At 64.2% G+C, this 131,334-nt stretch overlaps 10 protein-coding genes across 18 annotated transcripts in view; 7 read left to right on the top strand and 3 right to left on the bottom strand.

The window, feature by feature from the left end:
* Positions 1-5,283, bottom strand: part of RBM10 (RNA binding motif protein 10) — an 18,873-nt gene extending 13,590 nt beyond the window's left edge. The window contains exons 1-3 of the mRNA XM_054014829.1: positions 5,147-5,283; positions 325-432; positions 1-123 (exon numbers count right to left, since the gene is read on the bottom strand). The exon at positions 1-123 is cut by the window's left edge and continues 61 nt beyond it. Of these exons, the coding sequence (XP_053870804.1) occupies positions 1-123; positions 325-341 (140 nt within the window). The 5' untranslated portion in view covers positions 342-432; positions 5,147-5,283. The remainder of the gene's footprint in view (positions 124-324; positions 433-5,146) is intronic.
* A 1,116-nt stretch (positions 5,284-6,399) lies between these two features.
* On the top strand, positions 6,400-17,501 carry NDUFB11 (NADH:ubiquinone oxidoreductase subunit B11). Its single transcript, XM_054014950.1, has 3 exons — positions 6,400-6,612; positions 14,515-14,645; positions 17,314-17,501. The coding sequence occupies exons 1-3, from the start codon at positions 6,415-6,417 to the stop codon at positions 17,435-17,437; spliced, it is 453 nt and encodes a 150-aa protein (XP_053870925.1). The 5' UTR covers positions 6,400-6,414; the 3' UTR covers positions 17,438-17,501.
* A 4,230-nt stretch (positions 17,502-21,731) lies between these two features.
* On the top strand, positions 21,732-31,809 carry LOC128829451 (caM kinase-like vesicle-associated protein). 3 transcript variants are annotated; one of them, XM_054014886.1, is made up of 11 exons: positions 21,732-21,840; positions 25,553-25,648; positions 26,254-26,385; positions 26,978-27,052; positions 27,343-27,481; positions 28,006-28,126; positions 29,267-29,342; positions 29,486-29,622; positions 30,360-30,438; positions 30,821-30,908; positions 31,344-31,809. In XM_054014886.1, exons 2-11 carry the CDS (start codon positions 25,554-25,556, stop codon positions 31,512-31,514), a joined length of 1,113 nt encoding a protein of 370 aa, XP_053870861.1. In that variant the 5' UTR covers positions 21,732-21,840; position 25,553; the 3' UTR covers positions 31,515-31,809. The 3 variants fall into 3 exon arrangements, with proteins under 3 accessions (XP_053870861.1, XP_053870860.1, XP_053870859.1); XM_054014885.1 differs by having other exon boundaries at positions 21,756-21,840; positions 28,033-28,126; XM_054014884.1 differs by lacking the exon at positions 21,732-21,840 and adding an exon at positions 25,307-25,330.
* A 1,236-nt stretch (positions 31,810-33,045) lies between these two features.
* On the top strand, positions 33,046-53,402 carry UBA1 (ubiquitin like modifier activating enzyme 1). Of its 2 annotated transcripts, none has more exons than XM_054014902.1 (26): positions 33,046-33,116; positions 41,980-42,096; positions 42,504-42,562; positions 42,776-42,944; positions 43,089-43,223; positions 44,465-44,571; positions 44,818-44,908; positions 45,151-45,283; positions 45,454-45,551; positions 46,076-46,222; positions 46,531-46,707; positions 47,088-47,195; positions 47,998-48,078; positions 48,437-48,592; positions 48,709-48,874; positions 49,089-49,285; positions 49,665-49,729; positions 49,817-50,012; positions 50,103-50,177; positions 50,564-50,753; positions 50,911-50,999; positions 51,244-51,336; positions 51,435-51,626; positions 51,872-51,973; positions 52,384-52,484; positions 52,783-53,402. In XM_054014902.1, exons 2-26 carry the CDS (start codon positions 41,980-41,982, stop codon positions 52,916-52,918), a joined length of 3,180 nt encoding a protein of 1,059 aa, XP_053870877.1. In that variant the 5' UTR covers positions 33,046-33,116; the 3' UTR covers positions 52,919-53,402. The 2 variants fall into 2 exon arrangements, with proteins under 2 accessions (XP_053870877.1, XP_053870876.1); XM_054014901.1 differs by lacking the exon at positions 33,046-33,116 and adding an exon at positions 37,750-37,835.
* Positions 53,403-55,094: 1,692 nt separating this feature from the next.
* On the top strand, positions 55,095-62,860 carry LOC128829462 (transforming protein RhoA-like). Of its 4 annotated transcripts, none has more exons than XM_054014906.1 (5): positions 55,095-55,202; positions 58,846-59,003; positions 60,268-60,388; positions 60,794-60,924; positions 61,970-62,860. In XM_054014906.1, the coding sequence occupies exons 2-5, from the start codon at positions 58,848-58,850 to the stop codon at positions 62,141-62,143; spliced, it is 582 nt and encodes a 193-aa protein (XP_053870881.1). In that variant the 5' UTR covers positions 55,095-55,202; positions 58,846-58,847; the 3' UTR covers positions 62,144-62,860. The 4 variants fall into 4 exon arrangements, with proteins under 4 accessions (XP_053870881.1, XP_053870882.1, XP_053870883.1 ...); XM_054014907.1 differs by lacking the exon at positions 55,095-55,202 and adding an exon at positions 55,567-55,624; XM_054014908.1 differs by lacking the exon at positions 55,095-55,202 and adding an exon at positions 56,126-56,295.
* Positions 62,861-64,765: 1,905 nt separating this feature from the next.
* Positions 64,766-70,569, bottom strand: CCDC115 (coiled-coil domain containing 115). 2 transcript variants are annotated; one of them, XM_054014904.1, is made up of 6 exons: positions 70,520-70,569; positions 69,543-69,657; positions 68,975-69,078; positions 67,191-67,303; positions 65,603-65,770; positions 64,766-64,973 (listed from the first exon to the last, which is right to left on the bottom strand). In XM_054014904.1, exons 2-6 carry the CDS (start codon positions 69,651-69,653, stop codon positions 64,861-64,863), a joined length of 609 nt encoding a protein of 202 aa, XP_053870879.1. In that variant the 5' UTR covers positions 69,654-69,657; positions 70,520-70,569; the 3' UTR covers positions 64,766-64,860. The 2 variants fall into 2 exon arrangements, with proteins under 2 accessions (XP_053870879.1, XP_053870878.1); XM_054014903.1 differs by having other exon boundaries at positions 70,500-70,525.
* Positions 70,570-71,015: 446 nt separating this feature from the next.
* IMP4 (IMP U3 small nucleolar ribonucleoprotein 4) lies at positions 71,016-79,162 on the top strand. 2 transcript variants are annotated; one of them, XM_054014849.1, is made up of 9 exons: positions 71,016-71,118; positions 71,551-71,659; positions 72,304-72,387; positions 74,005-74,114; positions 74,425-74,557; positions 74,824-74,978; positions 75,256-75,350; positions 75,554-75,627; positions 78,732-79,162. In XM_054014849.1, the coding sequence occupies exons 1-9, from the start codon at positions 71,116-71,118 to the stop codon at positions 78,842-78,844; spliced, it is 876 nt and encodes a 291-aa protein (XP_053870824.1). In that variant the 5' UTR covers positions 71,016-71,115; the 3' UTR covers positions 78,845-79,162. The 2 variants fall into 2 exon arrangements, with proteins under 2 accessions (XP_053870824.1, XP_053870825.1); XM_054014850.1 differs by lacking the exon at positions 71,551-71,659 and having other exon boundaries at positions 71,022-71,118.
* PTPN18 (protein tyrosine phosphatase non-receptor type 18) lies at positions 79,103-104,151 on the bottom strand. Its single transcript, XM_054014759.1, has 18 exons — positions 104,128-104,151; positions 101,010-101,228; positions 95,560-95,668; positions 94,712-94,788; positions 93,499-93,594; positions 87,210-87,248; positions 87,037-87,105; positions 86,700-86,762; positions 85,958-86,100; positions 84,683-84,749; positions 84,520-84,597; positions 84,314-84,397; positions 81,735-81,811; positions 81,048-81,313; positions 80,709-80,785; positions 80,313-80,340; positions 79,775-79,876; positions 79,103-79,531 (listed from the first exon to the last, which is right to left on the bottom strand). The coding sequence occupies exons 1-18, from the start codon at positions 104,149-104,151 to the stop codon at positions 79,464-79,466; spliced, it is 1,686 nt and encodes a 561-aa protein (XP_053870734.1). The 3' UTR covers positions 79,103-79,463.
* A 386-nt stretch (positions 104,152-104,537) lies between these two features.
* LOC128829466 (vacuolar fusion protein MON1 homolog B-like) lies at positions 104,538-113,335 on the top strand. Its single transcript, XM_054014913.1, has 6 exons — positions 104,538-104,647; positions 106,041-106,145; positions 106,597-107,019; positions 108,140-108,938; positions 110,673-110,820; positions 111,799-113,335. The coding sequence occupies exons 2-6, from the start codon at positions 106,061-106,063 to the stop codon at positions 112,015-112,017; spliced, it is 1,674 nt and encodes a 557-aa protein (XP_053870888.1). The 5' UTR covers positions 104,538-104,647; positions 106,041-106,060; the 3' UTR covers positions 112,018-113,335.
* A 3,591-nt stretch (positions 113,336-116,926) lies between these two features.
* LOC128829404 (synaptonemal complex central element protein 1-like) lies at positions 116,927-128,182 on the top strand. The gene is made up of 12 exons (XM_054014808.1): positions 116,927-117,251; positions 117,710-117,769; positions 118,769-118,843; positions 119,137-119,184; positions 119,934-119,988; positions 120,362-120,451; positions 122,069-122,132; positions 122,590-122,656; positions 124,266-124,386; positions 124,782-124,871; positions 125,819-125,846; positions 128,023-128,182. Exons 1-12 carry the CDS (start codon positions 116,927-116,929, stop codon positions 128,062-128,064), a joined length of 1,065 nt encoding a protein of 354 aa, XP_053870783.1. The 3' UTR covers positions 128,065-128,182.
* Positions 128,183-131,334: the final 3,152 nt, after the last annotated feature.

Below are 131,334 nucleotides of genomic sequence, written 5' to 3'. Positions count from 1 at the left end.
CGGGGGTACGAGCGGTAATCCATGTCCCGGTAGTCGTGGTCTCGCTGGGTCCGCCCGTCCACGCCGTCGTCCTGGGACCGGTCAGCAGCACCATATCGGCCCGTCCGGTCCCCGCGGCCACCTCTGGGGGGAACAAGGGGTGTAGGTTCAGCACCATGGGCTACCAGGGCAGAGCACCGCCTGCTGAGCCCCCACCCTTCCCCGTGCCCTCTAGCACCCAGCCCTGCCTGCTAGGGGAGAGCGCCCCCTGCCCCGCAGCATAGCACCCGCCCCAGCCCTCCCGGTAGAGGGGCGCATGGGCCCATTGGCGTGGGGAGATGGTACCTCCGTTCATACTCCATTTCCTCCTGCAGCAGGTCAGTGCTTCGGAACAGGCCGGGCTCTTCGGTGGGCACTCACCACACGGCACTGCCACCGGCTGTGTCCACGACCCTGAGGGCAGAGAGAGCAGAGCGGGCGTCAGCATGGCCGTCCACGGAGCAGGGGGAAGGAGACCCATGAAATCAACCGAGTAGTGCCAGACAGATACATCAGGGGCTAAGCGAGGATCCTCACACACCCCTGCTAGCCCAGGCCTGGGGTCCCCCCCAGCCCTGCCGGTGCCCCTGACTCCCAAGCTGCAGCCCCATCCTAGCCCAGCCCTGGGCTTCCCCAAGCTCCGCCGGTGCCCCTCACTCCCAACTCGCAGCCCCGGACTCCCCCCACCCCTGCCAGTGCCCCTCAATCCAAACCACAGCCATGTCAATCCTGGTCTACCTTATACACATCATGGGAAGGAAGAGAGCCTAGGAGGTTTTTTGGTTGTTGTTGTTTTTTTTTTTTTTGGGGGGGGGGGGGGGGGCACTGGGAGCCCAGAGTCCTGGGTTTTCTCCGCAGCTCTGGGAGGGGAGCGGGATCTAGTGGGTCAGAGATGGGGGGAGTGGGGATTGGGAGTCAGGAATTAAGGCTCCAGTCCCAGCTCTGACACCCACTTTCCCTTTGGTCCCTTCCCCTCCCCGGCCTCCTCTACCGGCGGCAGGAGCTCTAGGTTTCCATGCGCTAGTGACTCCCCCAGAGCCGGCCTCGCTGCAGCGAGAGCACCCCAACCGCCGCTGGCTCGGTGCATACTGCACTGACTCCCGAGGGGCTACGGCGTGTGGGGCACCCGCCCGGTTCTCCGCGCTGGGCCTGTGGGAGAACCTGTCTGGCCACACTGGGGGAACCGCGGGACGGTGCTGAAGGCCCAGCAGTCCTGCCCGGGGAGAGAAGTTTGGGGCCGTGGTACCATTTTACCCCAGTTACAGATAGTTTGGTGCTCGGGGCCCCAGCCCAACTGTCCCCCCTTTCTCCCAGTCTCATCAGCCCTGCTAGCGGTGTCGACCTGCGTCCACTACTGCACAGCGGCCGGGTTAGCAGCTGGCGAGAGGCGCTCGAGTTTTAGTCCAGACCCCCTCGGGGACCCGCCAGCCCCAGTTCAAAGCCCCAGCGCACCGGAGCGAAGGGACGGGACTGGAATTCGCAGCCTCTGCCTGGCGGAGACCACGGAGGGACCCTGTGAGCTGTCCTCTCCGAAGCACCGTGACCCTCTACCCGAACCACGTCTCTCACAGAGCTCGCCGGGAAGGGAGTGAAGGGCTGCCCCAAACCTCTCCTCCCCATGTGCTTCTCTGACGGGCCTTCTCCAACCCAACACCCTGCAGCGTTGATCCCTCCAGGTTCCCTGCCCAGGAATGTCGCCCAGCCACAGCAAACCGCTCCCCCAGAGGAGAGAGAGAACAACTCTCACAGCACAGACGTTCACCCCAGTGCTGACAAATCGGGGACCTCATCGGATTTGTCTGGGGGAACTTCCTGGTCTGCCTTTCTCCGCTGTATCACAGCCCTTGGGAACCAGGGTTTCCTTAGACCCCTCTCGATCTTTCTGAGACGCTAACGATCCCATTTGCGCTTTTGGCCACAGCATTGGTGTGGGAGCTTCGGCTCAGCTGCCTGTCCACTCCGAGGCCCAGATCCTTCAGGGATCCATTCCACGGCCCCTAGAAGTATTCCTAGAGGCCTCTGGCTGGATTAATGCAGGAACGGTCCCTGACCACCAGACTTAGCAGATCAGAATTCATCCCTCAGTCTGGCTCCATCCAGGGGACTGGTCCAATTGAGCAGTCACATCCCTGGCAAATATTTCAAAGCACTAATTTCTCACAGCAGCAGCAGCAAGAAGAGAACAGGACAAGACTCTGGTTTCTGCGAGGCTTCACCTTACAGAGTTCCCGGAGTTATTTTAAATTTAAACAACGCGACACACCAAAATTAAGTTCTAAACCAAAAAACCCCAAAAGGCTACCACGATGCAATCAAAGAGGTAGGACACCAGTTACAGCCCCGATTTCTCGCTGGACTATCGCACCAGATTAGCTCGTGTTCCAACAGGTGGTCAACTGACCGACTTCCCAAACCTGCCGAGAACACGATGCATGCAATCCCCAGAGTAACACACCCAATTCTCCCCTTAACAGCAGGTAACATAAGGGTAGCAGCCAGCCAGTCCCACTGCCCTGGGGCTGGATCGGAGCTGGTGCCCCCTAGAGGGGAAAGGCCCCAGGTCCCATTTCCCCCCCACCCCACCCCGAGCCAGCCAGCTTTGCAAGCATGCTGCCCCACACAACATAGGCTGTGATTGATTTATTTCATCCCAGCAAGTAGCAGTAGTGATCTCTGACCTGCAGAGAGAGCCCCTCAGGCTACAGCTCCTGCCTTCACTGCGAAGGGGGTGGGGGGTGCTACCCAAGCTCTACCATAACCCCAGAACATCCCCCCACGCAGATTGATTCCTCCAGCCCCTTGGGCTGCTTTGCCCTGAGCTCCCGCAACGCATGCAGGGGCTGGTCTCTCCATGTGCTAATCATCGTTATTATTTCTATTGCAGGAGCCCTGAGACGATGCCCATGCCCCTCTGCAACTAGTCAGAAGGCCAGGCATCATTGCCACGCCATGGCCAGTGTGCATACACACAGCCCCTCTGCTCAGCACGCACCACCACCCTCCCCGGGGTACCCGGCTCTCTGCACCCTACTAGCCAATACCACAGCGCAGCTGGAAGTCTCTGTCGCAAGACACAAAGTCCGCCTGTCTAGCCAAGATCAACTCTCTTCCGCCGACGCCGTGAAGCGGTCACAACCGATACCGAGAGGGCGGGAGCCTACAGAACTGGCTCAGAACCCTGCCAAGCACTCTGCAGTTCGATTCCCCACCCGGATTTCTGCAGGCTCGCTGCACCTCCTACCAAATGAGCCGTGCTTTCCGGGGCTGAGCGCAGGCTGCCAGGGACGAAGCCGGATGGAAACAAGGAGTCTCTCTCCCGCTCGGCTCCAAGCCTGCAACACCGACCCGCTTTGCCGCCGAGATCACGCTGACAGGGGACGCCCGCAAAGGTGGGTCCCAGCTGTGCTCTGGGTGAGGCTGCCTGTGAGCACCTCTGAACTCCAGGGTCAGCTGGGACTCAGCTCTGCCTTTGCCAAACAAGCTGTTGAACCACGCAACAGCCAGGAGAGGATAAAGCTGCCGGCACTTCCCAGGTTTGAGCCAGCATGGGGCAGAGGACAAGGGAAACTCCACCAAACCAGGTGTTACAAAGCAGGAATTTTCTGTAATAGTTTCCTGATGCCTATGCATGCCTCAGTTTCTCTCCGTACTTTGCACTGCTACCCAGTGGGGGTGGAAGGGTTAACAGGTTGCTCTTGGATCAAAGCTAGAGACGTGTGTCATGTAAGAGCCTGGGGTGGAATGAAGGGGTCTAGACTGGCTGAAACGGACCCCTGGGAGCGCCAGCCCACTGTCTAAAAGCTGGGGCGTAGCACCCATCCTGGGGCTCCATGACACCAGGCCCTTCTGTTGATGGATGAATCCCAGGTAGATGAAGCAAACAGCCTGGGGTCACGCAGAGAAACAAACGCTGAGCCTGTGAAACTCACTGCCACAAGGTGACACTGAGGCAGGGTTAAAATCAAGGGTGGGGTAATTCTAACAACAAGGCTTCAAAACCACAAAGCAAGCCCCCTGCACAAGCTTGCAAACGGGGGCTCGGAGGAGACGGGTCATCCGGTCACAATTCCTTGCCCCTTTCCTCGGCAGTATCTGGTACTGGCCCCTGGCCGAGACAGGATATGGGGGAGCCGGAGGGGAGGGAACAGGGTGTGGGGAGCGTCCTCTCCTAGGCACCTGTCTCTGCTCCCCCTCCAGCCCTGGCTGTGACCTGCCACATAACCTCAACCGAGCCAACTTCCCCTCTCGGTGCCTCCACAACCCAGCATGGCAGGGGACCCCCCGATCCCGGCACGATTGCCCCCAACCCCAGTCTAGCCTCCAGCCGCTGCTGGCCCTTTGGTGACCAGACCGGGGTATTTTTATCCAGAGTCCAGGTGCCCACCTAGCCGGCCACCCCAGGGTGCTCCCGCGCCCCCGCCTCTCACCGGCCTCACCCACCAGCCGCCTTCCCCCCACACCCCTCACTCCTGCCCCCAACCTCCAGCCCAGGGCCCCTCCCCATTCCCAGACTCTGCCCCCCAACTCAGGCCCAACCCTCACTCCAGACTCTCCCCCCTCACAGCCCCTTCCCCCTTTCCTCCCTTCCCCCCGGCTCCTCCCTTAGACCACCCCCACCAACAGGCTCCTCCCCCTCCCCACCGGCTCCCCAGCCCTCCTCCCCCTCTCTGCCAGCTCCCCAGGCAACGCCCCCACCCCACAGGCTCCTCCCCCCTCCCCAGGCCCCCAGACCCCGCGCCCCTCCCCCCACAGGCTCCCCAGGCCATGCCCCCACCCCACAGGCTCCTCCCCCCTCCCCGGGCCCCCAGACCCCGCGCCCCTCCCCCCACAGGCTCCCCAGGCCACGCCCCGACCCCACAGGCTCCTCCCCCCTCCCCGGGCCCCCAGACCCCGCGCCCCTCCCCCCACAGGCTCCCCAGGCCACTCCCCCACCCCACAGGCTCCTCCCCCCTCCCCGGGCCCCCAGACCCCGCGCCCCTCCCCCCACAGGCTCCCCAGGCCACTCCCCCACCCCACAGGCTCCTCCCCCCTCCCCGGGCCCCCAGACCCCGCGCCCCTCCCCCCACAGGCTCCCCAGGCCACGCCCCTCCCGCAGCGCCCCCCCCGGCCCCCCCGAGGCGGCGCTGACCTGGGCCGCGGGAGGCCGCTGGCCGGGCCGGGCCGGACACCCCGCTCGCTCCTCCTCGCGCGCGCGCACCCGCCGCCCGCCCGACACGCAAGATGGCGGCGGCGCCAGCGGCCGAGTCCTGGCGACTCCCGGCGGCGGAGAACGTGGCCACGCCCCCCGCGCGCCGGCTCCCCCCCTCCCCACACACACGCCGCGCACCCATTGGCCGGGAACCCGGCCGTTCCGCGCAAGCGCGCGCCGGAGGGGGTGGGGCCGCGTCACGCGCTCTCGGCCCCGCCCGGAGCCTCTTGAGGACTCGCCTCCCCTGGCAGGGGATTGGTTGGACTGGGAGCCGGCCCGCCTCTGCTGGCAGATGAATGGTGGAGCGTGCACGAGGCCTGGCTGCTGATCATTGATGATTGGTGGAAGGGTCACAGGGCCCGCCTCTGCTCGCAAGGGATTGGTGGAACGGGCAGAGAGTCCGTTTCTCCTCTCAAGGGATTGGTGCAGCCTCCCACGGGTCCCGCCTCCCAATGGATCACTGACCGGCCAGGTCATGACCCAAGCGTGACCTCACGGATCACTGCCATGATGTCATAGAACGTCCCGACGTGGCGAATATGTTTGTGTCACCCGTGTGCGTTGGGCAGTGACGTCAACGCCCAGCGAGCAGTCAATGCGTGCAGCAATAGAACCGGATGACGTCACTGGATCTCGTTGTGATGTCATCGCGGGGGGGGGGAGCTCCAGGATACGCCAGTGCCTAGGTGACGTCATCCACCCGCGACAGGCACCGCGCTGCGCCCACGCGTGGGGCCGGCCGCTGCGCAGGGGCCCGGGGGAAACATGGAGGGGAAGGCCGAGTATTGCCCAGGGGAAATGTGGTAGCGCCGAGGGAGCTCTGTCTAGGGGATTCCTATGGTACAGTCCAGAGGTGCTGAGGCGGTGCCCTGGGGGGAATATATGGATCAGTCCAGAAGTGGGGCAACATGGTACAGTCCAGGGGGCCGGTACGGACATGGTACCGTCCGGGAAGGGCGGGGGGGGGTGCTATGGTACAGTCCGGGGGGCGGGGCAGGAGGGCTATGGTACAGTCCGCGAAGACCGGTATTTAACCCCGCGCGCGGCCCGCCCCCTCCAGCCCGGGTCCCTTTGTGGCGCGCTGCGGCGGCGCGAGATCCCTCCTTGGGCGCCCGCTTCCTCCCTGCCTCCCTCCCAGCGGCCGCGCAGGGCGGGGTTTCCGTTTCCGCGCGCCGCTGCTGTCCTAGTCCCGCCCCCGCTGGGGTACGATGGCGGCGCTGGGGCGGTGCGCGCGACGCCTGCTGCTGCTGCGGGGCTTCCCGGCGCGCGGGGCTCGCGCGGGCTCCGGCCCGGGGGGCGAGGCCGCGGCTGTCGCTGTGACCCCGCCCCGCGCCGCGCGGGCCCCGCGCCAGCAGCAGCACGAGGAGGAGGAGGAGGAGGGGAGCATGGTGGCGGCGCTGCGCAAGGTCAGGGGGCGGGGCTAGCTCGGGGAGGGGGCGCAGGGCAATGCATGGGGAGGTGGGGGCGGGGGGGAGCAGAGCGTGGGGGGAGCTGAGGGGCACGGAGGGGGAGGGGGGCAGGGTTGTGGGATTGGGGAGCGGGGGGTGCAGAGGGGCCTGGGGGTCAGGTACAGGGGGAACTGAGGGGGCAGAGTGCATGGGGCGGGACTGGATTCGCTGGGGGCCAGGCAGGTGGGATGCCGGGGGGGGGGTCGGGGGGCAGGTGGGGAGAGCATTGGAGTGGGTGGGGGGGCGTGGGGCAGGTGGGGAGAGCATTGGAGTGGTTGGGGGGGCGGCGTGGGGCAGGTGGGGAGAGCATTGGAGTGGGTGGGGGCGGCGTGGGGCAGGTGGGGAGCGCATTGGAGTGGGGGGGGGCGGCGTGGGGCAGGTGGGGAGAGCATTGGAGTGGTTGGGGGGTGGGGCGTGGGGCAGGTGGGGAGAGCATTGGAGTGGGTGGGGGGGCGGCCTGGGGCAGGTGGGGAGAGCATTGGAGTGGGTGGGGGGGGCGGCGTGGGGCAGGTGGGGAGAGCATTGGAGTGGTTGGGGGGTGGGGCGTGGGGCAGGTGGGGAGAGCATTGGAGTGGGGGGGGGGCGGCGTGGGGCAGGTGGGGAGAGCATTGGAGTGGGGGGGGGCGGCGTGGGGCAGGTGGGGAGAGCATTGGAGTGGGTGGGGGGGGCGTGGGGCAGGTGGGGAGAGCATTGGAGTGGGTGGGGGGGGCGTGGGGCAGGTGGGGAGAGCATTGGAGTGGGTGGGGGGGCGGCGTGGGGCAGGTGGGGAGAGCATTGGAGTGGGTGGGGGGGCGGCGTGGGGCAGGTGGGGAGAGCATTGGAGTGGGTGGGGGGGCGTGGGGCAGGTGGGGAGAGCATTGGAGTGGGTGGGGGGGCGTGGGGCAGGTGGGGAGAGCATTGGAGTGGGTGGGGGGGGCGGCGTGGGGCAGGTGGGGAGAGCATTGGAGTGGGTGGGGGGGGCGGCGTGGGGCAGGTGGGGAGAGCATTGGAGTGGGTGGGGGGGCGGCCTGGGGCAGGTGGGGAGAGCATTGGAGTGGTGGGGGGAGCGTGGGGCAGGTGGGGAGAGCATTGGAGTGGTTGGGGGGGAGCGTGGGGCAGGTGGGGAGAGCATTGGAGTGGTTGGGGGGGAGCGTGGGGCAGGTGGGGAGAGCATTGGAGTGGTTGGGGGGGCGGCGTGGGGCAGGTGGGGAGAGCATTGGAGTGGGTGGGGGGGCGGCCTGGGGCAGGTGGGGAGAGCATTGGAGTGGGTGGGGGGGCGGCCTGGGGCAGGTGGGGAGAGCATTGGAGTGGGTGGGGGGGCGGCCTGGGGCAGGTGGGGAGAGCATTGGAGTGGGTGGGGGCGGCGTGGGGCAGGTGGGGAGAGCATTGGAGTGGGTGGGGGGGGCGTGGGGCAGGTGGGGAGAGCATTGGAGTGGGTGGGGGGGGCGTGGGGCAGGTGGGGAGAGCATTGGAGTGGGTGGGGGGGCGGCGTGGGGCAGGTGGGGAGAGCATTGGAGTGGGTGGGGGGGCGTGGGGCAGGTGGGGAGAGCATTGGAGTGGGTGGGGGGGCGTGGGGCAGGTGGGGAGAGCATTGGAGTGGGTGGGGGGGGCGGCGTGGGGCAGGTGGGGAGAGCATTGGAGTGGGTGGGGGGGGCGGCGTGGGGCAGGTGGGGAGAGCATTGGAGTGGGTGGGGGGGCGGCCTGGGGCAGGTGGGGAGAGCATTGGAGTGGTGGGGGGAGCGTGGGGCAGGTGGGGAGAGCATTGGAGTGGTTGGGGGGGAGCGTGGGGCAGGTGGGGAGAGCATTGGAGTGGTTGGGGGGGCGGCGTGGGGCAGGTGGGGAGAGCATTGGAGTGGGTGGGGGGGAGCGTGGGGCAGGTGGGGAGAGCATTGGAGTGGGTGGGGGGGCGGCCTGGGGCAGGTGGGGAGAGCATTGGAGTGGGTGGGGGGGCGGCCTGGGGCAGGTGGGGAGAGCATTGGAGTGGGTGGGGGGGCGGCCTGGGGCAGGTGGGGAGAGCATTGGAGTGGGTGGGGGGGGCGGCGTGGGGCAGGTGGGGAGAGCATTGGAGTGGGTGGGGGGGGCGGCGTGGGGCAGGTGGGGAGAGCATTGGAGTGGGTGGGGGGGGCGGCGTGGGGCAGGTGGGGAGAGCATTGGAGTGGGTGGGGGGGGCGGCGTGGGGCAGGTGGGGAGAGCATTGGAGTGGGTGGGGGGGGCGGCGTGGGGCAGGTGGGGAGAGCATTGGAGTGGGTGGGGGGGGCGGCGTGGGGCAGGTGGGGAGAGCATTGGAGTGGGTGGGGGGGCGGCCTGGGGCAGGTGGGGAGCGCATTGGAGTGGGTGGGGGGGGCGGCGTGGGGCAGGTGGGGAGAGCATTGGAGTGGGTGGGGGGGGCGGCGTGGGGCAGGTGGGGAGAGCATTGGAGTGGGTGGGGGGGGCGGCGTGGGGCAGGTGGGGAGAGCATTGGAGTGGGTGGGGGGGGCGGCGTGGGGCAGGTGGGGAGAGCATTGGAGTGGGTGGGGGGGCGGCCTGGGGCAGGTGGGGAGCGCATTGGAGTGGGTGGGGGGGCGGCGTGGGGCAGGTGGGGAGCGCATTGGAGTGGGTGGGGGGGCGGCGTGGGGCAGGTGGGGAGCGCATTGGAGTGGGTGGGGGGGCGGCGTGGGGCAGGTGGGGAGCGCATTGGAGTGGGTGGGGGGGCGGCCTGGGGCAGGTGGGGAGCGCATTGGAGTGGGTGGGGGGGCGGCGTGGGGCAGGTGGGGAGCGCATTGGAGTGGGTGGGGGGGCGGCGTGGGGCAGGTGGGGAGCGCATTGGAGTGGGTGGGGGGGCGGCGTGGGGCAGGTGGGGAGCGCATTGGAGTGGGTGGGGGGGGCGGCGTGGGGCAGGTGGGGAGAGCATTGGAGTGGGGGGGGGCGGCGTGGGGCAGGTGGGGAGAGCATTGGAGTGGGGGGGGGCGGCGTGGGGCAGGTGGGGAGAGCATTGGAGTGGGGGGGGGGCGGCGTGGGGCAGGTGGGGAGAGCATTGGAGTGGGGGGGGGGAGCGTGGGGCAGGTGGGGAGAGCATTGGAGTGGGTGGGGGGGAGCGTGGGGCAGGTGGGGAGAGCATTGGAGTGGGTGGGGGGGAGCGTGGGGCAGGTGGGGAGAGCATTGGAGTGGGTGGGGGGTGGGGCATGGGGCAGGTGGGGAGAGCATTGGAGTGGGTGGGGGGTGGGGCGTGGGGCAGGTGGGGAGAGCATTGGAGTGGTTGGGGGGGCGGCGTGGGGCAGGTGGGGAGAGCATTGGAGTGGGTGGGGGGGCGGCGTGGGGCAGGTGGGGAGAGCATTGGAGTGGTTGGGGGGTGGGGCGTGGGGCAGGTGGGATTTTGGGGTGGGGGGGCATAGTTTGGGTTCTAGCCTGGGAGACCCCCAGGATTCAATTCCTGGCTTGCAACAGCCTCCTAGCGCAACTTTGGGCCTGTCCCTTGGCCTGTCTGTGCCTCAGTTTCCCATCCGTACAGTTGGGGGGGGTGAGAATTTTGAGGTGTGAGGATACTATGCGGGGACGCTGAGGGAGGGCTGTGGGGGCAGGCAGGGAGGAGGAGGACTGGCTGGGTTGGGGGGCAGTAGGGATCACCTGGGGGTGCCATAGGGCTAATGGTGGGGGATTTGATATTGGGGTTAGGGGGTGAGATCAGGATGTCCAGGGGGCGCAAAGGGTGCATCCTTCCCTTAGCTCCCTGAGCATCAGCCGGGCTGAGGCCCCACGCACTCGGCACATCAGACCCAAGGCAATAGGTGCCCCTGCTGCTGCCTCGGGTACGAGGCCTCGAGCGGGGGAGGCTGGGATCCAGGACTCCTGGGTTCTCTTCCCAGCTCTGACAAGGTCACATGTGCGTGGATCTGCCTGGCACCTGCCCCCCAGTGCCCAGCCCTGACTGCCAGGGGAGAGCGGCCCCTGCCCAGCCCCCTGCAGCACGGTGCCCCCCAGTACCCACCCCTGACTGCCAGGGGAGAGCACCCCCTGCCCCGCAGCACAGCGCCCCCCAGTGCCCAGCCCTGACTGCCAGGGGAGCGCACCCCCGGCCCCTGCAGCACGGTGCCCCCCAGTGCCCAGCCCTGACTGCCAGGGGAGCGCACCCCCTGCCCCGCAGCACAGCGCCCCCCCATCCCACACTGGTGCCGGCACTCAGTCATAGCCTCGTGAGAGTCCCCAGGAGCTTGGCCTGTGTGAGCAGCCCCTGGCTCCCAGCCACGCCTGGCTCAGACAGCTGTGCCCGCTGCCAGGACCCCCGGGCCTGGCACCGCATCCTCCCTACCAGCCCCTATCCCCGCCCAGGAGGGCGGTGGGAGTTCAGTGTCTCTGCGCCTGCCCCTGGGGCTGCTGTTCCTAGCCTGGCCGCAGGGGGAGGTCGGTGCCTGGCCTTCGATTCCGGGGGAGGGGGAGTGGGGGCTGGTGGTTAGAGCAGTGGGGGCTGGGAGCTAGGACGCCTGGGTTCTCTCCCCGGCTCTCGGGAACAAAGAGGTTCTGAGTCCTCGTTCCCTCCTTTGGCCGCTAGCCCCTTTGACCCTTGCCCATGGACAGGCTGGGGTCAGCCCCCGCACAGCAGCTGCAGCCCCCTCCCCCCGACCCAGTTTCCCTGTTTAGATTCCCACCCCCAACCCGTAATCCCGGTATGCCTGGCACTATGTGGGTCACAGGCAGTGCCTGGCGGGGGTGCCAGCTACCAGCCAGCCCTGGCCGGGGGAGCTGCACCCAAGGACCTTCGTCTGCTGGGATCGGGGTGGGGGCAATCTCCCCCTTTTCCTTGCCATTCACCTGGGATCTGCTGGGCCATCTCTGCCTGGGAGCCAGGACTCCTGGGTTCTCTCCCCAGCTCTGGAAGGGGAGGGGGTGTAGCGAGCTGGAGCGGGGGCTGAGAGCCAGGACTCCTGGGTTCTCTCCCCCACTCTGGGAGGCAAGAGGGGTTTAGTGGGTTGGAGCAGGAGGGTGGGGAGCCGCCGAGGACTGTGCATCTCCCCTTGTTGGAGCAGGCTTTGGCAGGCTGGTGCATGGGCAGGGGCCGATCCTCGGCTCCCACAGGGTTTGGGGGGGCTTCAGCTCCACAGGTCCTGCCCCCCCTTCCCTCCAATAGCAGGTCCATGCCCTCTGCTGCCCTGGACCTTGGGGGAGTGTCAAACTCCAGGCAGAGAGCTTGCCTGCCTCTGCAGACCGCCTCCCCAGCAGGGGGTGCTGGGTGGGCCATCCCCTGTGTGGTGTTCTGTGCGGCTGTTCACCAGCTGCCCCACCCCAGAGGTGGCTGCCTCCCAGCACGAGCGAGTGCACTGGAGGACAGAGGAAGGCAGCCCTGGTGACTCACGTGCTCGGCGGCTGCTGCAGCTGTGAATCAGGCTGTCCTGATGCGCTAATGGGCCTCCCGCCGAGCTGGGAACCAAGCTGCCTTTGCACCTCCAAGCTCCCACTCCTGGTGGGGGGGCGGCGGGCTCCCCCCACGCTGGCTGGGTTATTTTATCTCTGCCGGGCCCCTCCCAGTCCAACTGGCACCTTCCAAGCCTTACCATTGCCTCAGGGGTCTGATCACCCAGTATGGACCTTATGGCTTCCCTGGGCTGGGGGAGAACCCAGGAGTCCTGGCCCCCCAGCTCTAACCACTAGCCCCCCCTCCCATGGCCCTGTCCTACTGGAGCGGTGGGTTTGCGCCCCCGCTCCCTTTCCCCGGCTTGGGTGTTAATCCGCTTGTGAGTGTCTTGGGGGAATCCAGCTGCTGCCTGCAGAGAGGGGGGAAGGGATGGTGGGGAAGGCTGGCAGGAGCAGTGCGGGGGCCTGGGGGTGACTCCACTGGTTCAGCACTGGGCTGGCCACCTAGCAGGGACAACATGGCTGTGCCAGCATGGGGGGGGTTCAAGCAAGGCGGGGGGGACTGGTAGCTAGGCGCTGAGCGCTGGGACAGAGGGACTGGCTGGATTAGTTCCTGCCCAGCGCTGACATGCAGCCACCTCTGGGGCAAGTCAGCTGGGAAACAGCCACACATAACAGCCCAGGGAGAGAGGAAATGCAGCCACCTCTGGGGCGGGGCGGCCAATGCACAAGGGTGGCTTGATCTCCCACCCTGCAGTGTGGCTGGGATCTCGGTGACAGCCCTGGGGGTGCAGCCCCCCTGCTTCCTTCCTGTGGAGCCGAGAGGGATGGGGGGGGGGGGCTGGTAGGCCGCCCCCTCCCCAGCAAGGGGTGGGGCGGTGTCATGGGGGATGGCTGACAACAATGAGGATAATTAGCTCCTGCTCCCAGTATGTCAGGAATGCCTCCCCCGCGCGCCCAGTGCTGCCTGCCTCCCTCCACCCCACCCCCCACCAGCTTTAGGGAGGGCCCAGCTCTCTGCAGAGGTAGAGCTGGTCTGTGGTGAGGGGCTCGCTGGGGGGGGTGCTCTCCCTGGCACTCACAGCTGGGCACTGGGGGGGCGCCGTGAGACAGGGGGTGCTCTCCCCTGGTGGCCGGGTGCTGGGGGGCTGCGGTGAGGCAGGGGGCACTCTCCCCTGGCAGTTGGGGCCGGGCAGCACCGTGCTGTGGGGAGCAGAGTTCCCCTGCAGTCGTAGCCGGCTGCGCCACTTCCGATCTTCAATGATTATGCAGTGTTATGTGCGGCTGTTCCCCAGCTGCCCTGCCCCAGAGGTGGCTGCATCTCCGTGCTGGGCGAGCCATCCCCGTGCGGCTGTTCCCCAGGTGCCCCCCCAGCCCAGCATTCCCTCCCCCCTGTTTTTCTGCACCCTGCTCTTCCCTGGAGCTCTCTGGGCTCATCACTGTCTCTGCTCGGCAGCTGGCGGGGGGGGGGGGGTTGTGGCAGCTGGCGGGGTGTGAACGGGGAGGGGGCGCGGCGACCCGCTTCCCGCCTGACTCATTCCAGCTAGAGAGTGGGCGAGGGACACGAGGCAAAGCCAGGCATCCCGGAGCACTGCTCCTGTCCCGGGGCTGGGGAGAGAACCCAAGAGTCCTGGCTCCCAGCCCCCCCACCCATTAGACCCCACTCCCCTTTCAGGGCCGGGGAGAGAACCCAGGAGTCCTGGCTCCCTACTCTTCCCCCCCCCCCCCCCCCAGCCCTGCTAATGGTTCCAGGGAGGGCTGCCCGGGGCAGGAGGGGGCTGGTGGCTAACGGGGTGGGGGCAGATGCAGGCGGGTACCAGATCATGGGAATTGCCAGTGAGGACAGATTGGGGGGGGGGGGGGGGGGGCTGTGGTCACAGACAGTGGCAGCTGAGTGACAGATCGGGGGTCTGGGGGTGTCTCTGCTCCTATGGGAGTGTCGCAGGCAGAGAGTCGAGCACGAGATTGGAAGGCGGCTGGGGGGGTCGCAGGGGGAGGCTAGATTGGGGGGAATCGGTGGGGTGGGGGGTGTCAGCCAGAGCCGGCTTTAGGAAGTGCGGGGCCCGATTCGAACAGTTTTGACGGGGCCCCGGCAGGGATGACTGAAAGAAAAAAAAAAAAAACACGTAAAAAAACATGTGGGGCTTGTACTCACCGGGCGGCACTCGTAGTCTTCGGCGGTTTGTCCTTCACTCGCTTCGGGTCTTTGGTGGCACTGAAGGACCTGCTGCCGAAGGGCTGCCGAAGTCCCAGAGCGAGTGAAGGACCCACCGCTGAAGTGCCGCCGAAGACCCGGAGCGCTGCTGGGTGAGTAAAAATTAAAAAGGAGCCTCTAGCCAGGGAAGGGATTCTCGGCCACTTGCCCCCACCCTGGCGGCCCTGCCACTGGGCGCGGGGCCCGATTCGGGGGAATTGGAGGAATTGGCCTAAAGCCGGCCCTGGTGTCAGCTCAGGGGGCAGTTGGGGGAGGGCAGGCCGATTCCCCTTGGAAGTTTCGAGCGCCCTGTGTGCTGTGGGAGGGCGGTGTGGGCAAGCTGACCCCTCTCTGCCCCCCAGAACCCTGACTACCATGGCTTCGACTCAGACCCGGTGATTGACTTGTGGAACATGCGTCTGGCCTTCTTCTTCGGAGTCTCCCTCTGCATCGTGGTGGGGGCCACCTTCCTGCACTACCTGCCGGACCATGGGTGAGTGGGGGGCGCGGGGCAGGACCCCGAGAGCTGGGGGGCATCAGACCCAGGCAGCCCGTGGGGAAGAGCAGCAGGAGAGAAGTCTAGTGGGTCAGAGCAGGGGGCTGGGAGCCAGGACTCCTGGGTTCTCTCCCTGGCTCTAGGAGGGGAGAGGGGTCTGGTAGGTTAGAGCGGAGGGGGCTGGGAGCCAGGACTCCTGGGTTCTCTCCCCGGCTCAGGGAGGGGAGTGGGGTCTAGCGGTTAGAGCAGGGGGCTGAGAGCCAGGACTCCTGGGTTCTCTCCCCGGCTCAGGGAGGGGAGTGGGGTCTAGCGGTTAGAGCAGGGGGGCTGGGAGCCAGGACTCCTGGGTTATCTCCCTGGCTCAGGGGGGGGAGTGGGGTCTAGCGGTTAGAGCAGAGGGGGCTGGGAGCCAGGACTCCTGGGTTCTCTCCCCGGCTCAGGGAGGGGAGTGGGGTCTAGTGGTTAGAGCGGAGGGGGCTGGGAGCCAGGACTCCTGGGTTCTCTGGGGGACAGGGCTCATTACACGGCTGGGGGCAGGAACTCAGCTTTCCGAGCAGACAGGAGCAGCAGCAGCGTAAGTTGCTTTTCTTCTGCCGGCTCCATGTGCGTCAGCAGCCCCCCCTTCCCCCCACACATCAGAGCGTCTGGCCCCCCCGCCTGCCAGCTCCGACGCGGGGCTATCTATATCGCAGGGCTAAATATACTGCCTTGGCTGGCAGGAGCCGCCCGGCTCCCCTCTGCCCCCGCACATGGGGCTTGCCCCAGTACCCCACTGTGGCACCAAGGGGCACTGTGCTGTGGGGCAAGGGGTGCTCTCCCCTGGCAGTCAGGGCCAGCACTAGGGTGCAGGGAGCTCGCCAGGGGCTGTTGGCCACAATGCAAGGGTTCCTGGCTGCATCCCAAGGGGTCTAGTGGTTAGAGCTGGGGGGGGGCAGGGAGCCAGGACTCCTGGGTTCTCTCCCTGGCTCTGGGAGGGGAGTGGGGGCTGGTGGTTAGAGCAGGGGGCGCTGGGAGCCAGGACTCCTGGGTCCTCTCCCCAGCTCTGGGAGGGGAGTGGGGGCTGGTGGTTAGAGCAGGGGGCGCTGGGAGCCAGGACTCCTGGGTCCTCTCCCCGGCTCTGGGAGGGGAGTGGGGGCTGGTGGTTAGAGCAGGGGGGGCTGGGAGCCAGGACTCCTGGGTTCTCTCCCTGGCTCTGGGAGGGGAGTGGGGGCTGGTGGTTAGAGCTGGGGGGGGGCAGGGAGCCAGGACTCGTGGGTCCTCTCCCCGGCTCTGGGAGGGGAGTGGGGTCTAGTGGTTAGAGCTGGGGGGGGGCAGGGAGCCAGGACTCCTGGGTTCTCTCCCTGGCTCTGGGAGGGGAGTGGGGGCTGGTGGTTAGAGCTGGGGGGGGGCAGGGAGCCAGGACTCCTGCGTCCTCTCCCCGGCTCTGGGAGGGGAGTGGGGTCTAGTGGTTAGAGCTGGGGGGGGGGGCAGGGAGCCAGGACTCCTGGGTTCTCTCCCTGGCTCTGGGAGGGGAGTGGGGGCTGGTGGTTAGAGCTGGGGGGGGCAGGGAGCCAGGACTCCTGGGTCCTCTCCCCGGCTCTGGGAGGGGAGTGGGGGCTGGTGGTTAGAGCAGGGGGGTCTGGGAGCCAGGACTCCTGGGTTCTCTCCCTGGCTCTGGGAGGGGAGTGGGGGCTGGTGGTTAGAGCTGGGGGGGGGGCAGGGAGCCAGGACTCGTGGGTCCTCTCCCCGGCTCTGGGAGGGGAGTGGGGTCTAGTGGTTAGAGCTGGGGGGGGGCAGGGAGCCAGGACTCCTGGGTTCTCTCCCTGGCTCTGGGAGGGGAGTGGGGGCTGGTGGTTAGAGCTGGGGGGGGGCAGGGAGCCAGGACTCCTGGGTTCTCTCCCTGGCTCTGGGAGGGGAGTGGGGTCTAGTGGTTAGAGCAGGGGGGCTGGGAGCCAGGACTCCTGGGTTCTCTCCCCGGCTCTGGGAGGGGAGTGGGGGCTGGTGGTTAGAGCGGGGGGGCTGGGAGCCAGGACTAACTCCTGCCATCTCCCAGCTGTGCTGACGGGGTGGGGTCTCCTGTTTCTGGAGGGTGGGGGCCAGGAAATCAGCGCCACAAATGTCCAGTACCCTGCAGCCCCCCCCAGCTGGGCTGTGCCACGCCTGGGACCCACCGCCCGTGGGCTGAGCGAGCGGCTGGCGCTGGCTGTGCTAGCAGCTGCCCGGGCTGGGAACCGTGTGTCTCACGTCTGCTGATTCCTCACGGGTGAGTTCTCACCCGCTCCCAGCTCCGTGCAGCTCCCGGCGCGGAGAGCAACCAGCTGTGCGGGGGGCGGGGGCAGCTCTGCCAGGGCCCGAAGTGCCAACCCTCAGCCCCTGCTAGACCAGCCCTGCCGGTGCCCCTCACTCCTGCCCCACAGCTCCCCCCCCCTTAGTGTCTGAATCTCTGTTCTCGGTGCTGGAGCTGACTTGGCGGGTCTCCCCCCAGCCCTGCTGGGTGCGTGCTCCTGCCCCCGTGGGTGGGGGGACGTGCCTGTCCCACCTTGGTTGGGGGGCTGCCAGATGGCTCTGTGCGGGGGCCGCTCCGTGCCTTGGCCTTGTCCTCACCTCTGCCCACCGCCAGCCGGGCTCGGGGCCTGTCCCCTCCAAGGGACGCCAGCCCCCCAGTTCTCACCCCCTCTCTCCCCAGCATGCGGAAGTGGGCGCGCCGGGAGGCCGAGCAGAAGGTGAAGGAGCGGGAGCTGTTGGGGCTGCCCCTCCTGGACTCCAACTACTTCGACCCCAGCAAGCTGGTGCTGCCGGACGAGGAGTGAGGGGGGCTGAGCCGGCGCCCTCTGGCCCCCCAGGGCGGTGTGAATAAACCTGCTGAGCCACCTAGCTCGGTCTCCGTCTGTCTGTCTGTCTGTGGGGCAGGGGAGCCAGGACTCCTGGGTTCCATCCCCAGCCTGGCGGCTGCAGGAGGCTCTGACCTGCATGGGCTCAGGTGTGGCCCAAGTTCCCTGTTCCCTCTGCCTTGGGCGCAGCTGTGCGGCTGTTCCCCAGCCGCCCTGCCCCAGAGGTGGCTGCATCTTGGCGCTGGGTGAGCCAGTCCCGGGAGCACCCTACGGGGGGAGGCAGGAGATGGCCATGGCTGGGGTGAATGGCGCTTTGGAACCGGGCGTGAGGCCAAGGTAGGACCTACAGGAACCACCCAGCTGCCAGTCTGTGCCCCCATAGCCAGCCATGCACCTCTCCCCCACCATCCCCTCTCTCTGCCCCCCACATCCCTGCCCCACAGCTACCTGTCTCTATGCCCCCAACCCGGTCTCTGTGACTCCTCCCCCTGAGTTGGCCAGTGAACATCACTCTCCCAATTTGGGAAACTGAGTCATGAAGAGAAGGTGAGTCAACTACACGAGCCACTAGACCCCACTCCCCTCCCAGAACTGTGGAGAGAACCCAGGAGTCCTGGCTTCTCTGCTTGGCCTCTCAGGAGAGGTTCTGCCGTTTCTCTGAGATGCGGCTTCATGCGTCACCGCTGGCTCTGCCCTCGTTCAGTGCCGGCTGCCGCTGCCTGTTCACTGCGCCAGAAATAGCATCTCAGCCCTGGGGCGAGCTGTCCTCCAGCGGAGTTAGAGGGGCTGTTCCCCCCTTGCCCTGCCCCACCGGTGGCTGCATGGCGGGGGCGGGCGCACCACTCCTGTGCAGCGTGGGGTGGCTGTTCCCAGCTGCTCCGCCCCAGAGGTGGCTGCATGGCGGGGGCGGGCGCACCACTCCTGTGCAGCGTGGGGTGGCTGTTCCCAGCTGCTCCGCCCCAGAGGTGGCTGCATGTTGGGGCCGGGCGCACCACTCCTGTGCAGCGTGGGGTGGCTGTTCCCAGCTGCTCCGCCCCAGAGGTGGCTGCATGTTGGGGCCGGGCGCACCACTCCTGTGCAGTGTGGGGTGGCTGTTCCCAGCTGCTCCGCCCCAGAGGTGGCTGCATGGCGGGGGCGGGCGCACCACTCCTGTGCAGCGTGGGGTGGCTGTTCCCAGCTGCTCCGCCCCAGAGGTGGCTGCATGTTGGGACCGGGCGCACCACTCCTGTGCAGTGTGGGGTGGCTGTTCCCAGCTGCTCCGCCCCAGAGGTGGCTGCATGGCGGGGGCGGGCGCACCACTCCTGTGCAGCGTGGGGTGGCTGTTCCCAGCTGCTCCGCCCCAGAGGTGGCTGCATGTTGGGGCCGGGCGCACCACTCCTGTGCAGCGTGGGGTGGCTGTTCCCAGCTGCTCCGCCCCAGAGGTGGCTGCATGTTGGGGCCGGGCGCACCACTCCTGTGCAGCGTGGGGTGGCTGTTCCCAGCTGCTCCGCCCCAGAGGTGGCTGCATGTTGGGGCCGGGCGCACCACTCCTGTGCAGCGTGGGGTGGCTGTTCCCCCCTTGCCCTGCCCCACCGGTGGCTGCATGGCGGGGGCGGGCGCACCACTCGTGTGCAGCAGTGGGTGGCTGTTCCCAGCTGCTCCGCCCCAGAGGTGGCTGCATGGCGGGGGCGGGCGCACCACTCCTGTGCAGCGTGGGGTGGCTGTTCCCCCCTTGCCCTGCCCCACCGGTGGCTGCATGGCGGGGCCGGGCGCACCACTCCTGTGCAGCGTGGGGTGGCTGTTCCCAGCTGCTCCGCCCCAGAGGTGGCTGCATGTTGGGGCCGGGCGCACCACTCCTGTGCAGCAGTGGGTGGCTGTTCCCAGCTGCTCCGCCCCAGAGGTGGCTGCATGTTGGGGCCGGGCGCACCACTCCTGTGCAGCAGTGGGTGGCTGTTCCCAGCTGCTCCGCCCCAGAGGTGGCTGCATGGCGGGGGCGGGCGCACCACTCCTGTGCAGCGTGGGGTGGCTGTTCCCAGCTGCTCCGCCCCAGAGGTGGCTGCATGGCGGGGCCGGGCGCACCACTCCTGTGCAGCGTGGGGTGGCTGTTCCCCCCTTGCCCTGCCCCACCGGTGGCTGCATGGCGGGGGCGGGCGCACCACTCCTGTGCAGCGTGGGGTGGCTGTTCCCAGCTGCTCCGCCCCAGAGGTGGCTGCATGGCGGGGGCGGGCGCACCACTCCTGTGCAGCGTGGGGTGGCTGTTCCCAGCTGCTCTGCCCCAGAGGTGGCTGCATGGCGGGGGCGGGCGCACCACTCCTGTGCAGCGTGGGGTGGCTGTTCCCAGCTGCTCCGCCCCAGAGGTGGCTGCATGGCGGGGGCGGGCGCACCACTCCTGTGCAGCAGTGGGTGGCTGTTCCCAGCTGCTCCGCCCCAGAGGTGGCTGCATGTTGGGGCCGGGCGCACCACTCCTGTGCAGCAGTGGGTGGCTGTTCCCAGCTGCTCCGCCCCAGAGGTGGCTGCATGTTGGGGCCGGGCGCACCACTCCTGTGCAGCGTGGGGTGGCTGTTCCCAGCTGCTCCGCCCCAGAGGTGGCTGCATGTTGGGGCCGGGCGCACCACTCCTGTGCAGCAGTGGGTGGCTGTTCCCAGCTGCTCCGCCCCAGAGGTGGCTGCATGTCGGGGCTGGGCGCACTACCCCTGTGCAGCGGTGGGTGACTGCTCCCCCCCAGAGCTGGCTGGGGCCCAGAACCACCTCCCGCCTGGCCAGTCGGGGTGGCTGCGGGGTTGGGGGGTGAGGTCTAAGCTGTGGCCAGGGCCGGGCCATAGGGGAATTGGTGCCGGGAGGGAGGTGTCTGTTAATCCCATGGGGGCTGGGGGACAGGCCCCCCATGGGGAATTCCAGGTGCCCTGCACCAGGCACAGTGGAGTCACCTGGGACCTGATCCAGGAAAGCACAGCGGTGGGGGTGGGGGGAGCCCGGGGCTGGGGGTTGCGGCTGAGGGGCACCGGCCGAGCTGGGGGCCGCGAGTGAGGGGCACCGGCAGAGCTGGGGGGGCTGTGGGTCGGCAGTGACGGGGGGGGGGGTCCGTGACAGACTCTCCAGTCCGCAGCGAGACGTTTCCTTCTCCTGGCGTCTGCGGCAGATGCTGAAATATTCATGGGGAACCGAACCCCCTGGGGGGCGACTGGGCCTCATCATGGCAGCCCTCCCACACCCTCCCCCCCACTCCTGACCCACAGCCCCCCATAGCCCCACCCGGGGCTCCCCAGCCCTGCCAGTGCCCCCCACTCCAGCCCCCCATAGCCCCGCCCTGGTGTCCCAGAGCTCTGACAGTTCCCCCCACTTCCAACCACAGCCCCCCATAACCCAGCTGTGGGCTCCCTGCAGCTCTGCCAGTCCCCCCCCATCCCAACTGCAACCCCCCCATAACCCAGCCCTGGTGTCCCCCCATTCCCAACCCACAGACCCCCATAGCCCAGCCCTGTGTCCCCCCCATTCCCAACCCACAGACCCCCATAGCCCAGCCCTGTGTCCCCCCATCCCAACTGCAACCCCCCATAACCCAGCCCTGTGTCCCCCCATTCTCAACCCACAGACCCCCATAGCCCAGCCCTGTGTCCCCCTCATTCCCAACCCACAGACCCCCATAGCCCAGCCCTGTGTCCCCCCATTCTCAACCCACAGACCCCCATAGCCCAGCCCTGTGTCCCCCCCATTCCCAACCCACAGACCCCCATAGCCCAGCCCTGTGTCCCCCCATTCTCAACCCACAGACCCCCATAGCCCAGCCCTGTGTCCCCCCACCCCAACTGCAACCCCCCATAACCCAGCCCTGTGTCCCCCCATTCTCAACCCACAGACCCCCATAGCCCAGCCCTGTGTCCCCCCATTCCCAACCCACAGACCCCCATAGCCCAGCCCTGTGTCCCCCCATCCCAACTGCAACCCCCCATAACCCAGCCCTGTGTCCCCCTCATTCCCAACCCACAGACCCCCATAGCCCAGCCCTGTGTCCCCCAGCTCTGTCAGTGCCCCCCCTCCCGACCGCAGCCCCCCATAGCCCCACCCTGGGCTCCCCAGCTCTGCCGGTGCCCCCCCTCCCGCCCCACAGCCCCGATCACCCAGCCGTGGGCTCCCAGCCCCCCCCCCCCCCCCCGCCGCGCTGTAACCACGAGAGCCCCCTCCCCTCCCATATCAGGGGAGCGAACCCCGGCGTCCTAGCTCCCCCCCGCCCTCCTGTTGCCGACCTATTTCTCTCGCTCTCCCGTGCGCTCTGCTCCGCCCCGCGCGGCTGCGGTGCGCTCAGAGTCCCCGGCGGCTCCGGGCAGGCAGGAGACGGAGCCGGGCTCCGGACATGGCCCCCAGCGCCCGCGGGCGGCGGTGACTGGACCCGGACCCAGCCCCAGGTAAGCCGGGGAGCCAGGACTCCTGGGTTCTCTCCCCGACTCTGGGAGGGGAGCGGGGGCTGGTGGGTTAGAGCAGGGGGGGCTGGGAGCCAGGACTCCTGGGTTGTCTCCCCGGCTCTGCGAGGGGAGTGGGGGCTAGTGCTGAGAGCGGGCAGGGGGGCTGGGAGCCAGGACTCCTGGGTTCTCTCCCCGGCTCTGGGAGGGGAGTGGGGGTCTAGTGGTTAGAGCGGGGGGGGCTGGGAGCCAGGACTCCTGGGTTCTTTTCCTGGCAGGGAGGGGAGTGGGGTCTGGTGGTTAGAGCGGGGGTGGGGGGGGGGGCTGGGAGCCAGGACTCCTGGGCTCTCTCCCCGGCTCTGGGACAGGAGCAGGGTCTCGTGGTTACTGGGGGGGCAGGTTGCAGTTGTCTCTGGGGGGTGGCAGCTCTAGGCACATTTTGCTTGTAAGGGAACCAGCGGGTGAAGTTTGGCAAAGTTAGAAGGAGCTGAAGCTTGGCCCCCTGCGAAGGGGGTCTGGGCTGATGGGAGCAGGGTAGGGGGCTCCCTCTCTCCCCCAGCACTCAGGACCGGGCACTGGGGGGGCACCGGGCTGAGGGGAGCAGGGTAGGGGGCTCCCGCTCTCCCCCGGCACTCAGGACCGGGTACTGGGGGGCACCAGGCTGAGGGGAGCGGGGTGAGGGCTGGGCAGAAGCCAGGCGCTGGGGAGCTCCATACTGTGGGGAGCAGGATGAGGGGCTGGGCAGGGGCGCGTTCGGGACCAGGCGCTGTGCTGTGTGGAGCAGGGCAGGGAGCAGGGTTGGGGGTTGGGCAGGGGGCGCTCTCCCCTGGCCGGTCAGGACCAGGTGCTGTGGGGGCACCGTGGGGCAGGGAGCAGGGTGAGGGGCTGGGCAGGGGGTGCTCTCTCCTGGCAGTCAGGGCTGGGCTTTGGGGGGTGCTGTGCTGCGGGGGTCTGGGTGGGGGGCTGGGCAGGGGGTGCTCTCCCTTGGCCAGTCAGGGCCGGGTGGTGCTGGTGGGGGGGTCCCTGATTTACTCACTGACCCAAGCGGCTCTCACTTGCCAACCGCTGCTCTGAGCATTTTCAGTTCTTAGCCTCTCCCCCGACCCCTTTGCCCTGCTCTGTGTGTGTGTGTGTGTGTGTGTTTTTTTTTGCCTGAGTGTGTAGGTGCCCTCAGCGGCCAGGCCCTGCTCTGTGTTGGGGTGCGCAGCTGTAGTGTGGTGTTTGTGTTTGCGATGATGTGTTGTGTGTGGCTTTGCGCCTGTGCACTTGCACTATGTGGCCCAGCTGCGTTGTGTGTCTGTTCCGTGTGTATGGTTGCAGTGTTGTGTCTGAGCATTGGGTGCAGTTGTGGTGTTTGTGTGATTACAGTGTGGGGCATGTTCTGTGTTTCACAGGTAGTGTTGGGTGGTGTGGGATTTTTTCACGTTGGCTGTATGTCTGTGCATGGATGGGTTCTGTTGTGTGTATTGCAGTGTGTGTGCACGGCTGTGTTGCGTGTGTCACAGTGTGTGTCGCAGCATGTGTGTGTGGTTGTAATGTGTGTGTCACAGTATGTGGACATGGTTGTCTTCGCATGGTGCATATCTCGCAGCGTGTGTGTGCAGTTGTCTTGTGTGCATTGACGTGTGTGTGCAGTTGTGGTGCATGTATGCGGTTATGGTGTGTATGTGTGAGGTTGTGGGGTGTGTGTCAGTGGGTGTGCATGGCTGTATGGTGTGCATGTGTGTGTGCGCAGTTGTGTGGTGTGCATGGGAGTGTGAATAGTTGGGTCCATGTGTGCGGTTGTGCTGTGTGTGTCAGTGTGTGCACGTGGGTGTGTGGTGTGCATGGGATGTGTGCACAGTTGTGTGGTGTGCATGGTGCATGTGTGCAATTGTGGTGTATGTGTGTGGTTATGGTGCATGTGCCGTAGTATGTGTGTGCAATTCTGATGTATGGTTGTGGTGTGTGTGGTTGTGTGTGCGGTTGTGGGGTGTATGTGGCATATGTGTGTGGCCGTGGGGTGGGCGTGCTGCATATCTGCTGTTGTGTGGTGTGTGTCAGTATGTGTGCAATTGTGGGGTGTGTGCAGTTGTGGATGTGTGTGGGGTCTGTGTTGCAGTGCGTGTGTATGTGGGGGGTGTCACAGTGTGTGCGGTTGTGGGGGGGGTGTGCAGTTGTAGGATTTGTGAGGGGTTGTGCGGTGCGTGTGTTGCAATGTGTGTATGGTTGTGGGGTGTGGGGTGTACGTGTGTCACAGTGTGTATGCGGTTGTGCGGTGCGTGTGTCGCAGTGTGTGCACGGTTGTGTGGTGTGTGTATCGCCGTGTGTGTTTAGTTGTGTTGTGTGTGTGTCGCAGTGTGTGTGCTTGTGTGGTGTGTGTGTGTGTCGCAGTGTGGGCGTGGTTGTGGGACATGTGTCACAATGTGTGTGCAGTTGTGTGGTGTGTGTGTTGCAATATGTGTGCGGTTGTGCGGTGTGCGTGTCACAGGGTGTGTGCGGTTGTGTGGTGCGTGTGCGCAGTTGTGTGGTGTGTGTGTGTGCAGTTGTGGGGTATATGTGTTAGTGTGTGTGCGGCTGTGTGGTGCGTGTGTCGCAGTGTGCGCATGGTTGTGTGGTGCGTGTGCCTGCGGCTGTGCGGTGTGTGTCGCAGTCTGTGTGTCGATGTGTGGTGTGTATGTCGGTACCTGTCTGGGTTGCGGTTGTTGGTGCCCCTCCCCCTGCCAGGTTACACCAGGTTCCCGCTCCTGTTGCCTTCAAGCTGCTGTAGCTGGGTTGCCATGGCAACAGCGGGGGTTCTCGGGGTTACCATGGCGATAGGAGGGTTCTGGGACCATCTGGCCGGTTGTCACCACTCAGCACCCGGGGCGGGGCGGGTCCCTGCTCCCCCCCCCCAGCCCTGCCGGTGCCCCTCACTCCTGACCCGCAGCCCCCCCCCAGCCCAGCCCTGCCCCCCCCAGCTCTGCTGGTGCCCCTCACTCCCGACCTGCAGCCCCCCCCCAGCCCTGCCGGTGCCCCTCACTCCCGACCCGCAGCCCCCCCCAGCCCAGCCCCACCCCAAGCCCTGCCGGTGCCCCTCACTCCCGACCCGCAGCCCCCCCCAGCCCAGCCCTGGATCCCACCCTTTGGGTCACTGGCTCTGCCAGCCGGGCCGAGCTTTGCTGGTGTCAGAACCCAGGAGGCAGCTGTTGCCCTGGTCTGGGAACTGGCTCTGGGAGGGGAGTGGGGTCTGGTGGTGAGAGCTGGGTGGGGGGCTGGGAACCAGGACTCATGGGTTCTCTCCACAGCTCTGGGAGGGGAGTGGGGTCTGGTGGTGAGAGCTGGGTGGGGGGCTGGGAACCAGGACTCCTGGGTTCTCTCCCCAGCTCTGGGAGGGGGGCTCCCAAGTCTCTGCCGGGAGGTGATGGCAGCCCAGTTCTAACCGGGCATGAGGGGAAATTCCAGGGGAGCCGAGGTCCCGAATCCCACGGCCCCGTTCCTGACCCCACCAAGGCCCATAAGGAGCCTTCTCTGTCAGGTGACTTCCAGCCCCAGGATGGAGGATCTGTCTGGCTCAGTGGGGGGCACCAGGCTGTAGGGGGTCATTGGGGTGTGCCAGGCTGCAGGGGTAGGTGGGGGGCTCTGTGGGGGGTGCCGGGCTGCAGGGGGCAGGGAAGGGGGCACCGGGCTGCAGGGGCAGGTGGGGGGCACCATGGGGGATGCTGGCTCTGTCTCACTCCCCCGACCCCCGCCCCCCCAGGATGCCGTGGGGGTGTCTCCGGCTGCGGGAGGAGAAGAACTACAACTCCGTGGGCGACATCACGGACAAGTACGAGATCGGGGAGCTGCTGAGTGCGTGAGTATCTGGGGGAGGCCCTGCTCTCCACAGCCCGGCCCACAAAGACCCCCCCTCCCACAGCGACCCGCTCCCCAGTTTGATCACGTGCCTCAGTTTCCCTGAGGTGGGTGGAGGAGGGAGGGGGATCATTGTACCAGACTCCAGGGGAGCCCCTCCGAGGACATCTGGCACTGGGACGGGATGAACAGGGTAGGGGGTGGGGCAAAAGGGGCGGGACGGGGCCCCTCAGTTCTCCCAGGGGGACGGGGCAGGAAACCCTTGGCTGGGGACAGGGACGGGCATGAGGACGGAGGTAGGCCCTGGCGTTGCCCATCGGGGGGGGGTGCGTGTGGTTGCCCCAGCCCCCCCCCCCCCAGCCGTCCCCCCCAGCCCCTCCATTGGTGGCTTGATCCGGTTCTGTCCCGGGGCGCGGCAGAGTCCGACTCGGCCGGGCCGTGCTGTGCAGAACGCTGGCCAGCGGGGGGGAAACTGAGGCACACACTGTGCTGGGAAGGGTAGTCCCAGTAATTCGCAGGCTGTTGGGGGGTTACAGAGGGGGTGGGATGCGGGGTAGCTGGGGGGGGGGCGAGTCACGGGGGCTGTGTGACGTCTCCCCCCGACAGGAAGGAGTTCTGTGAGCTGTGCCTGGCCCGCGAGCGCCGGACCGACCGGCTTGTCGTCTGCAAGCGGTTCCGGAAGAAGGACGGCAGGAAGGTTCGACAGGCGGCCCGGAACGAGATCCTCATCCTGAAGATGTAGGTACCGGAGCAGCCCCCCCCCCGCAGCCGGGCCGGGAGTACTGGCAAAGGGGGGTCCCTGAGAGCCTTCGGCACCTGGCTCCCTTCCTCCAGTCACCCTCCCCTCCTGCAAGGGGAAACTGAGGCAGGCCCAGCCTTCAGAAAATCCCCACACACTTGCACATTTCTGGCCTTGCTGCATCTGTCGCCCCTCCCTCCCCCCCGGCATTGTTCCCCTTTGCTCGGCAGCTCGGGGGGGCCCTCGCCCTGCCGCCCTGCCCAGGGGTGAGGAGGTGGGGGTGTCCTGGCCTCTAGGGTTCCCGTTGCGAATGACTCTGGCCTCTGGCCAGTCCCTCCCCTTTGCGCTCAGTGCATGGCAGAGGGAAACTGAGGCAGACCTGGGCATCCTGGCACTTGCCAGAATTGCCACGTAGGAGTCAGGACGTCTCTTTCGGCAACAGCCGGCGTGGATCTGCTGTGCTGGGGGGGGGGGTATCTGCAGCAGGGGAGGGCAGGTGGGGGGGTATCGCTCTGGAGCGGGGGAGGGCAGGCCGGGGGCAGGAAGGAAACTGTGCCAATTGCTTGCCCCCCAATTCCTTCCCCCCCCCAGGGTGAGTCACCCCAACATCCTTCAGCTGATTGACACCTTTGAGACACGCAGGGAATTTTACATCATCCAGGAGCTGTGAGTGCTGGGGCCTGGGGGGGGGCAACCTCGGGGCGGGGAACGGGGGGGTCCCATGGTTGGGGGGGATGCCAGGGTTTGGGGGGTATTGGCTGGGGGCTGATCCCATCCTGGGAGGAGAGGGGAGTGGGGGGAGTGAGGGGATATGGGTTGGGGGACCCCCGGGGCTGGGAGCAGGGGGGAGGGGAGGGGACCCCGGGGCAGGTAGGAAGTAGGGGGGAGGGCGCTCCAGGCTCAGGAGGGGCTCGGGGGGGCCCCAGGGCTGAGCCCGCCGGTGCCGCCCCCTGCAGGGCGACGGGCGGGGACGTGTTCGACTGGATTCTGGACCTGGGCTGCTACACGGAGCGAGACGCCAGCAGCCTGATCCGGCAGGTGCTCGAGGCCCTGGCCTATCTGCACAGCCTGCACATCGTGCACCGCAACCTCAAGGTCAGGGACCCAGGCGTCCGGGTTGCCCCCACCCCCGCTCTACCCACCAGGCCCCACTCCCCTCCCAGAGCCGGGGAGAGAACCCAGGAGTCCTGGCTCCCAGCCCCCAGGTTTCACGGGCAATGAGACTCGCTGTCTGGTTTCTTTAGCTCACATCCCCACACAGTGGCCACGCCTGTGCCGTGTGGGTGGGGTGGTGGTCTTAGGGGTGGGGGCAGGCTGGGAGGGGGGAAAGGGGTGGAGTGGTGTGGGGCAGGCTGGTGGGAAGGGAGGGGGAGTGTGGGGCCGGAGGGGAGGGAGCAGGGTGGGGCCAGCACGGGGGCACTGTGCGGCAGGGGGCGCTGTGGGGCTGGCCCTGGAGGGCCAGCGGGGGGGCACGCTGTGGGGCTGGCGGGGGAGGGGGCGCTGTGGGGCTGGCGGGGGAGGGCCAGCGGGGGGGCACGCTGTGGGGCTGGCGGGGGAGGGGGCGCTGTGGGGCTGCACTGAGGGGCCGGCGGGGGGGTCTGACGCCCGGCGCCCCCCAGCTGGAGAACCTGGTCTATCACACCCAGCAAAGCCGCGCCAAAGTCGTGCTCCGGGATTTCTACCTGTCGCGCTTCGAGAACGGAGCCATCACTGAGCCCTGCGGGACGCCCGAGTACCTGGGTACGTCCCCCCTGAGTACCTGGGTACGTCCCCCCTGAGTACCTGGGTACGGCCCCCCATCCCCCCAAGTTCCTGAGTACGCCTCAAGACAAGTACCTGGGTATGCCCCCCCAAGTACCTGGGTACGGCCCCCCCAAGTACCTGGGTACGGCCCCTCTTCTCCCCGAGTACCTGGGTCCCCCCCCCGAGTACCTGGGTACGGCTCCCATCCCCCCAAGTTCCTGTGTAAGCCCCAAGATGAGTACCTGGGTACGTCCCCCCTGAGTACCTGGGTACAGCCTCCCCATCCCCCCAAGTCCCTGGGTATGCCCCAAGATGAGTACCTGGGTATGCAACCCCCATGTACCTGGGTATGGCCCCCCCATCCCCCCGAATACCTGGGTACGCCCTCCCCACGAGGACCCGGGTGCGAGGTGCCCCAGGGTACAATCTGGGCTCTCCCCTGAACTTTCTCACCCGGGCACCTTTCACCCGCCTTCGCTGCTCCTGTGTGAAATCCCCCCCCCCCCCGGCCCCCTCTGCCCTGCCCCCGGGTGAAACCCCCAGACCCCTTGCCCCTGGCCAGGGCGAGCGGCAGCCCAGTGCTGGGACAGGATCACACGCCCGGCCTGGCTTCTGCAGCCCTGGGGCCCCAGCACGTCCTTCACCACCGGAGCCCCCTGCCCCACTTCCCCGGGACCCCTGCCCCACTTCCCTGCCCTTCGGGGGCCCCTGCCTCACTTCCCCGGGACCCCTGCCCCACTTCCTTGCCCTTCGGGGGCCCCTGCTCCACTTCCCCGGGACCCCTGCTCCACTTCCCCGGGACCCCAGCCCCACTTCCCTGCCCTCCGGGGGCCCCTGCCCCACTTCGCCGTGACCCCTGCCCCACTTCCCTGCCCTCCGGGGGTTCAGCGGTGCCACGAGCAGAGAGACGGGGCGACGTGGGTCTGGGGTGTGACACTGGGTACACCTCCCCCCCCCCGAGTACCCGGGTATGACCCTCCCCCCGCCCCTGAATACCTGGTACAAACCCCTGCCCCTCCCCCGAGTACCTGGGTATGGGACCCTCCCCTGAGTACTGCCCCCACCGCCCCACCCCACCTTTGTCCTCATCCCCCCCGTTATATCTGGGGGTCTCACCCCATCTCTGTCTGCCCCCAGCCCCCGAGGTCATCGCCCGCCAGCGGTATGGGCGCCCCGTGGACTGCTGGGCCGTGGGGGTCATCCTCTTCATCCTGTGAGTGGGGGCAGGGGGTCGGGCGGTGAGGGGCTGGGGGGGTCAGATCTGGGCACGGGCTGGGGGTCAGGAGGGTGGCATTAGGCTGTACCTGGGGGGTGTCAGGGCCCTGCGACCCCCCCTGACCGCCCCTCCCCCCGCAGGCTGTCGGGGAACCCCCCGTTCTACGCCGAGGCGGAGCAGGACTCTGGTCGGGGGCAGGACCGGCAGCTCTTCCGTCAGATCCTAGCCGGGGAATACAGCTTCGACCCGCCCTACTGGGACGAGATCTCCCCCGCCGGTGAGCCCCCCGCGCCCCACAGCCCCCCACTGCGTCCCACAGCCCCGACTCCCCTACCGGGACGAGATCTCCCCCGCCGGTGAGCGCCCCACAGCCCCCCACTGCGCCCCACAGCCCCGACTCCCCTACCGGGACGAGATCTCCCCCGCCGGTGAGCCCCCTGCGCCCCACAGCCCCCCACTGCGCCCCACAGCCCCGACTCCCCTACTGGGACGAGATCTCCCCTGCCGGTGAGCCCCACAGCCCCCCACTGCGCCCCACAGCCCCGACTCCCCCTACTGGGACGAGATCTCCCCCGCCGGTGAGCCCCCCGTGCCCCATAGCCCCCCACTGCACCCCACAGCCCCGACTCCCCCTACTGGGACGAGATCTCCCCCACCAGTGAGCGCCCCACAGCCCCCCACCGCCCCGGCTCCCCCTACTGGGATGAGATCTCCCCCGCTGCTGAGCCCCCCGCATCCCACAGCCCCCCACTGTGCCCCACAGCACCCCACAGCCCCGACTCCCCTACTGGGATGAGATCTCCCCCGCCGGTGAGTCCCCCTGTGCCCCACAGCTCCCCACTGCCCCCACAGCGCCGACCCGCCCTGCTTGGACAAGCTCTCTCCCACTGATGAGACCCCCCACCACCCTGCCATCCCCCAACTCCCTGGAGCCTGCCTCACTCGTCTCCCCACATGTCCCTGCCACTCCGGGATGGGGGGGCATTCACCCCACACTGACCCCCCCCATTGCAGCCAAGAAGCTGGTGTCGCAGCTCCTGGAGGTGGATCAGGACCAGAGGATCACAGCGCAGGAGGCCCTGGGACATGTCTGGTGAGTGGGGGAGGGCCTGGGGGGCAGGGCAGCGGAGTGGGGGAGGGGCATCGTGTGTGGGGGGTTGAGTGGGGGGTGGGCGTGGGGCAGGATGGAGGTTGATGGGGGGGGTCACTCACTCTCAGCTGGGGTGCAGGGAGGTACATGGGTCCGTCTGGCCGGGCTGGGAGGCAGCTCTGTGTTGCAGGGCCTTACCCTGACACCCCCCAACCGGCTCCTCACTGCCCAGGCTAATGGCTGCCAATGTTTTATTCCCCCCCCCCGCACCCCCACAATCACCCACGCCCACCCCATCCACACCACACATCCTCCCAACCTCCCCTCCCCCCATCTCACCTGCATCCTCCCCCCACCTGGCCACCCCTCGACACCGGCCCCGCAGGATCGCGGGCAACGTGGCTTCGGAAAAGAACCTCAAGGAGGGGGTCTGTGCCCAGATCGAGAAGAACTTTGCCAAAGCCAAATGGCGGGTGAGTTTCTCCAGGGGCGCTGGGGGGGCGCTGTGCTGCGGGGGGCTGGGCAGGGGGCGCTCTCCTCTGGCAGTCGGGGCCGGGCGCTGGGGGGCGCTGTGCTGCGGGGGGCTGGGCAGGGGGCGCTCTCCTCTGGCAGTCGGGGCCGGGCGCTGGGGGGGCGCTGTGCTGCGGGGGGCTGGGCAGGCAAGGCCAGGTGCCGGGGTGGGTGCCTTGGGGTGGGGCCCTGGGGGCTGGGCAAGGGGCGCTTTCCCCTGACAGGCAGGGCCAGGCACTGGGAGGGGTGTAGGGGGGCTGGGCAGGGGGTGCATTCCCCTGGCAGGCAGGACCGGGGCCAGGGGGTGCCGTGCTGCAGGGAGTGGGTTGGGGGGCACTGTGGGGGGACAGTGGGGGGAGTATTGTGGGGCTCTCTGACCCGCTCCCCTCTCCCCACAGAAGGCCATTCGAGTCACAACCTTCATGCAGCGGCTCCGCGCCCTGGAGCCTGGCGTCCACCCCCCAATGTCGCTCCCCGAGGTGACGGTGGACGAGCCCCGCCCCACAGAACCCCCCCCCACGGAGCGACCGAGTGAGCCAGCGGGGCCCACGGAAGAAAAGACGCAATAACCCCTTTGTACAGCTCCGTGCACCCGGATCGGACCCAGCGCCCCCTAGAGGGGAAAGGCCCCGGGGCCCATTCCCAACCTGGCTCTGTCCCCACCCCTGCCCCCAGCTCAGGACCGGCCCATGGGACTGGGATGTGCATGTCCATCCATCCAGGCCAGGTGCATGTTTTCTGAAGATGCTATTTTAATACAGAAATCCCAGGCTGCCCCCCGCCCCCCTTGGACTTGATCTTGTCCCCCCTGCACCTACAGGGAGCCTGGAAATAACAAAATAAACAGAGATTCTGTCTCTGGCAGGTCACTTCTTCCTCGGTCGTCCCTCCAAGGGGGTCGGGGAAGGGCCTGGAGGTAGGACGGGAGAGAAGGATCTAACTGCTAGACGCCAGTCCCCTCCTGGTGCCGAGAATAGAACCCAGGAGTCCTGGTTCCCAGCACCGCTCTGCTCGACCCCCATCCCCCTCCCAGAGCTGGGGCGAGAACCCAGGAGTCCGGGCTCCCAGCCCCCCCAGTCTAACCTAATAGACCCCACGCGCCTGCCAGAGCTGGGAGAGAACCCAGGAGTCCTGGCTCCCAGAACCCCCGCCCCACCCCGCCCGGCTCTAACCACCAGCCCAGGGCTGCCCAGAGGATTCAGGGGGCCTGAGGCAAAGCAATTTCGGTGGCCCCTTCCATAAAAAAAAAGTTGCAATACTATAGAATACTATATTCTTGTAGGGGCCTCTGCGGGCCCAGGGCAAATTGCCCCCCTTTGGGCGGCCCTGCACCAGCCCTCACTCCCCTCCCAGAGCCAGGGACAAAACCGAAGGAAATGCCATGGCAAAAATGTTTGTTAAAAGACGACAATTGAGGTGGCCAAGCAAAGTCTGGGGGGTTCAGAGACCCCAGGATTAATGGCAGCAGAAGCAGCACGCCTGGTAAATTCGCTCCAGGTGACCGCGGTCGCCTTCTCCTTCCCATCGACTCTGTAAGGCCACCGCCGCGGGTGGCACGGGATCCTCGCAAACCGCTGGGGGAATTGACGTGGTAGAGTGGGGAAACTGAGGCAGAGCCGTGTCTTCTTCCCTCACCGCACGCCTGCCAACTTCTGGGACATCCTACAGACCCAGACCCCTTCCCTGCACAGCCCTGGAGTCAGCCCCGGGGCACGGCCCACCCCGGGCGTGGCAGGAGGTGGGGAGCAGGTGCCAACCTCCCTCTGTGACGGAGTGGGGCCCAAAGGGGCAGAGTTAAGGGGATAGGCACTGGGGACCCATCCAGCCGGCCCCCCTGTCTGTTTGTCCCTGTTCCCGGGTGATCTGTCCCCCCTCCCCACGTCCCTGTCCGTATGTCTGTCCATCCGTCCCCGTGTCTCTCTGTCCCTCCCTGCGCCCTCAGGACTACAGCCCCCAGTAGGCCCCGCGCGGCCGGGCCGGACCATCCCGCCGGCGGGAGCGGGGGTGCCGCGGGCTCCGAGCCATGCGGATGCGGGCAGGGGGGCGGGCACCCCCCCCGCCTGGGATGGTTCGGCCCCGCGCCCCCGCGCGGCGCGTGGTTCAGCCCGAGCCCGGAGGGTCCGTCAGCGGCGGGAGCGGCGCGAGGGGGAGAGAGAGAGAGAGAGAGAGGGGTGAGCGGGGGGGCGGGGCGCGGGGAGCACAAGGGGGCGGGGCTCTGGGGGTGCGGGGGGGCCTGGGTAAGGGGGGAGCAGGGGGGGCCCGGGGCAGGGGGGCCTGGGTAAGGGGGCGGGGCTCTGGGGGGCGCGGGGCGGGGTGGGTAAGGAGAGAAGGCTGGGGGAGCAGAGGGGGCACGGGGGTGGGGAGGAGCTGGGGGGCACGGGGGTGGGGGGCACGGGGAAGGGGGAGGGGGAACTGGGGGGCACGGGGAAGGGTAGCTGGGGGCTTGGGGGTGGGGGGCACAGGGAAGGGGGGAGGGGTAGCTGGGGGAGCAGGAGGGCCACAGGGGAGCTGGGGGCACGGGGCTGGGGGGCACAGGGAAGGGGGAAGGAGAACTGGGGGGCACGGGGAAGGGTAGCTGGGGGCTTGGGGGTGGGGGGCACAGGGAGGGGGGTGGGGGAACTGACAGGCACAGGAGTTGGGGGAGCTGGGGGCCACGTGGCAGGGGGAGGGGTAGCTGGGGGCACGGGGGTTGGGGGAGCTGGGGGGCACGGGAGGAGGAGCTGGGGGGCATGGGGAAGGTGTGGGGGGAGGAGCTGGGGGGCACGGGTGGATGGCTAGGGGACCCTCAGAGATAGCCAGGGTGGGCTGTGGGGGGATGGACAGGGGTGCCCTTATGGGGGGGCCCCTTGGAGGCAGGTAGGGTGGGGAGTGGGCACCCTGGGGAGCAGAGGGTAGGGTGGGGGTAGGAGCGAAGGGACCCTTGCGGGGAGGATGTTGGGGAATGTAAGGAGGCAGGTGGGGTCAGGAGGAGGGGGGGGGGGCTGGGGGGTGGTGACTGAGGTAGGACACTGGGAATTCACAGCCAGTGGGGCGAGGAGTATGGGGGGCACCACGGTGTGGCGGGGAGGAGGGAGATGGGGGCAGCATTGGGAGGAGTGGGGGGCACAGCTCTTGTGTGTGGTGGGGGGAGTGGGGCAAGGAGGGGGAATTCACTGCGTGACCCTGATGTTTTGTTATTGGGGTGTGAGTGGGGACCCCCCTTTCTATGCTGCTCCCCCCAAACTGTCTGGTTTGCTCCTCTCTGCCCAGAGAATCCTTTGTATCCCCATTGCATGGGGAGGGCTGCTTCGGCTGCCCCCCGAAATGTCTGATCCTTTGCTGAGAGTCAGCGACGCTCAACATATATCTAGCGCCCGACTCCTTGCCCCACGCTTCTGTGTAGTGTACTGGTTGGGAGCATGCTGGGAGCCAGGACTCCTGGGTTCTCTCCCTGGCTCTGGGAGGGGAGTGGGGACTAGGGGTTAGAGCAGGGGGGCTGGGAGCCAGGACTCCTGCATCTTGGCTCTCCCACATGCTGCGTGTTCTTGTGCAAATAACTTCCCTTCTCCATGCCTCAGTTTCCCCACCTCAGTGCTCAGGGGAGACTTGGCGGGGGAGTCCAGAGGGACCCGGGGTTGAAAGCTGTGTCAGCCTTTCCCTGCCGGTCATTGATTGTCACTTGTCCCCAAACTGGCTTTTTGTTGGCCTGGTTTGGGGCTGATTGGAGCGAAACGGCTTCATTCGATGTTGCGAACGATGCTTTGCATGTGCGGGTCCCATTTCTTTGTAACCCCCCCGCAGTCCGGTTTCCGATGGCTCCTCCCACTCGCTTGAGCTTAGAGATTCGGGGTACGAATATGGTCCTTGAAGGAGGTTCCCTCGGTGAAGATGGGGTTTGATCTGGCGGAGGTAGGAAGGGTTGAGCGTCCTGCCAAGCCAGTTATCACTGAGAGCCCTGCCCTGTGTGTGGAGTTGTGTGTTTCGCTCCCAGATGCCATGCTTTCGACACTGGTGTGAGGGAACATGGGTGGGATGGTCATGGGGTGTGATCCTGGGATGCTCTGGGGCGATCTAGACAATTAGCCAAAGGGCCTTTGACGAAAACAACAAATTGGTTTCTTGCAGCCAACAAGAAAAGAAAAACAAACCAGAGCTGGGAAATTCCACATGCAAAAACTTAGTTGAGAGTCAAAAAAATCCACCTAGGGAAAGTCAGACTGAAACCTGGTTAATGGGACCAAAACTACAGCGACTGCTGGGAAATTGCACCAGCAAAACGTAGATTAGGTTTGTGATCGTTTGGGGTATGGCCGCGTAGAGCCCTGTCAGGCCAGGCGCTGTGCAAGCCACTTGACTAAGATCAGGGCCCCGTTGTGCTGGGCGCTGCCCAGACCCCAACCGAGATCGGGACCCGTTGTGCTGGGCGCTGCCCAGACCCCAACCGAGATCGGGACCCGTCGTGCCAGGCGCTGCCCAGACCCCCACTGAGATCAGGGCCCCGTCGTGCCTGGCACTGCCCAGACCCTGACCGAGATCAGGGCCCTGTCGCGCCAGGCGCTGCCCAGACCCCCACTGAGATCAGGGCCCCGTCGTGCCTGGCACTGCCCAGACCCCAACCGAGATCGGGACCCGTCGTGCCGGGTGCAGCCCAGACCCCCACTGAGATCAGGGCCCTGTTGTGCCTGGCGCTGCTCAGTCCCTGACCGAGATCAGGGCCCTGTTGTGCCAGGCACAGGAGATGTTAGCCAGTGGGACTCCCTGCCACTGCCTGTCATTGACGCCAAGAACCCGGCCACTCCCCATCAGCTCCCAGGGCAACGCAGTGGCCAGGAGGGTGAATCCAGGGGAATTGTCCAGCCTGTGCCATGCGTGAGATTGGACGGGCCCTGGGGGTGCGGATCGAGCTGGATTCCCACCATCTCCCCCCATCCACCGAGGGCCCGGGGTTGGTCTCATCCAGGCTGCCGCGTTCTGGAAGTGATCGTGAGCCTCTCCCCTCAGGGATTAAACCCAACTTTAATTATTACTGGGGCTCTGAGCTAAAGTGGGGGGCAGATAACCCCTCCCCCCCGCCCCGAATAATTCCCCCTTCCTGTGTAGCTGGCCAGGGCTGGAGTCAGGACACCGGGCTAGATGGGCCCTTCTGATCCTGCCTGTGCACCTCTCTGGGCCCCATTGCACTACCCCAGAGTTTGAGGGCAGAAGGGGTTCCTAGACCACCCAGGCTGACCTCCCGGATAGGCCAGAGCAGGTCCGGGGGCTCTTCGCCCCCTCGGCCATTGCCTCCTCCCGAACTGGGCACAGGGCTGCAGGATTGGTCCCAACGGGAGGGAAAAGAGTCCTGCTCTAGGAATGCCTCCCTGTCCCCCCTTGCCAGACCAGGGGCCCTGAGCTCCCCCCTGCTGGGGCTCTGTGCTCCCCAATCTTCCCCTCACTGTTAGTTCCCCTCCTTTCTGTCGGGGAGGGAAGTTAGAACAGGGGGCCTGGGTGCCAGGACTCCTGGGTTCTCTCCCTGAGTCTGCTATGGGGCTAAAAGCAGCCACGCTGCCGTTCCCACTGGGGCTCTGAGCCTCACCCCACACGCCAGGACCCAGTGGGCCAGGCTCCGCGCCGGTTTGAGCCGCGCCGCGCCAGCCTGTGTTATGGGCTCTGAGGCTCCCGGACGTGGGACTGGGTTTGCAGTGTGGCCGTGGCTTCCCCAGCGCGTACAGCGAGCGCTGGCTGGCTGCGGCGAGCGACCCGCTTGCAATGGGGCAGGGGCCAGGCCGGGGAGCTGAGCGCGGGGAGCTGGGGCCTGTGCCCCTGGGGCATGTGCAGGCGTGTACGGGGGCGGGCGTGTGCCTGTGGGCTCTGGATTTGCTTCAGCCTGTGGGGCCCACTTTGTGTCCAAACTTAATGAATGTCCCCATGGTTATCTGGTGGGGGGTCAAGTATCAGGGGGTAGCCGTGTTAGTCTGTATCTACAAAAACAACAAGGAATCTGGTGGCACCTTAAAGACTAACAGATTTATTTGGGCATGAGCTTTCGTGAGTAAAAACCTCACTTCTTCGGATGCATCGAAGTGAGGTTTTTACTCACGAAAGCTTATGCCCAAATAAATCTGTTAGTCTTTAAGGTGCCACCAGACTCCTTGTTGTTTTTGGTGGGGGGTGAGGGCCACTGCACTGTCCCACACCTGCCCCTTCCCCCTCCTGCCCCACTGCCCCTCCCCTCTCCTGCCCCCCAACCCTGCCCCATGCCCTGCCCCTTCCCCTTCCCCCTACTGCCCCTTCCCTCTCCTGCCCCCAACCATGCCCCATGCCCTGCCCCTCCCCCCTACTGCCCCTTCCCTCTCCTGCCCCCCAACCTTGCCCCATGCCCTGCCCCTTCCCCCTCCTACCCCCCAACCTTGCCCCATGCCCTGCCCCGCCCCTTCCCCCTCCTGCCCTACCCCCTGCACTGCCCCTCCCCTCTCCTGCCCCCCAACCCTGCCCCTGCCCCTTCCCCCTACTGCCCCTCCCCTCTCCTGCCCCACAGCCCCGCCCTTCTCCTCCCCCACCTTTAGCCCTGCCCCTCCCACACCCCGTGAGAGACCGGAGGGGGCGTGGCCGGGTTGTGCATTATTCATGAGGTGGGCGGGGCACCGTCCCATCCGGGTCCCGCCGGCTCCTCTCCCCACATCCGGGTGTCCGCGCCGGCAGGGGGCGTGTCCCGGGTCACGGGGGCGGGCCGCCCTCCCTGGCAGCCAATGGGCGGGCGGCGTAAGCGCCGCGGGGCGCGTCGATCGGGCCGCGCGGCCAATGGGCGGCGGGGGGCGGGGCCTGGCGGGCGCCGCGAGCGGGGGGTTTTTGTTCCGGGCCCGGCAGCCGCCATCTTGTGAGAGGAGCCGAGCGGGGGAAGCGAGCGGGGCCGGGCCGGGCCAGCCTCATTGGTAACTGGGACCCGGGAACCGGACCCCGACCGGACCCTCCCCCTGGACCGGACCCCCCCCCGACCGGACCCTCCCCCTAGACCGGACACCCCCTGGACCGGACCCCGGACCGGACCCCCCCCCGACCGGACCCTCCCCCTAGACCGGACACCCCCTGGACCGGACCCCGGACCGGACCCCCCCCCGACCGGACCCTCCCCCTAGACCGGACACCCCCTGGACCGGACCCCGACCGGACACCCCCTGGACCGGACCCTCCCCCCGGACCGGACCCCGACCGGGCCTGGCTCTCCGGGAACCGGACCCCCCCCATAGACCGGATCCTGGACCGGACCCCCCCATGGGCCGGGCTCAATGGGACCCGCCCCTCCCCGGGCCGTAGCCCTCCCCTGACCAGTGTCCCCCCCCCCCTCAGACCCGACCTGGGTCCCCCCCACCAACCTTCCCTGGTCTGACAGGGCCCTGGGGGTCCCCCCGAGGGAGGGATCTGGGGGACTTGGGGGAACCCCTGTATTACTGCCCCCTCTGTGGGGTGCAGCTTTACGGTGTCCTCATGGGACCTTCACCAACTCCTGGGGATGGCTCTGAGCCCAGCCGACTACCCCACCCTATGGAGGGGACTGCCCCTCTTCCCCCCCCCCGCTCAGTGTGGGGCAGGGGTGCTTGGGAAGCAGAGCCCTGGCTCGTGGCCCTTCCCTGCTCAGCTTGGGGGGGCTGTGCTGCCTGTGGGACCATGCTGACCTTGGGCAGGGGAGCTGGGGCCAGGACTCCTGGGTTCTCTCCCCGGCTCTGGGAGGGGAGTGGGGAGCTGGTGGGTTAGAGCAGGGGGGGCTGGGAGCCAGGACTCCTGGGTTCTCTCCCCAGCTCCGGGAGGGGAGTGGGGTCTAGGGGGTGAGAGCACTTCCCTCTGGGAGCTGGGGATAGGACCCAGGAGTCCTGGTTCCCAACCCCTAGACTCACTCCCCTCCCACCTGGGAGTGTTCATTTCAGCTGCGTATCTGGCTGGCCCAGCCCTGCTTTCCCAGCAGCACTTGGCCTGGGGGGGGGTCTCTGGGGACGGCAGTTTCTATAGGAGGAAACATGACTCCAGGTAGTGACAGAGCCGCCCAGCAGTCTGAGGCCTCCTGCTCCCGTGCCCAGCTGGGGCTGTTCACCCCCCAACCCCATCTGCCATCCTGCCTGCCTTGGCTTGGAGGATTCTCCGTGACAGCCCCCGACTTCCTAGAGGAGAAGTCCTGGGGGATGCCGGACTAGCCCCTGGTGTGACTGGCAGCCAGCTGCCGCCCCGCTCCCTGCCGTCTTGTGCCCTCTGAGCCTGCGGGCACCAGGGGGGTCACTGCATGGCTTGGTGTCGCTCATCTCGGCGCCTGGCGTGGCCACTGCCTGGCCTCTAACCCAGCCGAGGAGATGAGGCCCCTTCGCCCTTCTGGTGCCCGCGGGGGACAGGCTGGGATCCCAACCTGTGCCTGAGGACGCCGTTAGACGCGGGGGTCACAGCAAGAATGATTGTCGGGGGTGCCGGGGGGGTTAAAACCCTGTGGGCTGAGTCAGCCTTGCCTTCGTGGGGGGCGCACGAGACACTGGCTTCTCCTTCAGATTCATCCGCTCCCCTTCTGCTCAGTTTCCTCCGGCCTGACGGGCTGTGATCAGACTGCGATCCACCTGGTGGCTTTTTCTGGCCTTCAACGGCCTCTCAGCTCAGTGAGGGGACGCACACGCCGCCGCTGAAAGGCGCTGGGTTATCGGCAGGGGCTGAGGCCTGGCGCGTCCTGCTGGCACGCAGCCGCCGGTTCGGTGCTCCGGCCCAGCTTTGAAACTGTCCCTTGGAGGAACCGCGTCAGCGGACCGGCCCCCTGCCAGGTCCCGCTCTGCCCAGTTGAGCCAGACGCCTGGTCTGAGACGTGTCGCCTCTGCAGGGACCCAGTCACCCCCGCCGGGGTGTGCAGGGACACCCCCCCGCCTTTCCAAACCGAGCGGGGAAACGCCTTTAACCTGCCGCCGTCCGCTCTGTGCCCGAACAATCCCAGTCTCCATCCCGCTGCCTGTGTCTCGTTCCTCTCTTCCGCTCTCAGCCAGTGCTCGCCCTGTGTCTCAGGGCAGGGTGTGTGTGTGGGGATCACTTAGGATCAAAGCAAAAGGGAATTTGAACGCAGACCCAGTCCTAGGACAATGCGGATGGGCGCGTGTTTTTCGGTTTTGGTTAAACGTGTGGCTCGGGCACAGGGACGGGGCAGTTTTCTGTCCAGCCCAGTGTCCTGTCTATCACAATCCAGTCTGCTGTGTAGACCTCCCCTGCCCCTCGGTTACGGGACAGCCTGCAGGTGGCCCCTTGGGGAAAACGAAGCCGATCTCGGGCCTCTGGCGGGGAGCCTATGGCCTGCTTGCCGTAGTTCAGATCCTGTCTGGGCCCCTGCCTCCGGGAATCCTCCCAGCCCTCGGGGTCCATCACATGCACTAAGGAGTGAGATAGTCACCGGGTTGAAATGGAATGGAGCGAATGGGGCGCGCGGCGGGTTCGGGCAGCAACCAGAACAGGCTCTCTGCAGACTCAGGCGGTGTTGCTGTTGCGACGCCGGCTTTTCTCCACTGTTGCGGCTTGAGACTGGCTTCTGCTTTTCAAAAGGAAAGCGAGCCCTTGGAAACCGTTAAGAGGTGATCTGCCCATCCTCCCCTGTGCTATTGCAGGATAATTCCAGATGAGCCTGTAGTCAGTCAAAACTGATGGGGAAGGTAAGGTGAGGTTTTTAATGGATGTACTTGGGGGAGATTGTTCTCAGCGGGCTCTGAAATGCGGCTGCCTCTGGGGCAGGGTGCTGAGCATTGAAATGCGGCTGTCTCTGGGGCGGGGTGAGGCAGCCGCTGTGCTGCTCTGGTGAGCACTCTCCTGTCAGTACAAGCGAAGGTGTGAATTTAAGCCCTGGGTGTTGTTCATGCTGCTTGGGAAGGGGTTTCAGTTTAAACAGGAAAAAGCCGGGGTTATCCCGGGATAAAGCCGGTCCGACTTCCCTGGGGGATACGGGACTGAGCAGTTGGTGTGGCTGGGGTGTCCTCGTCCGTCTCGCCGTGGGGCTCGTGGGATGTCCGTGCCGTTCTGTTCTGGGCGCTGGGGCTGGTGGGTTGTTTGAGTCCGCCTGGAATTTCCATGTTTCTCCGCCCTGGGCTGGCTCTGCCGCAGGGCTCGGACCGTTTAAAGTCGGCCGCCCGCCGATGACTTTCAAAGAGCTCTGGTCTTGGGTGTTGCATGAAATTAGCAGGGGAGGCATCCCGGGGCCCCAGATTGGGGTTAGCTCAGCCCTCGGCGGCGATTGGGGTGGAGGTGGGGGGCGGTTAATTACCAGAGGACCAGTCATTAGTAGAGCCATTCCCCAGCCAGCGATCTGAGAGATTTGGGGGACAGTCAGCTCCCAGTGTGACGCGGGAACTGAAAGCCTCTGGCGAGCTGTCCCTGTGCGGCGTTACGTGTGGCTGTTCCACTGCTGCCCTTCCCCAGAGGTGGCTGCATGTCCGGGCCGGGTGTGCATCCTCTGAAGTGAGCTCGTTCAGTCCGGTGGATCAGCCCGTCCCTACCTTGCACTGGCTCTGTTGGCCGGCTTGCCAGGGAGAGCGGGCTGGTGCAGGAGCGGGGTTGAGCTTGGCAGAAGGCGGATGAGGCTGGGAAAGCCCCTTCGGGGAGCCTAGGGATGCGTCTGGTGCTAGCAGAGGGGGCGGGAAGCACCACTTGAATCCCGACACCTCCGATCCCCCTGCAGCTCTCTCTGCCCACGCGGACAGTGCCAGGCTGTGGGAGGGGAGGGGAGTGATCTGGGGTTTCCCTTCTCCCCCTGGGGTGCTGAGCAGGGACCTAGGCCCTGCCTGGGCTGTGAAATGAGTCACCGTCCCCGCTGAGTCACCACAGGCCCTGCCCGACCCGGCCCCTGGCTCTGTAGAGAGGCTCCAGGAACCGGCACAGCCACTGCTGCGGCCACCTCTGGGTAGCAGCTGCCCAGTGCCCGGCCCTGCCTGCCGGGGAGAACGACCCCTGCCCAGCCCCCGCCCTGTGTAGGCTCTGCTCAGGTCTGCGGTAGCCGCGTGGTTCCCCCGGTGTCCCCCAGGGTTGAGTGTTGGGGGGATGTGGGCTTTGCTGTGACCCTCCCCTCCCCCCCAGATGTCCAGCTCGCCGTTGTCCAAGAAGCGCCGCGTGTCTGGATCTGAGCCGAAGACGGGTTCGAACTGCTCCTCTGGCAACTCCGTACAGAGTGACCCGCGCGCAGCGCCCGCCAACGTGAGTCCGGGGGGGCCCCCGGCGCCCCCCCTTCGCCCCTCCCCCCCGAGATCCCTCGCAGCCGTGCCTGGGGGGTTCCTGACGTGCTGCTAACCCTGCAGTCGGGGGCCGCCCAGCAGGTCTCGGGTGGGTGGGGTCCTGCTAGCCTGGGACCAGAACCAATCCTGGCCTGCCCTGCCCTCAGGGGTCCCCCCCTGCAATGAGCCCCTTCTCCCCCAGATGGGACCCCCAGGGTGTCCCCAGCCCCCCTGGCTCAGACTCAGGGCCCTCTCTCCAATTCAGGCCTGCCCCGGCAGCGAGCGCCACAGGTTGGGGGCATGTCCCGGCCACAGCGAGCTCCCCGCTGGGCCTCCCCCCCCTCCTCCCCTGCACAGGGCCCTGCTGACCTCTGACCCCTCTGCTCACAGGGCATGGCTAAGAATGGCAGTGACGTCGACATCGACGAGGGCCTGTACTCCAGGCAGCTGTAAGTACCAGCAGTGGGTGGGGCACCCCCAGAGACCCCCGCAGGGGCCCGTCTGCCCGCCCACCCCGGAACAAAGCCTGTTTCCCCTGTCTGGGAAACTGAGGCTGGGGGGCGCGGTGCTGGGCGGTGGGTCATGCGAGGTGTCCGTGGCGAAGACAGGACTGGTCCCAGGGGCCCTGCGCCGCGCCCGGCCTGACCGCGCCCTCCCCGCAGGTATGTGCTGGGCCACGAGGCCATGAAGCGGCTGCAGAACGCCAGCGTCCTGGTGTCGGGGCTGCGGGGGCTGGGCGTGGAGATCGCCAAGAACATCATCCTGGGCGGCGTCAAGTCGGTCACCCTGCACGACACCGAGCCCGCCCAGTGGGCAGACCTGGCCTCCCAGGTAGGTGCCCGGCCGGCCTGTCCGAGCCCTTCCTCCCCTCCTGTGTCCCCTGGCCTCCCAGGGCTCCGTCCCCTCCCGTCTGTCTGTCCTGTCACGCCCCACCTCTCTCCCGGATCTCCCTCACCTCCTGCCCTTGCCCCCTAGTTCTACCTGCGGGAGGAGGACTTGGGGAAGAACCGGGCCGAGGTCTCCCAGCCGCGCTTGGCCGAGCTCAACTCCTACGTGCCTGTCAGCGTCCACACCGGGGCCCTCACCGAGGACTTTCTGAGCCCGTTCCAGGTACCCGGACGCCTGGGTTCTCTCCCTGGCGCTGGGAGGGGAGTGGGGTCTGGTGGTTAGAACTGGGGGAGGGGGAGGAGGGGGGACTGGGAGCCAGCACTCTTGAGCCTGCGGGGGGAGGAGGAGGGGTTGGGGTGCAGGCCGGTGCTGAGTGAGGGCTGAGGGAGGTGCAGGCTGGAAGATGGGGGTGGGGGATACAGGCTGGCAGGGGCTGGAGCTGGGGGGTGGGATGGGGGTGCAAGCCGAGGGGGCTCTGGGTGGGGTTTGCACACAGGCTGGATGGGATGGTGGGGCGCAGAAGGGGCAGGAGAGGTGCAGGCTGGTAAGGGACACTAGTTGGGGGTTGTCTGGGTGGAACGGAGGTGCTGGTTGGTGCTGGAGGAGGGACTGAGGGCGCAGGCCAGCACACTGGGGAGTGGGGTGTGGGCGGGTGCAGGTCGGCACTTGTGGGGCATGGGGGTGCGTGGGTCAGCGCTGATGGGCTCTGTGTGCTAGGTGGGTTGGGGGCTGGCCCCAGGGTTGTGGGCTGGGTGGCACTGACAGGCTCTGTGTGCTGGGTGGGGGGTTCTGGGGGCTGGCTCTGGGGGCGCGGGCCAGCACTGATGGGCTCTGTCTGTGGGGTGGGTCGGGTGGGCGGCTCTGGTATTGGGAGGTTGGCACTGACAGGGTCCGTGTGCTGGGTGGGTGGCGCAGGTTGGGTGGGGAGCTCCGGGGGCCCGGCCCGGCACTGATGGGCTCCGGGTGGGGTGGGTGGCGCGGGCCGGGTGGGGGTCTCAGGGGGCCCGGGCCGGCACTGATTGCCTCCGGGTGGGGTGGGCGGCGCGGGCCGGGTGGGGTGCTCCGGGGGCCCGGCCCGGCACTGATGGGCTCCGGGTGGGGTGGGGGGCTCCGGGGGCCCGGCACTGATGGGCTCCGGGTGGGGTGGGCGGCGCGGGCCGGGTGGGGGGCTCCGGGGGCCCGGCACTGATGGGCTCCGGGTGGGGTGGGCGACGCGGGCCGGGTGGGGGGCTCCGGGGGCCCGGCCCGGCACTGATGGGCTCCGGGTGGGGTGGGCGGCGCGGGCCGGGTGGGGGGCTCCGGGGGCCCGGCCCGGCACTGATGGGCTCCGGGTGGGGTGGGCGGCGCGGGCCGGGTGGGGGGCTCCGGGGGCCCGGCCCGGCACTGATGGGCTCCGGGTGGGGTGGGCCGGGTGGGGGGCTCCGGGGGCCCGGCCCGGCACTGATGGGCTCTGTGTGCGGCAGGTCGTGGTTCTCACCAACTCGCCTCTGGAGGAGCAGCTGCGGGTCGGGGGAATCTGCCACAGCAAGGGCATCAAGATGGTGGTAGCCGACGCCAGGGGGCTCTTCGGGTGAGTGTCGGGCTGGGGGCCCCTACCTTAGCCGCCTCGCCCCCTTCTCGCCGGCACTGGGGGGTGGGGGCGGAACCGGACCCTGGGCTGGGAGGGGCGCGCCGGCTGTCCTCAGGGAGATGGGGCTGGTGGGGGGCTGGGCCCCTGGGGACAACACTGCCTGGGTGGGGAAGAGGCTGGAGCCTTGGGGGGGGGGGGTTCTCGGGGGCTGGGTTGGCTGCCCCACGCTCACCCCTCTCCCCACAGCCAGCTCTTCTGTGACTTCGGGGACGACATGGTTGTGACAGACACCAATGGGGAGCAGCCGCTCAGCGCCATGATCTCCATGATCACCAAGGTAATGCTGGCCCGGACGCCTGGGTTCTCCCCCTGACTCTGGAAGGGGAGTGGGGTCTAGGGGTGGGGGGGCTTGGAAGCAGGATGCCTGGGTTCTCCCCCTGGCTCTGGGAGGGGAGTGGGATCTAGGGGTGGGGGGGCTTGGAACCAGGACGCCTGGGTTCTCCCCCTGGCTCTGGGAGGGGAGTGGGGCTTGGGTTCTGTTCCTGGCACTGCTGGGCTCACCCCTCTCCGCGTTGGCAGGGCTGCCCGGGGGAGGTGACCTGCCTGGACGAGGCTCGGCACGGCTTTGAGAGCGGGGACTTCGTCTCCTTCACGGAGGTGGATGGCATGAAGGAGCTCAACCACTGCCCCCCCATGGAGATCAAAGTGCTGGGTGAGATGCTGGGCACCCCCAGGGAGCGGGATGGGGGCCTGGGGAGTGCTGTGCCGTGGGGGGCAGGGGGCGCTCTCCCTGGGCAGGGCCGGGTGCTGTGGGGAGCTTAGCAGGGGGTGCTCTCCCTGCCCCATGCACCCCACGTTGCTGACCCCTGCTCTCCCCCACAGGGCCCTACACCTTCAGTATCGGCGACACCAGCAGCTTCTCCGAGTATGTGCGGGGGGGCATCGTCTCCCAGGTCAAGATGCCCCAGAAGATCAGCTTTGTGAGTGGGGCCTGACCCGCATTCCTGGGGCGGCTGGGCAGCCCTGGGCCCTGGCTCTCCCCCCACGTGGGGGTGGGGACCTCGACTCCCAGGCTCGGGGGCCCAAGGGGGGGACGGCTGCTTCCCCAGCTCCTTCCTCACCTGCCCCCTCCAGCCCGGGGCCAAGGGGCAGCTCGGCAGTGGGGACAGTGTCCCCTGGCAAGGGCAGAGTGGGGGATTGCAGGGTTCTTTCTGCCCTGGGGATTTGGGCACTGCCCTTTCCCTGCAGAGGGGGAACTGTAGTCACTGGAGTTGGGGGGAAGGGGGGTTCTCTGCTCTCTGGGTGCTGCCAAGCTTGTGTCTGTCATCAGTAGGGTTCAGAGTGAACATCATTCAGCTTCACATGGGTCTGTGCGTGCTCAGGCTGTCGGTCTGTGAGCCAGGCCTGGGACCCCGGTTCATTCCCCTGTTGGGGGTCAGGTTGGAGGGGGTGAGAGGATGGGGGATTGTGCCGCTGCCCCTCATCCCCACCCCGCTCCCCACAGAAACCCCTGAGCGTGGCGCTGGCCGAGCCCGACTTCGTGGTGACCGACTTCGGGAAGTTCGAGCACCCGGCCCATCTGCACCTGGCCTTCCAGGCCCTGCACGACTTCCAGCGCCAGCACCAGCGCCTGCCCCGGCCCCGCAGCGAGGTAGGGCCTGGCTTGTGGCGAGCCAGGGACAGACTGACGGGCGAGGGGGGTGTCTGTGTTACGGCGCCATGCCCCTCTCCCCCGTCCTGTTCCTGTGCGACCTCCCTCCCCCCCCCCGCCCCCCCCGTGTCTGTGTCCTCTCCCCGCCTCCTGGGGTGCTGCGTGACCTGCCCCCCCATCTGTGCCCCGTCTCTGCTGCCCTGGGGTGCTGTGTTACCGGATCGCCGACCCCCCCCCCCCCTCCCCCCGGGGCGCTGTGTGACCGGATCCCCGCCCCCTGGGGCGCTGCTGACCCCTCTCCCCGGCAGGCGGATGCGGCCGAGGTGCTGGCGCTGACCCAGGCGGTGAACGAACGGGCCCCCCCGGCACTGAAGCAGGAGAAGCTGAACGAGGGGCTGATCAAGGAGCTGGCGTACCAGGCCGCCGGGGACCTGGCCCCTGTCAACGCCTTCATCGGGGGGCTGGCTGCCCAGGAGGTCATGAAGGTAGCGCCAGGACGCCTGGGTCCCATCCCCGGAGCGGGGAGGGGAGTAGGATGGGGTTGGGGGGCTGGGAGCCAGGATTCTGGGGTTCTATCCCCAGCTCTGGGAAGGGAGTCGGGTCGGGATGGGGCGGGGGGGGCTGGGAACTAGGACTCCGGGGTTCTATCCCCGGCTCTGGGAAGGGAGTGGGCTCGGGTGGCTAGAGCAGGGAGTGGGGCTGGAAAGCTCTCAGGCTCCCGAGTTGGGGGCTGGGCCCCACTGTCGAGCGCTGCTGGGGATCTGCATCCTCCGGGGCCCAGGGATCCCCGTCGGGGGGTCTGTGGTGCGTGGGTGGGGGGGGCTGGCCAGTGTGCCCCTGTTCTGACGCTCCCCCTCTGCCCCAGGCCTGCTCCGGGAAGTTCATGCCCATCACACAGTGGCTTTATTTCGACGCACTGGAGTGTCTGCCCGAGGACAGCAAGGAGGCGCTGACGGAGGAGCAGTGCCGCCCCGTGAGTGACGGCGGGAGGCGGGGCTGGGATAGTGGGGGGGCTGTGGGTTGGGATTGGGGGGCACCGGCAGAGCTGTGGGGAGCCCGGCACTGGGGTAGCAGCGGGTCGGGATTGGGGGGCACCGGCGGAGCTGCGGGGAGCCCGGCACTGGGGTAGCAGCGGGTCGGGACTGGGGGGCGCCGGCGGAGCTGCGGGGAGCCCGGCACTGGGGTAGCAACGGGACAGGATTGGGGGGCACTGGTGGAGGTGCGGGGAGCCCGGCACTGGGGTAGCAGCGGGACGGGGATTGGGGGGCACCGACGGAGCTGCGGGGAGCCCGGCAATGGGGTAGCAGCGGGACGGGGATTCGGGGGCACCGACGGAGCTGCGGGGAGCCCGGCACTGGGGTAGCCGCGGGACGGGGATTCGGGGGCACCGACGGAGCTGCGGGGAGCCCGGCACTGGGGTAGCCGCGGGTCAGGAATCGGGGGCACCGGCGGAGCTGCGGGGAGCCCGGCACTGGGGTAGCCGCGGGTCGGGATTGGGGGGCACCGGCGGAGCTGCGGGGAGCCCGGCACTGGGGTAGCCGCGGGTCGGGATTCGGGGGCACCGGCGGAGCTGCGGGGAGCCCGGCACTGGGGTAGCCGCGGGTCGGGATTGGGGGGCACCGGCGGAGCTGCGGGGAGCCCGGCACTGGGGTAGCTGCGGGTCGGGATTGGGGGGGCACCGGCGGAGCTGCAGGGAGCCCGGCACTGGGGTAGCCGCTTGTCGGGATTGGGGGGCACCGGCGGAGCTGCGGTGACTTTCTCTCCCCTCTCCCCAGAGGAACAGCCGTTATGATGGGCAGATCGCCGTGTTCGGGGCCGACCTGCAGGCCAAGCTGGGGCAGCAGAAGTATTTTCTGGTGAGCGCGGTCGGGTTCCCCCTGGACTCCCTGGGCCCTGAGGGGTCCCCCCATTACCGCGGGGTCCGGAGCGCCCGGACCTCGGCCCCACAGCAAAGCCCCTCGGTGCGAGGGGCTCAAAGGGGTGAACGCTGCCCCCGGGGGGACGAGCCGGAGTGGCTGGGCCTCCGGAGTCTGACCCCAGCTCCTTGGAGGCAAACGCCCGGGAGGAGAAACCCAGCTGCTGGCCCTGGGGCCGATGCTCCGTGCTGGGGGGCCTTGGCCCTCGGCGTGTGCCGCCGGGCGCTGAGTTTGGACCCCAGTGCGGCCGGCCTTCCCCCGGCGCTGAACCCTCCCCCCCATCTCGCCCCCTCCCCAGGTGGGCGCCGGTGCCATCGGCTGCGAGCTGCTGAAGAACTTCGCCCTGCTGGGGCTGGCGTGCGGGGACGGCGGGGAGGTGACCGTGACCGACATGGACACCATCGAGAAATCCAACCTCAACCGCCAGTTCCTCTTCCGGCCCTGGGACGTCACGGTGCGCTGGAGGGCTGGGGGGCGGGATCTGCGAGTGGGGGGGGCTGGGAGCCAGGACGCCTGGGTTCCATTCGTATCTCAGGCTACTAACTCTGGGTCCCGCCCCCCCTCCCCCAGAAAATGAAGTCTGACACAGCAGCGGCCGCGGTGCGGCAGATGAACCCCAACATCCACATCACGAGCCACCAGGACCGCGTGGGGCCCGACACGGAGCGCGTCTACGACGACGACTTCTTCGAGGGCCTGGACGGCGTGGCCAATGCGCTGGACAACGTGGACGCCAGTGAGTGACGCGCGGGTGGGGCCGTCCCCCAGCCGCATCTCAGCACCATGCCAGCCATCCTTGTGTGCTGTTATATGTGGCTGTTCCCCAGTTGCCCCGCCCCAGAGATGGCTGCATCTCAGCGCCGGGCGAGTCGTCCCGGCCCCCCACCGCTGTGGTCCTAGGGCCTCCTGCCCTGTCATGCTCGTGCTAACCCTGTGCGCCTGCCCCCCAGGGATGTACATGGACCGCCGGTGCGTCTATTACCGAAAGCCCCTGCTGGAGTCCGGCACGCTGGGCACCAAGGGCAACGTCCAGGTGGTGATCCCCTTCCTGACGGAGTCGTACAGCTCCAGCCAGGACCCGCCCGAGAAATCCATCCCCATCTGCACCCTCAAGAACTTCCCCAACGCCATTGAGCACACGCTGCAGGTGAGCGCCCGGACGCCAGGGTTCCCTCCCTGCGGGGCCGGGAGCCAGGACGCCTGGCTTCTGCCTCGCTGCTTGGGCGGGGAGTGGGGTCTGATGGGTCAGAGCCTGGGGGCTCGGAGCCAGAACGCCTGGGTTCTTTCCCCGGCTCTGGGAGGGGAGTGGGGGCTAGTGGTTAGAGCGGGGGGGCTGGGAGCCAGGACTCCTGGGTTCTCTCCCCGGCTCGGGGTGGGTGGGGGGAGGAGTGGGGGCTGGTGGTTAGAGCAGGAGGGTCTGGGAGCCAGGACTCCTGGGTTCTCTCCCCGGCTCGGGGGCTGGTGTCTAATTTATCTGACTTCCCTGGGGGGTGCCCCCACCCCGGTGACTCTGCTCTGTCCCGCAGTGGGCCCGGGACGAGTTCGAAGGCCTCTTCAAGCAGCCGGCGGAGAGCGTCAACCAGTACATCTCGTGAGTGGCGGGGGGAGGGGGGCGCGGCCCCCTGGGGGCGGGAGGGTCTGGGGGGCTGCCCCCTCTGAGCCGTGTGTGTCCCCCCAGAGACCCCAAGTTCATGGAGCGCACGCTCAAGCTGCCGGGCACGCAGCCCCTGGAGGTGCTGGAGGCCGTCAACAAGAGCCTGGTGAGCGAACGGCCCCGGAGCTGGGCCGACTGCGTGGGCTGGGCCTGCCGCCACTGGCACTGCCAGTACAGCAACAACATCCGCCAGCTGCTGCACAACTTCCCGCCCCACCAGGTGAGCCCCCGCCCGCCCCTCTGGGCCCCCCCAGAGCCAGCAGCCCCTCCGGGCCCCGGCTCTCACCCCGCCCCCTCTGGTGTCTTGCAGAAGACCAACTCCGGCACCCTGTTCTGGTCAGGGCCCAAGAGATGTCCCCACCCCCTCACCTTCGACGACAGCAACGTGAGTATGGGGGGTGTCATTAGGGGTCAGGGTTAACACCCGTCCTCCCTCCCTCCGCCCCCAGCACATGGATTACCAGGTTAGGGGTCAGGGTTAAAACCCATCTGTCCCCCCACAGCCCCGCACATGGATTACAGGGTGAGGGTGCGTGAGAGATCGTTAGGGGTCAGGGTTAAAACCCATCTGTCCCCCCACATGGATTACAGGGTGGGGGTGTGATCATTAGGGGTCAGGGTTAATGCCCATCTGTCCCCCACACTTCTATGCATGGATTACAGGGGGGTGTTGTCGATAGGGCTCAGGGTAAACGCCCCCCTGAACACGGATTACAGGGGGTGGGTCTTCATTAGGGCTCAGGGTTAACACCCGTTTTTCTCTCCCCCCAGCCCCTGCACATGGATTACATCGTGGCGGCGGCGAATCTCTTTGCCCAGACCTACGGCATCACGGGCACGCGGGACGTGGGCGCCGTGGCCGAGCTGCTGCACCAGGTGCAGGTGCCCGAGTTCACGCCCAAGTCCGGCGTGCGGATCCACATCTCGGACCAGGAGCTGCAGAACGCCAACGCCTCCGTCGGTACGGTGTGGGGGGCCGTCCCGGTGCGCCCTAGGGCACCGCGACTCGGGGGTGGGGGATCTGCTGCCATTAGGGCTGGCCCCTGGCGTGGAGCCCGGGGCCCCTTGTGGTCGCGGGTGTCCTTGCCAGGCGTTCATGGGCTCTGCTCTGCCCCCAGACGATAGCCGGCTGGAGGAGCTGAAATCCAGCCTGCCCAACCCGGAGGACCTGCAGAGCTTCCGCATGTACCCCATCGACTTCGAGAAGGTGAGCCGGGAGGGGCCGGGCCCTGGGAGCCCGGGCCGGGATTGGGGGGGGGTGCAGGCCAGGCCCTGGGAGTGAGCGCTGGCCATGTGTGGTGTTATCTGCATCTGTTCCCTGGCTGCCACCCAGAGGTTGCTGCATCCCACCACTGGGCAAGCCATCCCTGTGCGATGTTATATGCGGCAGTTCCCCGGCTGCCCCACCCCAGAGGTGGCAGCTTTTCCCTCTGACCCTCTCTCTGGTTCAGGACGACGACACTAATTTCCACATGGATTTCATCGTGGCGGCGTCAAACCTGCGGGCTGAGAACTACGACATCCCACCCGCCGACCGGCACAAGGTGGGCAGCGGCCTCGGCTGGTTCGGGGGAGGCAGGGGGCTCACTGCGGCGCTCTGCTTCCCCTCCCGCCCCATGCTGATGTCTCTGCCCCTCCCCAGAGCAAGCTGATCGCTGGGAAGATCATCCCAGCCATTGCCACGACGACGGCAGCGGTGGTGGGGCTGGTGTGTCTGGAGCTGTACAAAGTGGTGCAGGGCCACAAGCGGCTGGAGTCCTACAAGAACGGCTTCCTCAACCTGGCCCTGCCTTTCTTCGGCTTCTCCGAACCCATCGCCTGCCCCCGCAATAAGGTGGGTCCGCAGTGTGCCCCCCCGGGGGCCCCTGCTCCTGCCCCCTGACCTGCCGCCCCCCAGGCCCCAGCCCGTATCCTCTGCCCCCTCAGAACAAGGTGGGTCCCCCCAACCTGTGCCCTGTCCTGTGCTCTCCCCCCGACATACGACAAATGGATACGGAAGGGTCTGGTTTGGGCTGGTCTAGGGGTGTCCCCCCCCCCCCCCCCCTCGGCATCTCTGACCCGTTCTCCCCCCGCCCCCAGTACTACGACATTGAGTGGACGCTGTGGGACCGGTTCGAGGTGCAGGGGGTGCAGCCCAGCGGGGAGGAGATGACGCTGCGCCAGTTCCTGGCCTATTTCAAGGTGAAACCTGGGTGGGGGTGTCAGAGCGCGTGCGGGGGGGTGTGTGTCTGGGCATTGTCTGATTTCCCCCCCTGCCCCGCAGAGTGAGTTCCAGCTGGAGATCATCATGCTAAGGGGGTGGGGGGCGGAATCAGGGTTTCTGACCCCCCCCCCCCCATGGTGGGGGAGGCAGGGGGCTGGTTGGGGGGATGGGGAGCTGATGGAGGTTGGGGGAGGCAGGGGGGATCTGGGCGCTGTCTGACCCCACGTCCCATCTCCATGCTGACCCCCCCCCTCGTCCCGTCCGACCCCGCAGAGCGAGCTCTGGCTGGAGATCATCATGCTGGGGGGCAGTGGGGGGGGCAGGGAGTTGATGGAGGGGGTTTGCGGGGGATCTGGGCGCTGTCTGACGACCCTGCCCCCCCCCGCAGAGCGAGCACCGGCTGGAGATCACCATGCTGTCGCAGGGCGTCTCCATGCTCTACTCCTTCTTCATGCCGCCCACCAAGCTGCGTGAGCGCCACGACCAGCCGTACGTACCCGAGGTGCCCCTGGGGGGGGGGGTGCCCCGCTCCCTGCGCGCTGGGCCCATTGTCAGCCACCCTGGGGGGGTGGGGCAGGGTCCCCCTCCCTCTGGGGCAATTGGGGGCCGGGTTTACCTGGTTTGGGGGCCTCTCCCTGGTGTCTGGGGGGGATCAGGGTGGGGGAGTCCCCGCTCCAGGGGCTATCCTGGTCCCGGGGGTCTGCCCATTGGCTGCAGGTCATGGGGGGGCGTCCCCTCTCTCGGGGGCGTCCCCACAGGCTCCGCCCTGACTATGCCCCGCCCCCAGGATGACGGAGATCGTGACCAAGGTGTCGAAGAAGAAGATCGGGCGGCACGTCAAGGCCCTGGTCTTCGAGCTCTGCTGCAATGACGACAGCGAGTGCGACATCGAGGTGCCCTACGTCCGCTACACCATCCGCTAGGGGCAGGGCCTCCCCACGCCCCGCCCCCTGGGCTCACGGGGCGGGGCCTCCCCACACCTGCCCCCCACGGTTAAAGTGATGCAAAACATGGACAAAAGGGCCTCCCCCCAGGAATTGGTCTGAGGTTTGGGGCTGGGGAGGGGGGGGGTCCTGCCCCCCTTCCCCGCTGGGAACCCCCCCCATGATCCTGTTCATGTTCTTGAGGCGCTTTAACCCCGCCCCCTTACTGTTAGTCGTGTTGTCTTGACTCCGCCCCTGCACCCCCTCCCCCCACACACTCACTTGCTCACCGATGGGGGATGGGGTGTCTCTTGCCCTGCGGTGCCGGTTCTGTATGGGGGGGGCACGGCAGCGGGGGAGCCCACCCCCTGCTGCTGGAGCCAGTGTCCGTCTGCTGCTTGCCCGGCCAGCGGTGGCGGCTGGGGGGGGTTAGTGCAGAACTGGTGAGAGGAATTACTGAATAAATAGACGTTTGCAAAACCTGCCGGCGCCCCCACGTCTGGTCATTGGTGGGACATGGGGGGTGGGGGGATCACTGCCCCCTGGCATTTGGCAGCTGCCCCCCTGCAACAGGAGGCCAGGCCCCAGGCACTGCGTGGGGGGCAAATGGGCTGAAGGGAGAGGGTCAGGGGAGGGTGCTCCCTTGCCTCCCCCCTTCAGGGCTAGCCCAGATTACAGCTCTGTTCCCAGGGTGGGCAACAGTCTGACAGGGGCCAGCCTCTTTCTTCAGGTGGTTTATCTACCGGGGGCCCTTGGGGGCTGGTCGATCCCTCTGAGCTGCCCAGCCTGGTTGGGCGCTTTCCTGGGGGGCGGCTGACTTCCCCCCCCCCCCCCCGCCCACATCCTGCCTGGGCCCATCTATGGCCCTCACCCATCCTGCTGCTAGGGTGGGATGGTGGCCTGAGCTTCTGTCTCCCACCCCTCTGCCCTCCCCTCTCCATCCGCTGCTGTGAGGAATCATGTGGCAATGAGTTCCCCAGCTCCCAGGGCCTGTGTAGTGGGAGGAGCCCTGGCCTTGGGCTAATCTCAGCCCCCCCCCCCCCCCCCGTGTGGCTGTGTCATTCCCCTGGAGGCTGGCAGGGGCCCGCCACTCTGCCATCTCCTCATTGGCCGGGGAGCCCTCCCCTCCGCTAGCCCGGCCCCAGCAGCCGGCCGGGGGGGCGCTGGGGTAGCTCTCTGCGCAGCGGGGCTCGCTTGTACCCCACCCCTGCAGTGCACTGGGCCCAGATCTATGCAAAACCCTGGGGGGGGGGCAGTGCCTCAGTTTCCTCTCTGCTGCCTAGCCTCAGTGGGGTCAGTGCCTGGGGGGGGGTTCCTGGGGCTGGAGGGGGGGTGGGGCTGAGGAGTTCCTGGGGGGAGGGGCTCCTGAAGCGGGGTGCTGGGGGAGGAGTGTTAGGGGACATTGGGGGGGCGGGGCCTCGTTTCCATGGAGCCCGTCGACATGAGAGTGACCGTGTCCCGAAGAGGCGGGAAGCGCGGCCATTGGCCCGCTCCACGTGTCAGTCGCGGGCCTGGGCGGGGCTCGGAGGGTGCCGGCCTGTGGGCGGGGTCAGGCGTGGGGCGGGGGCTGCCATTGGGCGGGCCGGTGTCCCCATTGGTTGCTTTGTGCTGTCCGTCAAAGTGAGTGGCGCTACTTTGAGCGGCGGGAGCCCCGCCCTGCAGCGGGATTGGCGAGGAAGATGCCTCCCGCCCGCCCCTTGGCCGGTTCGCGGGACGTCTCATGCCTTGGCGGGACCTTCAACCCTGCCCTCCGACAGCCGTTGGATGGCTTGCTGGCCTAAACCTGTCTCATTGGCGTCTTCGCCAGTCAATCAGCCTCTGAGGAGGGGCTTGTGGGTTTATTGCTCCACCCTCTAATGATGATTGGGTTAACTCTAAAATGGCACACCCTTATTGGTCCTCTACGCCGTTTCTCAGAATGTGGGCGGGGCATAATTCGGCAGGTTACGTCGTGTGGTGTGATTGGGAGGCCGCGGTTGTCAATCAAAAGAGGCGGGGGCCGAAAGCTTCCTCCAGCCCCGCCCTCCGCGGGGATTGGCTGGATCTTGGGAGCTCTTGGTTTCCATTGGTTGGACTCGCTTGCCCATCACGGAATGGGCGGGGCTTCGAGATGTGGCAGCCCTGCCCGCCGCTGGGGATTGGCGCATGCGGGTACTTAAAGCGTCTGCTATTGGTTGGCGCGGGGTGTCCGTCGCGCCGGGTGGGCGGGGCTAGGTTGAGGAGGTGGTTAGAGCGTCCGGGCGGCGGCTTAGCCGGCAACGGAGGTGGCCGAGAGAGCCCGGCGGTGAGTGGGGCCCGGTGCGGGTCAGGGCGGGCGGGAACCGCGCCGCCGCGCCCAACGGGGCGCTGGGGAGCGGGCCGACGGTTGAGGGGGGTGGGAGTCGTTCTGCGCATGCGCCGCTCGCGGGCGGCTGGTGTTGGGTGAGTGGGTGCGTGTGGTGGGGGAGGGTCACGCGCCCCGGGGTCGCGCGGCTTGCGGGAGGAAGCGGCAGCTGATTGGTTGGAAGCCGCGGGAGGAGGCGTGGCCTGGGAGGGGTCAGCGCGCGGCGCCGGGGGTGGGTGTGTGGGGGGGGGAGAGAGAATCCTGGGTGCGGTCTGGAAGCTTCGCTGCGCATGCGCGGCCGAGGGGGTTGGGAGAGCGGGCGCGAGCCACCTCCCTTCCGGGCCGGGGGGGGGCGGGTCCATGTGGCAGAGGCTGTGGCGGGGGTGAGCTCTGCGTGGGGGAGGGGAGGGGAGGGGCGGGGGCTTGGCTGGGGCGGGAGGGCGCTGGCCCGGGGGGGCGCTGGGCGGGGGGGGTACATGGAGGGGGGGGTCGGGGGGACGCTGGGCCGGGGGGGTGTAATTTTTGGGGGGGGTACATGGAGGGACTGGGGGGAGCCTGTGGGTGAGTTGCTGCCGGGGGGGGGGGCAAGCCGTTGCCTGGGGCAGAGGTGTGGGGGGGGGAAGGATGTTTGGTTCTGTGCTGGTGAGGCCGAGGGGGCTGGGTGTGTGTGTGGTGGGGGGTTGATTTGTTGGGGGGGCTGGGTGTGTATGGAAGGGGGGGGGCTGGGTGTGTATGGAAGGGGGGGGCTGGGGAGCAGGCCTCTCTCCCCTGGTTCTCCAGTCCAGGGCGTGGGGAAGAATCTTTCCCGTCCTGGCTGGCCAGGGCGCTGGGGGACCCCCAGTTCCCGAGTCTAGGGCACAGACTGTCTCCTGGGGCCTGTGGGGCGGGGGCAGGCGCTGGCCTCTGGGTTGTGTGGAAGATCCAGTCATGTGATCGTTCTCTCTGGTGTCTGGGGTGGGGCCTTGTCATAACCCGGGGTAGCCGCGCGGACACAGTGTACCCGGACACCCACCTGCAGCTGCTGTTGGAGCCGCTCCCGAGCAGGCCCCTCGAGGTAGCTGGCCCAGGGGAAGGCTGCCCTGGGGTAGGCAGGTCCATCCTTGGTGAATCTGAGGGGATGTCTCGACCCCCTCTGGCTGTCAGTTCACACCTAGGCTCTCTCCTTTAGCCCCTGTAGCCTCACCCTCCTGCCCTTCACTTCCTGGTGTGCACAAAAAGGCTGCTCTTGTGCCAAGGGGAGAGGTGGGAAATGCTCCTGGGGGAGCCCCCTTCTGGTTATACACCTGTTTGTGTTGCCCTTCGCTGATTGCCCCTCCAGGATGGGCGCCGAACCCCCACGGCTGCACCGCTGCCCCCTCTGACCCATGAGTTACCAAACCTCAGAACCATCGGCCTTCAGAAACCTCTGTGCTCTGTCAGCCTTCTCCTCCGGTACCGATCCAGAGCTGAAGTGCCGCACAGCCGTGCTCAGCTCTGTTCTCTGGGCAGCTCAAACTGCCCCCCCCCCCCCCGGTTCACGGTTCTCCCGCTGTCGAGTCTAGTGACCGGCTGCTCTAGCCGGGTTTGGGGGCGAATTGACCTCTTGAGATGACCTGTGCTGTGGTGATCTAGCATTTGTGCCCTGGACTGTGGTGTACTGCTGGGTGATCCCAGACTAGGAGTAGATCGGGGTTGGGGTAGGAGCCTAGGACCTGGGTTCTGATCCCAGCTCTGCTGCTAACTCCTTTGTGCCTCCCGTGCCTCGGTTTCCCTCCTTGTACAATGAGGTGCGTGTGCTCAGATATGGTGAGGCTTTAAGCTCTGTTGGTCTTGATGCTTTTACAGCTCCTTCTGCCCTGTAAAAATTGCCCAGTCTCCTCCCCACTGAGGCCTAGAAACCTGAATCTCTTTTGTTTGGGATTTACCAGCTGTTGACAGGACTTGCTCCCTGCTAGCTCAGCTTAATGCATGTAGCAAAGGTCCCCTGGTGGTGCCCCTGTTCAGACCTGCCCCTGTGGCAGAGGGTTTACCTTGAATGTAGGCAACAGGTTTGAAGCAGACAGAAGGAAGCACTTCACCCTGGGGGACTCGCTGCCGGGGATGTTGTGAACACTGGGTTCAAAAAAGCACAAGAGAAGTTCCTGGAGGGTAGGAGGCAGGGACTGGGCTCACTGGACCGTTGGTCTGACGTAGTATGACTGTTCTCATGTTCCTGTGTCCGGATCTCAAGTCCTGAAAGCCCAGCTCCCCCCACACACACACACCCCCTCGGAGCGGTCAGTGTCAGCGGGGCAGTGCACGTAGGCAGCAGGTTGGTTAATTCCATGGCTGCTGGAAACAGCTTGTCTAACTTTTTCCAAGTGCGGGCGGGTGATCCTGGGAATGCCGCTTCACGCGCCACATTTGGGTGTAACTCGCCTGCCTCTGAAACTTCCTGTTGCAGCCCAGTGGCCAAAGTGGTGAATCACCCGGCTGCTGGGCCCCTCCCCTCTTAGAAACACACAAGGGCAGGGTTTGAGCGTTTGATGGCCTTAGGAAGCCAGCCGCCCAGCTGAGCAAAGTGGCTAGGACCTTGGCCCCAGCAGAGCAGACTCGGCCCTCAATCCCTACTGCCAGGACTCGGCGAGCCAGGGTGGCATACAGCTTTGCTCTGGCGCTGGGTCTCTCTGTGCTGCAGCCTGACGCTGGGGACGCTTAACTCCAGCCGCTGCAGGGTGAGTGGGACAGAAATTACCAACTTGCTGGCAGAACAATGTAATTCAGTAGTCACTGCAGTACCTAGTGCTGTTCATCAGCAGACCCCAAAGGGCTTTGCCAGGGAGTCTCCCGTGTCTATAGATGGGGAAACTCCGGCACAGAGCCCGAGTGGTCACCCTGTGGCCGGCAGGAATAGACCTCGGGTCTCTGGAGTTCTATCCCTGACCTCCCCTTCACTGTCTCATGGCTGCACTGCACAGGCCCCAGCAGGTCAGGGTGGGAGGGGGGCCTTATTCTGCCACAGGCCCCCACCCCAGGTAGCTGACAGCTTAACTAAAGGGTAGAGGAGGAATTGGAGAAACTGAGACAACAGGGCAAGGATCCTCAGCTGCCTAAAATGGGGCTAGGTGCCAGCTTCCTTTGGGTCCTGGTGGCTGGCTCAGGGTCACGCGGAGCATGGCAGAGGCAGGGGTGGAACCCAGACCTGGATTCCCAGCCTCCAGCTGCCCATACAAGCCAGCTTTGCTCTGTGAGCTGGGGCTCTGGTCATCCCTGCGGAGCCTGGAATCTAGTCTGGCTCGTGCTCTGGGATTGCCAGCGGAGGGGAAGGGCAGAGGCTTGACTGAAGCGGGAAAGTCTGGGTATGAGTGGGGGGGCTCTGGGCTTGTCTGCACAGGGAAATTGAGAAGCATAGCTTGGTTCTCTTCCCCTGATCACTCCCTCTAGCATTTCCCCTGGGCTAGTTCACATGCCCCACATGGCACCGGCTTCCTTGTTCCAGCTGTCAGTGCTGGTGTTCCTGGGGGACATCCGGGCCTTGTGCCTGCCAGCAGGTTCCCCTTCATGGACTCTGCCTCCAGCAGGCTGGGCTCTAGCTTGCCCGCCTTAGCACCCCTGTGACGGGCCTTCCCCCTCTCTCCTGGGCCAGAGATGGCTGCCATACGGAAGAAACTGGTCATCGTGGGAGATGGCGCCTGTGGCAAGACCTGCCTCCTCATAGTCTTCAGCAAGGATCAGTTCCCGGAGGTCTATGTCCCCACTGTCTTCGAGAACTACGTGGCTGACATCGAGGTGGACAGCAAACAGGTACTGTGGCACCACACTGGCTGGAGTGGGATCGTTAACCTTGGCCTCTCGCCACAGGGAGGAGAGCTTGGGGTCTGTCCTGAGGGGGGGGGGGGTTAGACTAGCTTTGGATGAGGGACAGATGGCACCCTGCTCTCCTGGCCTCTGGCTGGGGGAAACTGCACCCTCAAGAGTTAACAGGAAGTGACTGTGCTGGGGGAGAACCGTCCTGCTTTGATGCGCTGCCTTTAAGTGCTGCGGTTAACTCTGAATATCCACCGCCCTTCCCTGCCTGCTCACTGATATCGATGGGGAGGGGGAGGGACCGCAGCGGGGAGTGGTGCTGAATGGGACAGTCAGGGTCTGAACAAACGGCCAACGCTGAGGTGGTACACGGGGGCCTTCGTCTCTGGGCAGGCCACTTGTTGCCCTCCCTGGGAGCCTCGCTGCAGGTAGGGAGATACCGTATCCTTACCACACCCCAGCTGTTACTGGAGCCTGGCCCTCTACCCAGCAGCCTGCTCAGGGCTGGGACAGATGTGGCGCTTATGAAGCGTGGCATCGTGAGAGGCGCTGTGGACACAGTAGTTAGACTGGAGCAGTGGCCTTTGATATCCGTGTGTATCTCAATGGGCTGGCTAGTGATTGGCCCCCAGAGCTTGAGGTGCATGGAGTGTCTGACCTGGGGGGAGGCCTGGGGAGTACTCCGCCCCTGGTGGGGTCCCCAGCTGGGAGATGCCGGGACAGCCCAATGTCTGAGCTGTGGCAAGATCTGGTCTCTCCGGCTCACTTTTGTTCTGAACAAACAGCACTTTGCTTGGGGGGGGGAGGGCTGGCTGGGGCTGGGTAGCGTTGTCACGCCCCCGAGAGAACAGGCCGGCAGGTGCTGAATCTCAGTATCTCAGAGCTGGAAGGGACCCCTGAAAGGTCCCTGAGTCCAGCCCCCTGCCTTCGCTAGCAGGACCAAGTACTGATTTTTGCCCCAATCCCTAAGTGGCCCCCTCAAAGATTACAACCCTGGGTTTAGCAGGCCACTGAGCGATCCCTCCCCCTTCTCATGATGGTGGTGGATTGCCGGCATCTGCAGCCCAGGCCCTGTCTGGACCTCCGGCCCTGTGTGGTGATGGCTGGAGGACTGAGACAAAGCAGGGTGCCCGAGAGTGGGGAGAGGAGCAGTTGGCTCAGGACCCGTGACGGGGTCTGGCCACCTCCAAGCCAGTGACTTTCCAGTGGGAACTGGAACCCAAGGTGGGCGGCTGTCCATTGCCACCCTTGTCTCACGCAGGTGGAGCTTGCGCTGTGGGACACGGCTGGCCAGGAGGACTACGACCGCCTGAGACCCCTGTCCTACCCTGACACGGACGTCATCCTCATGTGCTTCTCCATCGACAGCCCTGACAGCTTGGGTGAGCGCTGGGGACATCCACCTAGGTCCCCCGTCACTGTGTGGCCGCAGCCACAGCCCGGATCTCAGTGCCGGGCAGAGGGTGCCCAGGTGAACTGTGGCTCAGCCCCTTGCAGTGGCCAGGTCACACAGCCACTTCCGAGTTTGCTACAGGCCCTGAGCTGGCATGTCTGGCCAAGAGGCTGGTGGTATTGGGTCCTGCTCTAACCACTAGCCCCCACTCCCTTCCCAGCACATGGGAGAGAACCCAGGAGTCCTGGTCCCCAGCCCCCCTGCTCTAGACCATTAGGCCCCGCTCCCTTCCCAGGGCCGGGGTAGAGCCCAGGGGTCCAGGCTGCCAGCGCAGGCAGGGGGAGCTGGGCAGGGCCTGGTCTGGGAGCCTGATGCTGATCCCGCCCCTGTGCAGAAAACATCCCGGAGAAATGGACCCCGGAGGTGAAGCATTTCTGTCCCAACGTCCCCATCATCCTGGTCGGCAACAAGAAGGATCTGCGCAATGACGAGCACACGCGCCGGGAGCTGGCCAAGATGAAGCAGGTGAGCCCGCGCCCCGAAGGAGAGCGCGTCCCCCGCTGTCTGTCCTGGGGACCCTGGGGCTGCCCCTGCCCCGAAGGAGAGCGCGTCCCCCGTCCCCCGCTGTCTGCCCTGGGGACCCTGGGGCTGCCCCCGCCCCAAAGGAGAGCACGTCCCCCCCGCTGTCTGTCCTGGGGACCCTGGGGCTGCCCCCGCCCCGAAGGAGAGTGCGTCCCCCGTCCCCCGCTGTCTGTCCTGGGGACCCTGGGGCTGCCCCCGCCCCAAAGGAGAGCACGTCCCCCCCGCTGTCTGTCCTGGGGACCCTGGGGCTGCCCCCGCCCCAAAGGAGAGCACGTCCCCCCCGCTGTCTGTCCTGGGGACCCTGGGGCTGCCCCCGCCCTGAAGGAGAGCACGTCCCCCCCCCTCCCGCCGCTGTCTGTCCTGGGGACCCTGGGGCTGCCCCTGCCCCGAAGGAGAGCGCGTCCCCCATCCCCCCCACTGTCTGTCCTGGGGACCCTGGGGCTGCCCCTGCCCCGAAGGAGAGCGCGTCCCCCGTCCCCCCCGCTGTCTGTCCTGGGGACCCTGGGGCTGCCCCTGCCCCGAAGGAGAGCGCGTCCCCCGTCCCCCCCGCTGTCTGTCCTGGGGACCCTGGGGCTGCCCCCGCCCCGAAGGAGAGCGCGTCCCCCCCTGCTGTCTGTCCTGGGGACCCTGGGGCTGCCCCCACCCCGAAGGAGAGCGCGTCCCCCGCCACTGTCTGTCCTGGGGACCCTGGGGCTGCCCCCGCCCCGAAGGAGAGCATCTGCCCCCTCCCTCCTGCTCTCTATCCTGGGGACCCTGGGGCTGCCCCCGCCCTGAAGAAAAGTGCCTCCTGAGATTGATGCCTACCTGATTAACCCTTCAGACCCTGGGACAGTGCTGCTGCTTGGGCTGGCTGTACTGGGCTCCCAGCCCTGCTCTTACTGGCCAGACCCCCCTCCCCCACCCCTGGCAGGAGTCCTGGCTCCCAGCCCCCACTGCCCCCTGGGATCAGGGAGCCCCTCGGGGCTGACGGCTGTTCCTGCCCCTGCAGGAGCCGGTGAAGCCGGAGGAGGGCCGGGACATGGCCGGACGGATCAGCGCCTTCGGGTACCTGGAGTGCTCGGCCAAGACAAAGGACGGGGTGCGCGAGGTGTTTGAGATGGCCACGCGGGCTGCCCTGCAGGCCAAGCGCGGGCAAAAGAAGCCCCACTGCCAACTGCTGTAACCCCCCTGCTCCCACCAGGCCCTCCCTCTGACCCCCTGCTTGGGGGAGGGGGCGGGAGCTCAGGGCCCCTCATCACAGCCCCACGGCTTCTTGGGTAGAGCCGCCCATCTCCTCTGGCTGCCACAGCTGTGTGGGGTGATTCGTGGCACAGCCCCCCCTCAATCCCAGCCATGGGGAGGCCCCCAGCCTCTCTCCCTGAATGGTTTGGGGGGGGCGGGGCTGCCCCATGGCAGCTCCACTGCCTCCTGGTGGCTGTGCCCCAGCCCTCCCAGTCCCCCCTCAATGGGAGCCTGACATCATGGGGCTGCCCTGCCCCTTGTGACCCACAGCGCCCTGCCGAGGGGCTCAGCTGTCTCCTGTGCCTCTCCTGGGCTGTGGGAGGGCGGCTCACAGCACAGTGCCCCTGGGGCGGGGGAGTGGGCGCTGCCCCCTGCTGTACAGATTTCTTCCTCCTCCTATTTATCTCTTGCCAAGCGGGGGCCCCCCCAGAGAACTCTATATTTTTATGCAGAGGCGTTGTGGGCCGCTTTGCCCGTGGAGGGCACCTGGCTCCCCCCACCCCCCCGCGGGTCCCGGGCCCTCCGCCCTAGCAAGTGCCACAGGTGGGGCGCTGCGGGCACCAGGCCGCTCTGTGCTCCCCGGGGACGGTGGTCGTTACTTTTCAACTGTACTTGAAAGACGAACAGCTCTGTAATAAATTTGTAGCAATGTTTAGTATTGGGGGGGGGCTCTGGCTGTTTGTGGCTGGTGCGGTTCCTCTCCCATCACAGCCCTGGGCTCCCCCATATCTCATCCTGATCCCCTCCCCAGCCAGCTCTGCCCCCCTGGGCCGTGCTGGGGTCACGCCAGCCTGAATCAGTTCTACCCCCTGCCACCAGCTGGGGGGGGGGAGGGGGGGGCGCAACTCTCCAGTCACCTCAACAACCTGCCCGCTGAGCTGCCCCCCATCCCCTTCATCTCCTGTTCCCTGGGGCAGAGGCCCCCCAGTGGCCCCTGGCCTGAGGGAGCAGGCTGCTGCCCGGGGGTGGGGAAGGTTCGTGTGCTGCAGGTTCCTGCTCTGGGGGGTGGCAGCACGGCCCTGGCGCCTGTGTCAGGTGCTGTCCGGGTGAGGGGTTCTGGAGGGAGTGTGCTGGGTATTGTGGCCACTTCTGGGCCCGGGCAGCAGTGGCTTGGCACCCCATAACACAGCCTAGCTGGGGCTCGGCTGGTGCTGAAATGCACCCAGCTCTGGGGCGGAGCTGGGGCCGGGCTCACGGGAGCAGTACCTGCCTGGCCCTGGCATGCAGTGAAGGCCTGTAGTGATGAGCAATTAACGCGGGGGCGGGGAGTTGGCACTGCGGAGTCACCCCCATCCCTGGCAGGGCCAGGCCTGGACAATGCGGTGGAGGTCAATTCCCTTCCTACACCCCAGGGCTGACCCCCAGAGATTCCCCCAGTGCAGCAGGGCTGGGGGGTGACTCCCTGTGAGCCCCCAGCACTGTCCCAGGGAGCAAACCCTGAAGGGGGGGATGGCTGCTGTGGCTGGGGGCTGGTTGTCTGGGTGCTGCCAGGCCCCACCCCAAGGAGCCACATGGGGGGTTGTGCCACTTTCCATCCTCCCCCAGCCAGCCTGACCCCCAAACTCTGGACATGGGGGGAAGGGGCAGAAGGCCCCTGGGAGTCCTCTCCTGGCTCCAGCACAGCAGCCTGTGCCCACTCCCCAGAACTGGAGAGGGAACCCAGGAGTCCTGGCTCCCAGATTCAGTGGGAGGGGGGAACGGGGTCTCTAGGGCTGCACTCACAGATTGAAGCGTCCCCCGGGCAGCTCCATAGGAGGTACCAGGATAAATGCGCCTCACCAAGGAAAGAGGCGGCTGCTTCCCACACCGGGAGTCGAACCCGGGGCGCCTGGGTGAAAACCAGGACTCCTGAGCGCTAGACCACGTGGGACAGGGCTGCTGCGGCTCCGGCCTGGGCCCCGGTAGGGGCCGCCGCAGCGCCACCCACTGGGGAAGGAGGGTACTGCACCATTAACCCCTCCCACCCCCAAGGGACAGGCCCCTCCCCATAGCCCCTCGTAGCAGGGAGCACACATGCTCCCAGGCAGCCCTGCTAATCCAGAGTCACTCCGGAGCAGGCTCAAAAGCCAGCCCTGACCCCATTGGAGACACAGGGCAAATCTGCCTGGAACAGGGGCTGAGCGGAGATCACAAACCAGCCAGAACCCAGGAGTCCTGGCCCTGCTCCCGCCCCCCCCAAGACCCCACAGCCATCTCAGAGCCGAGGAGAGAACCCGGGAGTCCGGGCTCCCAGACCTCCCCGCCCCCTCGCTCTAACCACTAGACATCACTCCCCTCCCAGAGCCTGTGGTGTCCTTTCTCCGGGCCAGTTCAGGGTGGCCCAGTCCCCACCGGGCCCCACGGCGGCTGCGGGGGCAGGAGGCTGGTTCGTGCCCAGGGGAGAGGCAGATTTTCTCTTTAACATTTCCAAGGCCTGGACATCTCCGAGCCCCCCACTCCACCCCACCCCACGGGACGAGCACTCCACGCAGCAGGGGCTTCCACGGACCCCACAGCGCAGTGGGGCAGGGGACACAGAGCAGGGCCAGACCCTCCGGCAGGGATGGACGGACGGACACACCAGAGCAGCGATCCCAGTTTATTGACCTGGGCGGTGGCTACAATACACCCAGCTTGGGGGGGGGCGGGGGTGAAAGCCGAGGGGGGGCCTTGGCTGCGCTACCCCTCTCTGGCCAGCAGCTGGCGCTTTCTCTCCAGCAGCGCCCGATACTGCGCCCGCGTGGCCTCGATGTCGCTCTGTAGGCTGGCGATCTCCCCGGCCAGGAGAATCCCTGCGCAGAGACGGGGGTCAGGAGAGGGGGGCTGGAGGGGGGGGAATGGGACCTGCCCCCTCCAGGGGGCGCTGGCTCCCATCGGCCCCAGGGCAGGGACTGGCTGGCTCAGGGGACGGGGAATGGGGCAGGGGCCTGTTCCCTCTGGGGGGCGCCGGCTCCCATCGGCCCCAGGGCAGGGACTGGCTGGCTCAGGGGGGCAGGGAATGGGGCAGGGGCCTGTTCCCTCTGGGGGGCGCCGGCTCCCATCGGCCCCAGGGCGGGGACTGGCTGGCTCAGGGGGGCAGGGAATGGGGCAGGGGCCTGTTCCCTCTGGGGGGCGCCGGCTCCCATCGGCCCCAGGGCGGGGACTGGCTGGCTCAGGGGGGCAGGGAATGGGGCAGGGGCCTGTCCCCTCTGGGGGGTGCCGGCTCCCATCGGCCCCAGGGCAGGGACTGGCTGGCTCAGGGGGGCGGGAAATGGGGCAGGGACTGGCTGACTCAGGGGCAGGGAATGGGGCCCAGGGCCTGTCCCCTCCAGGGGGCGCCAGGTCCCATCGGCCCCAGGGCAGGGACTGGCAGGCTCAAGGGGGCAGGGAATGGGGCCCGGGGCCCAGGGCCTGTCCCCTCCAGGGGGCGCCCTGGACTTACCCTCTTTGAAGCTGCTCTGAGCCTGCCGGAGGCTCTGGGGCACCAGGATCCCGAACCAGGTCAGTGGGTCCCGGGACGAGGCCCCCTTCTGGGAATCGGGTTCGGGGGCTGCCTCCACGGGGGGGCCAGGATCCGCAGTTTTCCCTGGGCCCTTTCGCTGCCGCAAGACTGGGGAGACATTCACCAAAAGGTGTCTCACAACCCCCCCGCAGCTCTGCTGCGCCCCTCACTCCGGACCCGCAGCCCCCTCCTAGCCCTGCCCTGCCGGTGCCCCTCACTCCGGACCCGCAGCCCCCTCCTAGCCCTGCCCTGCCGGTGCCCCTCACTCCGGACCCGCAGCCCCCTCTTAGCCCTGCCCTGCCGGTGCCCCTCACTCCCGACCCGCAGCCCCTGCCCCCCCAGCTCTGCCGGTGCCCCTCACTCCCGACCCGCAGCCCCCTCCTAGCCCTGCCCTGCCGGTGCCCCTCACTCCAGACCCGCAGCCCCCTCTTAGCCCTGCCCTGCCGGTGCCCCTCACTCCCGACCCGCAGCCCCTGCCCCCCCAGCTCTGCCGGTGCCCCTCACTCCCGACCCGCAGCCCCCTCCTAGCCCTGCCCTGCCGGTGCCCCTCACTCCGGACCCGCAGCCCCCTCTTAGCCCTGCCCTGCCGGTGCCCCTCACTCCCGACCCGCAGCCCCTGCCCCCCCAGCTCTGCCGGTGCCCCTCACTCCCGACCCGCAGCCCCCTCCTAGCCCTGCCCTGCCGGTGCCCCTCACTCCCGACCCGCAGCCCCTGCCCCCCCAGCTCTGTCGGTGCCCCTCACTCCCGACCCGCAGCCCCCTCCTAGCCCTGCCCTGCCGGTGCCCCTCACTCCCGACCCGCAGCCCCCTCCTAGCCTGGCCCTGCCGGTGCCATTCACTCCCGACCCGCAGCCCCTGCTAGCCCAGACCTGCCCCCCAGCCCTGCCGGTGCCCCTCACTCCGACCCGCAGCCCCTGCTAGCCCAGCCCTGACCCCCTCCCAGCCCCCCTCACTCCCGACCCGCAGCCCCTGCTAGCCCAGCCCTGACCCCCCCCAGCCCTGCCGGTGCCCCTCACTCCCGACCCGCAGCCCCCTCTTAGCCCTGCCCTGCCGGTGCCCCTCACTCCCGACCCGCAGCCCCCTCCTAGCCCAGCTCTGACGGTGCCCCTCACTCCGACCCGCAGCCCCTGCTAGCCCCGCCCTGCCCCCCAGCTCTGCCGGTGCCCCTCACTCCCGACCCGCAGCCCCTGCTAGCCCAGCCCTGACCCCCTCCCAGCCCCCCTCACTCCCGACCCGCAGCCCCCTGCTAGCCCAGCCCTGACCCCCCCCAGCCCTGCCGGTGCCCCTCACTCCCGACCCGCAGCCCCCTCCTAGCCTGGCCCTGCCAGTGCCCCTCACTCCTGACCTGCAGCCCCCTGCCAGCCCAGCCCTGCCCCCCAGCCCTGCCGGTGCCCCTCACTCCCGACCCGCAGCCCCTGCTAGCCCAGCCCTGACCCCCCCCAGCTCTGTCGGTGCCCCTCACTCCCGACCCGCAGCCCCTGCTAGCCCAGCCCTGGGCTCCCGCTGAAGTTCTTTGTCCATTAATTCACCTTGGTCTTGGGGCCCGATTTCCTCCACGGCCGGTGACCCCTCAGCAGCCTCTGCGGACGGGTCCCCGTCTCCTGGGATCACCTGGAAGGCGACCTGCCCGCTCTCCCCCTCGCTGGAAGGAATAAACCACACCATTGACCCCCTCTCTCGGGCTGGGGAGCCCCCCTGCAGGTCATTCACAGCCTGGCGCGGATGAGGCACCCCCGTCAGAGCCGTTCCAGGCTGGGGGTCAGTTGTTCCCCATGTCCGCTGAGGGCAGGACGAGACGTAAAGGCCCGAAGCCGCAGTCAGGGGGACGGAGGTTCGATATTGGGAGATATTTCAAGCTCGCCCGGTCGTTCAGCTCCGGAACCGGCGCCCACGGGGGCTGTGGGACCCCACTGGAGGGTTTTAAGACCAGGTTGGAGAAACCTCGGTCAGGGCTGGTCTGGGGTGAGTAGGTCCTGCCTCCGCGTAGGGGGCCGGACCCGGTGACCTCCTGGGGTCCCTTCCAGCCCCACGATTCGAGGAGTCTCGTTCCGTGAATTACAGATCGTTGGGGGGGTTTCACCATTTCCGTGCCCAGCGTGAAAGCGGGATTTACACAAGGCTCTAGTCAGGAGGCCAAGTCTGCCGGTGCCCCTTGCTCCTGACCCACAGCCCCCTCTCGCCCGGCCCTGGGCTCCCCTGCAGCCCTGCCGGTGCCCCTCACTCCCGACCCACAGCCCCCTCTCGCCCGGCCCTGGGCTCTCCCCAGCCCTGCCGGTGCCCCTCACTCCTGACCCACAGCCCCCTCTCGCCCGACCCTGGGCTCTCCCCAGCCCTGCCGGTGCCCCTCACTCCCGACCCACAGCCCCCTGTCGCCCGGCCCTGGGCTCTCCCCAGCCCTGCCGGTGCCCCTCACTCCTGACCCACAGCCCCTGCCAGCCCGGCCCTGGGCTCTCCCCAGCCCTGCAGGTGCCCCTCACTCCCGACCCACAGCCCCCTCTCGCCCGGCCCTGGGCTCTCCCCAGCCCTGCCGGTGCCCCTCACTCCCGACCCACAGCCCCTGGTAGCCCGGCCCTGGGCTCTCCCCAGCCCTGCCGGTGCCCCTCACTCCTGACCCACAGCCCCCTCTCGCCCGACCCTGGGCTCTCCCCAGCCCTGCCGGTGCCCCTCACTCCCAACCCACAGCCCCTGCTAGCCCGGCCCTGGGCTCCCCCCAGCCCTGCCGGTGCCCCTCCCTCCCGACCCACAGCCCCCTCTCGACCCACAGCCCCCTCTCGCCCGGCCCTGGGCTCTCCCCAGCCCTGCCGGTGCCCCTCCCTCCCGACCCACAGCCCCCTCTCGACCCACAGCCCTCTCTCGCCCGGCCCTGGGCTCTCCCCAGCCCTGCCGGTGCCCCTCACTCCCAACCCACAGCCCCCTCTCGCCCGGCCCTGGGCTCTCCCCAGCCCTGCCGGTGCCCCTCACTCCCGACCCACAGCCCCCTCTCGACCGGCCCTGGGCTCTCCCCAGCCCTGCCGGTGCCCCTCACTCCCAACCCACAGCCCCCTCTCGCCCGGCCCTGGGCTCCCCTGCAGCCCTGCCGGTGCCCCTCACTCCCGACCCACAGCCCCCTGCTCACCCGGCCCTGGGCTCCCCTGCAGCCCTGCCGGTGCCCCTCACTCCCGACCCACAGCCCCCTGCTTACCCGGTCCTGGGCTCCCCCCATCCCTGCCGGTGCCCCTCACTCCCAACCCGCAGCCCCCTGTTCACCCGGTCCTGCCCCACCCCAAGCCCTGCCGGTGCCCCTCCCTCCCGACCCGCAGCCCCCTGCTCTTACCTGGCGCACACCCGGACCAGCGGCTCCATGTGGGCCCCGTACTGCAGGGCAGAGACCGACTTGCAGCCCATGGCGAAGCGGGACTTAGAGAGCGAGAACCAGCCCTGCATGGAGGGACACAAGGGGGGTGTCAGAGGCTGCTGGGGGGGGGGACACTCCCCAAAGGGGCTGCACTGCCCCAGAGACCCCACCCCACCCCCAGGCTGACGGGGCTGCAGCTTGGCCAGGCCAGTGGGTGCAGGAGGGGGCCTGGGGAGCACGGTGGGTGTTCAGAAGGTGAGCAGTGTGGGAAAGGGGGACCCCAGGGGCGGTGGGGGGGCCCTGGGGGGAGGGAAGTGAGGCCTGGGGGCAGTAGGGGGGGCCTGAGGGGTAAGAATGGGGGGGCCGGGGGCAGTAGAGGAGCTGGGGGGCAAGAAGGGGTCTGGGGGCAGTAGGGGGGGCCCGAGGGGTAAGAAGGGGGGCTGGGGGCAGTAAGTGGGGCCTGGGGAGGCAAGATGGGGGGCCGGGGCAGTAGGGGGGGCCCGAGGTGTAAGTAGGGGGGGCCCATCCAATTCCCCTCCCGCTCCACCTGCTCCACGCAGCTGTTGAATTCGTCCCTCTTGCCCTGCAACGTCTCCAGCGCCCCCAGCAGGTGGAGCAGCCGCTCGTCCAGCTCCCGGCGCAGCGCCAGCTCGGCCATCGGCCTGGGGCAGAACCGGGTCAGAACCGGAGCCTCGGGCCGGGGATCCGCCCCCCCAATACCTGCCCCCTGGCACCGCCCCCCCTCAGGCCCTTCGCCTCCGCCACCTGCCCCCCCAATACCTGCCCCCTGGCACCGCCCCCCCTCAGGCTCTTCGCCCCCGCCACCTGCCCCCCCAATACCTGCCCCCTGGCACCGCCCCCCCTCAGGCCCTTCGCCCCCGCCACCTGCCCCCCCAATACCTGCCCCCTGGCACCGCCCCCCCTCGGGCCCTTCGCCCCCGCCACCTGCCCCCCCAATACCTGCCCCCTGGCACCGCCCCCCCTCGGGCCCTTCGCCCCCGCCACCTGCCCCCCCAATACCTGCCCCCTGGCACCGCCCCCCCTCGGGCCCTTCGCCCCCGCCACCTGCCCCCCCAATACCTGCCCCCTGGCACCGCCCCCCCTCGGGCCCTTCGCCCCCGCCACCTGCCCCCCCAATACCTGCCCCCTGGCACCGCCCCCCCTCGGGCCCTTCGCCCCCGCCACCTGCCCCCCCAATACCTGCCCCCTGGCACCGCCCCCCCTCGGGCCCTTCGCCTGGATCCACCCCCCCACTGACCCCCCTCAGGCCCTTCCCCCACCACCTGCCCCCCTGGCACCGCCCCCCGCCACCTGTCCCCTGGATCCAGACCCCCATTGACCCCCCCTCAGGCCCTTCGCCCCCACCACCTGCCCCCCAATACCTGCCCCCTGGCACCGCCCCCCCTCAGGCCCTTCCCCTGGCACCGCCCCCCACTGACCCCCCCTCGGTCCCTCCCCCTGGCACCGCCCCCCCCTCGGCCCTTCCCCCCAGGCGCGCCCCCACCTGGCTCCTCCAGCACCTACCCCGGACCAAGCGATCCCGGCTGTTCCCCCCCCGCCCGAGCACATGACCTTGGAAACCAGCCAATCCCGGCTTCCCAGTGGGGCGGAGCCTCCCCAATGTTCTCCAATCAGAGCTAAGGGCTTGGGCGAGACGCTCCAATCACCCTCCAGAGAAGGCCGGGAGAAGCCGCTGATTGGACAGAGCTGTTTCCCCCATGCGAAAACGAAGCGGCGGCCATATTGGTTAAGGGCAAGCGCGGCGCCGTCCCGTCTCGCCGCCATGTTTGTAAAGGGTAAACCTGCCCCGTCCCCTTCGGCCGCCATCTTTGCGAGGGGCAACGGGGGGGGGGGAGACGGACTGCACCACGTGACTCTCTCCCCAGAATGGGCCGCCATCTTTGTGAGGGGCAACGGGGGGAGGGGGCACTGTACCACGTGACTCTCTCCCCACCATGGGCCGCCATCTTTGTGAGGGGCAAAACATCGCCCTGGCCCAGTTGAGCATCCCGCTCTCTGATAGGCCGGGCAGCCTGGGCCAATGAGAGGCCCTGGTGTTGGGCGGCCGGGTCGCCCACGTGCTGTGGGGACAGAGCTGCGGATCGCCGGGAGTTGCCAGCATGGTAGGGGGCGAATTGGGTTTGTTATTGTAGGGTCGCCTGAGAGGGGGAGGGGCCCGGGGGCTGGTACCCTGTTCCCTGGGGGAGGGGGGCAATAGGGAGCTGGGTTAGTGACTGTAGGGGGGCCTGCGGGGCGGGGCAGAGGCGGGCACCCCCGGGGGGCGGGGGGGGGTCCTGGGCTGGTTATTGTAGGGTCTCCTGGGTGCGGGAGGGGGTTGGGGGAGCAGCTCCCCCCCTTGGGGCTTGTGGGCGATTGGTGCTGGGACTCTCGGGCTTTGTTATTGTAGGGTCGCCTCTGTCTGCGCGGGGCCCCCGGGGAGCGGGGCGAGGCCTGGCGCTGTTGTGGTAGGGTCGGCATGTGGGGCGGGAGGGGGAAACTCCCTGCGCCCCCCCCCCCCCGGGCTCTGTGTTAACTCCCCCCCGTGTGCCGCCCAGCTGCGCCGCGAGGCCCGGCAGCGCCGGGAGTATCTGCACCGGCGGGCGCAGGAGGACCGGACCCGCGCCACCGAGACCAAGAAGGAGCAACTCAGGCGGGCGCTGGAGGGTAACGGACCCCCCCCCCCCGCGGTGCCCCTCCCTCTCCCCCTCCCCCCCCCGCGGTGCCCCTCCCTCTCCCCCTCCCTCCCCGCGGTGCCCCTCCCTCCCGACCTGCAGCCCCTCCCTCTTCCCCCCTGCCCCTCCCTCCCGACCCACAGCTCCCTCTTTCCCCTCCCCCCCCGCGTACCCCTCCCTCCCGACCCACAACTCCCTCTTTCCCCTCCCCCCCGTGCCCCTCACTCCCGACCCGCAGCCCCCTCCCTCCCCCCCGTGCCCCTCACTCCCGACCTGCAGCCCCCTCCCTCCCCCCCCCCGTGCCCCTCACTCCCGACCTGCAGCCCCCTCCCTCCCCCCCCCCCGTGCCCCTCACTCCCGACCTGCAGCCCCCGGCGCCCTTCGCTCCCGACCCGCAGCCCCCTCCTCTCCCCGCAACCAGTGCCCCTCACTCCTGACCCGCAGCCCCCTGCCAGCCCAGCCCTGGGCTCCCCTCTCCTGCTCTGCCGTGGCCTGAGGGTTGTGACTCGGTGCCCTGGAGGATGGAGGAGGGGCTGGTTTGGGGCAGGAGGACTGGGGTGGGGGACTTTGAGCGGGAGGGGGGAGACCTGCGAGAGGGGGGTTGTCTGGAATCTCACTCTCTGACTCCCCCGGCAGAGAATCGGCTGCTGCCCTCGGAGCTGCGCCGGGAGGCTCTGGCGCTTCAGAAGTCCATTGAGTTTGATGACCAGGGAGCAGAAGGTGAGTTTGGGGGCCGGGGGAGGGGAGGTTCAGGGAGTTTGGTGCCTCCCCTCCCTCAGGCGAGGAACCCCCCCACTCCCCCAACACCCTTGGTCAACATTGTCCTGTGTCCTTCCTGACTCTCCGCTGCCCTGAAACATGAGAGTGGGCCACCCCCATTTGGGCTCACAGGGCCCCGTGGGGCCAGATGAAGCCCGCACCCCCCCCCCCCGCCCTGCAGCCAAGATGCCTTTCCCCCAGTGAGTGACAGCCCCATAGACCCGTTATCATGGCCCGCTCACTTGTTGGAATGGGTGGAGCAGAATCTGGTGTGTGTGTGTGGGAGGGGTGAGCTGGCCCTGGTCACACCCAGCCGAGCCGTGAGTCCCACGTCCAGTGTGGATAAAAACAGATTGTTGTCGGTTTTTTTAAATTTATACCTGATTTCTGACGTTTTTCTTTTTAAAAATCCGCCTGACATTCTGACCCCTTCTGTTCAGGGCTGGATCTGGCACGGTCAGTTACGTTATATTTAAAAACATATATAGTTAACCGGCAAGAAAGCCCCAGACCGGGGGGTCGTTCCTGGTACCTCCTTCTCCCCCCGTTTGCTCCGCGTCCGTCTATTCACCGAGCTCAGATCAATGGTAGCTTTGCACCAGGTTAAAAAAACAATCAGGAATGCTTGGTTTCCTCTTCCCATCTCTGAATAAAACCTCGGTGGGAGAGGACGAGATCTACTAGCTCTAAAATCCCGAAGCGTTTCAAATCCGGGCGTTTCAAATCCAAGCCATGTTTTAATCAATTCCCACCTCCCTGTATCCAGCCCTTCTAATAGGCTGGGCAGAATGTGATTTTTTTTTTTTTGTAAACATTTCCCCTGATTTGTAGCTCTTTCAATTAGTTGCGCAAAATAATGGTTTTTACTCCTTTTTGTCTCCCCGATTTTGGTCTCTTTAAATCTTCATTTTGGGTTTTAAGCTTTTAAAAATCCTCTCTTTACGTTTTCACTTGTGGAAATTGCTGGGGCGTGAGGCGGGTCGGACAGGGATTATTTAACGATGGCAGAGCCTGATGATCGAAAAGTTAAAGCGTTTGAACTGTTAAAAGAGAAATGGTGAACACCACACGTCCAACCACCCAAAGGAAACAGCCTGAAATCCCGTTCGGATGCCTCCCTCCACCGTGTTTTTCTTCCTTGGCTGACCTGCGTGTTTTGGATCCCGGCGGTGGGCGGTGAAATGGAGATTTACAGACACAAATCAAACCTGCCTGGGCCCGGTTTTAAAGTCGTTTTCTTTCGGGAACGAAAAACCTCCAGGGCTCTTTTGTGTGTTTTTAATCGGATTCTGATTTCCGTCCAGATGGAGTTTGATGGGGATCCCGAGCACAGCGAGGCCGGGAGAAGACTTGGTGGCTAGTCGCTTGTGATAAAATCTGTCACTTCCCCCACCGGGCTGTTGAGGGACCGGCCGCGGGGCAAGAAATTCGCCACTCCCTGGCGGAATTAAAAAATTACCCAACCCCGCCCCCCCCAACTCCGTGTAAATGGGCTAACCGAATTCAGGGCCTGAACGGGGGGGCATGGCCAGCCAGAGGCCACGCCCCCGGCCATTAACCCCTTGCCTCCCGCGGCAGGGCTGGTGACACAGCAGGACGACGAGTATCGCTGGGCTGGCGTGGAGGACCCCAAAGTGATGATCACAACCTCGCGCGACCCCAGCTCCCGCCTCAAGATGTTTGCCAAGGTACAGGGCCTGGGTTTGTTATTGTAGGGTCTCCCGGGGAGCAGTGCTGCTCGGCGGGCTGACGTGGTTATTGTAGGGTCTCCTGGGCACTGGTTTGTTTCTGCAGGGCCTCCCTGGGACTGGGGCTGGTGGGTAGGGCCGACTTTGTTATTGTAGGGTCTCCTAAGGGGGGGGGGGCTGCATTAGGGGCTGTCATCAGGTCTCCTGACATAGGGGGGGCTGGGTGTGGTGGTGTCGGGCCGTTTGGCGGAGGGGCAGGTCTGTTATTGTAGGGTCTTTCTCACCCCCACCCCCCCTCTCTCGGCGGCAGGAGATGAAGCTGGTGGTGCCGGGCGCCCAGCGCATGAACCGGGGGCGACACGAGGTGGGGGCCCTGCTCCGGGCCTGCAAGGCCAACGGCGTCACGGACCTGCTGGTGCTGCATGAACACCGTGGGCAGCCGGGTGAGCCGGGGGGGCGTGCTGGGGGGACTCCCCCCTCCCCCTCTGTCTGGGGCTGCTTGGGGGGGGGGGGAGCTGCTTCCCCTCTGTCAGGAATTCTGAAGGGGTTCCCCCTCCGCTGTTATTTCTGGGGGGTCCCCAAGGCGGAGGGGGGGGCTGCAGGGTCTTTTAGCTGGGAGCTGTGGGGTGGATGAACCGGGGGGGCGGGCAGGGCAGCTCCATCCCAGTCCCCCCACCACTAACCACTGCCCCCTCTCCCCTCCCCCCAGACGGGCTGATCGTCTCTCACCTGCCCTTCGGCCCCACGGCGTTCTTCACCCTCTGCAACGTGGTCATGCGGCACGAAGTCCCCGACATCGGCACCATGTCCGAGGCCACCCCCCACCTGATCTTCCACAACTTCACCTCCCGCCTGGGCCAGCGGGTCAGCCAGGGGCGCCGGGGTCCTTGTTGGGTCTTCTGGGACTGCCCGGGCTGGCTGTGTTATTGTAGGGTCTTCTAGGGACTGGGGCTGCCAGGGGAGGTGGGCGGAGACTGCTTTGACAGTGTAGGGTCTCTGGGGAATGTTTGTGCGCGGTGTGTTTATTGTAGGGTCTCCTGGGGGGCGTTAGAACGATCTGGGGACTGGCTTGTTATTGTAGGGTCTCAATTCACCCCCCCTCCTCTCCCCAACCCAGTGTTTCTCGGTCTCTGCCCCTCAGGTCTGCAGCATTCTCAAGTACCTCTTCCCGGTGCCCAAGGAGGACAGCAAGCGGGTCATCACCTTTGCCAACCAGGACGATTACATCTCCTTCAGGTGCCAGGCTTGCCCCTGGATGCAGCCACTTCTGGGGCGGGCAGCTGGGGAACAGCCACATATAACACCACACGGGGATGGCTGGGCGCAAGGATGCCTGGGTTCTCTCCCAGCTCTGGGAGGGGAATGGGGGCTGGCGGGGGGGGGGGGGGTTGAGAGCCAGGTCCACGCTGGGTGACCTCTTTCTCCTGTGCCCACCGCAGGCATCACGTCTATAAGAAGTTGGACCACCGAAACATCGAGCTGTCTGAGGTGGGACCGCGCTTCGAGATGAAACGTGAGTCACATCTCTGAGGGCCCCTCATAAGAACGTAACGGCCAGACTGGGTCAGACCAAGGGTCCATCTAGCCCAGTGTCCTGTCCTCTGACAATGGCCAGTGCGAGGTGCCCCAGAGGGAATGAACAGAACAGGGAATCATCAAGTGATCCATCCCCTGTCGCCCATTCCCAGCTCCTGGCAAACAGAGGCTGGGACCCCATCCACGCCCAGCCTGGCTAATAGCCATTGATGGACCAATCCTCCATTAAATCATCTAGTTCTTTTCTGAACCCTGTTAGTCTTGGCCTTCACAACATCCTCTGGCAAGGAGTTCCACAGGTTGATTGTGCGTTGTGTGAAGAAATACTTTCTTTTGTTTGTTTTAAACCTGCTGCCTATTCATTTCATTGAGTGACCCCTAGTTCTTGTGTTATGAGCAGGATTTACTTTCTCTGCATCAGTCATGATTTTATAGACCTCGATCATATCCCCCTGCCCCCCCGAATCGTCTTTTTTCCATGTTGAAAGATTAATCTCTCCTCATATGGAAGCCGTTCCAGACCCCTGATCATTTTTGTTGCCCTTTTCTGAACCTTTTCCAATTCCAATCTATCTTTTTTGAGATGGGGCGACCAGATCTGCACACAGTATTCACGGTGTGGGCGTATCATGGATTTATATAGAGGCAATAGGATATTTCCTATCTTATTTCCCCCTTTCTTAACGGTTCCCACCATTCTGTTCGTTTTTTTGACTGCCGCTGCGCGTTGAGTGGATGTTTTTCAGAGACGTCTCAACAGTGACTCCAAGATCTTTCGTGAGTGGTATCAGCTAATTCAGACCCCATCATTGCGTATGTGTAGTTGAGATTCTGTTCGCCGATGTGCGTCAGTTTGCCTTTATCAATATTGAATTTCATCTGCCATTTTGTTGCCCAGTCACTCAGTTTTGTTCGGTCCCTTTGTAACTCTTTGCAGTCTGCTCTTGACTTAACTATCTTGAGTAGTTTTGTATCGTCTGCAAACGTTGCCACCTCCCTGTTTACCCCTTTTTCCAGATTGTTTATGAATATGTTGAATAGGACTGGACCCAGAACAGACCCCTGGGGAGGACACAATTTACTCCCCTCCATTCTGAAAACTGACCATTTATTCCTACCTTTTAACCAGTTACCGATCCATGAGGGGACCTTCCCTCGTATCCCGTGACAGCTCACTTTGCTTAACAGCCTTTGGTGAGGGACCTTGTCAAAAGCTTTCTGAAAATCTAAGTACACTATCTCCACTGGATCCCTCTTGTCCACATGCTTGTTGACCCATCAAAGAATTCTAGTAGATTGGTGAGGCGCGATTTCCCTTTACTAAAACCATGTTGACTCTTTCCCAACAAATTATGTTCATCTCTGTGTCTGATAGTTTGGTTCTTTACTAGAGTTTCAACCAGTTTGCCTGGTACTGAAATCAGGTTTACCAGCCTGTAATTGTCGGGATAATCTCTGGAGCCCTTCACATTAGCTGTCCTCATCATTTAGTACTGAAGCTAATTTAAATGCTAGGTTACATACCATAGTTAGGTCCTGCAGTTTCACATTGGAGTCCTTCAGAACTCTTGGGTGAATGCCATCTGGTCCTGGTGATGTATTACTGTTTAGTTTGTCAATTTGTTCCCAAACCTCTTCTAATGACACCTCAGCCTGGGACAGTTCCTCAGATTTGTCACCTAAAAAGACTCAGGTCTGGGAATCTCCCTCACGTCCTCAGCCGTGAAGACGGCTGCAAAGAATTCATTTCGTTTCTCTGCAATGGCCTTATCGTCCTTGAGTGCTCCTTTAGCACCTCGATCGTCCAGTGGCCCCAGTGGTTTAGTAGCTTCCTGCTTCTGAGGTACTTAAAAACAAATTTGCTGTTACTTTCGGAGTCTTTGGCTACACTTCATTTGCCAGCATTTATGCTCCTTTCTATTTTCCTCACTAGGCTTTAACTTCCGCTTTTTAAAGGAGGCCTTTTGGCCTCTCACTGCTTCTTTTACTTTGTTTAGCCACGGTGGCTCTGGTTTGGTTCTCTTACTAAAGTTGGGGGATACATTTAAGTGGTGCCTCTGTTATGGCGTCTTTAAAAAGTTTCCACACAGCTGGCAGGGATTTCACTGTTGGCGCTGAACCTTTTAATGTCTGTGTCACTAACCTCCTCGTTTTTGTGTGGTTCCCTGTTCTGAAATTAAATGCTACAGTGTTGGGCCGTTCTGGTGTTTTTCCTACCACAGGGATGTTACATTTCATTATATTATGGTCACTATTTCCAAACCGTCCAGCTATATTCACCTCTTGGAGCAGATCCGGTTCTCCACTTAGGACTAAATCAAGAATTGCCTCTTCTCTGGTGGGTTCCAGGACCAGCTGCTCCAAGAAGCAGTCATTTAAGGTGTCAAGAAACTTCATCTCTGCATCCTGGCCTGAGGTGATGGACCCAGTCAGTGTGGGGGTAGTTGAAATCCCCCATTATTATTGAGTTTATTTTTATAGCCTCTCTAATCTCCCTGAGCATTTCATAGTCACTCTCCCGGTACTGGCCAGGTGGTCGGTAATATCCCTCCCGCTCTAGTCTTATTAGTCGAGCACGGAGTTACTGGCCAGAGAGATTTCATGGTACGGTTTGGTTCATTTAAGATTTTGAGTCTACGCTTTCTTTCACATCTAGTGCCACTCCCCGGCACGACTGGTTTTGTCGCCTGGTATTACCGTGTCCCGGTGCTTATCCTCATTCCGCCAAGTTTCTGTGATGCCTGTGCAAGGCACTCTGGTTCAGCCTCCTCTCCCCATCCCGCACACCCAGGAGGGTCCCATTGTCAGTTATTCTCCCCCTCCCCAGCAGTTGCTGACTGACCCAGTCATGGCAGCCCGGGCGGCCAGACACCCCCCAGTGCTGGTTTATAGCTCCCCCCATGCCGGGGAGCTGTGCAGAATCCAAGGGAAACTGAGGCACAAATGGGCATCGTCAATCGATTACAGAAAACGTGTCCCATCCTGCCCCTCGTCCCCTGAGCGATGGGGGTGGGGGGCTCCCCAGCAGCGGGTGCTTCCTGGGGGCACCCCGCTGACCCCCTCGCCCCTCCCTCGTTACAGTGTACATGATTAAGCTGGGCACGCTGGAGCAGGCAGCCACGGCCGACGTGGAGTGGCGCTGGCATCCTTACACCAACACGGCCCGCAAGCGGCAGTTCCTGAGCGCCGACTAAGGGGCAGGCCTGGCCCAGAGCGGCCGCCCCCTCGCGCTCGAACACAGGACATGGGGCCCGTGCAGCCAGAGATCGCAGGGGTGCTCGCTCGGCGCCGGCTGGGAGTTTAACCTGGAGCGGTTTGGAGTCTTGGACTGCAAAGGACCAGAAGGATGCCGACGTCTCCAGCTGTGGTTTCAGGTCCCAGGCCGGCCCATCGGGGTGCTGCCCCGGCCCCGTGGGTATCGCCCTGCGGTGGAGGGGGAAGCACCAGCAGAGCTGTTTTCACATTTTTATTTTTGTAGGGTCTGCTTTAATACACAGCTTGGTTTGACCCTTGGTTTGGTTTCTGCTGCTGTCTGTTCACAGCTGTTCCCATCTTGCCGGGGGTGGGATTTATCCCCATGCCCCCAAGCTGTAGGGCCTAGCTCACAGCGGTGCCCTACTGATTTGGAGGTGGAGTTTGTTACTCTTCTTCCTGTGCCTGGAAGGGAACCCAGGAGTCCTGGCTCCCAGCCTGGTGTCAGTTGATGGCGGTTCGCTCTGTGCCAGGGGGTGATGCTGGGGCCGCGGCTCGGCTCAGTCCATCTGGGGTTGGGGTGGGAGGGGCACAGGCCCTGGCGCCCCACCCCATCCCCCCCTAGAGCCGCGTCCACTCAGCCGGGGGGTCGCGGGGGCCTTTTGGCTTCCCGATGCGGAAGTTATAGCCTGGGGGAGAGACAACAATGAGGGAGGGGCCTTTACCGCTCCATCCCCCGTCCAGACTCCCCAGATCCAAACTGCTGCTGGTTCCCCCCGCCCAGCCCAGGACTCCTGGGTCCCCTCCCTGTGACAGCCCTGGGCTCTCCCCCATCACCTCCTTCATATCCCCAATCAGAGCCGGGGCCTGCCCCACCCCCATCCTGGGGGCTGCCCCCCTACTGTACCCCTCTCCTCACACCCACGTCCTACCAAGACCATTGCCCGGAGAGGGGAGGGGGCTGCAGCCCCTTCCAGGTGAGGCGTCCACGGGCTCGTAGCTGGACATAGACTCAAGGCGGGGGGAGCTGGAGGCTGGCGGAAGAGAAAACAATGAGGCCTCCCTGGCTCCTGTTAGAGCCGCCGCTGAGATGCAGGGCGGCTGGGGAACAACCACACACGAGGCCGCAGAGGGACGGCTCAGCCGGCACTGAGATGCAGCCACCTCTGGGGCGGGGCGGCTGGGGAACAACCACACACAAGGCCGCAGAGGGACGGCTCAGCTGGCACTGAGATGCAGCCACCTCTGGGGTGGGGCGGCTGGGGAACGGCCACACAACACGGCACTGGGCTAGCTCGGCCAGCGCTGAGATGCAGCTGTGGCTGGGGAAAGGCATGGGTGCGAGGCTGTGATGAATGCCGCATGCACTCCCACTGCCAGGGTTTCCCATCCAGGTACCGAACTAGCCTCCCCCTGTTTATCTGTATAAGCCCCGGCCCTCCTCCACCCCACTGCACCCACCCCACTCACCCTTCTTCTGGGGAGACGCCAGAAAACCCTAGAGATGAGATGGAGAAAAATGAATGACAGAAACTGACTCATGTCCTCGTCCCCAACCATCAGCCCCCACTCCCCTCCCAGAGCCGGGGAGAGAACCCAGGAGTCCGGGCTCCCAGCCCCCCCTGCTCTAACCCACCAGCCCCCACTCACCTCCCAGAGCCGGGGAGAGAACCCCGGAGTCCTGGCTCCCAGCCCCGCCCTACTCTAACCCACCAGCCCCCACTCCCCTCCCAGAGCCGGGGAGAGAACCCAGGAGTCCTGAGTCCGAACCCTCCTCCCCACCTGACCTACCGGCCTCGAGCCCCCCTCTGGCTGCGGCTGGCTGGGCAGGGGGTCGCTGGCCCGGGGCGGGGGGCAAGAACTCACCAGGGGTTTCACACTGTGCAGCACGGTCTTCCCATGGCTGGGGCAGGGCGAAGGGGGGCCCCGGGGGCTGGCGTCACCTGGAGTAGAGAGAGGGGCAGGGATCAGCGCATGCCCCCCCCCCGGGCAGCTGGGGGTCCCACCTCCCTAGGTCAGAGCCACCCCAGGACTCTTGAGTCCGAGTCCCCCCCCTTCTGCATCAGAGCCATGGGCCTGGACTCCTGGGTCCCATCCCATTCCCTCCCCCCCAGATCAGACCAATGGTCCCTCCTGGCCCCAGACTCCTGGGTCCCCCCCCAGATCAGATACATGGTCCCAGACTCCTGGGTCCCCTTGCCCTACCTGCGCTGGTGGAGTTGGGGGTGTATTCGCAGCTGGGGCTGGGTGGCAGGCGTTTCACGGGGCTCCCGGGCAGGGAATGGGCCTGCAGCCCCCCGAAGCCGCTGGGGTCGATGGGGGACCACTCGGGGCTGCCCCCGCCAGGCCTGGTCTGCCGGGAGGAGGCCGCCGCCGGCCCGCCCCCCCGGCGGAACTTGTTCACCACCGCGTAGGTGTCAGTCATCTTAGGGGGCAGGTCCGGGGTGGGCTCGGACGGCACCGAGATGCTCCTGGGGGAGGAAGGGGGGTAGCACCAGTGGCGACGGACATGCTCCACCCAAGGCCGAGCCAGGGAGAGAAGTCCGGCTCCCTGCCTCCGCCCGTCCTGTAACCAGTAGCCCTGGGGGGGAGCAGATACTCAGCACAGTCTATTGGAGAGGGGGTGGTTGGGGGGGTCAAAGCAGGGCATTGTGGGGAAAGGAGGGGGGGTGCTCAGAGCTCCCTCCTGGGCTGCAGCTAACGCCCAATGGGGCGTTAACCCTGACCCCTAATGACTACCCATTTCCAGGCTACATTGGCAGCTGCTGCAGTATTAAGGTACCGGCTGCCCCAGAGGTGGCCGCATCCCAGCCTTCCCCGGGGCGGCGTTACGTGCGGCTGCTCCCCCCACTGTCCCGCCCCAGAGGTGGCTGCATCTGGCCGCACACTCACCGTAAGACGCTGCTGTGTTTGCCAAGGGGCGCGGGGTGGCGCAGGGACACGGCGTCGTCGTACAGGGGCAGCTGGTTCTGCAGGGAGAGGAAGGGGTGAGCCGGGGAGGGGGGAGCTGGGGGAGATGTCCCGGCCTGGTGCTGACACCGGCTTTTCGCTTCCTCCCGCAGGAAGTGTGACAACGGGCTGCGGGTGCAGGGCAGTTAACCCTGCCGGTGCCGGAGGGCCGGCCCTGGGGAAGGAACAGAGAGTGCCCCCCCTACAGCCTCCGCCTGGCCCCCCATCCCTCCACGCAGCTGCCCCTCCCCAGATACACCCCTCTGGCCAGCCGGCCCCAGGGCAGGGACTGGCTGGCTCAGGGGGGCGGGGAATGGGGCAGGGGCCTGTCCCGTCTAGGGGGCACCGGCTCCCATTGGCCCCAGGACAGGGACTGGCTGGCTTAGGGGGGCTGGGAATGGGGCTGGGGCCTGTCCCCTCTATGGGGCGCCAGCTCCCATGCCTTTTGTTACCAGCTCACCTATGAGCTAAACCTAAAGCCCTCTGGGCTTCTCCGCTATGGGGCCAGATGGGAGCCGGCACCCCCAGTCCTTTCCTGCTCCACCTTCAGCCCCATGGGGGGGTGGAAATGGGGAAGGGAGGGAAACTGAGTCCCCCCTTGCAAGTCCTGCCCCTCACACCCCTCCTCTACTGCTCCAGCCCCCCCCCCCCCCATGCACCCCAGGTCGCTTCCTTCTCAACTGCTCCAGCCTGCCCCCCCAGCCCTCCCCACACCAATTCCCCCCGTGTGCCCCTCCCCCAAGTGCACCCACTGATTCACACTCTTCCCCCCCCCCAGACCCTTCGGGCCCCCAGGATCCAGATCTCCCCCTCCCCCCCCGCCCCCGTACCGCACAGGCCAACGGAGCTGTTTACTCCAGGGCTGAATCGAAAGGGGAAGGAAGGCGCATGGGACTTCCTCAAGTGGGGGGAGGGGCTAAGGGGGTGGACCTGGGGGGAAATCGGGCTCGGGGTGGAAATCAGAGATGCGGGGATCGGGGCTCGATCGCAGAGTGGGACCATAACCGGGTTAGGGTTAGTGTGTCTGTGCGCCCTCCCCCCCGGAGGGGCCGGGCCCTGCGCCCTGTGGGTCCCTGTGCCCCCTGCTGGAGGGGCCGGGTCCTGCGCTGTGTGTGTGTGTGTGTGTGTGTGTGTGTGTCCCTGGCGCCCCCCGCTGGAGGGGCCGGGCCCTGTGCCCTGTGTGTCCCTTCGCCCTCTGCTGGAGGGGCTGGACCCTGCACCGTGTGGGTCCCTGTGCCCCCTGCTGGAGGGGCCGGGCCCTGCGCCCTGTGTGTCCCTTCGCCCTCTGCTGGAGGGGCTGGACCCTGCACCGTGTGGGTCCCTGTGCCCCCTGTTGGAGGGGCCGGGTCCTGCGCTGTGTGTGTCCCTGGAGGGGCCGGGCCCTGCGCCCTGTGTGTGTGTCCCTGCGTCCCCTGCTGGAGGGGCTGGGCCCTGCGCCCTGTGTGTGTCCCTGCGCCCCCTGCTGGAGGGGACGCGCCCTGCGCCCTGTGTGTGTCCCTGCGCCCCCTGCTGGAGGGGCTGGGCCCTGCGCCCTGTGTGTGTCCCTGCGTCCCCTGCTGGAGGGGCCGGGCCCTGCGCCCTGTGTGTGTGTCCCTGCGCCCCCTGCTGGAGGGGCCGGGCCCTGCGCCCTGTGTGTGTGTCCCTGCGCCCCCTGCTGGAGGGGCCGGGCCCTGCGCCCTGTGTGTGTCCCTGCGTCCCCTGCTGGAGGGGCTGGGCCCTGCGCCCTGTGTGTGTCCCTGCGCCCCCTGCTGGAGGGGACGGGCCCTGCGCCCTGTGTGTGTCCCTGCGCCCCCTGCTGGAGGGGCTGGGCCCTGCGCCCTGTGTTTGTCCCTGCGCCCCCTGCTGGAGGGGACGGGCCCTGCGCCCTGTGTGTGTCCCTGCGCCCCCTGCTGGAGGGGCCGGGCCCTGCGCCCTGTGTGTGTGTCCCTGCGCCCCCTGCTGGAGGGGACGGACCCTGCGCCGTGTGGGTCCCTGTGCCCCCTGCTGGAGGGGACAAGCCCTGCACTGTGTGTCCCTGCAACCCCTGCTGGAGGGGACGGGCCCTGTGCCCTGTGTGTGTCCCTGGCGCCCCCCGCTGGAGGGGACGGGCCCTGTGCCCTGTGTGTGTCCCTGGCGCCCCCCGCTGGAGGGGACTGGCCCTGCGCTCTGTGTGTGTCCCTGCGCCCCCTGCTGGAGGGGACGGGCCCTGTGCCCTGTGTGTGTCCCTGGCGCCCCCCGCTGGAGGGGACGGGCCCTGTGCCCTGTGTGTGTCCCTGGCGCCCCCCGCTGGAGGGGACTGGCCCTGCGCCACGTGGGTCCCTGGCGCCCCCCGCTGGAGGGGCCGGGCCCTGCGCTGTGTGGGTCTCTGGCGCCCCCCGGCTGGAGGGGATGGGTCCTGCGCCGCGTGGGTCCCTGGCGCCCCCCTGCTGGAGGGGATGGGCCCTGCGCCGCGTGGGTCCCTGGCGCCCCCCGGCTGGAGGGGATGGGCCCTGCGCCGTGTGGGTCCCTGGCGCCCCCCGGCTGGAGGGGATGGGCCCTCTCACCTCCTTGAGGTTCTCGTACTTGGCGGTGGCCAGGGCGGAGCGGAACATCTCGGCCACGGCGTGGAACAGGAACTCGTACTGCTCCTGCCAGACAGAGGGGACACGGCCGTGTTAGGGGAGTGGGGGCTCCCAGCGGCCCCAGCCCCACCTCTCCCAGCAGAGGGCGCGGTGTGGGCGTCCGGCAAGGGGAGAACCGGGGGGCTCACCAGCGTCTGGACGGCCGACGGTCTCTGCTTTCTCATCGCTAGGACAATGTCGAAAATGCTGAAATTCGGGGGGATGCTCTGAAAAACAGGAGAAGGCTCGTGAGTCCAGCAGGGGGCAGCCGCGGGTCGGACGCACGCTCACACACACGGACACGTGCGGTACCTGTTGGAGGAGGAGGTGTCTCACGTGCTCCAGGATGCAGATCACGCCGGTCCGGCCACAGCCAGCGCTGCCGGGGGGGGGGGGAGGGGGAGGAAGCAGGAAGGAAATGGGTGAAGAAGAATCCGCTACCACCGCCTCAAATCAAATCCCTCTCGGGGGCAAAGGGGCCCTTCACCCCACACACTGCCTGTGGGCATTCACTCTGAAACCTAACGACTACAGTTTCAACCTTCACGCATCTCTGGTGGGTGTTAACTCTGAGCCCTAATGAATGGAGCGATGATGCGGAACCTCTGGGGTACATTCACTCTGAACCCTAATGGCTACGGCTACAACCTTCGTGCATCGCCAGTGCACGTTCACTCTGAAACCTAATGACCATCTGTAGTAGGCGTTTACTCTGAACTCTGACGGACGGTTAAATGGGGCATCCTGGGTGTCGACAGTGGGATGTTTACCCCAAACCGTAAGGCCTGGGTGAACAACGGGGTGTCATCACACTGGGTATTTGCCCTGGACTTTAATGATGGGTTTCAGCAGACATCATCCACCCAGATGGCTGGATTGTTCACTCTGAAGCCTAATGACTGGCGTTTCACTAAGGTCATGGTTTGTCTCAGCATGGCTATTAGCGGTGAACCCCAATAATTATGTTTTTAAAAGGGGCTATAGCTCATCTCAACAAGGCCGTTAACTCTGAAGCCTAATGATTGTCTTTCAAATGGGGACATAGGTCATTTCAGTATGACCATGACTTCTGAAATATAACAACTGGGATTGAAATAGGGACACCTTGACATGGCCGTTCACGCTGGATCCTAAAACTTGAGGTTTAAATGCGGGTGTGGCGTGTCGAACCGCGACTGTTAACTCGGAACCCTAATGTTTAGTGTTAAATGGGGACTTGATTCGTTTTGACATCGGTGTTAACTCTGGATGCTAATGATCGTTGTATGAGTGGGACTCTGCCCATCTCTGTGCGTTTACTCTGAACCCTACCGCTGGCCATTCAACGACTGCTCTGCACCACTTCTGAGGTTGCAGAAAAGGGGCGGAGCTCATGGCAGGGGAGGCAGTCAGAGGATGGGGTTCGGATTGTGGGAGGGCTTTATTTGAGGGCGGGGCTTAATTTTTTCTAGCAGACCCCTGGCTATGAAGACCACGATCTCTCTCCATCCCGGGTGAGGGGCTAATGAGGCCCCACTGGGTCCTCCCTCCACTCATCCGCTGCTGAGCCCTCCACCCCCCCCCCCAGCACAGCACAGCGCCCCCTACCTGCAGTGCACGCAGATGGGGGCTGAGTCATCCCCCTGTTTCAATCGCACGTGGTCGATCATCTCCAGGAAATGGCTGTAATTGTCGGGGATCCCGCGGTCCGGCCAGGCCACGTACTGGAAATGGGTGAGGGGCCGCTCCTCCTGGGGAGGGAACGGCTGGCATCAGTCCTGCTCCCCATGGCACGGCACCCCCAGCACCTGGTCCTGCCGGGGGGAGAGTGCCCCCTGCCCAGCTCCCGGCCCTGCTCCCCACAGCACAGCATCCCCCAGTGCCCACCTCTGCCGGGGGAGAGCGCCCCCTGCCCAGCCCCCCACAGCACAGCACCCCCCAGTGCCCACCTCTGCCGGGGGAGAGCGCCCCCTGCCCAGCCCCCCACAGCACAGCACCCCCCAGTGCCCACCTCTGCCGGGGGAGAGTGCCCCCTGCCCAGCTCCCGGCCCTGCTCCCCACAGCACAGCACCCCCCAGTGCCCACCTCTGCCGGGGGAGAGTGCCCCCTGCCCAGCCCCCCACAGCACAGCGCCTCCCAGTGCCCACCTCTGCCGGGGGAGAGCACCCCCTGCCCAGCCCCCGGCCCTGCTCCCCACAGCACAGCACCCCCCAGTGCCAGCCCTGCCGGGGGAGAGCGCCCCCTGCCCAGCCCCCACAGCACAGCACCCCCCAGTGCCAGCCCTGCCGGGGGAGAGCGCCCCCTGCCCAGCCCCCCACCCCGCCGCATGGCGCCCCCGCAGCTCACTGACGTTCTGGAAGCCGACGCTCAGCGTGCGGACGATCACGTCCGGATTCAGCTCCTGCTCCTTGATCTGAGAGACAGAGACAAGCTGCTGCAGCAGAGGCTTCAGGGGGCCGACATTGCAGGGTTATGAAGCGCCTTTAGTGTCTCCATAGAGAGGCACCGCTGCAGCCACCTCTGGGTGAGGCGAGGAACAGCTGAGGAATAGCTGCATATAACGCTGCACAGGGACGGATCAGCTGGAGCTGAGATGCAACCACCTCTGGGGCAGGATGGAGTTGCCCAGCAGCAGTTTGGGACAGGAAGTGAAGGGGAGCGGTGTCCCTGTAACCCCTCCCTGGTACCTGGACGATGGAGAAGGGCCCGATCTGCAGCGGTTCTTGGTTCAGCGGCCAGTAGCGTTCACACTTTTTCTAAGGAGGGAAAGTCAGTTCATGGAGAGTCCATGGGGGTCGCCCCCCAGACTCTCCCCACAGCCAGGGGATGGGGGTGGGCACGGATGGGCCCCCACACTCACCTTCCCCATCTCCACCTCCCGACAGGCCATGGCAATTACCTGGAAGGAAGGAAGGAAGGGAACGAAACAGTTAGGAAAAGAATGAGAGAAGGAGCGTGCTCCAAACAGTACCTGGCTGGGCTGGAATAGAGAACCCAGGCGTCCTGGTTCCCAGCACCCCCCCCCCAACCCACTAGACCCCACTCCTCTCCCAGAGCCAGGGAGAGAACCCCAGGAGTCCTCGCTCCCAGGCCCCCCTGCTCTAACCACCAGCCCCCACTCCCGTCCTAGAGCCAGGGAGAGAACCCAGGAGTCCTGGCTCCCCTTGGCAACCCCCCCCCCCCACACACACACATACAATTTGCAAACAGCTCTCACATGAGCCCTGACAGACTCACTCCACCCAGCCCACGTCCTGCAGGGTAGTTACCCCCAAAGGGTAACATGGGAGGGGGGGGCCGTTTCAAAAAGCCCAGAACTCCTCAAAATTCATCCCCACGGCAAGCAGGAGGAACGGATTTAGCTGGGAGCCCGGCTGTCTGGCCTGGGGGTAGCTGTTCATCCCCAAAAGACACCGGATCTTGGTCCGTTTGAATCGGCAGCAGGACCCAGGGGAGTTAAATTTCTGACCTTTTCCCGGCCTGTTCTGCTCCCAGGCTGCGGTTATGCAAAGGGGTATCTGGGAGTGGGAAGGCTCGTCCGGCGCTGAGATGCAGCCACCTCTGGGGTGGGGCGGCTGGGGAACAGCCGCACATAACGCCACACAGGGATGGCTCACCTGGCACTGAGATGCAGCCACCTCTGGGACAGTGCCGCTGGGGACCAGCCGTGCAGCGCTAGCAGAATGGGATTGTTTTCATTTTGTAAGCTCAAAAGCTCGTCTCTCTCCCCAGCAGAAGTTGGGCCAATAAAAGCTCATCTCGCTCGTGCCAGGGAAGGAAATTTATCAACGAGCCAGAGCCGGGAGATGAATTGATCCTCGGATAGTCTTGGGCGACACATCGGCGAGGAAGAGGGACTAGCCGGCGGGCCAAAGAGAGTATACATGTTTCTGTGACTGTCCTGGGAGAAGGTGAGGGAAGATGACGTTGTAGGAGCGTGTGATGATCGAGCTTCAGCTCCGTGCCTGGCGTTCAGGCCCCGGCTCATGAAAGGGTGGCACGGAATTCTGCCGTGAAAAGCCTCGCATGTCCGCTTCAACACGGTCTCGACGGCTCGGATGGAACAAAAAGATGAGGCCATCCGGATTCCACGCCCAGGAGGCCTACGCATGGCGCCAAGCTCCCTAAAAGTGAGAGTGGCATTTTAGGGAGAGGAACGAGCGCGTGCAGTTACTGGTGAAAGTGATGCATAAAGCCACTCGTCACACGAGGCCGCCCCGCAGGCCACTTGGCAAGCGTCATCCCCGCAGCTTCTGAGCCGTGCCAAGCGCCGCAAAGCGAAGCCCTTGGATTTTGCAAAAGCCGCGGGAGATTACGGCAAACCTAGTGTCTGTCCTGTCGCCAGCAAGTTTCCGGGAGCAGATGGCATTCACGCGGTCCTGGCACGGGTCCTACACTTCGCCAGCGCTCAACGGGATGGAATTTGGGGCCTAGAGGCCATCAGAAGAACACGTCCTGGTCTTTCACTGATGTGACCATGCAAATTCTGCCCAGTGGGGATCTCTGCACTTAGCTGAAAGGAACCAGTTCCGACTTGAAGGATTCGATCAGGTCGAGCCCTGCAAATATCCACATCTGCGGATGTGGATATCTGCACAAATTGTATATCCGGGCAGGGCTGTACAGCTCCGGAGGCGAGGAAAGCAAAGGAATTGTAGGTCTGCCAGGAACTGGCAGCGCTCAGCAGACAGGCTCTCTCCTGTAATCTACGTGCCCAAACCAGAAAATCGTTCAGCCTTGGGCTTGGTCCCCAAACGGCTTGCAACCACGGAGACCCTGCAGCCTTGGGCTTGGTCCCCAAACGGCTTTCAACCACGGAGCCCCACCGGTGGGAAAGCAGCGCCGCCCCATGGCTGAAAACGAAGCGGTTCGCGACACTTCCGAGTATTCGCGGCGTAGGATTTGGCTGCGCAGACCCGTTCAGGAAATGCTGCTGAACGCAGAAAGATTTGGCCAGGAGCCACTGAATATCTTTGTGCGGGGAACGGCTGGTGATGGCGCCCGCACCAAATTCTGCGACCCACCGGAAAAGACGAAGGGCAGGACCCTAGGACATTAGATCGGTCCAGCTCCGTCGCCAGGTTCTGCACAAGGAACGACGCGACAGACGCGCTCCGAAGCCAATTGGGAAAATCATTGGGGACAGACCTGTTCCACTCCTTGGCCCATCCTGGAAATACACCTAATCCGGCGTGCTGCTTCTCCGCCCAACGCCAAGCCCACGCTCCGTGACACGCAGACCCGGGGCCTCGAAGAAGCCAGCTGCGGACACACGTGAGACACGAGCTGACCCCGCAGAGGTAGGCTGAGAGGCTGCGATACGGTTTCCTGTATTGGTGGGCACAGCAAGAAATCCGCTTGGAGAACGTCCCTGGAGAAACGTGAGTGGCTAAAGAAACTTGCAGAAGGACGATCTACGGAGGGAAACCGGCCTCTCCGCAGGAAAGGTCGCTGGCACCGATCCCACGATCCCCGCAGGCTGGACCACACGCAATGGAGAACCGGCACCCACGCGAGTGTCCCTGGAGCCGATCCCCGGCGGTGGTGTGGAAATTGCAAACTGTGGATCCGTCCGGAGGGGCAAATCACAACGCCGGAGGCGTGGAAAGGGCACATCGGCGCACACCGCAGCCTGAAACTGCAAGGGGTACCCTGGCACATGTAGGAACTGTTAAATTACGCCTGTCTGAACCACGTGCGGGATGTATCGTGTTTGTAGGGGGATAAACGGTACAATTACGCCTGTCTGAACCACGTGCGGGGATGTATCATGTTTGTAGGGGGATAAACGGTACAATTACGCCTGTCTGAACTACGTGCGGGATGTATCGTGTTTGTAGGGGGATAAACGGTACAATTACGCCTGTCTGAACTACGTGCGGGGATGTATCATGTTTGTAGGGGGATAAACGGTACAATTACGCCTGTCTACATAAGAACATAAGAACGGCCGTACCAAGTCAGACCAAAGGTCCATCTAGCCCAGTATCCTGTCTACCGACAGTGGCCAATGCCAGGTGCCCCAGAGGGAGTGAACCTAACAGGCAATGATCAAGTGATCTCTCTCCTGCCGTCCATCTCCACCCTCTGACAAACCGAGTCTGGGGACACCATTCCTTACCCATCCTGGCTAACAGCCATTAATGGATTTAACCTCCATGAATTTATTCACTTCTCTTTTAAACCCTGTTATAGTCCTAGCCTTCACAACCTCCTCAGGCAAGGAGTTCCACAGGTTAACTGGGCACTGTGTGAAAAAGAACTTCCTTTTATTTGTTTTAAACCTGCTGCCGATTAATTTCATTTGGTGACCCCTAGTTCTTGTATTATGGGAATAAGTAAATAACTTTTCCTTATCCACTTTCGCCACATCACTCATGATTTTATATACCTCTATCATATCCCCACTTAGTCTCCTCTTTTCCAAACTGAAAAGTCCTAGCCTCTTTAATCTCTCTTCATATGGGACCCGTTCCAAACCCCTAACCATTTTAGTTGCCCTTTTCTGAACCTTTTCTAGTGCCAGTATATCTTTTTGGAGATGAGGAGACCACATCTGTATGCAGTATTCGAGATGTGGGCGTACCATCGATTTATATAAGGGCAATAAGATATTCTCAGTCTTATTCTCTACCCCCTTTTTAATGATTCCTAACATCCTGCTTGCTTTTTTGACCGCCTCTGCACACTCCGTGGACATCTTCAGAGAACTATCCACGGTGACTCCAAGATCTTTTTCCTGACTTGTTGTAGCTAAATTAGCCCCCATCATATTGTATGTAGAGTTGGGGTTATTTTTTCCAATGTGCATTACTTTACATTTATCCACATTAAATTTGCCATTTTGTTGACCAATCACTTGGTTTTGTGAGATCTTTTTGAAGTTCTTCACAGTCTGCTTTGGTCTTAACTATCTTGAGCAGTTTAGTATCATCTGCAAACTTTGCCACCTCACTGTTTACCCCTTTCTCCAGATCATTTATAAATAAGTTGAATAGGATTGGTCCGAGCACTGACCCTTGGGGAACACCACTAGTTACCCGTCTCCATTCTGAGAATTTACCATTAATTCCTACCCTTTGTTCCCGGTCTTTTAACCAGTTCTCAATCCATGAAAGGACCTTCCCTTTTATCCCTTGACAACTTAATTTACGTAAGAGCCTTTGGTGAGGGACCTTGTCAAAGGCTTTCTGGAAATCTAAGTCCTCTATGTCCACTGGATCCCCCTTGTCCACATGTTCATTGACCCCTTCAAAGAACTCTAATAGATTAGTAAAACACGATTTCCCTTTACAGAAACCATGTTGACTATTGCTCAACAGTTTATGTTTTTCTATGTGTCTGACAATTTTATTCTTAACTATTGTTTCGACTGATTTGCCCGGTACAGACGTTAGACTTACCGGTCTGTAATTGCCGGAATCACCTCTAGAGCCCTTTTTAATATTGGCGTTACATTAGCTATCTTCCAGTCATTGGGTACTGAAGCCAATTTAAAGGACAGGTTACAAACCATAGTTAATAGTTCCGCAACTTCACATTTGAGTTCTTTCAGAACTCTTGGGTCAATGCCATCTGGTCCCGGTGACTTGTTAATGTTAAGTTTATCAATTAATTCCAAAACCTCCTCTCGTAACACTTCAATCCGTGACAGTTCCTCAGATTTGTCCCCTACAAAAGCCGGCTCAGGTTTGGGAATCTCCCTAACATCCTCAGCCGTGAAGACTGAAGCAAAGAATCCATTTAGTTTCTCCGCAATGACTTTATCGTCTTTAAGCGCTCCTTTTGTATCTCCATCGTCCAGGGGCCCCACTGGTTGTTTAGCAGCTTCCTGCTTCTCATGTACTTAAAAAACATTTTGTTATTACCTTTGGAGTTTTTGGCTAGCCGGTCTTCAAACTCCTCTTTGGCTTTTCTTATTACATTCTTGCACTTAATTTGGCAGCGTTTATGCTCCTTTCTATTTGCCTCACTAGGATTTGACGTCCACTTTTTAAAGGAAGTCTTTTTATCTCTCTTTTTATCTCTTCTTTTACATGGTTGTTAAGCCACAGTGGCTCTTTTTTAGTTCTTTTACTGTGTTCCTTAATTTGGGGTATACATTGACGTTGGGCCTCTATTATGGTGTCTTTAAAAAGCGCCCACGCAGCTTGCAGGGATTTCACTTTAGTCACTGTACCTTTTAACTTCTGTTTAACTAACCCCCTCATTTTTGCATAGTTCCCCCTTTTGAAATTAAATACCACAGTGTTGGGCTGTTGAGATGTTCTTCCCACCACAGGGATGTTGAATGCTATTGTATTATGGTCACTATTTCCAAGCAGTCCTGTTATAGTTACCTCTTGGACCAGCTCCTGCGCTCCACTCAGGACTAAATCTAGAGTTGCCTCTCCCCTTGTGGGTTCCCGTATCAGCTGTTCCAAGAAGCAGTCATTTAAAGTATCGAGAAATTTTATCTCTGCATTTTGTCCTGAAGTGACATGTTTCCAGTCAATATGGGGATAATTGAAATCCCCCACTATTATTGAGTTCTTAATTTTGATAGCCTTTCTAATTTCCCTTAGCATTTCATCATCACTATCACTGTCCTGGTCAGGTGGTCGATAATAGATCCCTAATGTTATATTCTTATTAGAGAATGAACCACGTGCGGGATGTATCGTGTTTGTAGGGGGATAAACGGTACAATTACGCCTGTCTGAACCACGTGCGGGATGTATCGTGTTTGTAGGGGATTAAATGGTACAATTACGCCTGTCTTATTACTTATGCCTTATTTGATAGAAAAGCTGCCCCGGCCGGTGAAGGAGAGAAGATTTCGTGCTCCGCAGGGCCGGGAAAGGTACGCAGGGAGTCAGCCAAGCTGGGACCGATTGTTTAGCATGAGCAGTTCACAGATAGCGTAAGAGCATTCTAAGTGGGAGAAATCCTCTTTCTGGGTCCGTTTGCAGAGGAAATCCCATCAGGAGCGAGGGGTGTTTGGGGCACACATTGCATCTTTGGGGTACAGGATCTGGGATGGGGCTGGCCCAGCCCAGAGGAGTGTGCGTGGGTGGCTGAAAGGCCAGGGGTGTCAGGGCGCTGGCGCCCAGCTACGGGGGTGAGCAGGCAACTGCCAGACCTGGGACCCCGAGAAGCGTTACACCCACCTTCACCCCGTATTCCCAAATCATGCACCAGAAATCCAGGACGGTGTGAGGCAGTGGCCCCTGGGTCGCGATGTAGCATCTCTTGTTATTTACCCCCTGGCAGGAGACGAAGGGGGGAAATAAGTCACCCGCCACCTGCAGGGCAGCACCTCCCAGTGAACCCCACCCACCCCTGCAGCACAGCATCCCCTGCGGAGCCCCCGCCCACCCCCTGCAGCCCACCGCCCCCCGCTGAGCCCCCCATCCGCCCCCTGCAGCCCTGCGCCCCCCGCTGAGCCCCCCATCCGCCCCCTGCAGCCCTGCGCCCCCCGCTGAGCCCCCCATCCCACCCCCCGCAGCCCTGCGCCCCCCGCTGAGCCCCCCATCCGCCCCCCGCAGCCCTGCGCCCCCCGCTGAGCCCCCCATCCCCCCCCGCAGCCCTGCGCCCCCCGCTGAGCCCCCCATCCCACCCCCCGCAGCCCTGCGCCCCCCGCTGAGCCCCCCATCCCGCCCCCCGCAGCCCTGCGCCCCCCGCTGAGCCCCCCATCCCGCCCCCCGCATCCCAGCGCCCCCCGCTGAGCCCCCCATCCCCCCCTGCATCCCAACGCCCCCCGCTGAGCCCCCCATCCCCCCCTGCATCCCAACGCCCCCTGCTGAGCCCCCCATCCCGCCCCTGCATCCCAGCGCCCCCCGCTGAGCCCCCATCCCACTCCCTGCATCCCAACGCCCCCCGCTGAGCCCCCCATCTGCCCCCTGCAGCCCTGCATCCCCCACTGAACCCACCATCCGCCCCCTGCAGCCCTGCGTCCCCCGCTGAGCCCCCATCCCACCCCTGCAGCCCGGTGCCCCCCGCTGAGCCCCCCATCCCGCCCCCTGCAGCCCAACGCCCCCCGCGGAGCCCCCCATCCCACTCCCTGCATCCCAACGCCCCCCGCGGAGCCCCCCATCCCACTCCCTGCATCCCAACGCCCCCCGCTGAGCCCCCCATCCCACTCCCTGCAGCCCAACGCCCCCTGCTGAGCCCCCCATCTGCCCCCTGCAGCCCAGTGCCCCCCGCTGAGCCCCCCATCCCACCCCCTGCAGCCCAGTGCCTCCCGCTGAGCCCCCCATCCGCCCCGTACTGAGCCCACCCGCCCCCTGCAGCAGAGCGCCCCTAGTGCTGCACTGGATTGGCAGGGCCAGTGCTGGTGCAAGGGGAGAGCGTCCCCTGCTGCGGGGAGGGGGGGAGGGTTACCTGGATGAAACTGGCATTGATATAGTCCGTCTGCCCTTCGTCCGTGCAGAGATTCAGAACGACCCGGGTCTGATCATCTGCCGGGGAGAGAGGGAGGGATTGACAAATTCAAACTGGGAATAAGGCACCAATTGTGACCGATGAGAGGAATTACCCACGGGGCCAGTTCCCCAAGGGGCGCAGCAGAGTCTCCGTCTCTGGCTGTTTGTAAATCAAGCTGGGCTGTTCTTCTCAAAGTTCTGCCCCAGGAATTATTTTGGGGCCGTTCTCTGGCCTGTGGGCAGGGCCGGCTCCAGGCACCAGCTTCTCAAGCAGGTGCTTGGGGCGGCCGCTACGGAGAGGGGCGGCGCGTCCAGGTATTCAGCGGCAATTCGGCAGACGGTCCCTCACTCCGCCTGGGAGTGAAGGACCTCCCGCCGAATTGCCGCCGCAGATCGTGATCGTGGCTTTTGTTTGTTTGTTTGTTTTTTGTTTTGGCTGCTTGGGGCGGCCAAAACCCTGGAGCCGGCCCTGCCTGTCGGATACAGGGGGTGAGACGAGACACTCACAATGGTCCCTTCTGGCCTGGGAATCTGTGAATCTATGAAACCCGGCCCTGAGATGCAGCCACCTCTGGGGTGGGGCAGCTGGGGAAAACAGCCGCACATAACGCTGCCCGGAAATGGCTCGCCTGGAGCTGAGATGCAGCCAGCTCTGAGGCAAGGCAGCTGGAGAACAGCTGTATATAACATCACAAGGGTCAGCTCCTCTGGTGCTGAGATGCAGCCAGCTCTGGGGTGGGGCAGCTGGGGGAACAGCTGCACATAACGCTGCATATTTCAGTGCCAGCAACCCCCTCCCACACTCACATGGCAGGATGTCTTTATACCGATTCTTCTTGATATTTTCTTTCCTGCCCCCAGCCTCCGCGGAGAACCCCTGTTGCTGCCGGAAGGCGCTGGCTTGGGCCTTGATGTCCTGGGCGGAGAGAGAGGACAGGAGGGGGATTAGGAGGCCGTGGAGAAGACGGGGTTAAACAGGGAGACTGAGCGAGCACCCCAGCAGCCGATAGCTCTGTGATTCCCACAGCTAATGCCCTGGCTCCCTAATACTCAAGTATACGGCACCCCATTCCCTGTGACCACAGCCCCTTTTCCCAGCTCAGACTTCCCAGCACCCCCAAACTCCAAGGGTAAGACTAGCCTGGCACTGAGATGCAGCCACCTCTGGGGCAGGGCAGCTGGAGAAACAGCTGCACATAACGCGGCACAGAGACCGCTCGCATGAGGATGATCATTCCTGAGCACTGGAGTCAGGTTTATTTTGGGAACAGGCTGGTTCTGACCTCGCCAGTAGCGGACCAGCCGGTCCTGCCAGCTCTGGGCCCCAGCGTGAGCACACCCACGCCCATCCTGGAACAGGCAGGAGAAAAAAAACCCCACCCCTGCCATGGAAGTACCCTCCAGGGAGAGTTAATCTGTGCAGGAGTTGCTTCCAGAATGAGAGCCAGGACTCCTGGGTTCTCTCCCCGGCTCTGGGAGGGGAGTGGGGTCTAGGGGTTAGAGTAGGGGGGGCTGGGAGCCAGGACTCCTGGGTTCTCTCCCCGGCTCTGGGAGGGGAGTGGGGTCTAGGGGTTAGAGTAGGGGGGGCTGGGAGCCAGGACTCCTGGGTTCTAGCCCTGGCCCTGGGAGGGGACTGGCATCTCGTGGGTTAGAGCAGGGGGGCTGGGAGGTAGGAATGGAGGGCTCAGGGGGGTGGGCTCTAGGGGTCACTAGCTCCCTTCAGCCCCAGGGCGGAGGAGTGGCTGTGTCAGTAGTTCGCAGGCAGGGGTTTACAGTAGTTGGCAGTTCTCAGCTGGACCCGCCAGCGGCCGGGTTGTTTGCCACAGCTCCAGCGCCAGCTCCGCCCCGGTGGTTTCTGCTCTCGCGTTGCCAAGGTTTGGCTGCCGCAGTTTTGTTGACTAAGGCTGGAGAAAAGCAGGTGTGGAACGAAGAGGTAGCAGGAGACAGGCAGGTTCTGCAGCTTCTCAGCAGATAAAAGTTTCTTGCATTAGGGATCAGGGCGTGTCACGGAGTTTTTGATGTTCATTTCCTCCGTTTTTTCCCCCAAAAAAAGTTTTGGTGGGGCGGGGGAAGGAGAAAGAACAGGACCTGGGGGGAGAAAACCTGGGTCTGAGCGGCCCGGGCAGCTTTCGGCTTCTCAGTGCCGGATTTGACTAAATCACACAGTTTTTGGTTATTCATTCCCTAGGTTTGGTTTTTTAATTTCCAAAAGGACAGAGGGAAGAGAAAGACCCAGAGGGGGAAGATCTGGAGCAGAGAAGCTCCCGCGGCTTCCGAACTCTCCGGCCGACGGAGGTTTTTCGCCATCACAATTTTTTTCGTAGTTTCCCCCCTGTGTCCCGACGGCTGGAGGCAAAAGGGAGACAACCGGGATGTTGTCGGCTTGGTGGATCCCCTGAGCTGTACCCTGTGGGGGATGGTGCGGGGGCCAGAGCTCTGGATGGAGGGCATCGGGGATATTAGTCACGTAGGGTGCAGAGAGACAGGGGATCAGGGGAGGGATTTTGACCAGCCCCCCGCAGCACGGCACCCCCCAGCGCCTGGCCCCGACTGCCAGGGGAGAGCGCCCCCTGCCCAGCCCCCCCGCAGCACAGCACCCCCTAGAGAGGTCCATTTCCCCGCACTGTTGCATTCACTTTCAGGATCCGTGTTTTCAGTTCCCAGGACTGACTAACCCCATGGGGTAGCTTCTGCTTTTCACTTCAGCTCTGCTACGCAGGGCTGGTGAGCAGCCCCTGTGCTGAGCAAGGGAGCAGAGCCTGTCAGCCATCCTGTGCGGCGTTATGCACAGCTGTTCCCCAGCTGCCCTGCCCCAGAGGTGGCTGCATCTGAGCGCTGGTCAAACCATCCCGATCTCTAGACCCAGTACAGTGGAATGAAAACAGCTGTACATAAGTCTGGAATATGAGATGGGGATTTAATAAAGGGAGTGGCTGGCTTAGGGGGTGGGGAGTGAGGCACGGGGCCTTTCCCCACTAGGGGGTGCCGGCTTCCATCACTTTCCCTTCCCCCCCCCACCTGGCCCCAGCCCGGAGGTAGCTGGGATTTGGTTTGGGCTACGTTTATATATCAGCAGCTGAAGCCAGGCGAGAGACAAGGGAACAAAGTCCCTTCTGGAAAATTCATTTCCCTGGCAGAGGGGAGGACGGGCCAGCGCGGAGCTGCACAGAATTAACCCTCCCCACCCGACTCACTCCCAGCACGACTCTGGAAAGCCACCGGGGAAACTGAGGCACCAAGTTGAGGCAGGACCTGGCCAAGGTGACACTGACAGAACCCAGGAGTCCTAGCTCCCAGCCGCACCCTGATCTAATCCGCTACACCCCACACCCCTCCCAGAGCTGAGGATGGAACCCAGGAGTCCTGGTTCTTAGTTCTAGCCTATAAAAAGAACCTTCTGCTGTTTTATACTGTGACAACCAGTGAACTTTGCTGCTCCCCAGAAATAGCTGCATCTCAGTGCCGGGCAAGCCATCACCATCTGGCATTATGCGTAGCTGCTCCCTGGGTGCCCTGTCCCAGAGCTGGCTGCATCTCAGCACTGGGCAAGCCATCCCACTATGGTGTGATGTGCAGTTGTTCCCCAGCTGCCCCGCCCCAGAGGTGGCTGCATTTCAGCACTGAGAGCAAGCAGTGTGGTTTGTAACTGCAGGAGGCAGCCGCTGTTTTAGGAGGGGCTATTTCATGCTATCGATGCTATGTCACAAGCCACAGTGATAAGGGGAAATTTGCATTTGGTGCCTGCTCAACACAGGGTCTATTTGAACCAGAACCAGGACCCAGTGGAGGTGAATTTCGGATTATGTCATGGCCTTTTCTGCTCCCAGGCTGCGGTTATGCAAAGGAGTAGCGGGGAGTGTGACTGGGACGGCTCGCCCGGCGCCGAGATGCAGCCACCTCTGGGGATGGGGAGCTGGGGAACAGCCGCACATAACGCCTCACAGGGACGGCTCGCCCAGCGCTGAGATGCAGCCACCTCTGGGGACGGGGAGCTGGGGAACAGCCGCACATAACGTCTCACAGGGACGGCTCGCCCAGCGCTGAAATGCAGACACCTCTGGGGACGGGGAGCTGGGGAACAGCCGCACATAACGCCACACAGGGATGGCTCGCCCAGCGCTGAGATGCACACACCTCTGGGGATGGGGAGCTGGGGAACAGCCGCAGACTGGTATCAGAAGGGACTGTCCTTACTGAATCCCCCACTTCCCTTCTCTTGTGGGTTCTCTCCCTGGCTCTGGGAGGAGAGTGGGGTCTAGTGGTTAGAAGAGGGCATGGGGCTGGGAGCCAGGACTCCTGGGTTCTCTCCCTGGCTCTAGGAGGAGAGGGGAGGGTCTAGTGGTTAGGGTGGGGGGTGGAGGGAGAAGTGAAACAGAAGGGGAAAGTGGATGCCATGTTTGGGTTCCCAGACAATTTCACTTCAGTTTAATGACCCGATTGCTAGTAACACAAACCAGAGAATATTCTTTACTCTGGGAATTTCCTTCAGACTGAATCGATCGCTCAGACCGAACGGCTGATTTCCACTGGATTCCCAGCTCTTGACCGGTCTAGATGCAGCGGTACCTTGCCCAGGACTGAGATGCAGCCACTTCTGGGGCGAGGCAGCCGGGGAGAGCCGCACTGACACACTAGAAATGTGTGCAGGAAGAAACGATGGGGAATGTAGCGGTCAGAAAGCATCCACCTGCTGGGGTTTGGCGGGGTCACCCCAAGATGGAGGGGAAATGTAATGACCCTAGGGGGCACCCCACTAACGATTTCAGGCCAGCACTGACTGCCAGGGGAAAACACTCCCTGCCCCACTCCCCACAGCACGGTGCCCCCCAGGACCTGGCCCTGGCTGCCAGGGGATAGTGCCCCCTGGCCAGGCCCCCGCCCCACAGCACGGTGCCCCCCGCCCCGTGCCCATCCCTGGCTGCCAGGAGGATAGTGCCCCCTGGCCAGGCCCCCGCCCCGCAGCACGGTGCTCCCTGCCCCGTGCCCAGCCCTGGCTGCCAGGAGGATAGTGCCCCCTGGCCAGGCCCCACCCCGTGCCCAGCCCTGGCTGCCAGGAGGATCTGCTGAATGTTGTAGCGATGCCCAGGGCCCACAAAGCTGCTGGCGGTGCGGGAAGCCTGTGGGCAAAACTGGAGCGGCTTTTGCCATTTCTCGGCTGTGCCTTGCCCCGGGCCTGAAAACTTGCACTGCTCCGGGCAGTGATGGGCGACAGAGCCCGGAACCGAGACGTCCAATAGCGTCTCATAGGATCAGCCCAGGGCTCCCAGCCCCCCTGCTCTAACCACTAGCCCCTGCTCCCCTCCCAGAGCTGGGGAATGAACCCAGGAGTCCTGGCTCCCAGCCTCCCTGCTCTAACCACTAGACCCCACTCCGCTCCCAGAGCCGGGGAGAAGACCCAGGTGTCCGGGCTCCCAGCCCCCCACCCTGCTCTAACCACTAGACCCCACTCCCCTCCCAGAGCCAGGGAGAGGACCCAGGTGTCCGGGCTCCCAGGCCCCCCCTGCTCTAACCACTAGACCCCACTCCCCTCCCAGGGCCGGGGAGAGGACCCAGGCGTCCGGGCTCCCTGCAGCTCTGACTCTTGCTGGCCGGCAGGCGACGAGTTAACTCTGTGCACGGCGGGAGCAATGGAAAGTTAAACCCAAGCCCCAGATTAATGATTACAGAAAGAAACTTGCACTGGGGCTGGAGACGGGCGGAGGGCTGTCGGACGCCTGGGTTCCCTGTGCAGCTCCGAGAGGGCAGTGTGGGGTCCCGTGCGTTAGAGCGGGGTGCCGGGGCTGGGAGCCAGGACTCCCGGGTTCTCTCCCCGGCTCTGGGAGGGGAGCGGGGTCTAGTGGTGCGGGGAGCCAGGACTCCTGGGTTCTCTCCCCGGCTCTGGCAGGGGAGTGGGGGCTGGTGAGTTAGAGCAGGGGAGCTGGGAGCCAGGACTCCTGGGTTCTCTCCCTGGCTTTGGGAGCGGAGTGGGATCTAGTGGTTAGAGCAGGGGGGGTGGGAGTCAGGACTCCTGGGTTCTCTCCCCGGCTCTGGGAGGGGAGTGGGGGCTGGTGGGTTAGAGCGAGGGGAGCTGGGAGCCAGGACTCCTGGGTTCTCGCCCTGGGAGGGGAGTGGGGGCTAAAGGTTTAGAGCAAAGGGTGGGGGCGGGCTGGGAGCCCGGACTCCTGGGTTCTCTCCCTGCTGGGGGTGGGATTTCCCGGGGATCCGGGCGGCGCAGGGGCTGGCGCGGGGTCTCGGCTCGCCCCGCGGCCCGGCCTCACCTGGAACTCCTGGCCCAGCCGGGCCAGGCCGGGCTCGGCGCCCAGGAACGCCCGCAGCGTCTGGTCCATCGTGCGGAGCGGCTGCCCCGCGGCCGGAGCGAGGACGCAGGACGGAGCGGACTGAAGAGGAAGTTGAGGTCCCCGCCCCCCAACGGGCCGGTTGGGCGAGCCCGGACCTGAGCCTGGCGGGCCGCCAGCCAGGGGAGCGAGCGCGGCTGCCTAGCTGGGAGAACCCAGGCGTCCGGGCCCATCCTCACCTGGGGGATCCCGCCCGGCCCAAGCCGGAAATCTCCCCAACCTCTGGGGCAGGGTCGCTGAGAACAGCGCCGGTCGAGCCCTCCCCGAGCGGCGTTATGTGCGGCTGTTCCCCCCGTGTGCCCTTCCCCAGAGGTGGCTGCATCTCAGCGCCGGCCGAGCCCTCCCCGTGGAATTTTTGCTATACGTTTGTGGGTAGTTTTGCTCTGGGTTGTTTCCTTCCCCTTCTCGGAGCCCTCTGGCTTCCTGGGGATGTCCCTGCCTGCCCCACAGTTGGGGGGAGCGGGGCTCATCGTGCCAGTCGCCAGCCCTTCTTGGGGACCGGCCCGCTTCCCCCCCACCCCTTAGTGGGATCCTTCCCCCACAATCCCCTCAGCTGGGATCCCCTCCCCCAGAATGCCCCCAAGCTGCCCTATAACAGCCCCTTCTCGACACCACCCCTCGGCTGTGGTGCTAAAGGTAAATTCTCAGCCTTTGCCCCCGTGTCTGAGCTCAGGGCTTTGTGCACCTTCCAGCAGTCAAGAAATGACCTGCAGCAGAGACTAACCTCACCACATGTGCCAGGTGCAATTCCACTGTGACCAGGGCATTAATATCGGGTATTTCGCTACATGGGGAGGGCTTGCCCAGCACTGAGATGCAGCCACCTCTGGTGCGGGGCAGCTGGGGAACGGCCACACATAACTCTGCACAGGGATGGGTCACCCGGCACAGAGATGCAGCCACCTCTGGTGTGGGGCTGGTGGGGAACGGCCATTCATAACACTACCTCAAAGGACTTTAGGACAGGAAGTGAAGGCGTTTTCTGTATCTCAATGACACAGGGGGCTTAGGGAACCCTAAATCTGGATCTCCATCTGGATTTGGCCAGGACACTGGAGATCCACCCTCAGCTCTGTGGGACAGGGTCTGCGGAGAGATCAAGGCCTTCGTTTTCATGCTGGACGTATGACGCGGAAGAGCAGGGCTACCCGGGGCCGTAGGGAGACTGAGAGGCCTGGTCTGGGAAGGAGGAACTGACCCAGGTAGCACGTCTCCCACCCCGGCCTTCTCCTGGGGATAGCGGGGCTGGGGCCTGGGGGAAGGGCTGAGTGGCAAGGGTGAGACATCCACCCCGTGGGGAAGTCACAGGACCCTGACTTCGCCTGGAACCTGTGGGGAGGAACTGGAAAGAGGAGAATGTGATCGGAACAACAGCAACGGGAGACTTGTGTAGTAGAGAGGGTGGGGGGAGGTGTGGGGAGCCAGGACTCCTGGGTTCCATCCCCAGCTCTGGGAGGAGAGTGGGGTTTAATGGTTAGAGCGGGGGGGCTGGGAGCCAGGACTCCTGGGTTCTATCCTGGGATCTGGGAGGGGAGTGGGGGTCTAGTGGTTAGAGCTGGGGGGGGGGGGGGCGGCTGAGAGTCAGGCCTCAGTTGTTCTCAAATGTGGCCACTGTGGCCGCATGTGGCCACCAGGGGCTTTTCTTGTGGCCGCAGCCACATGGGGAGCGATGGGGGCTCCCCCCTCCCCTGGGGCCACCAGCAGAGGTCGGGCCCTGCCACCCTCTGGAGAGACAAACACTGAAGGAGCAGGGGGCGGCCCGTGAGTTCACCCCCCATTGCCCTGATCCCCCCTGCCTCCTCCAGCCCTGGGCTTTGGCCATGCAACAGCAGGCTCTGGCCTTACCGCCTCCTCTGGCCCTCGGCTCCAGTCGCCCCAGTGGGGGGCTCCGGCCTCCAGCTCACCACCACCCCTCCCTCATCCATCCTAGCCCCCCGCTACCTTCTCTGGCCCAGGCTCCATCCCCCATGCACAGGGCTTTGGGCTCGGGCGATAGGATCTGGCCTTGGGGCTCTGGCCCCACCTGTGCAGTGGTGGGGTGCTGGCCCTGCCTCCCCTGCCCCCCATTGCCCCAGCCCCCACTGCCTCCCCCGCCCGCCGCTACCTCCCTACCCAACTCCCCATCCAGGGCATGATATATCCCCAGGCTTGCAGGGGCTGGGCAAGTCTGCTGTGAAAAATAATATTTGTGTGTTGGTTAATATCACTTTTCACAGCAGACTCTGTAGCCAGCTGGGAGGCTGTGAAAAAAGTGATACGAACATACAAGTGTCACTTTTCACAGCAGCAACTTACTAGCTAACAAGTCTTTAAAAAAAATAGCAAAAGAAACAACAACAACAAAGACAAGAATGGGCAAAGTACCTTGTTTGTGTTTCTATTCTCTTTAGGTCCAGTAAAGAATAGAGACAAGGGTCCATTATTTTGATTATTGAAAAAAAAAAAGCCCCACATAAATAAATCACAAGGATTTGGATTTGTGCATATTTATTTGATTTCCCTAAAGCTAATTAAATATTTTAGGAAAAATTGTCAAAGTGGCACCAGCAGGATTTGGTAGCGGCATTCTGAGGCCACTAAAAATTTTGTTGTGAGAACCCCTGCTCTGAGGAAGAGGACTAGAGCCAGGGACAGAACCCAGGAGTCCTGGCTCCCAGCTCCAACCACTAGACCCCACTCCCCTTCCAAAAACCCAGGAGTCCTGGCTCCCAGCCCCCCCCCGCTCTAACCACCAGCCCCCACTCCCCTCCCAGAGCCAGGGAGAGAACCCAGGAGTCCTGGCTCCAAGCCCCCATCCTGCTGGAGCACTCTGACATTGCTAAGCAGCATTGTGATGTCAGACACACCCTGCTGTGATGTCACGGGGCAGGGGGCTGATGGGAGGAGCCAGTAGGATGATGTCATGGGGCTGTCCCACGCTCCCCCCAGAGGATGAGGATGGTGCAACGTGCCTGGGTGATGACACGGTGCCAGGATGTCGTAGCACATCATGATGTAATGTGATGATGTCACAGGGTAGCATGATGTAATCACTCAGTACAGTGATGTCATCATATCTCGGCATGACGTCACAACGGCGCAGCCCAGCGCTGGTGTGTCTCGCAACACAATGGAGTGTGGTGATGTCGCAGTGCACTAAGATGACATCACACCCAGCATCATGTGTTACACGGTGACGTCATGGCCCAGTGACCAGCTGTCACCCCCAGTCCCTGCCCCGATGGCCGTCGAAACCCACCTCGCTCTCTGATTGGTGGACGTCTGGTAATAGCCTCTCGGGATTGGCAGGGTCAGTCTCGAAACCCGCCCCTTCGGCTCGCTCTGCGCTCCCTGATTGGCTAAGGCTTGTGACAGTCTGGCCCAAAGTTGCGTCTGCACCGCCTCGCTCTCTGATTGGCTGCTACCCGGCACGCCGGGCCACGCCTCCCACGCTTCGCGCCCTGTGATTGGAGGGAGGCGCCGCCGGCCCCGCCCTTTCCCCCGCGTTCGGTTCCGTGCTGCGCGGGGCCGGGATCGAGGCTGCTGGAGGAGCGCAGGGGAGACCCTCGGGCGCGCGCATGGTGAGGGGAGGGGGAGACCCCCCCTACTGCCACGTGGGTTTGGAGGGGACACCCTCCCAGAGCCCCATGGGGAGGAGGGGAGACCCCCAGTGGGGGAGGAGGGGAGACCCTCCCAGAGGCCAATGGGGAGGGAGGAGATCCCCAATGGGGGAGGAGGGGAGACACCCCCCCAGAGGCCATTGGGGAGGGGGAGACCCCCAGTTGTGGAGGAGGGGAGACCTCCCCAGAGCCCCATGGGGAGGAGGGGAGACCCCCCCCCCCAGAGGCCAATGGGGAGGGAGGAGATCCCCAATGGGGGAGGAGGGGAGACACCCCCCCAGAGGCCATTGGGGAGGGGGAGACCCCCAGTTGTGGAGGAGGGGAGACCTCCCCAGAGCCCCATGGGGAGGAGGGGAGACCCCCCCAGAGGCCAATGGGGAGGAGGGGAGACCCCCATGGGGAGGAGGGGAGACCTCCCCCATAGCTACATGGGGAGAGGGAAGCCCCTGATGCATCCCTGCCGGGTGTTATGTGTTGTTGTTACTGAGCTGCCCTCTCCAGAGGGGAGACATCTCAACATCCCTCTATGCCTGGCCTGCTCTCCGTTGTGAAAGATCCCCAGGATCTGCAGGGGGAGGAATCCCCCGACGCTGAGATGCAGCCAGCTCTGGGGCGGGTCAGCTGGGAAACAGCCGCACATAACAGCACATGGGGAGGGCTTGCCTGGCGCTGAGATGCAGCCCCTCTGGGGTGGGTCAGCTGGGGATCAGCCGCACATAACAACACATGGGGAGGGCTCGCCCGGTGCTGAGATGCAGCCCCCTCTGGGGTGGGTCAGCTGGAGATCAGTCACACATAACAACACATGGGGAGGGCTCGCCCGGTGCTGAGATGCAGCCCCCTCTGGGGTGGTGAAACTGGGGGGGGGCAGCACCCAGGAGTGCTGTGGTGGTGAAGAAGGGGGCGTTGGTGTTATAAGGGGGGTGCTGCCGGCCCTGCTGTGCTAAGCTTGGTGCCATTAAGCTGCCGGTGGGAAGGCGATTAGTGAACAGGGCTATTTCCTGCCGGCTCCTGCCTGGCATCGCTGCTGGGGCATGTGACAGTGATTAGTGATTTAATGCTGGTCTGACCGGCTTGGCCCTGCCCTGCCGGCTGCTGGGAGCGGCCCGGGCTGGCCGTGGCTCGGGGCCTGAACAGCGACTTGGGTCCGTCTGGTGTTCTCACCTCCATGGGGGGTGGAGTGGGGTCTAGTGGGTTAAGGTGAGGGGGGCTGGGAGCCAGGACTCCTGGGTTCTCTGCCTGGTTCTGGGAGGGGAGTGGGGTCTAGTGGTTAGAGCGGGGGAGCCAGGCGCCAGGACTCCTGGGTTCTCTCTCCAGCCATGGAGCTTGGGTTCTTGTGACTTTGCCGCTGCAGGTGCTGCTTGGCATGCAGAGATGGCAACGGGCGAGCCCAGCTCACCGACGCGGGAAGGGATGGCGCTGCCCCAGGAGCAGGCCGGGCTGTGCCCCACGGATACAGGTGAGTCCCTGCCTGGGGCGCGCCCCCCAGACTGGGGACAGGAAGGTGTGGGGTTGTCCTCCATCCTGTGGCCAGGGACATTAGTGGGGCTGTGGTCACCGGGGCCCCCGACCCTACAGTGGGGACGCCCTGCTGATTGCAGAGAGAGAGTACCCCTGAATTGGTCACATAGGGGGCCAGGACTCCTGGGTTCTCTCCCTGGCTCTGGGAGGAGAATGGGGGCTGGTGGTTAGAGCAGGGGGGCTGGGAGCCAGGACTCCTGGGTTCTCTCCCTGGCTCTGGGAGGAGAGTGGGGGCTGGTGGTTAGAGCAGGGGGGGCTGGGAGGCAGGACTCCTGGGTTCTCTCCCGGCTCTGGGAGGGGAGTGGGGTCTAGTGGTTAGAGCAGGGGGGCTCAGAGCCAGGACTCCAGGGTTCTCTCCCGTCTCCGTGACTCTCTCCTTTGCCCCCCAGGGGGGGACGAGCTCAGCGCTGGCCTGGAGGAGCAGGAGGAGCTGCTTGCCCCACAGAGCAATGGGCCCGTGAGAGCGGCTGATGGCCAGGGGGATGCCCAGGAGGAGCCGAGCGACAAGGAGCTCTCGGACTCGGCCTCCACCGACAATGCCTTGGAGGACTCGAGCGAGTTCGGGCGGCCCCTGGGGGTGGGGGCCTGCGAGCCAGGGGGCCCCCTGGCCCCTCCCACGCACCGCGACGAGGACGTGACGGCCGCCAGCTGGCGGGCCCGCCGGAAGCACATCTTCGTGCTGAGCGAGGCCGGCAAGCCCATCTACTCTCGCTACGGCAACGAGGAGGCCTTGTCCTCCACCATGGGCGTCATGATGGCGCTGGTGTCCTTCATCCAGAGCGGCGACAACGCCATCCGCTCCATCTACTCGGGTAGGCGCGGGCTGGGCTGCAGGGCAGGGGCTGGGCAGGGGGCACACTGCCTTGGCACTCAGGGCCGGGCGCTGGGGGGTGCCATGCTGTGGGGCAAGGGACCTTCTCCTCTAGCAGTCAGGGCCTGGCACTGGGGGGTGCTGTGCTGTGGGGTGGGGGGCTGGGCAGGGGGTGCCCTTCCCTGGCAGTCAGGGCTGGGCGCTGGGTGGTGCTGTGCTGTGGGGAGCAGGTTGAGGGGCTGGGCAGGGGGCGCTCTCCTCTGGCGGACAGGGCTGGGCACTGTGGGGGTGCTGTGGGGTGGGGGGCTGGGCAGGGGGCCCTCTGCCCTGGCAGTTGCTGCCGACCCAAATAAATTAATTCCTTAAAAATCCCGTAACACTTGCCCTCCAGCAGTGGAGGTGGGGACCCCAGTCCTGGGTGTTGGGGCGCGGGGATTCCATTCCACCTTCCTGATTTCTTCTCACCGCAGTCCCAGTTGGAGGGGCGGAAGCTAGTCACCGGTTATCCAGCTGCTGCGCTCCACCCCAGAGGTGGCTGCCTGTCGGTGCTGGGCAAGCCCGCTGTGGGGTGTGAGGCTGTGCGCTTGCCTAGGGGGATTTAGCGGGAGGAGGAGGCTGGGACGCTGGCAGACCTGTGGCCCCACACCTTGCCTCGTGCCGCTGGGCATGGGATGCACGAATCGCGCCCAGGGGAGCCGTAATGAGATCAGCCCTCGGCGGTCGATACGTCGCACTGAGAGTGTAGAAATACGTGAGGCGTGACAGATGGAGAGGAGACTCGTGGGCACTGGAATGGGACATGGCGGTCTTTCCCCTCTAGGGGGCGCCGGCTCCGATCTGGCCCCAGGGCGGGGAACTGGCTGGCCCAGGGCGGTTGGGAATGGGACACGGGGCCTGTCCCCTCTAGGGGGCGCCGGCTCCGATCTGGCCCCAGGGCGGGGGACTGGCTGGCCTGGGGGGGGGCGGGAAATGGGGCAGGGGCCTGTCCCCTCTAGGGGGCGCTGGCTCCGATCTGGCCCCAGGGCAGGGGACTGGCTGGCCCAGGGGGTCGGGCAGCGGCACTCGGGGGTCCCCGGGAGCAGGGCAATCTCACTGTCTCCACGTCCGCCCCTCCGCCCCAGACGACCGGAAGCTGGTGTTCGTGCAGCAGGGCCCGCTGGTGCTGGTGTCGGTGTCGCGGACGCTGCAGTCGGAGCAGCAGCTGCGCCAGGAGCTGCTCTACGTTTATTACCAGATCCTCAGCATGCTGACCCAGGTGAGCATCACCCGCATCTTCGAGCGCAAGAAGAACTACGACCTGCGGCGCCTGCTGGCTGGCTCCGAGAAGATCCTCGACCGCCTGCTCAACCTGGTGGAGTCGGATCCCGGCTTCCTGCTGGGGGCCGTGCGCTGCCTCCCCCTTCCTGCCTCCCTGCGGGACGCCCTGGGCACCCTACTGCAGAAGGCCATCACCCCCAACCTGGTCTTCTCCATCCTGGTGGCCCGTAGCCAGCTGGTCACGGCGGTGCAGGAGCGGGCGGTGATCGAGGAGTGCCGGCTGGAGCCCACCGACCTCCACCTGCTGCTTAACCTGATCGGGGCCAGCTCGGCCTTCCAGGCCGGGGAGATCTGGACGCCCATCTGCCTGCCCCGCTTCAACCCCGACGGGTACTTTTACGCCTACATCTCCTACCTGGACGCGGAGTGCACCGTGTGCCTGGTGCTGCTCTCCACCGACAAGGAGTCCTTCTACGCCGTCTCGGACTGCAAGAAGCGGGTGGAGGAGGCCATGCGGACTCAGGGCTCGCTGCAGGTGCTCTCGGGCGGCCTGCAGAGCCCCTCCTATGGCGTGGGGCAGGTCGGGGTGCCCGACTTGCGGCACTTCCTCTACAAGCCGCTGGATATCCCGGAGAACTACCGCCAGCTGCCCCAGTTCACCAGGTAACGGGGCACCCCGGCCGCCCTCCTGGGGGCAGCAGTGCTTGGCTCTGGCTTTCGCCGTCGGGGTTGGTGTGGGGGAGGCTGGGTCGTGTCGGTGGCCTTGAATTCTGACGCTAATGCTAAGCCGTGCTTAGTAGCTGCAAGGTACTGGTGGTAGGGGGCACCGGGGAGAAGGGGAATCAGCAGGAGGCACTCTCCCCTGGCAGTTAGGGCTGGGCGCTCTGTGGTGGGTAGTGGGGTGGAGGGTGCTCTCCCCTGGCAGTCAGGGCCGGGCACTAGGGGGCGCCGTGCTGCAGGCAGCAGGCCAGGTGTCAGTAGAGCTGTCCTCAGTTTGCGGGCAGGCGTTCTGCAGCTGTGTGCTCCACCCCAGAGGCAGCTGCGTTTCAGCCCCAGGTGCAGCCTGGAGAGCGCTTTGTGGTCACTGCAACGGAGGACGGCTGGGATGTGCCAGCTGGACAGACAGCCTCCCGAAGAGATAGCTGCCCTCCCTCTCCCCCCGCGGCTCCGGGACGAATTAAGCCAGTCTTATGCAATCCCGGCTTTAAATAGGGCACGTCATGTGCTTCCCAACAAGGCGGCATGTGTGTGAGACTGGCTGCTTGTGGGGATCACGGGGGCGGAGGTGGCCCAGGGCATGCTGGGAATTCAGGGGCCTCGGCAGTGCCATCACGTGGGGGAATGGTGCGGGTAGCTCAGTGCCAGGGGAGGGGAGCTCTGACATCATGAACCTTCCAGTGCCCCTGAAAAAGAATGGGTGACACCGTCCGTGTGTTATAAATGGGGAAACCGAGGCACGTTCTTCTGTTTCAAAACAGCAGGGATAGAACCCAGGAGTCCTGGTTCCCAGCCCCTGTACTCTACACTACTAGACCCCTCTGCTGGGGGGCAGGGGGGATTGCAGCTGAGAGCTCGTGCCAGGGTGGGATGGGTCAGTGTAGGGCACTTAACAAACCGCTTTACCCCACACAACCATTCTTCCTGTCAGCTGGACTTGGCATGGAATCGGGGTCTCTGAACTGCTTGTTCACAGCCTGAAACAGACGTGATTGGCTCACGATACACCTCGTTAGTCAGGGCAAGTGTTTCTCCCCCACATCAGAATGGGGGTCCGTCTGTCCGGGTAGCTCCTCCCCGTCCCGGATCAGAATGGGGGTCCGCCTTTCCCTGGTACCTTGTCCCCGTCCTGGATGAGAACAATGGGCTCCTCTACCCTGATATGAGGGGACCGGCTAGCTGTATACCAAATACTGCAATAGGATTGGGATCTCTCATCCTCCCTGCCTTGTAGTGCCAGAACAAAGGTCTGTCACGTGAACCACCCAGGGGTCAAAGCCAGCTGTGGGCTTCTACAGGTCCCTCGTGTTAGCTGGTGGGACTCCCTGCCACAGGACACTGGCGCTGACAGCCCTGCAGGCCCCAGGAGTATCTGGAAGATCTCAAACCAAAGGCAGGGTTTTGGCAGGGCGGGCCCGACCCCGGAGGGAGCTGGATTTCGGCAGTGAGCAAGCGCTAATCACTGGGGGCTGGGAAGCTCTTTCCTCTGGGGTTCCTCTGCTAGCCAAGATGCCGCGCTAGATGGGCTCCAGCTGTTCCTTGGTTTCCTTCTAGTTCAGCGTTCTCCCTCCCTCCTGGTTCTGCGGGGTGCGGGGTCAAGACACTGGTAGCAGCAGGGAGCGGGCGGTGCCTGGTCTCTGTGTCTAATCCCCCCTCCTCTGGCGTCTCTCGCCCCCGCAGCCCAGAGCTGGAGGGGCCGTATTGCAGCGAGGAGGAGCAACACCGGCTCTTTGACCTCTACCATTACCTGCACAGCCGCATTCACAGCACCTCTCGCCCCCTGCGCCTCATCTACCATGTGGCCGAGAAGGAGACGCTACTCGCCTGGGTAAGGCAGGGCACAGATCAAGGCATCTGGAGGGGCAGGGTCATGGGCCCTCATCTCCCCAGAGGAGCAGCAGGGCCCCTCTTCCTCCCCAAGAGAGGCAGGAGCACCCCCTACTACTCACTCACCGCAATTGGCTCAGGCTCTCTGCAAACTCAGGCAGCATCACTCACACGTGGGTCAATTTCCCCCAAGTTGGAGTGATGGGCTCAGGCCTTCTGCAGACTCAGGCAGTGTCGCTGCCTTTGCGACACTTGGTTTATGATTTCAAGGTTTTCTTCCCAACTAGGAGGGTGAGATACTTACTCTATTCATAACAGAAAGCTGAGCTGCTGCTGTGATCACATGACTCTAGCAATCGCCCTTAGGCATGAGCCTAGATTGCCTGGACCTTCACCTGGCATTGGCTGGGGGCTTGGGAGAGACCACTTCCTATCTCAGTAATACTCTAGGGTGAGGAGGGTGGGACTTCCTGCTGTGTCCTTTCTATCTTGCACTTGGCTCATTCCTGCTCTCCTAGCAGGAAGCACAGTGGTGCCTGGTGTGGGAAGTGATCACCAAGCCCAGACCAGTCCCGCCTGGATAGCTGGGGAAATGGTTCAGGCTGTTCGTTTCCAGAATTCCAGCGTCAAGGCCCCACATGCTGCAGAATTCCCAGACTACTGAGGGATGTGACTGGGATATGCACCTTAGTGTGATGTGTCCACTCACGTGATCGGCAGCGATGTGCTTGGGTTTTAACCAAACATCAGTAGGTTTCAGAGTGAACACGCGCCCCATTGGAACAGATAGCTCATGCTGCTTCTGGCTGTCATGCTGACAGCTCCATATAGGTTTAAAGCTTGTGCTGCCTCCCTCAGGGCTAGTGATGAGAAGAAGCTTGGGGAGCAAGTTTGGAGAGGGAGGACAAGAGACAAGACAGTGCCAGGTATTGGGGAGAGGATGGATTGACCTGTCCTTTTTCCACGTTCTCCTTCTCAGGTCACCAGTAAGTTCGAGCTATACACCTGCTTCAGCCCCCTGGTAACCAAGGCCGGCGCCATCAATGTCCTCACCAAGTTGTTGCGCTGGATCAAGAAGGAGGAGGACCGGCTCTTCATTCGCTACCCCCCAAAGTACTCTACTACACCCAACCCTGGGAAGGGCGCCAAGGGGGGCCGGCCCGATGGCGCGGAGAATGGATTTTTTGCTGGACTCTAAGCCTGAGCCTGCTTCACCCGAGGCCTGGTGATTGGATAACTTGGGGGGGAAATCCCTTCTCCTCTTTGAAGGGGAGATTGGGGACCCCCCCCCGCGAGAAACCACACTCTCTAGGAGCTGGCTCAGGCTTCTTCTGGGGTGGTGGCGACACGTGGTTATCTGCCAGTCTTATTTATTGGTCTACTCGTATCTCCGAGCCTCTGTTGGGGAAGCTGGAGTGGCGGGTTTGCTTCACTTTGGGCCTCGTGCTCCAGGCTGACGTGGGGCGCAGAGGCGGGTGGCGAGCTTACATTCTGGCTCGCAGAGGCCTGTACCGAAGGACTCCACCTGCATGGTGGAGCTGGGGTTGGGTGCGGCTTGTTCTATCTCCTTGACAGAAGCTGTTCGCGGTTCCTTCCCTGGAGCCTCTGCTTTCCACCTCCTGGTGTGGATCGGCCGCAGGCCCCTATGAAATGGGCTGTGATTGTGTTTCTCTTTCTTTTGGATGAATTGTGGCGAATTGCGCCCTGCGCATCGGAGCCGGACCTGCTTTGAAACCATTTTTCCACATCCTCTGCTCTTTAAAAACCTGGGCCTGGAATGAACTTAGATTTCTTGCAGGCGCCCGGAGGTTGGCGGCTCATGTTTGCCAATTGATTTAACTGGCCGCTGTGTCTTGAGACATAGCTGTATGTGCGGCGGGAAGGAGATTACTCCCTCATCCCCCACCATGCACGTGCTTCTCTCGATGCTATAAATTGCAAGTGGGTGTTGGAGATGCCGCTGTATTGTGTTCTCCCTCCCTGGGCTGGTCGTGTTCGTTAGCGCCTGCACCAATGCACTCTCCCCTGCCCGTATTAATTTAATGTTCCCTTTGGAAAGGCAGATCCTTTCACAGGAAGTGTTGAAATGCTCTTTGAAAGCAACGAACTGCCTCCCTCCTTTGCCGGTGACATCTGTGCTAAGTTAACTGGGCTGCCCCGTCACACTTTTCAGTCTCCTTGTCCATCCTGGTTGCTAGAAGGAAGGGCTGTTTGCTCTCCTGTGGCCTTAGACCTATCGATTTGCAGTGGGATTGACCCAGAATCCGCTGGGTCTGTTTCTCGCAGGAAGATCATCCCATGCCTCTGGAGAGCCAGCCCCTGCCTGCGTCTCCTTTTAACTTGCGTTTAGCTGCTCCAGTGAGACCTGATGGGGTTGGGGAAGCAGAAACAGTTTTCATATGCATGATGCGCTGTGCCTAGAACCATCTTGGCTGTCTGTCAAATGAGGTCTCTTTCTGGCTGGCGTGTTCAACTGAGAATCAAAGTCTTATTAAAAAGTTGTTTTGATGAGGGTACATCTGTCTTGCTCGCCAGCCAGCACAAAAGATCTTGTCAAGAGAAGGGGGAATTGGGGCTTTCTAAATGCTAGGTGTATTGCCTTGGCCCCAGTGAGCTTATGTCAGTTGGATGCAGGGGAGAGGTCCAATCTTTTAATTCTCATCTCTGGAGACGTCAGGTCACAGCGGAGCTAGCCCACAGCGGCCCTGGTCCAGAGGGTTGTCACGCTAACCCTCTGCCTGAGGCTGGCATTTTCCATCCCTGCAGCATTCTCCTTTTTGGAAAGACGGGATCCCAAATTCACTTTGCCCGTTTTTGTCCTCCAGAATCCCCTTCTCTTCCTGCTGTGTTCCACTCAACCATCAGGTACTCTAATGCTGCCTGGTGGTTTTTATTTTTTATCTCAAATCTAAGTATTATGCCAACTGTGGGCTGTGGTCCTCTCTGCTGGCAACACCACTGCCATGCTCTACCCCAGAAGCAACTGCAGTTCAGCACCTGCTGCAGTACTTGGGGCTCGTTCAGCAGGTACAAAGCGGAGATGGGTCTGGTGCTAGCATGTTCCACCAGTGAACTATATCTTGTGGGCCCAGCCTCCATTGTTTTAAGTGAGTACTGCTTGGCTGCTGGCAAGGGAGGGATGTGACTTTATGGCAGCAGAGGGCCTGCCAAGCAGTTCCTAGCACATGGTCACTCCATTTATCCCATAAGGAGCGTGTGAAAGGCATCAAGCTCAGGTGCTCTTCAAGGGGGAAAGGGAGCAGCGAGGCATGGTAGAAGGGTCATTAGAGAGTGATATTCACAGCTGTTTCTGGGGGCGTGGTTGGCTGCCTGGACCGCAGGCTGTGAACTGATGTTGATGCTTCCAGTCTGCGAGTGGTGATGTGGTGCAGAGAGCTGCTGTGCAGAAATAAAGCTACCCGTTGCACTCGCTTCACCCCCAGGCCTCGCACTTAACCCTGCTGCTACAACGCTGCAAATAGAAGCCTGGGGACGGCCAGAGTCCAAAATACCAAGGCGAGCCTCTCAGGGGGGTGTTATTTTAAGATGCAGCCTGCGCTTGCACCCTGCCGCAAGCTATGTATGTGGGCTCTGCAGCGGGAGCAGGACCGGCGGTGGGAAGGCAGCTGCTGCTCAGAGAGGTCTGGTCCAGTACTTCTCCCAAGACTGACTGCACCTCGAGTCCACCAGCATGGGTTGGGGGGCTGAAATAAACAATGTCTGGCTGCCTGTAGCTCCGCTCCTGCCCTTGTCTGGCCACGAAGGTACAGGAGCGGGCTAGGCCCTGGTCCAGACGCTGCTGGCCCTTGCTCATCACCTGCCAATCGTTAGACCGCCCCACCCCCTGCCATCTACCCAAGCCAAATGCCATCCCCGTGGGGGGAGCCCCCCCCCCCCCGGGTGCTAAGCACAGAAACATCCACATGGTGGAGCCCAGGGACCTCTGAAGGTGCCCCCCACCCCTACCCGAAGCAGAGAGGGGAGAATGGATGAAATCCAGGCCCGCCCATGCAAATGATAATCAAGGAGAGATGGCATGAGCTTAGTCTGTGGGCTGGGACAAGGGAGGAGCAGCCCTGGAACCCGTGCTCTGGGGTTACTGTACACAGCTCCCCGCTCTAACCCCCTGGACCCCACTCCCCTCCCAGAGCTGGGGAGAGAACCCAGGAGTCCTGGCTCCCAGCCCCCCCTGCTCTAACCCGCTGGACCCCACTCCCCTCCCAGAGCTGGGGAGAGAACCCAGGAGTCCTGGCTCCCAGCCCCCCCTGCTCTAACCCACTGGACCCCACTCCCCTCCCAGAGCTGGGGAGAGAACCCAGGAGTCCTGGCTCCCAGCCCCACCCTGCTCTAACCCCCTGGACCCCACTCCCCTCCCAGAGCTGGGGAGAGAACCCAGGAGTCCTGGCTCCCAGCCCCCCCTGCTCTAACCCGCTGGACCCCACTCCCCTCCCAGAGCTGGGGAGAGAACCCAGGAGTCCTGGCTCCCAGCCCCACCCTGCTCTAACCCCCTGGACCCCACTCCCCTCCCAGAGCCGGGGAGAGAACCCAGGAGTCCTGGCTCCCAGCCCTCCCTGCTCTAACCCGCTGGACCCCACTCCCCTCCCAGAGCCGGGGAGAGAACCCAGGAGTCCTGGCTCCCAGCCCCCCCTGCTCTAACCCCCTGGACCCCACTCCCCTCCCAGAGCCGGGGAGAGAACCCAGGAGTCCTGGCTCCCAGCCCCCCCTGCTCTAACCCCCTGGACCCCACTCCCCTCCCAGAGCCGGGGAGAGAACCCAGGAGTCCTGGCTCCCAGCCACCCCTGCTCTAACCCCCTGGACCCCACTCCCCTCCCAGAGCCGGGGAGAGAACCCAGGAGTCCTGGCTCCCAGCCCCCCCTGCTCTAACCCCCTGGACCCCACTCCCCTCCCAGAGCTGGGGAGAGAACCCAGGAGTCCTGGCTCCCAGCCCCCCCATCCGCCTCCCGCTCTAACCACTAGTCCCCACTCCCCTCCCAGACCTGGGGAGAGAACCCAGGCATCCTGGTTCCCAGCCCTGCCCCCCAGTGAGGGGTTAGCCCCTCCCCCTTCTCCAAGGGGAGGGGCGGGGCCCGGACAGGTGGTAAACACAGCGCACGAGCCCTGCTTGGGGGCGGGGGAGGGGGGGAGCAGAGGCGGGGCCGCAGCAACCGTTGGAAAACGGCGGGAAAAGAAAGCGCGGGAGGGGCTGGGGAGTTTCAAGGCTCCCCCTCCCTCCAGGGGGGTGAATAGGCGCCTGTGTGAAGGCCCCCCCCGCCCCACACTTCTCTGGGCACATAGGGCCATGGAGGGGAGAAAACAGGGTGAGGGGAAGATGGGGCAGAGGGGGAATGGCCCCCATGGGGTGGATAACTCATGGCAATCCCACGATGTCCGTCTTTCTCATGCCCCCAGCGGGGTGATCCCACAATGCCCTTGCTCACACCAAGGGGGTGTGTGTGCGATCCCATAATCCCTTTGTCCTTCACCCCAAGGGGGATGATCCCACAACTTCCCGCTCCCTCATGCCACCAGCGGAGTGATCCCACAGTGCCCTGCTCGCTCACACCAAGGGGGTGTGATCCCACAGTGCCCTGCTCACTCACGCCAAGGGTGTGTGTGATCCCACAGTGCCCTGCTCGCTCACGCCAAGGGTGTGTGTGTGATCCCATAGTGTCCTATTCGCTCACGCCAACGGGGGTGATCCAATAACTCTCTGCTCCCCCAGCGGAGTGATCCCACAATGCCCTGGTCGCTCATGCCAAGAGGGGTGATCCCGTAACTCCCTGCTCCCCCAGCAGAGTGATCCGACAATGCCCTGCTCGCTCACGCCAAGGAGGGTGATCCCATAACTCCCCGCTCCCTCAGTGGAGTGATCCCACAATGCCCTGCTCGCACATGCCAAGGGGGGTGATCCCGTAACTCCCCGCTCCCCCAGCGGAGTGATCCCACAATGCCCTGCTCGCTCATGCCAAGGGGGGTGATCCCGTAACTCCCCGCTCCCTCAGCGGAGTGATCCCACAATGCCCTGCTCGCTCATGCCAAGGGGGGTGATCCCGTAACTCCCCGCTCCCCCAGCGGAGTGATCCCACAGTGCCCTGCTCGCTCACACCATGGGGAAGCGATGCCACAGTAACCTTGTCACTCACGCCATGGGGTGGCAATCCCACAATGCCTTCTCCCTCTCGCCATGGCAATCCCACAATGCCTTTCTCCCTCACGCCGTGGGCTGGATAAATCTGTGTCAACCCCACAGTGCACTTCTCCTGAACACCAAGGGGTGGATAAATCCCCCTAGAAAGCCCAGTTACAAGCTTGAGCTGAATTTTCTGTACAACAAAGCAATTCCTTTGATTTTTTTCTTCTTCTTCCCAGTTCCCAGCGACTTTGCACCCAAGGCAGAGGAGCTGCTATTGCTGGTGAAACAACTGCAGGATGGTATTTGGGAGCTGGGTCTGGTGGTTAGCGCTGGGAGCCAGGACTCCGGGGTTCTTTCCCCAGCTCTGGGAGGAGAGTGGGAACTAGGGGTTAGAGCTTGCGGAGCTGGGAGCCAGGTTCTCTCTCCAGCTTTGGGAGGGGAGGGGGCTGGGAGCCAGGACTCCTGGGTTCTCTCTCCAGCTCTGGGAGGGGAGGGGGCTGGGAGCCAGGACTCCTGGGTTCTATCCCTAGCTCGGGGGGAGAGTGGGGTCTAGTTGTCAGAGTCTGTGAAAGGGGACTGTCCTTTTCTAGGCTGTACTAGTGACTCTCTGTGTCATGTCTCTGTGCCTCAGTTTCCCCTCCCCCTTTAAGTGAAGGTAGGAATAACCCCTCTCCTCCTAAGCACGCTCAAAAGAGCCTAGGGTGAAGGACGAGTGTTAGGAACCCAACCGGGCGTATCCTTCTCCTTTTCTCTGCAGCAAGGACCCTGGAGCCCCGAATGGACGACCTGGTAGGAAGGATCAGCAGACTGCAGCGAGGTGAGGGGAGGGGAAGGCAGGGGGACGGAGCACACGGGGCTGCAGCCCACTCCCCCAGCACCCCTTAATGCCATGCCCCCCTGTCCTGGGCCCCCCAGTGTCTAGCAGGGGCTAGATTCTGCTCTCACTGACAGTCCGTTTACATGGGGACACACACTGTACCCCCAAAGCCAAGCTGCTGCACCTGCCGGGGGATGCGCCGACCCCAGGAGCAGAGGCCGTTGTCCGGTTTAGCTTCCACGGCTTTGAAAGCGGCGTGTAAACGACCCCTGGACTTCAGAGCAGGGACTCTGGATTTCCCCCAGTGGGGCTGAAATCAGACTCAGGCCCTTGGTAATGCAGGGATCTATATAATCCATCCATCCTCATGTATACCTACCTTCCTATAGTTCTCTAGGTCCATACTGACCCCTCCCTCCATCCCCGTACACCCCCCCACTATCCATCCTCATACTGCCCCTTCCCTCCCTCCCTCCATCCAACCCCACACCACTATCCATCCCCATACTGACCCCTCCCTTCATCCCCGTACACCCCCCCACTATCCATCCCCATACTGACCCTTCCCTCCCTCCAACCCCCCCTCTATCCATCCCCATACTGCCCCTTCCCTCCCTCCCTCCTACTCCACACCACCCCATCCATCCCCACACACCCTCCACTGTCCATCCCCATACTGCCCCTTCCCTCCCTCCCTCCATCCAACCCCACACCACTATCCATCCCCATACTGACCCCTCTCTCCATCCCTGTACACCCCCCCCACTATCCATCCCCATACGGACCCTTCCCTCCCTCCGTCCATCCAACCCCCCCACTATCCATCCCCATACTGCCCCTTCCCTCCCTCCTTCCGTCCAACCCCACACCAGCCTATCCATCCCAATACACACCTCTCCATCTATCTATCTATCCATCCATCCCACACACCACTGCTCCAGCCCCTTAGACACCCCCCTCCGCACACCCTCACCCCTAACCCGTTTGGTGTCTCCGCAGCTAAGCAGGCTCTGAGCCGGGAGCTGCAGGATGGGAAGGCGCGCAGCGAGGAACTGCAGGCAGAGCTGGAGGAGCGTAAGTCACCCCCACCCCAGCACCACTCCCTGCGGCTCATGTTGCGCCTCAGGTCTTTGGCCCAGATTCTCACCGGTGCCTAACTCCCCTAGGCACCGAATCCCGTTAAGGATTTGGGCCACAGCATCTTCTGAGCTCTCTTGGAGCAGGCTCCTTTGCACCGCGGGCTACTTCGCTCCCCAGCTGCATGCTGCGGGGGGCTGGACCCACTCCCTAGCGCCGGTGAGACACATCCCCGAACCCGGAGGACATGAGCCCCCAGCCTGGTTGTTCCCCCCTCCATTCTCTTGCAGTGAACGAAGAGAAGTCGAACCTGGAGGAAATCTGCAGCCAGAAGCAAGGTGAGAGCAGGCCTTTAGCGGGCCGTGGAGTGACACAAGGACAGGCTGGACAGCCGGGAGAAAGGCACTGACCGCTTTGGTCTCGCGCTTTGAGATCCACGGAGGAGACGGACTCGAGAAGAGACGGGCGTTACCATTAGCAGCGGGCTCCAGCCTTAACCACCTCTGCCCCCCAAACTCCCCGTGGGCCCCCCACCAATCCCCTCTATTTCAGAGACTTCCTGCCTCTCTGCTCCTTCTCTCCCCTGCCAGGGGTGCTGTGTGCCCCCAGGGGTGTTGTGTATCCCCTTTGTCCCCTCCCTCACACCAGGGTCCCCCGAGTCCCCCCCATCCCAGGGCCCCCGTGTGCCCCCCATTCCACTTCCCTCACACCAGGGTTCCCCGATTCCCCCCATCCCAGGGCCCCTGTGTGCCCTCCATTCTCCCTCCCTCACACCAGGGTTCCCCAATTTTCCCCATTCCAGAGCCCCTGTGTGCCCCCCATTCCTCCTCCCTCACACCAGGGTTCACCGATTCCCCACATCCCAGGCCTTCTGTGTGCCCCCCCTCCCCCCTCCCTCACACCAGGGTTCCCCGATCTCCCCCCATCCCAGGCCTTCTGTGTGCCTCCCATTCCCCCTCCCTCACACCAGGGTCCCCCATGTCCGGAGTGAGCACCCCATGGGGAGTGGGGTGGCCCCAGCAGGGATCAGCACGCGGTGTCTCTCTGGGAGCCGTGTCCCCAGCACTAACATGCGTGTCCCTTCCAGAGGTCCTGCGCACCCTGCAGCTCCGCTGCCAGGAGACAGAGGCCGAGGCCCAGCGGTGAGAGGGGATAGGGCAGGAGGGAGGGGTGGACAGATGGAGGGGTGTGTATGGGGATATAGACGGAGACTGAGAGACACAGAGAACCATACAGAGACAGAAGGACTCCTTGGTTCAACTCTGGGAGGGGAGTGGGGTCTAGTGGTTAGAGCAGGGGAGGAGGGGGGTGGGAGCCAGGACGCCTGGGTTCTATTCATGTCACGCCCTGATATTGGGCCAGGTGTTTCCGCTTCTCTGCCCACATGCCGGGGTTGAGTAGATTCACCTGGGGAAGGTGGCTTGGGATCCCCCGCGGGCGATAGCCTCGTCCCCTCGTCTGGGAGTCAGGCCGCCCGGGCTCACTGGCTGGGCCGCCCTTGTTCGCCCCATGCAGGCAGCAGACGCTGTCCCAGGAGCGGAAGCAGAGCATCGAGGAGCTGATGGCGAAGATCCAGGAAGAGAAGCTGAAGCAGAGGAAACAGAGGTACCCCCCGCCCCCCCCGGCAGCGGACTGAACGTGGGACCCCCAGCTCTGTAAGCGGGCGTCGCTACCGCTCCAACCCCCTGCCCACCCCCGGTGCCCTGGAGATGGGCACGTGTCGTGTACAGCACCCAGCACAACGGGCAATGAGCAGGAGTGGGCAGTGCATTCTGGGATATCCCGCTGCACCGAGTCTAGATGCTCCCTCCTCTCCGTGAGATCTACGGCAGCCCGATCCTCAAAGTCGATCCCTTAGCGGGTCCGGGGCATCCATCCTTGGGGCAGCCCCCTGTGTGCCAGCCAGGCCGAGCCATGGGCAAGCGCTCCGAGAGAGACCGGGGTTGCACACCCCAGTTTGTCCACTAGCCACCTGGCCTAGGTGTGCGATGGTGGCTCCCTCCTGCAGCCTGAGCCTCTGCCGCGGGTTCCACTCCCTGGGCGTGTTCCTGTTCTGTCCGGGAAATTAACGACCAATCATTAACCAGCTGCCAGGCCCACAGTGCAGAGGCGGTAGTGCTCACCCTAGGCAGTCCCGGCTTTGCCACAGGCCCTCGCTTGCCAGCGCCTGCTCACCAGAGGGAGTAGAGTCACTCTGGGGGGTGAATCAGCCCTTAGCGTCCCTCTCTGTCTCTCTCACACACACAGCACACGGGCGCACAAGCGCGCACACACACACACACAGCAGAGCTCATGCCCTCCAGTGGGGTACAGCAGGGGGACACACACACTCACACCCACACACTCACACCCACCAAGCAGGGCTCATCCCCTGCAACCGGGGATGGCAGTGACACGCACACACACAGCACACGGGCGCACAAGCGCGCACACACACACAGCAGAGCTCATCCCCTCCAGCGGGGTACAGCAGTGGGACACACACACACATAGTCACAGAGAGCAGGGCTCATCCCCTGCAGCAAGGGGGACACCCACACCCACACACTCACACCTGCACACTAGGGTGACCAGATAAGTGTGAAAAATTGGGACAGGGTGGGGTGTAATAGGCACCTATATAAGAAAAAGCCCGAAATATTGGGACTGTCCCTATAAAATCAGGACATCTGGTCACCCTACAGCACACTCACACACACACACACACCGAGCAGGGCTCATCTCTTCCAGCAGGGGGTGGCAGGGACATACATGTACTGCACTGTATGTAACGCACTCTGTGTGTGTCCCTGCTGCCCCCTGCTGGAGGGACCAGCTCTGCTGTGTGTGTGTGTGTGTGTGTGTGTCCCTGCTGGAGGGGCTGAGCCGTGTGGTGTGTGTGTATGTATCCCTGCTGCCCCCTGCTGGAGGGTCTGAGCTGTGTGGTGTGTGTATCCCTGCTGCCCCCGGCTGGAGGGGATGAGCCCTGCTGTGTGTGTGTGTGTGTGTGTATCCCTGCTGGAGGGGCTGAACCGTGTGCTGTGTGTGTGTGTGTATCCCTGCTGGAGAGGCTGAGCCGTGTGCTGTGTGTGTGTGTATCCCTGCTGCCCCCTGCTGGAGGGGATGAACCCTGCTCTGTGTGTGTGTGTGTGTGTGTTTCTGTTGTGCGCAGAACTCCACGCTCCCTGCACCCCAGCCGCTCTCTCTGCCCCATGGCAGCCCCTCACCCCCTGTTGTTTCCAGGCTGGAATTTGAGCAGCAGCTGGACGAGCTGATGGAGAAGCACAAGAGCCTCCAGGAGTGCCACGTAAGAGCCATTGGGGTCCCCCGGGCTGTTGCTGGGCCAAGTGGGCTGGGGGTGGGGTCCAAGGGAGCGCCCCCTTGGGACAGACTGTGGGACACAACCCTACTGGGAGGGGACCTGGGCATGTGTGGGAGGGAGTGGGTTAGAGCAGAGAGTCTGACTGGGAGCCGGGATTCCTGGCTTTGAGGGGGGCTGGGAGCCAGGACAGGGGCTGAGGACACTCGGTGCTAGCAGAAGCCAAGGGTGTCCACGGTGTTTCGCTGTGGCAGCATTAGGGGTAGGGCCCTGATATAAGGCCTGCGGGGGCAGGGGAACTACCCTTTAGCTGGTACAAGCTGCATCTCCCCTTGGAGACCAGGGGGGGTTAGTGTGAGGGAAGCCCCTGGACGCCCCCACCCCAGACACTTCCTCCTCCCCATGGCAGCGTGCTCTGTGGTGAATTCCCTCCGCCTCCTCCTAGAGCATGGAGAAGCTGGCTGCCGAGATCTGCAGCATGGCCGAGAGCAAGGAACGTTTGCTGAGCGAAGGTGATGAATCTCTCTGGGCCTCAGTTCCCAGCTGTAAAACGGGCAGAATAATCCTCCCTTGGGGCTGTCTTGTTTATTTGGAGTGCAGACGCTTGGGGGCAGGGACCATCTCTCGGTCAGGGTCTGTGCAGCGCCCACCACGACGGGGCCCTGATCTCGGTCGGGATCTGGGCAGCGCCTGGCACGACGGGGCCCTGATCTCGGTCAGGGTCTGGGCAGCGCCCGGCACGACGGGGCCCTGATCTCGGTCAGGGTCTGGGCAGCGCCCGGCATGACGGGGCCCTGATCTCGGTCAGGGTCTGGGCAGCGCCCGGCACGACGGGAGGCCCTGATCTCGGTCAGGGTCTGGGCAGCGCCCGGCACGACGGGGCCCTGATCTCGGTCAGGGTCTGGGCAGCGCCTGGCATGACAGGGCCCTGATCTCGGTCAGGGTCTGGGCAGCGCCTGGCATGACGGGGCCCTGATCTCGGTCAGGGTCTGGGCAGCGCCCGGCACGACGGGTGGCCCTGATCTCGGTCAGGGTCTGGGCAGCGCCCGGCACGACGGGGCCCTGATCTTGGTCAGGGTCTGGGCAGCGCCTGGCATGACGGGGCCCTGATCTCGGTCAGGGTCTGGGCAGCGCCCGGCACGACAGGAGGCCCTGATCTCGGTCAGGGTCTGGGCAGCGCCCGGCACGACGGGGCCCTGATCTTGGTCAGGGTCTGGGCAGCGCCCGGCATGATGGGGCCCTGATCTTGGTCGGGGTCTGGGCAGCGCCCGGCACGAGGGGGGGCCCTGATCTCAGTCAGGGTGTGGGCAGCGCCCGGCACAACGGGGCCCTGATCTCGGTCGGGATCTGGGCAGCGTCTGGCACGGCGGGGCCCTGATCTCGGTCAGGGTCTGGACAGCGCCCGGCACAATGGGGAGCCCTGATCTCAGTCAGGGTCTGGGCAGCGCCCGGCACGACGGGGCCCTGATCTCAGTCAGGGTCTGGGCAGCGCCTGGCACGACGGGGCCCTGATCTCGGTCGGGGTCTGGGCAGCGCCCGGCACGACAGGGCCCTGATCTCGGTCTCTGCAGACATGTCTCAGTCCAGGAACTGGGCCCCATCCGTTCTCACTGAGATCCCAGTGTGACGAACTGGGACTGTTCTTACTATGGTCTGTGAATGCTGACAGGGGAGTGTGGCTAGGATAGTCTGCATCGGGGGATGGGAGTCTGCCCGAGGGAACATACCTGAGCCTGTAACATGAGAACCCAGGAAGGGGTTGGAGGCCAGGTGATACCTTGGCCCGGGAGACTGAACAAAGGCTGTGGGAGGGGTCGCTGAAGGCAGAGTCTTGGGAGCTGGGAGGCAGAGATGGCTCTGACCTCCCAAGGGGGGCTGGGCTGGGATGCCTGGGACCCCCAGATGGACCTAACTGAGGGGGGCCCTGTTGTCTGTGCCTGCAAGACCTATCTTGGACTGTATTCCTGTCATCCAAATAAACCTTCTGCTTTACTGGCTGGCTGAGAGTCATGGTGAATCGCAGGAAGCCGGGGATGCAGGGCCCAGAGTCCCCCGATACTCCGCGACACCCAGCACCCGAGTTACGCTGCCCCGTGATGCTGTTTCTGTCATTTGCCCCAGACAAGCTGATCCGAGACAACCTGGCCCAGGTCGAGAAGCAGCTGGACTCCCTGCCCCAGGCAGAGGCAACTCCCAGCCAGGAGAGGATGTTCCTGAAGAGCCAGGAGGCCAGCACTGCCCTGTGAGTGCTGAGTGCCACCAGCCCTGTGCCAGCCACCGGGGGAGCAGTTCTGCAGCGATATGCGGCGAGCAGGACTCCTGGGTCCTAGCCCAGGCTCGGGGAGGGGAGTGGGGTCTAGTGGTTAGAGCAGGGGGGCTGGGAGCCAAGACTCCTGGGTCCTAGCCCCGGCTCGGGGAGGGGAGTGGGGTCTAGTGGTTAGAGCAGGGGGGGTTGGGAGCCATCTAGGCCAGTGCGGAGAGTGCCTTGGCACAACGCTGGCAGAGGTCCGCCAGGGAGAGGCGTTTGGCAAGGGGATGCAGAGAGAGTCATTCCCGGCACAGCCTGCCTTGCCTGGGGGGCGATTGCTGTCCATCACCAAGGCGTCCGGGCTGTTCACTGCCTTCTGTTGTCCCCAGGCAGCTGTTCCAACAGGAAAACAAGAGAGCGACCGAGTATCTGGAGGCAGCTTCGCGCGGCCACTCAGAACTGCAGCAGAAGTTCAAGAGGTGAGTGCAGGGTGGGCTGGGAGCCAGGACTCCTGGGTTCAATCCTGTTCTGGGACGGGAGTGGGGGTCTAGTGGTTAGAGCAGGGTGGGCTGGGAGCCAGGACTCCTGGGTTCAATCCTGTTCTGGGACGGGAGTGGGGGTCTAGTGGTTAGAGCAGGGTGGGCTGGGAGCCAGGACTCCTGGGTTCAATCCTGTTCTGGGACGGGAGTGGGGGTCTAGTGGTTAGAGCAGGGTGGGCTGGGAGCCAGGACTCCTGGGTTCAATCCTGTTCTGGGACGGGAGTGGGGGTCTAGTGGTTAGAGCAGGGTGAGGCTGAGAGCCAGGACTCCTGGGTTCAATCCTGTTCTGGGACGGGAGTGGGGGTCTAGTGGTTAGAGCAGGGTGAGGCTGAGAGCCAGGACTCCTGGGTTCAATCCTGTTCTGGGACGGGAGTGGGGGTCTAGTGGTTAGAGCAGGGTGAGGCTGAGAGCCAGGACTCCTGGGTTCAATCCTGGTTCTGGGACGGGAGTGGGGGTCTAGTGGTTAGAGCAGGGTGGGCTGGGAGCCAGGACTCCTGGGTTCTATCCCAGTTTCTGTGAGCTTGGCGCTGAGGCTGCCGCTTTGCTGTGGGCACAGTCCATCTAAGGCCCCGACTGGTTTGTCCAGGAAACTCCCCTGGCACATTTTGGGCCCTCTTTGCCTGGCCCAGTCCCAACTGGGTCGAGCTCTCTCCACGTTCCCCGTGTCTCCAGTGGCTTATGGGATTCCTCACTGTCCCGATTGCTCTGTTCTGCAGTGGCTGCGTGCCCCTCCAGAGGCGGTTGCATTTCTCTGCTGGGAGGAAGGACCCTGCCATAGCCCTTGTGCCATATCCCTTCCTCTCTGTGAATGGCTCGGCTGCCCTGGTGACGGCCCGGCCAGATGCTCCCGCTGTTTTATTATAACCAATATTTCGGGTCTCTTTCAGGCTGACGGACGAGCTGGAAGCCCAGCAGGTGAGGACGGTAGCGACAAAGGGAAATCTCTGGTAGGGCTCAGTGCCACGCAAAGGGCCAGGGCTCGGCTAGCTTCTCCACCGGAGTCTGTAGGGCTGGACCCCTGTGACCAGGACATTGTCACATGGACAGAATATCCCACCTGATATGCAGAGAGAGGGGTGTACGAGAAGGATGCATGGGGGAGGGAGGGCTGGCTGGATGTGTGCAAGGCCTGGCTGGATGTGTGCAAGGCCTGGCTGGAGGTGTGCAAGGACTGGCTGGAGGTGTGCAAGGACTGGCTGACTGGAGGTGTGCGAGGTGGCTGGAGGTGTGCGAGGACTGGTTGATTGGAGGTGTGCAAGCACTGGCTGGCTGGCTGGCTGGAGGTATGCGAGGCCTGACTGGAGGTGTGCGAGGTGGCTGGAGGTGTGCGAGGACTGGCTGGAGGGGTGTGAGGCCTGGCTGGCTGGAGATGTGCGAGGCCTGGCTGGCTGGCTGGAGATGTGCAAGACCTGGCTGGCTGGAGGTGTGCAAGGCCTGGCTGGAGGTGTGCGAGGTCTGGCTGACTGGCTGGAGGTGTGCAAGGACTGGCTGGAGGTGTGCAAGGACTGGCTGGAGGTGTGCAAGGCCTGGCTGGAGGTGTGCGAGGTCTGGCTGGAGGTGTGCGAGGCCTGGCTGGCTGTAGGTGTGCAAGGACTGGCTGGAGGTGTGCAAGGACTGGCTGACTGGAGGTGTGCGAGGTGGCTGGAGGTGTGCGAGGACTGGTTGATTGGAGGTGTGCAAGCACTGGCTGGCTGGCTGGCTGGAGGTATGCGAGGCCTGACTGGAGGTGTGCGAGGTGGCTGGAGGTGTGCGAGGACTGGCTGGAGGGGTGTGAGGCCTGGCTGGCTGGAGATGTGCGAGGCCTGGCTGGCTGGCTGGAGATGTGCAAGACCTGGCTGGCTGGAGGTGTGCAAGGCCTGGCTGGAGGTGTGCGAGGTCTGGCTGACTGGCTGGAGGTGTGCAAGGACTGGCTGGAGGTGTGCAAGGACTGGCTGGAGGTGTGCGAGGTCTGGCTGGAGGTGTGCAAGGCCTGGCTGGAGGTGTGCGAGGTCTGGCTGGCTGACTGGAGGTGTGCAAGGACTGGCTGGAGGTGTGCAAGGACTGGCTGGAGGTGTGCAAGGAGTGGCTGGCTGGCTGGAGGTGTGCGAGGACTGGCTGGAGGTGTGCGAGGTCTGGCTGGAGGTGTTCAAGGCCTGGCTGGAGGTGTGCAAGGTCTGGCTGGCTGACTGGAGGTGTGCGAGGACTGGCTGGAGGTGTGCGAGGTCTGGCTGGCTGACGGAGGTGTGCGAGGCCTGGCTGGAGGTGTGCGAGGACTGGCTGGCTGGCTGGCTGGCTGGAGGTGTGCGAGGTCTGTCTGGCTGGAGGTGTGCGAGGACTGGCTGGAGGTGTGCGAGGTCTGTCTGGCTGGCTGGAGGTGTGCAAGGCCTGGCTGGAGGTGTGCGAGGACTGGCTGGAGGCGTGCAAGGACTGGCTGGCTGACTGGAGGTGTGCGAGGACTGGCTGGAGGTGTGCGAGGTCTGGCTGGCTGACTGGAGGTGTGCGAGGACTGGCTGGAGGTGTGCGAGGACTGGCTGGCTGGCTGGAGGTGTGCGAGGCCTGGCTGGAGGTGTGCGAGGTCTGGCTGGCTGACTGGAGGTGTGCGAGGACTGGCTGGAGGTGTGTGAGGTCTGGCTGGCTGACTGGAGGTGTGCGAGGACTGGCTGGAGGTGTGCGAGGACTGGCTGGCTGACTGGAGGTGTGCGAGGAGTGGCTGGAGGTGTGCGAGGAGTGGCTGGAGGCGTGCGAGGACTGGCTGGCTGGCTGCTTTCCTGGCTCTGGGCTCCTGCTGGTGCCCGAGTCCGCCGGGAGGCTCAGCAGTCGCTCGTACCCCTTTGGCTATCCCGATCAGCATGCCAGCCAGGGGGCTGAGCGGCCCCTGGGGCTGGGACCCACGGCCCTTCCCTCCAGGCTGCCAGCCTAAATGCCCAGCAGCGCAGTGGGGCCAGGCTTGGGGTCAGGCCTAGGGTGATCGCACTCGGGGTGGGATCCAAGGCCTGGTGCCAGCGTCTGAGCGTTCTCACCCAGCCGTGTCCCACCATCCCGGCTAGGGGGGCAGGCCGACCCTTCCACATCTCCCCCCACTACCCTCACCCTGTGCTCTGCCCCATCGCAGGGATCCAGGGGTGACTCGGCCATCATGGAAACAGATGCCTAACCCCGCCCCCTCCCCTGCAGCAAGAGCTAGAACGGCGCCCCCCGAGGATCGGCCTGGAGTTAAGTCCCCTCTGGATGTATCGGGCTCCTTGTTCTGAATAAAAACATCCTTCCCTCCACCCCCTGCTGGCCTCTGCCCGGTTATTGGACTCAGGGCGGGACGATCTGTCCTGTTCGGCCGCCCACTGTTCAGGGAGGATGGGGATCCCGTGGGGAGGGGTCAGGCAAGCCCCCCGAGAATGATTAAAGGGTGCCAGGAGCGCGGTCTATTTAGCTGAACCAAGAGAAGGTGCAGGGGTGACTTTATCCCCATCTATAAGTACCGGCTGGAAGTTGAAGCTGGACCAATTCAGCCTGGGAAGATGGCGTCCGTTTTTAAGGATGAGAGGAATTAACCGATTTCCCATGGGGCACAGCGGATTCTCCATCACTGGCTGTGGTTCAGTCGAGACTGGGTGAAGCCACCTGGCACCATTGGGCAGCAGCGGGTGGTCACGTCTGTGCCAGGCAGTCTCCATCCCGCGGCGGGGGCTGCCGTCGTTCTGGGGTCCCCGGTGTGTGAAGCGAGTGGGAGCTTCCTTGTCAGACTGCCTTGGCTCCATGCGGTGCTAGGCGCTCCCCATGAGGAGTCAGTGGTGGACTGACACCCGGGTCCCAGTGTGGCCCCAGGGGCCCTGTGCTGCGGGGAGTGGGGTGGGAGGCTCAGGAGGTGACGCTGCGACTCATGCTGCATCGGCTCCCAGCTCAGGGGAGGGAGCAGTGGATAACAGATGGGATATGGCTGCGTTGCTCCGTGTATGCCTGAGTGGAGCAGCCTGTGGAACTCCCTGCTGCAGGATATCAGAGAGGCAAAGAGCAAAGGTGAATTGAAATAAGAATGGATTTCACATGACCATGAACAGAAGCGCCTCCCAGCTGGGACATGCACTACTGGCCCAGGATTCGGGCTTTGAGCCTGGGGGTGTCAGGGTCCCAGAGTAGCCGGATCATCGCTCGGCCCTTCCCATGCCCTCCTGATCCTTAGAGGGTGGGACGATTATGATATGTGGCAGGGGGAGACCTCTCCCTGCATGTGGCTGGCTCAAGGGGGGGAGGGATAGCTCAGTGGTTTGAGCATTGGCTTGCTAAACCCAGGGTTGTGAGTTCAATCCTTGAGGGGGCCACTTAGGGATCTGGGGCAAAAATCAGTATTTGGTACTGCTAGTGAAGGCAGGGGGCTGGACTTGATGACCTTTCTTTCAGGGTCCCTTCCAGTTCCATGAGATAGGTATATCTCTATTATTATTATTATTTTGTGGAGGCTGGAGGCCCCAAAAGGGCCTATGGTATCCAGCAGAAAGTCATGGGAGAGCGGGCCTGACCCCAGAGATTGCCACGGGGAAAGGGCAGCGTGGGCCATGTCTACCGCAACACCTTTGGGTGCAGGGCTGGGCCGGGCCACACTCCACTGAGGCTCCCAAGTACTCTGGAATTCGCACGGTTATTCCGAGTGCCTCAAAACTGGCTGGGCCTGGTTCTCTGGGCAGGGAAGTGTCTGATGGCTGAGAGCAGAGGACGGGGGGTGGCCTGGGAGCCAGGACTCCTGGGTTCTCTGTTGCCCTTTGTTTTCCCCTCCCCAGACAGTGACCCAAATTGGGGGTCATTTGACCAAGGGGTTCCTGAACTATCTAACCATATGCCTATGCCTCTAGATCTCCAGCCCCTAAGATTATCTATCTATCTATCCCCATCCACCCTATCTATCTATCCCCAGCCACCCCATCTATCTATCTATCTATCCCCCTCTATCCACCCATCTATCTATCTATCTATCTATCCCCATCCCCCCATCTATCTATCTATCTATCTATCTATCTATCCCCATCCACCCCATCTATCTATCTATCCCCCTCACCCCCTCTATCCACCCATCTATCTATCTATCTATCCCCATCCCCCCATCTATCTATCTATCTATCTATCTATCTATCCCCATCCACCCCATCTATCTATCTATCCCCCTCACCCCCTCTATCCACCCATCTATCTATCTATCTATCCCCATCCCCCCATCTATCTATCTATCTATCTATCTATCCCCATCCCCCCATCTATCTATCTATCTATCCCCCTCACCCCCTCTATCCACCCATCTATCTATCTATCTCCATCCCCCCATCTATCTATCTATCTATCCCCATCCCCCCATCTATCTATCTATCTATCTATCCCCATCCCCCCATCTATCTATCTATCTATCCCCCTCTATCCACCCATCTATCTATCTATCCCCATCCCCCCATCTATCCACCCATCTATCTATCTATCTATCTATCTATCTATCCCCCTCTATCCACCCATCTATCTATCTATCTATCTATCCCCATCCCCCCATCTATCTATCTATCCCCATCCCCCCATCTATCTATCTATCCCCCTCACCCCCTCTATCCACCCATCTATCTATCTATCTATCCCCCTCTATCCACCCATCTATCTATCTATCTATCTATCCCCATCCCCCCATCTATCTATCTATCTATCTATCCCCAGCCACCCCATCTATCTATCTATCTATCTATCCCCCTCTATCCACCCATCTATCTATCTATCTATCTATCCCCATCCACCCCATCTATCTATCTATCTATCTATCTATCTATCTATCCCCAGCCACCCCATCTATCTATCTATCTATCCCCCTCTATCCACCCATCTATCTATCTATCTATCCCCATCCCCCCATCTATCTATCTATCTATCTATCTATCCCCATCCACCCCATCTATCTATCTATCCCCCTCACCCCCTCTATCCACCCATCTATCTATCTATCTATCCCCATCCCCCCATCTATCTATCTATCTATCTATCCCCATCCCCCCATCTATCTATCTATCTATCCCCCTCACCCCCTCTATCCACCCATCTATCTATCTATCTCCATCCCCCCATCTATCTATCTATCTATCCCCATCCCCCCATCTATCTATCTATCTATCTATCTATCCCCATCCCCCCATCTATCTATCTATCTATCTATCCCCCTCTATCCACCCATCTATCTATCTATCCCCATCCCCCCATCTATCCACCCATCTATCTATCTATCTATCTATCCCCCTCTATCCACCCATCTATCTATCTATCTATCTATCCCCATCCCCCCATCTATCTATCTATCTATCCCCCTCTATCCACCCATCTATCTATCTATCCCCATCCCCCCATCTATCTATCTATCTATCTATCTATCCCCATCCCCCCATCTATCTATCTATCCCCCTCACCC

The sequence above is a fragment of the Malaclemys terrapin genome (assembly GCF_027887155.1).
Source record: "Malaclemys terrapin pileata isolate rMalTer1 chromosome 20 unlocalized genomic scaffold, rMalTer1.hap1 SUPER_20_unloc_1, whole genome shotgun sequence".
In the NCBI taxonomy this organism is placed as follows: Eukaryota; Metazoa; Chordata; order Testudines; family Emydidae; genus Malaclemys; species Malaclemys terrapin.
Note: the sequence above shows the minus strand (reverse complement) of the source record. Positions and strands in the feature narration are given on the sequence as shown.

What these genes read in the sequence shown, in the direction of transcription:
- NDUFB11 (XM_054014950.1), top strand. Translation starts at nt 6,415, where the DNA reads ATGGCGGCGCTGGGGCGGTGCGCGCGACGCCTGCTGCTGCTGCGGGGC. An exon ending in TGGTGGCGGCGCTGCGCAAG is followed by an intron (nt 6,613 to 14,514) that starts GTCAGGGGGCGG and finishes TCTGCCCCCCAG; the next exon opens with AACCCTGACTACCATGGCTT. An exon ending in CACTACCTGCCGGACCATGG is followed by an intron (nt 14,646 to 17,313) that starts GTGAGTGGGGGG and finishes CTCTCTCCCCAG; the next exon opens with CATGCGGAAGTGGGCGCGCC.
- LOC128829451 (XM_054014886.1), top strand. Translation starts at nt 25,554, where the DNA reads ATGCCGTGGGGGTGTCTCCGGCTGCGGGAGGAGAAGAACTACAACTCC. An exon ending in ATCGGGGAGCTGCTGAGTGC is followed by an intron (nt 25,649 to 26,253) that starts GTGAGTATCTGG and finishes TCCCCCCGACAG; the next exon opens with GAAGGAGTTCTGTGAGCTGT. An exon ending in GAGATCCTCATCCTGAAGAT is followed by an intron (nt 26,386 to 26,977) that starts GTAGGTACCGGA and finishes TCCCCCCCCCAG; the next exon opens with GGTGAGTCACCCCAACATCC.
- UBA1 (XM_054014902.1), top strand. Translation starts at nt 41,980, where the DNA reads ATGTCCAGCTCGCCGTTGTCCAAGAAGCGCCGCGTGTCTGGATCTGAG. An exon ending in GGCCTGTACTCCAGGCAGCT is followed by an intron (nt 42,563 to 42,775) that starts GTAAGTACCAGC and finishes CCCTCCCCGCAG; the next exon opens with GTATGTGCTGGGCCACGAGG. An exon ending in CACCCGCCGACCGGCACAAG is followed by an intron (nt 51,337 to 51,434) that starts GTGGGCAGCGGC and finishes GCCCCTCCCCAG; the next exon opens with AGCAAGCTGATCGCTGGGAA.
- LOC128829462 (XM_054014906.1), top strand. Translation starts at nt 58,848, where the DNA reads ATGGCTGCCATACGGAAGAAACTGGTCATCGTGGGAGATGGCGCCTGT. An exon ending in CGACAGCCCTGACAGCTTGG is followed by an intron (nt 60,389 to 60,793) that starts GTGAGCGCTGGG and finishes GCCCCTGTGCAG; the next exon opens with AAAACATCCCGGAGAAATGG. An exon ending in AGCTGGCCAAGATGAAGCAG is followed by an intron (nt 60,925 to 61,969) that starts GTGAGCCCGCGC and finishes CTGCCCCTGCAG; the next exon opens with GAGCCGGTGAAGCCGGAGGA.
- CCDC115 (XM_054014904.1), bottom strand. Translation starts at nt 69,653, where the DNA reads ATGGCCGAGCTGGCGCTGCGCCGGGAGCTGGACGAGCGGCTGCTCCAC. An exon ending in AATCGGGCCCCAAGACCAAG is followed by an intron (nt 65,771 to 67,190) that starts GTGAATTAATGG and finishes ATGTCTCCCCAG; the next exon opens with TCTTGCGGCAGCGAAAGGGC. An exon ending in TCAGAGCAGCTTCAAAGAGG is followed by an intron (nt 64,974 to 65,602) that starts GTAAGTCCAGGG and finishes GTCTCTGCGCAG; the next exon opens with GGATTCTCCTGGCCGGGGAG.
- IMP4 (XM_054014849.1), top strand. An exon ending in TGATGACCAGGGAGCAGAAG is followed by an intron (nt 72,388 to 74,004) that starts GTGAGTTTGGGG and finishes CTCCCGCGGCAG; the next exon opens with GGCTGGTGACACAGCAGGAC. An exon ending in CCTCCCGCCTGGGCCAGCGG is followed by an intron (nt 74,979 to 75,255) that starts GTCAGCCAGGGG and finishes TCTGCCCCTCAG; the next exon opens with GTCTGCAGCATTCTCAAGTA.
- PTPN18 (XM_054014759.1), bottom strand. Translation starts at nt 104,151, where the DNA reads ATGCCGAGATATGATGACATCACT. An exon ending in GGCTGGGCCAGGAGTTCCAG is followed by an intron (nt 95,669 to 101,009) that starts GTGAGGCCGGGC and finishes CTCTCCGCCCAG; the next exon opens with GACATCAAGGCCCAAGCCAG. An exon ending in CCCCAACTCCACCAGCGCAG is followed by an intron (nt 80,786 to 81,047) that starts GTAGGGCAAGGG and finishes TCTCTACTCCAG; the next exon opens with GTGACGCCAGCCCCCGGGGC.
- LOC128829466 (XM_054014913.1), top strand. Translation starts at nt 106,061, where the DNA reads ATGGCAACGGGCGAGCCCAGCTCACCGACGCGGGAAGGGATGGCGCTG. An exon ending in CAGCTGCCCCAGTTCACCAG is followed by an intron (nt 108,939 to 110,672) that starts GTAACGGGGCAC and finishes TCGCCCCCGCAG; the next exon opens with CCCAGAGCTGGAGGGGCCGT. An exon ending in AGGAGACGCTACTCGCCTGG is followed by an intron (nt 110,821 to 111,798) that starts GTAAGGCAGGGC and finishes TCTCCTTCTCAG; the next exon opens with GTCACCAGTAAGTTCGAGCT.
- LOC128829404 (XM_054014808.1), top strand. Translation starts at nt 116,927, where the DNA reads ATGGGGAAGCGATGCCACAGTAACCTTGTCACTCACGCCATGGGGTGG. An exon ending in GATCAGCAGACTGCAGCGAG is followed by an intron (nt 117,770 to 118,768) that starts GTGAGGGGAGGG and finishes GTGTCTCCGCAG; the next exon opens with CTAAGCAGGCTCTGAGCCGG. An exon ending in AATCTGCAGCCAGAAGCAAG is followed by an intron (nt 119,185 to 119,933) that starts GTGAGAGCAGGC and finishes TGTCCCTTCCAG; the next exon opens with AGGTCCTGCGCACCCTGCAG.